A 144,179-nucleotide genomic window follows, 5' to 3' on the forward strand; every position below is an offset into this window, starting at 1 on the left:
ACAAAAATATTTTAGAGAATTTTTTTCAACAAAGTGAAAATTGTATTTTTCTCCAACTTTAATGCTTTTATTAGACTTTAACAATGATGATGAGGGACTCATATTGACTTAATTTTATGCAAACGAGTCTATTGACTTGACATTAGTGGAGGAAATTAAATATATTAATTTGACATAAGTGGATGAAAATAAATATATTAGCTTGACATAGGGGCATAGGGACCAAAAAAAATGGGAGAAATTTCTTCAACAAAATGAAAATTATATTTTTTTCCAACTTTAATGTTTTTATTAGACTATATCAATGCTTGTGAATTACTCATATTTACTTGACTTTATTAGAATGGAGAGGGAGAGGGAGTTGTTCATGTTAACTTGAGTTTATTAAATGAGTGCATTAAATTGACATAAGTGGAGAGAAATAAGTGTGTTGATTTGACAAAATTAAAGTATAAGAACCAAATTTCTTCAATAAAAAGAAAATTGGACTTTTTGTTAAACTTTATCAATATTTATGAGTAACTCATATTAAATTACCATTATTGAAATGAATATATTAACTAAGTGAGAGAAAATAAAAACATTAAATATATATATATATATATGATCATAAGAATATATATTAGAGATTTCAATTTTAACTAAATTATTATTATTGTTTTTTAAATATTAAGTTTAATTAATTTATATTAAAGATCAATTAATTTAATTAGTTAATTTATATTAAAGATTAATTAATTTAATTTAATTTAATTGACATAATTGGAGGGAAATAAGTGTATTGATTTGACATAAATAAAGTATAAGGGTAAGAAATTTAGAAGAAATTTCTTTAATAAAAAGAAAATTGGTTTTTTTTAATGGGACTCTAATATTTTTATTAGACTTTATCAATTCTTGTGAGGGATCTATATTAACTTGACTTTATTAAAATGAATGTATTGACTTGACATAAGTGTGTGTGTGTATATATATTTCTCCACTTATGTCAAGTCAATACATTCATTTTAAATATATATATATATATATATATTTGATATAAGTGGGGCATAGAGACCAAAACATTTTGGGGAAATTTCTTCAACAAAGTGAAAATTGTATTTTTCTAGAATTTTATTATTTTTATTCAACTATATCATTGTTTATGAGGTGCTCATATTGAATTCAACTTTATTAGAATAGAGAAAAGTAGGGAGTTGATTATATTAATTTGATTTTATTAAAATGAGTGCATTGAATTGACATAAGTGGAGGGAAAGTATATTGATTTGACATAAATAAGGTATGAGGGTAAGAAAAAACTTCTTCAATAAAGAGAAAATTGGATTTTTATGGACTAATATTTTTATTAGACTCTATCAATGCTTGTGAGGCCCATATTAACTTGACTTTATTGAAATGAATGTATTGAGTAAGTTGTGAGGGGCCCATATTAACTTGACTTTATTGAAATGAATGTATTGAGTAAGTGGAGTAAAATAAATACATTAATGTGAAAAAAGTGGAGTATAAGGGCCAATTTTAAAGAGAAAATTGCATTTTTCTCTAACTTTAATGTTTTTATTAGACTATATCATTATTTGTTAGTTACTCATATTGACTTGACTATATTGGGATGAAGAAAGAGAGGGTGTTTCTCATATTAACTTGACTTCATTAAAATGAGTATATTGATTTGACATAAGTAAAGTATAAGGTTAAGAAATTTTGGGATATTTTTTCAATAAAAAGAAAACTAAATTTTTTTGGGACTAAAATATTTTTATTAGACTTGTGAGGAACCCATATTAACTTGACTTTATTGAAATGAATGTATTGACTTGACATAAGTAGAGGAAAATAATTCATTAACTTGACATAAATGGAGTGTAGGGGCTAAGAAAAGCAAAGTGAAATTTGCATTTTTCTCCAACTTTCATGTTTTTATTAGACTATAAGGATAAGAAATTTGGGGATGATTTGTTCAACTAAATGAAAATTAGATTTTTTTGGTACTTTAATATTTTTATTAGCCTTTATCAATGCTTGTGAGAGGCTCAAGCAATTTGATCCCTCTAGGAGCTTAGTAGATCCGGAGTTAAGATGAATCTAAGTTAATTTAATTTTCCACTTTAAATGAGCTATATTCCACATGAATGTCATGAGTAAATGCCATGGGTTGTCATAAACCTAAAGCTCAAAAACCACTGGTAACTTGACCAAGTCAAGTCTACCTTAACTACTCAACAAAAATTAAGAAATGAAATTAATAAAATAATGTAGAATTTTTATTTTTATTATTTTATTTTGAAGTTATTTTTATTTTAACGTAAGGTTATTTTTATTTTTATTTTATTTTATTTTGACCAAATCAAAATGTTTATGAGACATTACATTACAACATCTTTACCATAATGGGCTACTCATTTATTTTTTTATATTTGTTATAAAAATCAATATTAGAGATTTCATTTCTACTAAATTATTATTGTTAATTTTTAAATATTAAACTTAGTTAACTTATATTAAAGATCAAATATTACATATTTAATGATTACACCAATTCAAGGAGGAATCAAATCCATGGAGATACAAACCTCTTTTAAAATGAAAAGGGATTTGATCTCTCTCAGCACTTGGTAAATCTAGAGTTAAGATGGATCTAGATACAAACATCTTTTAAAATGAAAAAATATTTGGTAAATCCGAAATTAAGATGGATCTAAGTTGGCCTTCATTAATAATTATTTATATAACTATTAATTTTATATTTTATTTTTATTTTTATTTTTATATAATAGCACCTAATCAATTTTTTTATTAATTATTTTATTTTCTTTTATTTTTAAAACTTAAGGTTTACAAGATATTACATTATAACATCTCTATCATTATGGGTTGGAGAGCATCTCTCATCACAAAAAAAATATTTATTTGATATTAAAAATATTTATTTGATATTTATTTTTAGTTAAAAATTAAAAACTTAAAGCTAGACAAAAGTGGAAATTTATTTTTTTATTGTAAATTTCTTCAACAAAATAAAAATTACAAAAGACTATATCAATGCCAGTGAGTTATTGATTTGAACTTTATTAAGATGGAGAAAAGGAAGGAGTTGCTCGAATTAACATGAATTTATTAAAATGTGTGGATTGAATTAACATAAGTGGGGGAAATACATTTATCTATTTGATATTAAATATATATATATGGATAAGAAATTTGGAGGAAATTTCTTTAATAAAGAAAAAATTGAATTTTTATGGGACTGAAATATTTTTGTTAGATTTTATCAATTCTCCTGAGGGGTCCATATTAACTTGAATTTATTAAATGAATGTATTAAGCGGACATAAGTGGAGCATAGGGGCCAATAAATTTTGGGGAAATTTCTTTAGCAAAGTGAAAATTGCAATTTTTCCTCCAATTAAAGTGCCATCACCAATGTTAATGCCAAATGCAATCCTTCTACTTCTACTTCGAGAGCAAGAGGTATTGTTCGTGTTTCGTGGTAAAAATTTATTAGACGAAGGAGAGGAAAATCCAAAGATTTCACTGGCCAGATTTACCTAGCCAAACTTATAATTAGGAAAAGACAAATCATACCATAATAATAAGACATGTACTAATATATTGAGGCCTCTGACAGGGCCTTGTGATCTATTTTAGGAATCTGTAAACTCCAAAAAAACATGTATTTGAAATTTTGGGAAAAGAAAACTCATACAATAATAATAAGACATACAATATTACATTGAGCTATTTGGACAAAGCCTTGTGACCTATTTTGGGAATCGGTAAACTCCATAAAATGGATTTCGTGTGTTGGAGGACATGCCCATTACCCAACATCTTGCTTTGTCCCAAATGATGAACATAGCAACAACTCCACCAAATCCGATCCCTAATCCCAATGACAATGCTAACAAGGACATTTTTTCATTGGCATAGCTCAACAATCCCCTTTTAGCATTACCATTATTGCTATTGCCTCCAACAATTGTTCTCTTTGGCTTATCATTTTGGTTGCATGTTGGTAGAGGAAGCCCACATAAACATTCATTCTTGTCAAAATGTGTTACATTGAAAGTGGAAAATTGTGTCCCTGTTGGAATTGGGCCACAAAGGTTGTTATATGAAACATCAAAAGAAGCCAACATTGATAATTTAGAGAGAACTTCAGGGATAAGTCCACTCAAATTATTTTTTGACAAGTCCAATTGCTCCAAAGAAGGTATCTCGCTGAGAGATGCAGGGATCTGTCCTTCGAATTGATTTCCTGATAAATTTAGTAGGCGTAAGCTACTCATGCTTCCTATATTTGTAGGGATTTGTCCTGTAAGATTATTACAAGACAAATCAAATATAGTGTTTGTAGGCAATAGATATGACACATTATACTCAATTCCTTTGATGTCAATACTAATTTCCTCATCTAATTCCATATTATTTGACACATTTGCAAAGCCAGTGAGCCTCTCAAGATGTGTTGGTATCCTTCCACTGAATTTGTTGTTGGATAAATCCAACACATGCAACCTGGTAAGATTTGTGATGTGTTGAGGAATACAACCATGTAGATTATTATAACCAAGGATTAAAGCTTCCAAGTACTGAAAAGATGTGAAGTATTGAGGAAGCTCCCCCGTCAATCCATTTTTCCTTAAATCCAGGAGAAATATCTGCGTACAATTGGCCAAAGATGCAGGCAATGTCCCAGTGAAGTTATTAGAGTGAGCAGAGAATATATTCATATTAGTACAATTGCCAATGCCATTAGGAATGGGTCCCTCCAAGTTGTTATCTGATAAATCTAATGTTTCTAATGAAATCAAACCATTAATACTCTCAGGTATACTCCCTGAGATACTATTATTATATATGATTAGTTGATAGAGATAGCTTAAATGACCTATGCTATATGGGATATGTCCACTTAACTTGTTTGAATGCAGATTTAAATATCCCAACCAATGAAGCTTTCCTATGGCTCTTGGAATTGTGCCAGTGAAATTATTGTTTGAGAGGTCAAGATATTGAAGGTTCTTTAAATTAGTAATGGCTTTAGGGATGCTACCACTTAATGTATTATTACTAAAATCTAGTTGAACTAATTTACTCAAATTGGTAAGAGTTATAGGAATGTCACCAATAAACATGTTTGAAGAAAGATCTAGCTGTTCTAACTTGGTCAAATTGAAAATAGCTTTAGGTATATTGTTAGTGAGGCTATTGAAAGAGAAATCTAAAAAGGTCAACCTGGTCAACTTGGCAATTTCTGCAGGGATGTGAGTGAGTCCACTTCGGTAAAGTGCTAAGCCGGTCAGCGTGGTCAAGTTGCCAATGGCTTTAGGTAGGCTTGTTTTTGTGAGGTTAAGACTAAGAGATAGATAAGAGAGGGGAAGCGTGAATATTCTGGGAGGAATAGAAGGAGAAATTTTCGAGCCAGAAATCGATAGTTGTTTAAGTTTCGTCAAATTACCTAACTGATGCGGTATATTGCCTGAAAATTCATTGCCTTCCAGAAGCAGTTTCTCTAGTTTCTGCAGCAGGCCCAAGTCCGCTGGAATAGAACCGTTGAGTGCATTGTAAGTGAGGTCAAGTACTCGCAAAGCTTTAAGCTGGCCCAGCTCCGCTGGAATAGGACCCTCCAACCCATTTTCAGAGAGGTCAAGAACTCGCAAAGCCTTAAGCCGGCCCAGCTCAGCTGGAATAGGACCCTCGAACCCACTGTCAGAGAGGTCAAGAACTCGCAAAGCTTTAAGCTGGCCCAGCGCCGCTGGAATAGGACCCTCCAACCCACTGTCAAAGAGGTCAAGAACTCGCAAAGCTTTAAGCTGGCCAATCTCGCGTGGAATTCCTCCTTCCAATAAATAATTTGCAGAAAGATCGAGGGCGCGGAGTTTGTGCAGTAGGCCCAATTCGACTGGAATAGACCCGTTGAGCGCATTCCAGCTGAGGTCAAGTACTCGCAATGATTTAAGGTGGCCAATCTCGGGAGGAATTCTTCCCATAAATTCTGACCAGAAACATTTAATGTGTGCAGTAAAGACAGATTGCCGAGAGACACAGAAAGGGTACCTGAGAACCATTGGGTATCAGTGGGCAATGCATACCAAGAGAGGTCAATGTGGACGACTCTGCGAGTTTTGTGCCGACAGCGAATGCCATACCAAGAGCACATGTTCTGCGAGTTGTGTGCCGTCCAGTTGGAGAGCACACCTGATGGATCCGCTGTGATGGAGTTTCGGAAGGACAAGAGAGCATGGAGGTCCCTTTTCTCGTGGGCGTCCATTGATGATGACTCAACCATTCGTTCAGACTCAGAGTGACGTTGGAGGCCAGTAAATCCACGGGGCATGTGGGAGCCCCTTCCCTGAGCATGAGCATGAAAGTGGGAATACAAAGACTGATGATGATTCCACGGTGGGTGATTGATAGACGTTGCTGCAGACATATAGGCAGCAGCGATGCAGAGAAGCAGTAATTTGAGAACCTCCATTTTTTCCTTTCCAGTTACGGAGCCTTTCAGAACCTCAAATTAAAAAACCTTTCAGAACCTCGGATTACAGAAATTCAGAACCTCAAATTACAGAGCCTCTCATCAAAGTGTGTGAGTACTTGCGTGTGCTTCTGCCTATCTACGCACACCTATATATATATATAAAAGAAAGTCGTGGTGGGGCACACAGACGAAAGGAAGGCGTTGGGAAATCATTGAGACGGAGCACCTTCTGCGTTATGCAGTTAGCCCCTTCCGCGTTATCCCTTTGGTGGGAGGCCGTATTTCACGGGAAAGAAAAGTTAAAGAAAAATTGATTGAGTTGGATTTTAAAATAAATATATAAAAAATGATATATATAAAAATATATATAGTATATTTAGTTATTGCTCTAAAAAAAATGAGTGAGTTGGATTTTAAAATAAATATAAAATATGATGTAAGGTTAAAAATCGTTAGTGTATTAGAAAATGAAAAAAATATTATATAAAGCAATCTTCCCTTTACTAACTATTTATAAATTATACAATTGAAAAAAAACTATGACTCATTTTGTTGATTCATATCATGTATTAATTAATTAAAATTTATCATTTTAAAGTATTTTAGTTATATTTAAAAAAAATATTTATATTTTAAATTTTATTTTAAAATATCATTTATAAATTTAAAAAATATATATATTATCTATTTTATTTTTGATCTCATATATCATTTAATTAAAAAATAATTTCAAATTAACATAATTGTGTTTCTCATTTATATAGTATTGTTTAATTATTACATATTTTTAAGTTCTTGGTTTAAATTTTATTAAATAATTTTTGGTTAACTTGTTTTTTATTATGTTTAAAATGTGTTTTTATTATATATATGGATTCAAGTACTCTAAAAATTTTGTAGAGATACTCAGATTATGTAGAGTTTATAACTCAAATTTATAATTTCAACAAATCTCTCCTAGATTTTTGTCAACTTTAATAAGAAAATATGCCTAAAACACTCTAAATTATATAGCTTCTAATGCTGTAGCTTTTTATTTTATTTTAATATTTTACACTACCTTTAAATTTTCACTAAGGAAATTCAACATAAAGTTTTGTCATTAAATTAAATTTTATTTCTTATTTTTATATATTAATGTAAAAGAAAAATACTCTATTTATATATATTAAAAATATTTTTAATTTTTCTTTGTTATTTAAAATTAAATAAATATAATCTAAAAATATATCATTTTTAATAAAATTTAATTGAATTTAGTACTTCAATAATAATAATAATAGCAGTGTCATTCAATTCACCAGCTCTATCACATTGATGTATTGGACATGATGGAGATGTAGTCTTACCAAGTTTACAAAAAAAATCTACATTACAGATTCAAGAGTTTTGCATTAATTTGAATAGAAATTTAAATTTTCACTTTCCAAATACAATGTAGAGCTTTAAGTTTTTAAATTTTAATTAAAAATAAATAATTTTAACATGAATATTTCTTTAATTGAACTTGATGTTCCATCTTAACTTTGCTCCTTTTCCTAGGCCATTCCATTTGATGATATTATTTGCTCCATCGAATCCATTTCTTACAGCCTTCCCTCCCATGTAACAGAAAAACTATGGCTAAGAATGTGGTCACTCTCTGGAGTTCCAAGCTCCCTAAGCCTAACCTTTCCAGAGATGAATATAATGCCCTTCCTCAATTTTTTTCTAATGTGTTTCTTCAACTCAACTCCAACCCCAATATTCTCAATCTTAAAGCTGATAAAATCAATGTGTTTATTGTTATGAATTCATCTTATTAAAGGACAATTCAATAATTGCAATACATAGTTCTGCGGAAATTTACATCAACAATAAAAATAGATATTTTTTTAATAAGTAAACAAAGATTTAAAATTAAACAACTTTATATTTTATTTTTAATATGTGTGCGTGGTAAGCTTGGCAAGACTACATCTTTATTATGTCCAATATATCACTGTGGTGGAGGTAGGAAGTAATATTTCATCTTTAATATAAGTTAAGTGAGATTAATATTCTGTTACCGGGAGCCGTTGTTGGTTGTCGTATTGTGTCGACCTTGGCAATGGGCAGCACTATTCCCATTCCAGGCTTTGCCCTCTGAATCTGGCCTAGACATCCTTTGTTCATCCTTTTCTTTTCTTTTCTTCTCTGCCATCTCTCCCGCTGAATTCTCATCCCACCATTTTGACATGGTTCGCCACCGCATGAGGAGTCGCAGGGGTGGTACTTGGTGGGCTCCAGTATTGCAGCAATAATGCTGGAACTCATGGGACTCCCGTCTTTACTTTTATCAACCCGGTAGTTCGTAACAAACTTGGAAGCGACGATGATGTATGCACAAGTACCAGCTCTTGTCGCAACTGTCACTTGGTCAGCTGGCACAAGTCCGCTAGGAGCTTAAGCCAACTTCTATGAGCTCTTAGAAGAAGCTTTTTAATTGATGGATGAAAGCTAACTCGAAGGAAGCTAATCTATTTGCGAAAAGAGATTGAAAAACTGAAGGAAAACGCAAACCCTAGCAAACCCTAATTCTACCAGCTAGTCCTACTGATGCAAAGGAGAGAATGCAAACTACTGAAAGAGATGTCATTACTTCTATGAAGGTAAAATACATGTGTCTAGACTACCTCTATCTGAAGAAAACATCTTTTTGTATTTTTTATTAAGTCATCAGTTTCATCATGCATATGCTTTCACTGTTCTTTGACTGTGCAGGGGTGGATCAAGGAGGAGAAATGCTTGGAAGAGGCCGAGAAGGTTCATAGAGGGTCTAAGGAGTCCCTAACACCCTTCCAGAGAGTTCCCCAAAGTTTGGCTATCAAGAAACCTCATTTCTGAGCTTCTACAGGAAGTCTGCAGGTGTTCTACAGGATGTTCAGAGATTTCTACAGGATGTTCAGAAATTTCTACAGGTTGTTTAAAAAGTGGATTTTAGAGGATGGGTGAGTGAGGGAAGATGCATGAATGGATAGGGAGGTAGGATAGGGGCCTGGAGTGACCCAGGGACTGGTGGATGGAGTGGTGAGAGGGTGTAGAAGGCTGACTTGGCTTAAATAAGGCTAAGACAATGATGGAGCAAGAAGGTAGGGTTACGTGGGCAAAAGGACAGGTGTGAGACGAGGAACCTAGCTAGGAGATGGAACAGCTGGCTCTGATGAAGCATATGTGGATGAGAGAGTGGTAGAGATGCCCTGCACGGTGTACATTTAACCGAATCAACAACGTATTACAAATAATAAAAGTCCTAGCTAATCTAATCTAACTGTCAATAAAACGAATGAACAACAGCTTTATTTGGAAAGAAAACCATGTACATCAATCATGCAAAGAAACATTTCAGAGATCTGAACACATAACCAACTTCTGCAAATGAAAAAAATACACTAAGGATTGCATGGTAAAGCAAACTAGTGTTTTTGTTTGGGATAGCACGGTTACTTCAATTCCAACCCCTGATCCAATAAGGAAGAGGTGAAACCAAAAGTGTTTGTTGACCCTTTTTTGGAGCCTTTTTCCTGTTATTATCCTACCAACTAAATCTGAACATGAAAAGCTACTTTAAACATCAAAAGCAATCTAAATAACAAAGCAAGATTTAAATCTAAAATAGCAGATTTTATTCTAAGAATGTAGCAAAGACACATGAAAGTAAACAAAGGAGGTACTGGGCACTTGAGATGGGCCCAACCCCAAGAGCTGCAACCTCCTAAGAGAGATTTAGAGCTGGTGCAAAGCTGGATTCATCTTTATTGAGCAAGAAAAGAAGAATTACATCAAAAATTGTCCACAAGGGAAAGCTTGAAAATGTGCTGAAATGCAAAGCTAATCTACTGACTAAAATCGAACTACAAACTAGCTAACTTCTACCTACAAAGTGACTAACTACTGGCTAACCAAAATGAGGCCCTAAGCCTTCTTATTTATACAAATTGAGGACCCCAACAACCCTCCTAAACTTTAGGAACTCTGCTGCCAAAACTTGTAGTTAACAGCACTTTTACTAGCACTTGCTCGGCTGCCCTTGTGATAATTGATTTGGTGGCCCTTGAACTCCAAGCTGATGGTGAAGAATTCGAGGTAAGGGCCAATAAATGAAGGGGACACCTTCCTACAAATCCTCTCCTTTGTTCTCCCACGAATTTGGTTGCCAAGTGCTCATTAAAACCTTTGATTTTGTCTCCAAATTGACCAAAAAGACTACACAAAGCACACATTAGACTTGTTGGCATAATGACTAACCCAATTCACTCTATTAGCATAAATATAATAAAAAACATATAATAAACTAATGAGAATGGTGGATTGAGTCGAATTAGGAGGTTGAATGAGCCCATATAATTATCCATTTTTGGGGTTCATCAGTACTCGCGGGGGAAGCGCTCGCCAACAGGTAGCGCAGAGCCCCGAACCTACCTCCCCTTCTCTTCCCCATGAAAATCCTCCCCCTCATAGCTCGATTTACAGGCGATATCCTAACACTCGCAGTGGACGGGGCCGTGAGCAGGCTTCTGATGTTGGACACAGCGATTTCAGGCTTCATACTGCTACATTCCCTTTGCCCCCTCTTCGAGCCCCTCACACGACCCAGTTCAGGTTTCATAGCAACTTAAACAGACCTATCATCACTGCCAACATAACCATTGTCTTCTTTGAAAGAAGCGAGCTGCAAGACGCTCCATTGAGAAGCTCTGAAGCGCAGCATCAGGAGGAGAGAAGACAAGGAAATTGCCGAAACTCAGGGATGCTCTAGGAGGAAGAGGGAAGGGGAATTCGGAGTGGCGGTCTGCATGCAAAGGGTGGACATTCTGAAGACACTCGGCCACCAGGTGGCAGCTCGGTTGAAGCGTCTGGTTTGATGGCTGTGGTTGGAAGCACGAGTGGCACTCTTCCTGCGCGGGGGCCACAAGGTGGCGTGGCGGAAGAGGAAGAAGTTTGGTATCAATATGCATGTCATATAGAAGAGGAGACTCCTACCCCAGATGAGCTCAAATGAATTCACATGGCATCTGCTGCCACCCATACGCCAGCTACGGTCTCAGCTTCTGACTAGTTTAGTTAAGTCAATTGTTATGTTAATTTTTTTGTCTGGACGAAGGGTTGTTCTGTCAAAACTTCTTCTGTGTTATTCTGTGTTGTGTCAAGTTCTCATGTATGGTTTCTTTTGCTATGGCAAACTGGTTTCCCCAAATATGGGGCATTTTAGATACTCATGAACAATGTTTATAACAGCTGAGGCTGGGGCCTCATTGTAATTTTACTTTTGTATCTTTTTTAATAGAATTAGCCTTACTTAGAAAAAAAAAAGTGAGATTAATATTTAAAAAGTAATAACAATAATTTTTTTGAAATGAAATCTCTAATATTTATTCTTATAAGAAAAATAATAAAAATAAAATGTCTATACTTATTTGTTTTCTTCTACTCATGTCAAGTCAATATATTTATTTTAATAAAAACAAGTCAATATGAGTCTCTCAAAATCATTGATAAAAATTAATAAAAATATTAAAGTCAAAAATCAAATTTTCTTTTTATTGAATACATTATCCCAAAATTTCTAATCTTTATGCTTTATTTATGTCAAATCAATATACTAATTTATCATTGCTTATGTCAATTTAATACACTTATTTTAATAAAGTCAAGTCAATATGAGAGACTCTCTCCCTTTCTCCATGGTCAATATGAGGAACTAACAAGTATTGATATAATCAAAAATTGGAGGAAAAAATGCAATTTTCACTTTGCTAAAGAAATTTCCCCAAAATTTCTTGGCCCCTATGCTTCACTTATTTCTGGTCAATACATTCATTTTAATAAAATCAAGTTAATATGGACCCATAGATTTTATCAGGAGAATTGATAAAATCTAACAAAAATATTTCAGTCCCATAAAAATTCAATTTTTTTTTGAAGAAATTTCTTCCAAAATTCTTATCCACACACACACACACACACACACACACATATATATATATCCCCACTTATGTTAATTCAATCCACACATTTTAATAAATTCATGTTAATTCGAGAAACTCCCTCCTTTTCTCCATCTTAATAAAGTTCAAATCAATAACTCACTAGCATTGATATAGCCTTTTGCAATTTTTATTTTGTTGAAGAAATTTATAATAAAATAAATAAATTTCCACTTTTGTCTAGATTTAAGTTTTTAATTTTTAACTAAAAATAAATATTTTTAATATCAAATAAATATTTTTTTTGTGATGAGAGATGCTCTCTAACCCATAATGATAGAGATGTTATAATGTAATATCTTGTAAACCTTAAGTTTTAAAAATAAAATAATTAATAATTATAATTATAAAAAAAAATTGGTTAGGTGCAATTATATAAAAATATAATATATATATAAAATTAATAGTTATATATATAATTATTAATGAAGGCCAACCTAGATCCATCTTAATTTCGGATTTACCAAATATTTTTTCATTTTAAAAGATGTTTGTATCTAGATCCATCTTAACTCTAGATTTACCAAGTGCTGAGAGAGATCAAATCCCTTTTCATTTTAAAATAGGTGTGTATCTCCATAGATTTGATTCCTCCTTGAATTGGTGTAATCATTAAATATGCAATATTTGATCTTTAATATAAGTTAACTAAGTTTAATATTTAAAAATTAACAATAATAATTTAGTAGAAATGAAATCTTTAATATTGATTTTTATAACAAATATAAAAAAATAAACGAGTAGCCCATTACGGTAGAGATGTTGTAATGTAATGTCCCATAAACATTTTGATTTGGTCAAAATAAAATAAAATAAAAATAAAAATAACCTTACGTTAAAATAAAAATAACTTCAAAATAAAATAATAATAGTAAAAATTCTACATTATTTTATTAATTTCATTTCTTAATTTTTGTTGAGTAGTTAAGGTAGACTTGACTTGGTCAAGTTACCAGTGGTTTTTGAGCTTTAGGTTTATGACAACCCATGGCATTTACTCATGACATTCATGTGGAATATAGCTCATTTAAAGTGGAAAATTAAGTCAACTTAGATTCAACTTAACTCCGGATCTACTAAGCTCCTAGAAGGATCAAAATGCTTGAGCCTCTCACAAGAATTGATAAAGGTTAATAAAAATATTAAAGGACCAAAAAAATCTTATTTTCATTTTGTTGAACAAATCATCCCCAAATTTTTTATTCTTATAGTCTAATAAAAACATGAAAGTTGAAGAAAAATGCAATTTTCACTTTGCTAAAGAAATTTCCCCAAAATTTCTTGGCCCCTACACTCCACTTATGTCAAGTTAATGTATTTATTTTCCTCTACTTGTGTCAAGTCAATACATTCATTTCAATAAAGTCAAGTTAATATGAGAAACACCCTCCCTTTCTTCATCTCAATATAGTCAAGTCAATAGGTGTAACTAACAAGTAATGATATAGTCTAATAAAAACATTAAAGTTAGAGAAAAATGCAATTTTCCGTTTGTTAAGAAATTTCCTCCAAATTTCTTGGTCCCTATACTCTACTTATGTCACATTAATGTATTTATTTTACTCCATTTTCAATAAAGTCAAGTTAATATTACCCCCTCACAAGCATCGATAAAGTCTAATAAAAATATTAGTCTATAAAAATCCAATTTTCTTTTTATTGAAGAAGTTTCCTCCTAATTTCTTACCCCATACCTTATTTGTGTCAAATCAATACACTTGTTTCCCTCCACTTATGTCAATTCAATACACTTAGTTTTCTTTTTATTGAAGAAATATCCCAAAATTTCTTATCCTTAAAATCAATATACTCATTTTAATAAAGTCAAGTTAATATGAGAAACACCCTCCCTTTCTTCATCTCAATATAGTCAAGTCAATATGAGTAACTAACAAGTAATGATATAGTCTAATAAAAACATTAAAGTTAGAGAAAAATGCAATTTTCCCTTTGTTAAGAAATTTCCTCCAAATTTCTTGGTCCCTATACTCTACTTATGTCACATTAATGTATTTATTTTACTCCATTTTCAATAAAGTCAAGTTAATATTACCCCCTCACAAGCATTGATAAAGTCTAATAAAAATATTAGTCTATAAAAATCCAATTTTCTTTTTATTGAAGAAGTTTCCTCCTAATTTCTTACCCCATACCTTATTTGTGTCAAATCAATACACTTGTTTCCCTCCACTTATGTCAATTCAATACACTTAGTTTTCTTTTTATTGAAGAAATATCCCAAAATTTCTTATCCTTAAAATCAACATACTCATTTTAATAAAGTCAAGTTAGTATGAGAAACACCCTCCCTTTCTTCATCTCAATATAGTCAAGTCAATATGAGTAACTAACAAGTAATGATATAGTCTAATAAAAACATTAAAGTTAGAGAAAAATGCAATTTTCCCTTTGTTAAGAAATTTCCTCCAAATTTCTTGGTCCCTATACTCTACTTATGTCACATTAATGTATTTATTTTACTCCATTTTCAATAAAGTCAAGTTAATATTACCCCCTCACAAGCATTGATAAAGTCTAATAAAATATTAGTCTATAAAAATCCAATTTTCTTTTTATTGAAGAAGTTTCCTCCTAATTTCTTACCCCATACCTTATTTGTGTCAAATCAATACACTTGTTTCCCTCCACTTATGTCAATTCAATACACTTAGTTTTCTTTTTATTGAAGAAATATCCCAAAATTTCTTATCCTTAAAATCAATATACTCATTTTAATAAAGTCAAGTTAATATGAGAAACACCCTCCCTTTCTTCATCTCAATATAGTCAAGTCAATATGAGTAACTAACAAGTAATGATATAGTCTAATAAAAACATTAAAGTTAGAGAAAAATGCAATTTTCCCTTTGTTAAGAAATTTCCTCCAAATTTCTTGGTCCCTATACTCTACTTATGTCACATTAATGTATTTATTTTACTCCATTTTCAATAAAGTCAAGTTAATATTACCCCCTCACAAGCATTGATAAAGTCTAAACAAAATATTAGTCTATAAAAATCCAATTTTCTTTTTATTGAAGAAGTTTCCTCCTAATTTCTTACCCCATACCTTATTTGTGTCAAATCAATACACTTAGTTTTCTCTTTATTGAAGAAATATCCCAAAATTTCTTATCCTTAAAATCAATATACTCATTTTAATAAAGTCAAGTTAATATGAGAAACACCCTCCCTTTCTTCATCTCAATATAGTCAAGTCAATATGAGTAACTAACAAGTAATGATATAGTCTAATAAAAACATTAAAGTTAGAGAAAAATGCAATTTTCCCTTTGTTAAGAAATTTCCTCCAAATTTCTTGGTCCCTATACTCTACTTATGTCACATTAATGTATTTATTTTACTCCATTTTCAATAAAGTCAAGTTAATATTACACCCTCACAAGCATTGATAAAGTCTAATAAAAATATTAGTCTATAAAAATCCAATTTTCTTTTTATTGATGAAGTTTCCTCCTAATTTCTTACCCCATACCTTATTTGTGTCAAATCAATACACTTGTTTCCCTCCACTTATGTCAATTCAATACACTTAGTTTTCTTTTTATTGAAGAAATATCCCAAAATTTCTTATCCTTAAAATCAATATACTCATTTTAATAAAGTCAAGTTAATATGAGAAACACCCTCCCTTTCTTCATCTCAATATAGTCAAGTCAATATGAGTAACTAACAAGTAATGATATAGTCTAATAAAAACATTAAAGTTAGAGAAAAATGCAATTTTCCCTTTGTTAAGAAATTTCCTCCAAATTTCTTGGTCCCTATACTCTACTTATGTCACATTAATGTATTTATTTTACTCAATTTTCAATAAAGTCAAGTTAATATTACCCCCTCACAAGCATTGATAAAGTCTAATAAAAATATTAGTCTATAAAAATCCAATTTACTTTTTATTGAAGAAGTTTCCTCCTAATTTCTTACCCCATACCTTATTTGTGTCAAATCAATACACTTGTTTCCCTCCACTTATGTCAATTCAATACACTTAGTTTTATTTTTATTGAAGAAATATCCCAAAATTTCTTATCCTTAAAATCAATAAACTCATTTTAATAAAGTCAAGTTAATATGAGAAACACCCTCCCTTTCTTCATCTCAATATAGTCAAGTCAATATGAGTAACTAACAAGTAATGATATAGTCTAATAAAAACATTAAAGTTAGAGAAAAATGCAATTTTCCCTTTGTTAAGAAATTTCCTCCAAATTTCTTGGTCCCTATACTCTACTTATGTCACATTAATGTATTTATTTTACTCCATTTTCAATAAAGTCAAGTTAATATTACCCCTCACAAGAATTGATAAAGTCTAATAAAAATATTAGTCTATAAAAATCCAATTTTCTTTTTATTGAAGAAGTTTCCTCCTAGTTTCTTACCCCATACCTTATTTGTGTCAAATCAATACACTTGTTTCCCTCCACTTATGTCAATTCAATACACTTAGTTTTCTTTTTATTGAAGAAATATCCCAAAATTTCTTATCCTTAAAATCAATATACTCATTTTAATAAAGTCAAGTTAATATGAGAAACACCCTCCCTTTCTTCATCTCAATATAGTCAAGTCAATATGAGTAACTAACAAGTAATGATATAGTCTAATAAAAACATTAAAGTTAGAGAAAAATGCAATTTTCCCTTTGTTAAGAAATTTCCTCCAAATTTCTTGGTCCCTATACTCTCTTTATGTCACATTAATGTATTTATTTTACTCCATTTTCCATTTTCAATAAAGTCAAGTTAATATTACCCCCTCACAAGCATTGATAAAGTCTAATAAAAATATTAGTCTATAAAAATCCAATTTTCTTTTTATTGAAGAAGTTTCCTCCTAATTTCTTACCCCATACCTTATTTGTGTCAAATCAATACACTTGTTTCCCTCCACTTATGTCAATTCAATACACTGATTTTAATAAAATCAAATTAATATAATCAATTCCCTACATTTCTCCATTCTAATAAAGTTGAATTCAATATGAAACCAATGTAATTGAATAAAAACAATAAAGCTCTAGAAAAATACAATTTTCACTTTGTTGAAGAAATTTCCCCAAATTTTTTTTGGTCTCTATGCCCCACTTATGTCAAATTAATATATATATTTTCCTCCATTTATATCAAGTCAATACATTTATTTTAATAAAATCAAGTTAATATAGATCCCTCACAAGAATTGATAAAATCTAATAAAAATATTAGAGTCCCATAAAAAACCAATTTTCTCTTTATTAAAGAAATTTCTTCCAAATTTTTTACCCTTATACTTTATTTATGTTAAATCACTTATTTCCCTCCAATTATGTCAATTAAACTTAATATAAAATAATTAATTAAAATAATTAATCTTTAATAGAAATTAATTGATCTTTTATATAAATTAATTAAACTTAATATTTAAAAAACAATAACAATAATTTAGTTAAAAATGAAATCTCTAATATTTATTCTTATGATAAAATTTATAAAATATATATATGAGGTAAAATTTAAAAAGATATATATATTTAATTTTTTATTTATTTATTTTTCTCTCACTTAGTTAATATATTCATTTCAATAGATACTGGAGATTGGTCGAACGCGAGAGAGCCGAAGCGAAGGGAATTGGGTTACAGAAATCAACAGAGTTTGTCTCCAATGGAGGGCAGCAGAGGAGGGAGCTTGACTCCCTCCTTCAAAGACGTTGTTGCCAGCGGAAGTAAATCACCAATGGGGAATAGCAAAGGTTGTACAAATGAAAGGAACAGGGATAATGAAAAGGAAGTAGTGGGACCAAAACCAAGGAAAACAGCGGCACAAAGGACAAAGAGGAAGAAAACAAAAGTCAGGGTTCAAGAGCCAAAAAACAAAAAGGACCTGGCAAACCAAAAGCAAAAATCTCTCCAAGAGTAATATTAAATGATCCTGCTCTGCAAGCGCACAGGGAACACATGGGGACCTACGCCATTATCTGTAAATTCATGGGACTATGGCCCACTAAAAAAGCTTTACAGACGTGGATCAAGTATCACTGGAAACCCAAAGGAAGCATTGACCTACATCTTGGGTCAAAGGGATTCTTCACAGTGGTGTTCTCAAACATCAAAGACAAAGACAAAATATTCGAAAGAGGACCCTACTTTTTTGCAGTAGTTGGTCTCTATATGAGGCCATGGAGGATGAACTTTGTCACGAAGCAGGAGACTTTCTCCTCGGTTCCAGTGTGGGTAAGGCTCTATTCTCTACCTCTTGATTATTGGCAAACTGAATCACTAGCTGTCATTGGCAATAAACTAGGACGTTTTTTCAAAGCTTCTGAAGCCACAAGAAGAGGAAAATATACCTCCTTCGCAAGGATATGTGTGGAAATGGATCAATCAGGAGCGCTTCCAGATGAAGTTATCCTGGAAGTTTTTGATGAGGAGTGGGTGCAGATAGTGGACTACGAGCATATTCCTTTCAGATGACGTAGGTGCCATGAACATGGACATCTGTTCAGAGACTGCCCTCTTAGTAAAGAAAACAACAAGGATAAACTTAATACAACGAAGGACACAAAAAGCTTTCAGAAAGTGGCAAGTAGAGGAAAAGGAGGAAAAAAGGGGCTTAAGCAACAATATAATGAGAGGCAGAAGGTCAGTCAGAACAAGTTTCAAGTGCTAGAAGAAAATGAAGAAATCACAAGAGAAAACCAATATCAGGAGGAAGGTACTAATAAAAAAGACAAAGAAGAGGGAAAAAAACAATCTCAAGAGATTGGTTCTCAAAAAGAAGTGATGATAAGTGAAACAGAAATGGAGATGGACCAGGAAATGACCCAAAGTGAAACAGATCTGGAAGATCATGAACTACAAGAAATTCTCGACAAGGAAAACCTGGATCTGGAAGGATTCCTGATGCAGGGAACCAAAGGAGGAATAGATTCACTGCCTCAAGAAGAATGCAATAGGATACAACAGTTGTTTTTATGGAAAACTCAAGAAAGAGGGATGGATAAAGGTAAAAATATTCACAAACAGGAGCACAGAGGGGTGAAAACAATGAAATCAACTCCAAGATTAGCTACTAGAAATCCAGGAAAGAAGAGGGGCAGGAAAAAACAAAATGAGCTCTTGATGGAGTGTGGAAAGCTAATGATAGATTCCGGTAAGATGAAAGATCTAACCAGTTACTCCTTTACAAATCTTTAATTATGAAGTTCATATCCTGGAATATCAGAGGTCTAGGAAGTAAAGAAAACAAAGAATGCTAAGTAACAGAATGAAGCTAGCAACACCGGACATAATCTTCATTCAAGAAACAAAATGCTCTATTTAGAAATTAAAGCAAATCCATAGCAAATGGCTTAATAGATTTGAGTTTCTAGAAGTTAAAGCAGAGAACACAGCTGGGGGCATTCTCACTCTATGGAACCCCCAAAAAGTCAGCATAATAGATGCAGAGGCATCAAGAAATTATTTATCAGTTATCATTCAACCAGTGGGGGTGTCAGACACCTTCTTGATTACGAATGTTTATGGTCCTCAACGAATAGATGAGAAACTTAAATTTCTTGACTCCCTGGTTGATCTTAGAAGTAGACATGAAGAAATCCCTTGGGTCATGGGAGGAGATTTCAACATGATTAAATCTCTTTCAGAAAAAAAAGGAGGTACCAGAATGCTAAGCAAAGATTCAGTAGTGTTCCAATCATTCACAGAAGATATGAAACTGGTTGACTCTGAAATGCACAATGGCTTTTTTACTTGGAATAACAAAAGAAGAGGTGATGCCCAGATCGCTGCCAAGTTAGACAGATTTTTGATCTCAGAGGAGCTGATGCTCACTAATAAAGAAATAACTGCCAGTGTTCTCCCATTTGGAGGCTCTGATCATTGGCCGATTCAATTATATATCAAAGGGATCGATTCTCCCAGGAATAGACCCTTCAAATTTGAGAACATCTGGATCTCCCACCCAGATTTCATCAGCAACATTGAAAAATGGTGGTCAGAAGATCTACAGATCCAGGGCACCAAAATGTTCCTCCTTCATAAAAGACTAAAGCACATAAAACTCAGACTCAAAGAATGGAACAAGAAGGATTTTGGTAATATTTTTGTAGACAAAAAATCAGTGGAAATTAAACTACAGGAACTAAACCAAGCATTGATCATAGATGATTTTGATAAAGTCAAAAGTGAACAAGCTGATAAACACAATCAAGAATGGGAGAATTCATGCAAACAAGAGGAAATCTTTTGGAGACAAAAGTCTAGAGTTCAATAGCTCAAATAAGGTGAACGTAACACCAAATTTTTCCATAGATCTACCATGGCCAACAGAGCGCACAATAGAATCTTTTCGATATTGAATGAGAATGGGGAGTTTTAGACCTGTCATAAGAATATCGAAGTTGTGCTGGTACAACATTTCAAAGGCATCACAAAGGAAAATAATCTAAACAGAGAACAATGCATTAAGGAAATTACAAAAAATATCCCTAAAATGGTGTCTAGAGAGGATAATTTTAACCTGAATAAACCAGTAACCGAAGAAGAAGTCGGTGAGGTTATCAAAGATATGCAGAATGGCAAAGCTCCAGGTCCAAATGGTTTTAATGTGGACTTTTTCAAGGCTTGCTGGAATGTTGTCAAACATGATATTTTGAATGTTGTAGAGGACTCCAGAAGAAACAGGACCATTCTGAAAGCCCTCAACACCTCCTTCATCTCCCTGATCCCCAAACAGGACTCAACCCTGACTCCTGATAAGTTTAGACCCATTTCTTTATGCAATTTTGTTTACAAAATTATTTCCAAGATTTTGGCTAGCAGACTCAAACCTTTTCTTCCGTCTTTAATTTCAGGGGAAAAATCTGGTTATGTGGAAGGAAGACAAATACTAAGCAACATTATTCAAGCCCACGAGGTAGTTCATACGCTTACCAGCAAAAGGCAGGCTGGTATGATCATGCAATTAGATATTGCAAAAGCGTATGACAAGGTGAACTGGATTTACATCAAGAAGGTCGTTACTGCTTTTGGGTTTGATCACAACTGGGTCAGATGGGTTATGGCTCTGGTTACTTCTTCCATCTTTTCAATTCTGGTGAATGGCTTGCCCTCAGAGATCTTCACTCCTTCCAGAGGCCTCAGCAGGGAGACCCACTCTCCCCCTTTCTCTTTATCCTCATGATGGAAGGTCTAGGCAGATCCATTAATCAAGCCAAAGTCTTAGGAAAGATCAAGGGCCTCCAATTAACAGAGAATGGTCAAGCAATGACTCACCAACAATTTGTGGATGACACCATGCTGCAGGGTATCCCCACAGTCAAAGAAGCTTTTGCGTACAAACAAATCCTAAATGACTTTGCCTTGTCTTCAGGTATGGAAGTTAATCTCTACAAATCAATTTTTTTTTCTTAAATACTAACATTGTAATTCAGAGGAATATTTCCAGAATTCTGGGCTTTCAAAGGGATTCCCTCCCTTCAAAGTATTTGAGAATTCCCCTGACAGCTAGACCATTGCACAAAAGTATTTGGGAACCGGTGCTCAACAAGATGCATGATAAAGTCAAAAAATGGACTTTCAGATCGTTGAACCTAGTGGGAAGGTTGACTCTGACAAAGGCCATTCTACAATCTATCCATGTTTTCTTTTTATCAGCCTTTCCAGCTCCTAAAGGGGTTTTACAACAATTTAGGAACATCCAGAGAGACTTCCTTTGGGGCAAGGAGGAAACAAGGAAGAAATGGGCCCTTGTTTCTTGGGATAAAATTTGTAAACCCAAATGTCACGGAGGTCTAGGCTTAGATGATCAGGAGATTCTGAGTAATGTTTTAGGAGCCAAGCACTGGTGGAGGTGGGTTAAATAACCAGGGGCTCAATGGGCTAAACTCTGGAAAGAAAAATATGCAAGCGCCTGGAAAACAAGTGATCTTATAAGAATGTCTAGACACATAAAAGGCTCTTACATCTGGAATAAAGCCTGAGAAAACAGAAGCCTAGTACAAAACAACAGCTTTTGGGAAATTAGAGCAGGAGATCTAGCTCTCTTCTGGGAAGACAAATGGCAACAAGAATCAACGCTGATAAGAGAGGAATTTATAAGCCTCAAGCAGGAAACAGATTCCCAAGGATTAATAAAAGTTAAAGATTTCTGGAATCTTCCTCATGACTTCGGAAAGTGGAGAAACTGGAGGAAAATAGACTGCAGAGAGGACATCCCCATAAAAACAAAAGCAGAGGAACTCATGAGCATGTTAAAATAGAGAAAGATCTTGGTAACAGAGGGGCAGGATCAGCTAAGATGGGGCCTTAATAAAGAAGGTACCTTTAATAACAAGGAAGCAAAAAGAATTCTCCTGAACCTAGATCCCTGTGTTTTGGCGAAATCCTGGCAACAACTTTGGAGCCACCAAAGATGGATGAAGATCAAGCTTTTCATGTGGTTAGTTCATCACAAGAAAATATTAACATGGGATAATATTCAGAAAAGGGGGGTTGTTGGGCCTTCTAGATGTCAATTATGTGAAGCTCAAGAGGAGACAATGGAGCATATTCTTAACAGCTGCACCTACACCACCTGGCTGTGGGATTCTTTTGACACCATGTTTCAACAGACAGAAAGAGATAAAGGTAGCATCATTAATACCCTGAACAGGCAGAGAAAAAACTTTTCAGAGTATGAGATCCTTAATCTGGCTTGGACCTTTACGCCAAGCTTCATTATCTGGAATGTTTGGAAAGAAAGGAATAAAAGAATTTTCAAGGATGAAAAAACTACTCCTCTTCCACTGATGGATCTGATCTTGAAACAGATTAAGGAGACATTTTCCACCATTGTGTGCAGTTATCCCAAGAATCCTCCCACGACGAATGAATTGAGAACTCTCAGGCATCTGTGCATGCAAGAGATCATTCACCATGGACTTAGCAGAAAGGAAAGAGATTTGGAAACGGAAAAGGAGTTCTGGCATCCTCCACCGAAAGGTTATCTGAAATGCAATATTGATGGTGCTTCAAAAAGCAACCCTGGAATAGCAGGTTACAGAGAGGTGTTAAGAGATGAAGAAGGAACTATAATCTTTACTTTCCACTACCATTTAGGCATAGCCACCAACAACATGGCTGAACTAATGGCATTGGAACATTGTCTAGAGCTTCTTAAACTAAATCACAGCTCAAATGTCATTATCGAAGCAGACTCAGAGATCTCTATAAATGCGGTTAAGAGAATCAGTCGTGGAACAGTGCCAGAAAGGGTCTCAAAACACTAGAAACTAATTCAAGTGTACCAAAGAATTCAAAATCATCTTTGGAGTCTTCAAACTATTAGCTTCAATCATGTTCATCAGAAAGCCAATAAACTAGCGGATTTACTAGCCAACCAAGGAGTGATTAATTCAGAATGCAGGATTGAGATGAAGTGGCAGGATTCACCTCAGAGCAGATTAAAAGCTCTCTGCAATGAACAAGCGGTAGAGGACAGAGAAATTTTTAGACATTGGGCCAGAGGGAAAGGCACGGAATGAAGCTTCTTATGCAAGTTCAAACACAGTACTTCGGTTGGAACCTTGAAGAAGGGAAAACTCTGAGTAGTTACATTATCCTTTGGTGTAAGTTAACCAGTCTCCTTTCTTCTTCGATTTGCAACACAGTGTTTAATTTACAATCGGCGGTTGTTTCTGTTACGAGTCCCGAAGTTTGCCTTCGCGGGAAGGCAGGATGGATCTTTCCAGCGACGGAAATTCTCCTACATTCCTCTTACGGGATGAAAAACCAGGCTTTAAGTGGTTTCCAATTGATCACTGAGCTTTTGAATGGTAAGTGGGTTGGGTTTTTTTAGAGCGATCCCACTAGGATCTCAACACGTGGCGAGGGTGGGGTACGCAATACCACCCTCCATCGCACCTTAAAGCTCGAGCAGCTTGGCTTCCCGAATTTTTTCCGTGCCGTCCATTTCTGTAGAGGGATTCGACAGTTAGATTTGGCCGTGTATTTTTGTGGGGCCGCTTGTACTTTCCCGCTTTGCGCGGTAATGATGGTTGGGATCGCGGAGTTCGACTATGGGTTAACGGTTAACCAAGGGTATCTTTTGAGTGGTTAGCTTATCCTTTAGTTTGTGTGGAGGGCCTTTTCTATGGCAGAATGCCCTTGTTTTTTCTGAAGTCCATGACAAAGTCAAGTTTTTTGTATATATTGTAACATTACTTTTGGTATAATGGAATAGAAGGACAGTGTCTTGCTTCAGCAAAAAAAATATATATTCATTTCAATAAAGGTAATTTAATATAAGTCACTCATAAATATTGATAAAGTCTAATAAAAGGCCATTTTTTTCTTTATTGAAGAAATTTGGTTCCTATGTTTTAATTTTGTTAAATCAATACACTTATTTCTCTTCACTTATGCCAATTAAATGCACTTATTCAATAAATTCAAGCTAACATGAGCAACTCCCTCTCCCTCTCCATTCTAATAAAGTCAAGCCAATATGAGTAATTCACAAGCATTGATATAGTCTAATAAAAACATTAAAGTTGGAGAAAAATATAATTTTCACTTTGTTGAAGAAAATTTCTCAATTTTTTTTTGTCTCTATGCCCTACTTATGTCAAGTTAATATATTTATTTTCATCCACTTATGTCAAGTTAATATATTTAATTTCCTCCACTAATGTCAAGTCAATACACTCATTTGAATAAAATTAAGTCAATATGAGTCATTCATCATCATTGATAAAGTCTAATAAAAGCATTAAAGTTGGAGAAAAATACAATTTTCACTTTGTTTAAAAAAATCTTTAAAATATTTTGGTCTCTATGCTCCACTTATGTCAAGTTAATATATTTATTTTCCTCCACTTATGTCAAGTTAATATATTTATTTTCCTCCACTTATATCAAGTTAATATATGTATTTTACTCCACTTATGTCAAGCTAATATATTTAATTTTCTCCACTTATGTCAAGTCAATACACTCATTTGAATAAAATTTAGTCAATGTGATTCCCTCACAAGCACTGATAAAGTCTAATAAAAACATTAAAGCTAGAGAAAAATACAATTTTCACTTTGTTGGAAAGTTTTCTCTCAATTTTTTTGATCTCCACCCTCCACTTATATCAAATTAATATATGTATTTTCCTCCACTTATGTCAAGTTAATATATTTATTTTACTCCACTTATGTCAAGTAAATAACCTCATTGCAATAAAATTAGGTCAATATGAGTGCCTCACAAGCAATGATAAAGTCTAATAAAAACATTAAAGTTGGAGAAAAATGCATTTTCACTCAATTGAAGAAATTTCCTATGAATTTCTTGGACCCTATACTTCACTTATGTCAAGTTAATATATTTATTTTTCTCCACCTCTGTGAAATTAATAGATTTATTTTTCCTCCACTTATGTCCATTTAATATATTTATTTTCCTCCGCTTATGTCAATTTAATATATTTATTTTCCTCCATTTATGTCCAGTCAATACATTCATTTCAATAAAGTCAAGTCAAGTCAATATAAGGCTCCACAAGAATTGATAAAGTCTAATAAAAATATTAGAGTCCCAAAATAATATAATTTTCTCTTTACTGAAGAAAGTTCCTCCAAATTTCTTACCCCTATGTTTTATTTAAACCAATACACTTATTTCCCTCCACTTACATCAACTCAATACGCTCATTTTAATAAGTTAATATGAGCAACTCCCTCCCTTTCTCCATCTTAATAAGTCAAGTCTATATGAGTAACTCCTCAGCATTAATATAGTCAAATAAAAATATTAAAGTTGGAAAAAAAATACAATTTTCACTTTGTTGAAGAAATTTATCATAAATGTTTTGGTCCCTATATTCCAGATATATTAAATTAATATATTTATTTTCCTTCACTTATGTCAAATAAATACATTCATTTCAATTGAATCAAATCAATATGAATCCATAAACATAACTGAAGTCTATAAAAACATTAAAATTAGTGAAAATTTATCCTAAATTTATTGGGCCTTATGCTTCATTTATGTGAGATTAACATACTTATTTGAGCAACTTTATTGAGCAGTTAGACCCTTCCGCGTTATCGCTTTGGTGGGTGGCCGTGTTTCACGAGCAGGAAAAGTTGGAAAAAGAAAAAAAAAAGCTCTTTTATCGGTGTGTTTCTACCGGTTATACCTTTAAAACTCTTATAATATATGATGATTAAACTAATTTATGAGAAAATTTCTTGTGATCTGAAACATTATTTTTTTATTATATCGAAGTTTGCACATTCGTTTTTATTAATATTTATTTATTTATTTGCTAAATGGTTTAAATGAATTTTAAAATAAAGATAAAATGTTATGTAATGCTATAATTTGTTTAGGAGTTGTCTATAATGCGACTTTTTAGATTCCGGTGACGGAATCCGGCAAGAAATTTAGGTTAAATCTTGATTTGTTGCAGTTAAAATGGTTTTTTAACTGCATATTTGGATTCAGCATGAAAACTGGGATGCTTTCATTGTGTAGAAACTAGCTATTTGCGATTCCAAGATTTCGAAAAAACACAAAAGACTTTCAAAAAGTCGCGTTATAGACAACTGCATTTGTTTATGTCATTAGCTACCGGCAAAGCAAACGGATATGGCTTTTAACACAATCTATATTTTATTAACTATTTATAAATGAAAACACAATCTACATTTTATTAACTATTTATAAATGAAAAAATATTATGAATCATTTGTTCCCTCATACCATATATTATTTAAATAAAATTTATCATTTCAAATTATTATATCTATATTTAAAATAAATTATTTATATTTTTTATTTTATTTCAAAATATTATTTATAAATTAAAAAAATAAAAAATATTATCCATTTTATCTTTTATAAATTAAAAAAATAAAAAATATTATCCATTTTATCTTTTATCTCATATATTATTTAGTTTAAAAGTCATAATTTCAAACTATCAAAATTGTGTTTTTAAATATATTTGTTTTATTTTTTATTTATTTTAAACTTTAAATTATATTTAATTAAAAAAATATAATTTTAAATTATTATAATTATATTTTTTTAAATAATATTGTTTTATTTAGCGTGGTTTAATTATTATATATTTTCAAATTTTTGAAAGAAAAAAATATTTTTTAATTAATTTTTACTATTATTTAAAATGTTTTTTTAACTATATATAAATTTAACGCTTTAAAAAATTACTAAAGTATTTAAATTAAACTAAAACTATATAAGTAAATATTACAACATTTCATTTCAATTTATTTTAAGATTTAGATTTTCTTGCCATAATAATATTTTGGATTACTTTTTCTACCAACACCTTAAAAAATTACTAAAGTATTTAAATTAAACTAAAATTATATATGTAAATATTATAGCATTTCATTTCAATTTATTTTAAGATTTAGATTTTCTTGCCCTAATATTTTGGATTACTTTTCCTACCAGTTTAGATTTCCAATTAACAAATTCAATGTAAAATTTTATCAATAAATTTTATTCTTTTAAATTTTAATATATTGAATTTTCTTTATTGTTAAATATTAAATAAATAAAAAATAATAATTTAAAACTATATAATTTTTAATTTAAAAATATGTAATTTTTTATTTTTAATATAATTTAAATATTTAATATTTATCTTTATATTAGAATTTAGGGTTTTTTTATCCATATTTAGATCACTATTTTTTTTTTTTTCACATTTATTTTTTCTTCTTCATATGTTTTGTGTTAATTTTGATGAAAATTTGTCCATAGGGGTAGAGTAGAATAGATACTGATGGGGTGTTAAGCGTTGTTGTTCTAGTCATGTTAAGGGTTGGTGTGACCCAGGTTTGATCCCTGGGAGATTTCGATGGCTTAGATGCCCCTAGGTAGTTGCTTCTCAAGCCACACGAAGCCAAATATGCTAGATATAATATCTAATTAGATGAGCTCAGACCACTTAATGAAGAAGAAATCTGCCCCATGGGCTATCTTTAGCCTCGTGGATGTTAAAATAATTTATTTCTTCATTATATATATATATATATATATATATATATATATATATATATATATATATAATATCAAAATAAACCTTCTTGTTTAAAATGCATTTTTGAATACAATATGGTACCATGAAAAACCCCTGAGGCACTCAAATTCTACAGTTTGAACAACTTAAACTTGAGTTTCTAAAATTATCTACCAAATTTTCTTTAAAATTAACTAAAACAAAAACTTGAAAAAGTTTTATATATATATATATATATATCTATATATATATATAAATAATATTTGGCACATTTTTATAATTCTTTTTATGTGAAATAAATAAAATTCTATAATCACTAAATATGTAATATTTAAACTTAAATATAAGTTAATATTTAAAATATAATAACAATACTTTGGTGAAAATGAAATCTTTACTATTAATTCTTATGACAAAAATAAAATATTTTTAATTATTTATTTTCCTCCATTATATGAAATGAATATATCTATTTCAATAAAATCAATTCAATATAAATTCTTTTGGAGTATTAAGTCTAATAAAAATATTAAAGTTCCAAAAAAAACCCAATTTTCTCTTTATTGAAAATTTTTGGCTCGCCTATTTTATTTATGTCAAATCAATACACTTATTTCCCTCCTCTTATATAATTTCAATATACTCATTTTAATAAAATCAAGTTAATATGAGTGACTTCCTCTCCTCCATCCTAATAAAGTCAAGTCAATATGAGTAACTCACAAGCATTAGTATAGTCTAATAAAAACATTAAAGTTGGAGAAAAATGCAAATTTTCACTTTAGCTAAGAAATTTCCCCCAAAATTTTTGGTAATGTAGGAAAATCCTACTTTTCCTGCATCTTCAAACTATTCCAAATCACATAGGTTTTGGCCACGCTGGCCACAAAATCATGCTAGAATTTCTCACCATCACCAACGCTCATTACTCAAGTTCAATTCCACCATTAATAGATATGCTATACTCCAATGCACTCCAAATGCATGTTTTTACCATCTCATGCAAATATACTCTGACATGCCTTCACACATGCATCTAGCTTGGCACTTACAATGCTCACATCAACAATTTGAACCTCACCTTCTAGCATATTCAAGTCGAGATCAAAATCATTTTCATTCTCCAGTCTCAAATACAATGTTGTTGAAGTTTCTTCGAAGGATAAACTTACAAATTCCACCTTCTCCAAATCAGCACTAAGTTTGTAAGGTGCAAGAATCTCTCCCTCATAAGGTTGAGAGAGAGTTAATTGTCTTCTACGTCATTCTATATGCATCCTTTGACAATCTTCTGCAAATGAAATTCATGATTAGACATGCATTGAATCCTCTTCACATGATTCTACTACAATATGTACAAAATACTTCACCAGGTTCACTTCATTCAAATTGTCTTAATCCTTGTACTGGATTTCTTTTAAAAATGATAGATTAATAAACAAATCTATCATTAGTTTCAGACTCCACACATATATTGAAACTCTTCGAGTTTAACATCATATTGCACATAGACTCTAAATCTCTATTAATTCTAAATTTTACACAAAGACTAGAATCCTTATATATTCAAACAAAGGTAATTCATGAACATAATTACATGAAATTCTATTTCATTTCACAAATGTGTACATAAAGTTCTACTCGGAAATATGTGTTCCTCTTTATAGTTTGATTTCACATTCATTTGGCCATCCTCTTTTCCTCACACTTACTCTATTTTTTATTGTCCATAGGCTTACAATAGATATAATTTAGAAACATCACAGATTTTTCTAGATTTTAAAATCACTCCATAAATCCTAACTCCTAAAACCACTCAATCTATCCTTAGAATCACTCCATAAATCACCCTTAAATCTCTCGTGCTTTTTATGATAATCAAAGAAACTAAAATTATTTATAATAAGGAATTATAATTCCTTCTCCATGTCAAACCCCCTTTGAATCTTTGTCTCCAAAAGGACTTGATAGTTTTGGGAGTGAGAATGCTCCCAATTCCCAAAGTAGAAAAATTTATGACCTCCTAGACATAAGGCTTTGAAGTAACAATCCCCATGGATCCCACATCTTGTTCTACAGTTTTCCATGCATTTTGACTTCAAAATATTTCAGATTCAATTGGATGTTATTGTTGATTGTTTGCTTCCTTCACTGTATCTTCTTTTGGGTTTCGTCTTCATAAGTTCCCATAGCTCATTTATTTTGATATCCAACTTATTCATTGGTGGTTGGATCTTCTCTTTCATACGATTATCATAAGTCTTATCCCACTCTGCTTCAACATACATCTTCCAACAAATTCTTAAGAAATTTATATGCCTTCTCCACTGCTGCTCTACAACAGATTCATTGTCGTCTTCTTCAAAATTCTCCATTTTTATTTCACATTTCATCTCAAAAATACTTTGTTGCATTTCCTCTTCATTTATGCCACTATTGTATTGCACTTTGGGTTTCTCCTCAAAATCAGCTAAGCCTGCGAATTGTGTGTAGTCCTCACTACATGTATCCTTTTTCATTCATTCCTCTAATAACCTTATTTCTTCCTCAAAATATATAAACATTTTCTTTGAATGTTGTACTTGAGACTTGATTTCATCTTAAGTGTATGCTTCCTCTACATCTTCAACATGTTCTTCCTCTTCTTCAATAATTGGTTGATTAGAACAAATGATGAATCCTATTTGCTTTATTTTGATAGGTAGATCCTCATCAACTTTCACAATGTAGTCAACTATCATGTGTAGTATTTTATTATAACACTTGTACCCTTTGCTTCTCTAGAGTACCCTAAGAAGATTCCTTCATCTACCCTAACATCAAACTTTCCCGATTTCTCGTCTTTATTTTTAATATAACACTTAATGTTGAACACTTTCAAGTGTTTATTGATGTTGGTTTTCCACACCATAACTTATAGGGTGTCTTGTCATAAGTAGGCCTGAGATGTGCTTTGTTTAGTATGTGAATTGTTGCGTGAATAGATTCAGCTCAATAGGTCTGTGGTATGTTTCTTTCCTGCATCATAGCTCTAGCCATTTGTTGTAATGACCAGTTCTTCCTTTCAACAACTCCATTTTGTTAGGAGTGTATGCAGTAGTATATTGTCTCCTTATTCTATGTTCATGACAAAAATCTAAAAAATTATTCGATGTGAAATCTCCTCCTCTCTCTAATCATATGTGCTTTAACTCATAGCATGTTTGGTTCTTTGCTAGTGCTTTGAATAACTTGAATTTATCAATGCTTCTTATCTATATATCAAGAAGGATACCTGTGTTAGTCTAGAAAATTAGTCAATCGCTAACATGAAGTAATACTCACCTCCAAGTTATTTTGTTATAGAAGGTCCACATAGGTCCATATGTACTAGCTGAAAAGGCTTGCTAGTTGATAGTTGATCTTTAATCTTGAAAGAAACATGAACTTGTTTCTCCGTTTGACATGAATTGCAGATACGATTTTATGGCTTTGTGATTTTGGGCAAGTCTCTTATAGCTCTCTTTTTGTTGAGTCTAATGATATGGTTGAGGTTTAAATGCCCTATTCTTCTATGCCACAGCCAACACTCATCTTGTTTCCCCGAATGACATTCTTTACTATATTCCTTCAAAACATATACAGGTTTCTATTTAGATTCCATTGGCTAGTATCTTTCATGTTTTAGTTGACTCTATTTCACATTCCCGAGCCTTAAAGATGACATCATATCCTCTGCTGCACATCTAGCTCACACTCAACAATTTATGTTTCAGTTCAGCCACAAATAATACATCATGTACTTTGCCTCTACCATTATTCAAGCTTACTCTACCTTTTCCCATTATTTTCCCTAGTGCATCATTATCAAAGGTGACATTGCCAAATTTGTTTCCATTTAGAGTTAGAAACTTGCTCTTGTCTTTAGTCATATGTTTGGAGTAACCATTGTTCACATATCGCTAATTGTTCTAGTTATGAACATCAAGAACTAGACTACACTTATTGGTTTCCTTCTCTTCCTTTTTATTTTTCCACAACATGGACTCCTCTATCCTATGATTGTCCTAAGACTATGGTTTGAAGTTTATGAGTTGAAATTCATAATACTTATGTCCAAAATTGTGGCAACAACAATATTTAGTGACATCAAAAAGTAGGGAAAATGGATTATTGTTCTTACTTATGTTTGTCCTTGCATTCACAAATTCGTTGTTGACTTCATTTATTTTCTAACTTCTTGTTTCATTCCTTCTGATATATGCTCTATAGTTCACAACATTATAGCCAATTTTTTTCACAAAAAATAATATCCATGGAAGAAATTTTCATACTTGGGAAAAGATGGTTCTTGTGAATATGATCTCTTTGACATCTTATAGTTTTGTCTTTTGAAAAAATAAGGCTTCTAGTAACTTATTGCTAGTTTGTCAAATATTCTTGTGTGTTGTAGTTGAGTAAGATTTTTCATTTTTTGCTCCTGAGTGGGATTTATCTTTTGTTATTGTTGAGTAGTGTTGTTCCTTTGTTCTTGTTGAGGTGCATTGTTTCCATGTTATTTCTAAGGTGTGTTGTTGAAATCATTATACTTTAGGTGCTAATTGTTGTCGTTATCTCCTATGAATACTTTACTGAAGTTGACGGTGTTTTTATCCTCTGCCTTTTGCTTAGTGGTTTCTCCTTCATAGCCCAAACTAGATTTCATACGCGAAAATATCTGAGTCTTCAATATCTCATCCAACTTTTTAGATGCCCCACTGTGTTTAAAGTTCATATTTAACTCAACTTGTTCTTTCTCTAACTTCTTTCTCGTAACAACTATTTCTTCTTCCAATTTCTCACATTCTTTCCCTTTCTCTTTTAATTGTTGTAGTAGTATGTCTTCAACCTTTTTTTTCTCTTCTAACTCAACCTTTATTTGGAGAATCTCTCATACTTAGGTTCTTCTTTAACATATTTAATCAAAATTTCCTTTTGTTTTATATTCTTTTGTTTGAGTCTGTCAATTTTTTCTAAAGAATTATTTAGCTCTTCTTCAAGGTAAACTTCACCCTCTTATTCTTCACTCAACTCACAATCATTAAGTTTTTTAGATTAATATTTTAGAGCCATAAGTATAAATTCACTAATTCCTTCTTCATCGGAAGATTCATTTATATCACTAGAAGAATTGTTATCTTCTTGTGTATACAATATTTCCTTTTAAATCTTTTCTCATTCTTTATTATATTATATTTGTTCTTTTATTTACCTTTTGATTTATTTCGTCCTTCTTAAAAGGAAATCTTGAGGCATAATTACCTACTCTTCCACAATTAAAGCACTTAAAAGGAAGCTTGTATTTATACTTACCAGTCCCTTTCTTTAGCCTTCTCACAAATTTTGATTCTTCTCCATCTGAGTCTGAACATGAGCACTCCTGGACTTCTGTAGATTTATTATTTGTTTTGAATGTTTCATCCCTTATGGTTGATTTTCCTTTTGTGATCATCATTTCGTGGGATGTTGGGGAGCCAAGCAATTCATCCATTGTTAGGGTTTTAATGTTAAAAATTTCTTCAATCGTTGCTAGTTTGGGATTTAACTTAGCAGGGAGTGATCTCAACACTTTTTGGACTATGGTGGATTCCTTAATGGTTTCATCGAGACCTCTCATAACATTTACTTTTTCAAAAGGACTCAAACTGCATTTTATAACTTGTAATTTAACCATTTTTACTTTACCATCTCCTTCATGAATGTTTTTCAGTTTATCACACATTTTTTTAGCAGTCTTACAGTGCATTACTTTTACAAATTCTAATTTAGCTAGTCCACTTAGGATAGCATTCACGACTTTGGTATTGCATGAAAATTCCAATTTATCATCATTATTTACAATGATGGGTGGTTTCTCATACCCATACTCTATTGCACCTGGAACATCTACTCAAAGGGACATCAAATATGTCTGCATTCTAACTTTCCAAAAGGTATAATTAGTACTAGTAAACAAAGGATCTTTTCTTATAGAACACCCTTTATCCCTAGCCATTACTATGAGTTAGGTCTTCCTTTCGGATGCTAGGTTGATGCAAAAAGAATTGGCTCTGATACCAATTGTTGAAAACTAGGCAATTACTAAGGGGGTGAATAAGTAATTATGTCTTTTATATGAAAAGTTTCAAATTATTTTAATAGCCTTTTATCCTTTTCTTTTATAATTAGTAGAATTATAACAGTTTTCAACAATTAACTAGGAATTCATAAGTAAACACATAAGAAAGACATTTAGCACATGTAGACACCAGATATAAGTGGAAACCCATAAAGGGAGAAAACCACATTTTTTTTGTTGTGATGTAAAGGCAAGCACCAACTCCGTCTTTTAAATTAATTTTATAGGCTTCTACCTATAGGAGGCTTCAACCTTTATTTTCTTCTGCGAGCTACAACTTGTTGGGAGAACCCGCTCCCTCTTCTACACACTCCAACTATCTCTTTTTCAGGCTATTACCTGAGAGGAGACACCAAACCCTTGAAAAGATTAAATATTTACTTTGTTGATTTATTTGGTCTTTGAATTATGAGTTCCTCCTTATCTCTATTATGTACTTTGTTTATGCTCCTTTACAGATGCCTAACTCTTTCTCTTTCTCTTAAATTTTGGTTCACTACTTCTCTTCTTCCTCTTCTTTCTTTTTCAAACAATTCATGAACTAGGTCTCACAAAGTTCAATCAACTAACAATTCTTCCATCCAAAAATGCATCTTTTTATAGAAATAACTCTTGCTGAATGTTTGTACAGGGGTTTGAACAGGTTTAGTTTGTCTTACCATCTCCAAATAGTCTGTTCATTTCAAATCCTTATCAACATTGTTGTCCCTTACTCAAAATTAAATTGACATTTGAAGTGGAAATAATAAATATTATCAAATGATGTGTAACTTCCACATTGCCTGCCAATACTTTGCCTTCATCACTAGTTGGTCAAGGTGTTTTCACTCCTGTAGGTCAGCATAATGACTCATTTTCTCCAGCACTCCAATATAAACATATTCTTCTCACCTCAGTTTTAGTTTGAAAAGGGAGGTTTGGATTGCTCTAAGTTCGGGTTAGACTTTTTCCACATACTTTCTCTTGGTACGACTTCAGATTTGAAACATGCTACAAGATTTTCCTTTAAACATTGATATAGATATATAGGATTTGAAATCACAAAATGTAGTGATCTACCTAAACTTTTGAGCTTGTCCTTCTAAATTAGCCTTAATTCAGGGTCACTCCTTGTGCATGATTCAAGAGATATATCACTCCATCGCTAAGAACAACACCTGTTTACAAAGGTGTTGGACTACTTTCATCATCTATTGTATTAATAAAATACTATGATCATGTTTATGTTCCCTGAGAGATGTCTTATTTGCAAAGGTGCTAGACTACTTTCATCATATAACGTATTCATGGAAGGCTTCGAAATTGTTTCTTTTCCCTGAGAGATGTCTTGATTACAAACAAACTAATTACTAGTTCTCTAAAACCTAAGTTCCTCTCTCATTTCTTCTTGTAGGAGGAAGAGACTCACTTGGGGTTTGCTCAATGATCCATTGATAGTTACCTCAATTAGTGTCATATTGAAACAATGCTCAATGCTTACCAAATAATCTATTGGAATTTTAAAAAGGCTATGGGGCAACTATTGATTTGAGAGCCAAAAACATATGAACTTCTCTTTGAAACTTAAGCTTGACATCAATATAGGTTTTAGATTAATGAAATGGAGTATGTCCTTGGTGGAACTGTTATCAGCTTCCAAAGTGTCCTTATTTCCTTTAATATTGTTACCCATGTTATCTTTATATACCTCACTATACTTATACTCAAATTTATGGAATATATCATTCATGAGGTCATAGGTGGAAAGACTATTGAGGGTTATATCATACGTGCTTCTAATGAAAAATTCAAAAATGGAATCAAGGCCAGCTTCATTAGTCTCTGCATTACGATCATTTCTTTTCATTTCATTTGTACCCCATGTAGACATGGGAGAATCTACAGAGATTAAAAGAAAGGTTGCTACAGGTCCTACATATGCTAACTCGGATTGGAGCCTTGTTTATGTCTTGGATTGAAACAAAGTAACCCTCATATACTTCTTAGACTAATATTGATTACTTGTATCAAGATGAGGGTGATAAGCATAAGTATTGTGAGGATGATACCAGTGCTAATGTGGGCTTATTCTTATTAACTAACCTTTGACATCAATGCAAGATACAACATCAGTGCCAAAACCTTCAACAATTACATGAATAATGAGAATTTTTGTCCAATTAAAACATCAACTTGCCATTCTTTAAGCAAAATGTAACACGACAAGGAACTTGCTGGTGAATTTGTACAAATATTTGCAATTTGGGGCATCCAAATAATCAGTGTCTATAAATTCAAATTAAGGGGATTGGAAAAAAAAGATGATGTGCTCCAACTCATCAAAAAAATAGAGATAGAGATTAGGTATTAAGAATTGTTGACAATCATATTTTATTCATTATTATTTTTTTAAGTTATCAAGAAGTTAGAAATCTATTATAAAATCTTGAAAATTTTATCACCTCACATATATATATTTTATATTTTGTTTTGGAAATATACATTTTATTTAAAATTAAAAAACATTCAACATATTAAAATAATATTATTTAACTTAACTAACCTTTTTTTAATAACATTGTTTTAACATTATTTCTAGGAAAAGGTAAAATCGTCGTATTGTTAGATTGCAATGCTTTTCAAAGGTTGTCGCAGGGAAAGTAAGCGACGTTCACATGAAGTTTATGAAAAAATGAAGGATTTTGAGGTATTTTTATTAATTGTATACCAATTGATTTCGACAACTCCACTCGCTATCGATGTCACTCTTGAGGTGTTTACAAATGTCTTTGAAATTGGATGAGGTGGATAATAACTATTTTTGGAAAACCATTATTTATTTCTATTTTCGAATATATATCACTATATATATTCATTCATCAAAAAGTTGGGTGGATGGAGCTCGTGAATATCACTATTGACTAAGTGGAGTAATAACCAGATTCTAACATACTAGTTCGGTTCAATTTTATTATAAACACAACTACACAATATAGATACCCAAGGTAACCTACCTAAAGGGTTTCCATTAGCTTAAACTCATGAATTATGAATACAATCTAGAAGACCATAACAACAATTATTGGGCCATGTCAAATTCTATAAAAATGATGGTTTCAGTGTGTAAACCCTTCATGCGGATGTCTTTGAAGAGAATCAAAATGAAGACTCTCTTTATATATTGTCAACTTCTAGCAAGAAGAATAAGGTCCTCAAATATCATATCCATAAAGAAGGGTAGTTGTGACCAATGAGTGAAAGAGACATATTTTCCAAAAAGTCCTAAAATTGATGTTGGAAACATTACTTCTTAAGGGGAGTAATCATTTTGTAACCTTAAATTAAATAAGATTCTACTGTCGATATCACATTGAAGTATGGTGCAAAAATAATACTCTTAAATATGTTCAAGATGGTACCATCTCCACAAACCCATTCCTTTAAGTGAGAATGGCATTAAATTTACCTCTATCTTTAAGGTGTTGAGAGGCATACCTCTTTTTCCCCAAGTTTCCATAACTCCCAAGGAGTCACAAAAATATGAGAAGATGTCTATCTATTTTCAAAGGACTTTCATCAAATGTAACATCAAAATAATGTAATGCCATCTACAAAAAGAAACATACCAATATAAACTCTAAAAAACAAACAACCATGTGTATTTCCCAATGCGTTTTTATGAATTCCTTTCATTCATTTAATGTAGAGCCTAATAAAAACTAAGGAGAGAATTGAAAACATGATTTTAACTCATATACTACTTTGGAATCCTTCTATATTATCAAAGCTTGTATGCACTCTACCAATGGTGGATTTATAGTATTGAATACCCAGAAGCATGAGCTTTCCATGAGTAGGTGTTGAGGCATCATTTGATATCCCTCAAGAAAGTGTACAAAATATAAATAAAATCCACCCATGTTAGTCATAACCTCCTCAATGCTAAAAGTAAAGATGAAGATGTGGGCACTAATGCCATGATTTATTTGGAAACTTTCTTGTCTTTTAGCTCTTAATCCTTTGTTCTCTACCCATGTTGAGTTATAGATGTCTAAAGTTGTAGCAAATATCTCCACTAAAGGAAATATGGTCATAATTATGAGAATTGTTATATAGATGTTTAAAGTTGTAGAAAATATATCCACTAAAGGAAATATGGTCATAATTATGAGAATTATTAATTTTTACACAATAGGAGAAAGGCAATTAGAAGCTCAAGTTAAATATAATTAGTTACTTATTATATTTATTTATTTATTATATTTCTCTCAGTTTAATTGTTATTTTTTAATTTTTATTTTATATTATTAAAAAAATAAATGGTGTAATGTTTATATATATATATATATATATATATAGAGAGAGAGAGAGAGAGAGAGAGAGAGAGAGAGAGAGAAATGTTGCAAAATGTAGTAATTTGTTCTATAACTAGCATACTGAAGGGAATCAAACATATATGTGTTGTAAAAACAAAATAGGAATTTATATTAGAATCAAGTGGTAGAAAAGATTTAAAATTGATATATTGTTGACATTTTTTACTTATTTTCGAGAGGATATAATGAATGCACTATTTCATAGTAATTTGAGCTTATTATATTTATTAAGATTATTTTCACTAATCTTGGTTGCTAAAATACAATTTATTGTAGAGGCCAGTCTTCATATTGTAGTGATCCTATGGTGTCACACTAAAGAGAGGCTCAATCATTTAATACATGTTCCACCTTAAAATATCTAATGAAACTTCAATATGGGAACATATGAGTAAATCAAGGGATCATGTCATTTCCATTCATGAGGGTGACTAGACTAGGCTACCATCCATGTGCATACCCAGTTAATCCATGAGTAGTTTGAATTCCAATATCTCAATTATATTTTGAATTAGAATTAGATAGAGGAGGCAAGAATAAATCTCTAAGCTTGACTACACTAAGTGGGTGAGTAGGCTAAGTAGACATCGTTATAATAATCAAGGATCTTTTTGATATATCCAGTTGGAAGTCATTCATGTTAATAATTAGCATTTATATCGTTTGGAGGAATTAGGGTCCCAAATCCTGTTATTCCTCACATTAAGTACTAGTTTCAAATTGCTCTAAGCTAGACTATAATTCCAACATTTACGAGATTTCTTCATATTGTTGAATAAAATATTTAGTTCATTTTTTATTTAGAAAGTATTTGACAAGGCTCTAGAACTCACTTGTGTGGGACACACTAATTATAAGAACCCTCCTTCCATTCCCATTGTTGTTAGATGAGTTTCTTGCATACATGTAGCTTATTATTTGTACTATTGGTAGTTCAGTGTTATTAGCATTCCTATTAAGATAATGTGTTCAATATGATCAGTTTCATGTTGTTTCCATTTCTTTTAACTATAATAATCAACAACATGGGTTGTGCACTTTGTAATTAATCATGAGCATGTTAATTGCTACGTTGTTTGATTTCACAATTCGAATATATAAATAGTAGTTATTGATCTTACCCACTTTCTCATTTCATTAGGAGATGGTGTCAATCCCATCCGACTTCTAATAAACTATAGCAAGATATGATAATTAGAACCTAGGTTGTGTAGAATGGAGTTAGAGTTGTTTCCATTGGAACCCCATTGTTGAATATTTATAACTACGAAATAACATTAGGAATTTTAGATACTATATTTTTAGTAGATTAGACTTATGTAGTTTTGCACATATAGTGCCCAACAACACCTTAGAAGTTTACATAATTCCTGGATGATAATTGAAGTGAACCATGGGGTATAAAATATTATTGTTGTGATTTTGTTTCCCAACATAAAGTGTGCAATTTTTTGTTTTGGAATTGAACTTTAAAACAACTAGTGTTAGAGTAGTTGTGTTCATCCTCTACAATGAATCACTCTATCCTTTAGAAAACCTACAAACACGTTAAGTATTCTTTCTAATATCATTAGGTTTTTGTGATAAAAGTTATTATCTGAAAGGTTTTCCAAATAATCACAACCCTTTTTTAAGTCTCAATGTTTCATACCAACCATTGTAAGCCAATAATAGGAAGGGATGTGAAAGAATGAATTTGTGAAGAGAAATCATGTTTTAAGTTCATATTAATGTAAATTTATAACTCAAATTATAATTATAAATAATAAGAAGGCCAACCATAATGAACGCATTAGAACACATAGGATCATAGTTTTATGTACATACATAATGTGATGTGTGTGGCGTGGATTGTTATAGACATTTTTGTGCCTTGCAGCTATAAGCATGAAATGCCCATAATCTAAGGGATCCAAAGTCCCTAAACATGTTGTTCCTACCCCTAGAGGAACAAGGCTAACAAACCACAGCAATTCACAGAAGTTCTCCACCAGAAACTGCTAAAAAACAAGTCAATTCAGGATCAATTCAGAGGCTCCACTAGCTGTCTGCGCTGAAATGCAAAGTCTGCACTAGCTACCTGCACTGCAACGCAGGTAGAAGCACTACCAGGGTGCGCTGAGCGGGAATTGAAAAATGGCAAATTCATTCAACAAGGTGTCAAGACCCTGGAAGCTTCCAGAATCTTGCTCAATGACACTTGCCTCAGGGAATTCGACTAGTGATGAGTAAGAGGCTCCCAATCTCCAAGTGGAAGCAAGAACCTCCAAGTGGAAGCAAGAACTGATAGAGGGAGAGGACACTAGTCAGATCTCAAGCTGACTCATCCTCTCTCCAAACATTTATATATGGATCTCTCCTCCATGAGATCTAGAGGCTGGAATTTTATTGCAAAGAATTGTTGTTGGTTTGAGATTGGAATCATTGGGTTCTTAATGCTTTGAAGGAAGGGGAAGATATGAATTTCATTTGTTGGGAAGGAGATGCTGGATTGGAGCCCTCTGGGTTGTATCTCTTCCTGAACCTTGTTATTCATCAATAAAGCTATCTTGGTTTCTCCTATATACTGGTGTATCTTTGATGTATGATTGCATTAGTATGTTTAGTTTATTTCTAATCCTGAACTAGTTATGAATATGAATCTATGTCTTTGTGTAGTGTTCTCTTCTTGTGATCTTGCAGAAACCTCTTGAAGTTGGGCGAGCGAGAAGGAAAGTAGTTGGGAACTCCCAAAGAGAAGAGAAACCGGATCGAGGGACAAACGGAAGACACCGGTTAGTCCATCCATCTCTCTTCATTCTTAATTCATAAAGGAAGAATACTAGAGTAGCTGTTTCTGTTTGTTGCTAAGGCACTGTCACACCTTAGGTGGATAGGATCGTCCTGCATAGGCATTTTTCCCCACAACAAATTGGCGACTCCGCTGGGGAGATCTGTTTAGTCATTTTATTTGTGTCTCTATCATTGTTTGTTTCATAGACTCAACAACAACAATCGAACTGCATCTGCTATTCTCAGATGCAAAGTAGACAGCTGTTGCTTTGATCCAATCACTGGATTTGTCTATGATCTGAACAATGGACTCACAAATGATTTGATGATCCTTTGTGATAGATCTTAGCCCTTCCTCAAAGCATCCCTTTGATTGTACCTTGCTTGTTGCTTTGATTTGGCCTGAAACTGTAGATTAAATAGCAAACTGTGACCCAGAACCCAGTGAGAAACTCTCGTTTCTCCTTCAGCGCAGACCCTGTGAAGAGGTTCTGCATTTCAACGCAGGTCCCGTGAAGGCTACCTATGCTGAATGTCAAAACCTCTGTGTTGAGGGTGCGCTGATCCAGTTAGGCCTTGTGCAGCTGGGGTTCTCTGCTCTGTTTTGCCTTGTTTTGATCTCTGATTTTTGCAGCCTGTAACTAGCATAGGTACCTGTCTGATAACTCCTTTTCTCTGCTTAAATTCCACCTCCTTTTGTACAAAAATACTATGAGTGTTTTTATGTGTTTGTGGCGTCATTTACAGTTTTCCTTTGTAAGAGTGAAATAGTCATCCTGTAGCCCTTGATTCAGATCTGTTGATTGTGATCTTAGGAGAGAGTTCATTGGCTGTTTACAGTTGATTATACATTTACTTTTGCTTTTGGTTTGAGTTTGTCTCTTTTAAGTGTCGAAACAAGTATTCATTTCGAAAATCGTTAAGTGTTGTAATCTCTTCTACCCTTTTTGATTTCGAAAAAGTAAACTTGTTTATATTTGTCATTTAAAAGCAAATTCAAAGTTGTACAAAAAAGCTTTCTTTTTAGGCATCAATACTAAGAAAGCAGAAAACAAACACCTGCATTGTGCATTTGCATCTTGATAGTTTGCATGCTTGATTTAGGGAAAGTGCATTAGAGTGTGCTGATTGCTCTTTGAGAAAAGATGGTGTCTTTCTTTTCCCTTTGTAGCTAGGATTTTCATAGTTGAAAAGATATAAAAAGCTTGCTTATCATCTTTAGACTGCATTTAGGAATTGTATCATACATCTCGTGGTGAACCTCAAAAAGCAAACTTCTAAAAAGATCAACCTAAAATAAATTGAATGAACTTAACAACGCTTTGCAACATAACGCACAACATAGAGGTCTAGGCTAGAGACGTGTTCCGGCGTCGTAAAACCTGGTGACTGTCGATCTCGTTGATGGCGGGTGATTCCTCCTGAGAGACGATAGCACCAGTGCGGATTGTGCTCCCACGTACCGTCGCGTATATATTGGGAGACCCCTATAGGCATAAAACCTTTATCCTTAGGAAGCCGTGTCGACCGCCCTACTGATCGCAATGCACTGAACATAGCATTCAGGAAGATCGACCGCCCGTACCCTAAAAAGTATTCTGCGGTTTTGCAAAAAGTTTGGCACACCCTCTACCTAGAACTCCAAAGCAGTTCCTTTTGGCATTTTTCAGACTCTATAACGAAAAAAGTCCATCTGAGCATTTGTCACTTCGGGCTCGTTAAAACATCGAAGGAGACTAGAGTCCTCGTTAGCTTTTTCTTGACTCTTTAAAAGTGAAAAAGCAAGTTGTGTCTAAAGCGTCGTTAAAATTTATTTTAAACGAAACAATCACCCCTATTCCTGCGTTGATCTTTAGGTTGAGAAAATGGAGCACACCAACCAAGGAATTCCCCTTGGTGGAAATCCTAGTCCCTTCTCCTCTTGGGGAGATGTTGGTGCACCCCACATGGCCACATTGTCGCTTCCAGGACTGACAATTGGCCTGCCGGTCTAGCTCTTCTCGACCAATGTCGTTCAAAACACCACTATTCCTGAACAATCGAATCAACAGTTAGACCAGGTTAGAGTTGCCCACCAACCTTCTACTTCATCTAATTCTTCCTCTCCTCCTTCCTCTTCGCTTGATGGAACTGGTAAAACAAAAAACCAAGCTCCTAAGGAGAAGAAGGAAAAGAAGAAGAAAGAGAAAAAGAAGAAGGAGCCAAAAACGACTGGGGGAAAACAAGTGGCATCTGACAAAAATGCACACACAGCACTGACTAGGCCTAAATCGCCATGTGTCATATGCAAGGGAAACCACTTCCACAGAGATTGTCCCTGCATCCCTCGTATACTAAGGGACTGGTCTCCCCATTTGTACAATTCGGTGGCGTCAACCTCTGATAGCCATGTTGACAGCTCACCGTCAACTAGTGAAAGTGAAGTCACAGGACAGAGAGGGAAAGCTAGATTTCCCTGCAAACTGTGTGAAGGCGACCATGCCATCCACCATTGTCCCTTCTTAGACGAGGCTAAAAGAGTTTTGGAAGATCGCCCGATTTTACGAGCACAACTTCCTCCTGGATATCAAAAACTCCTGCCAAGTCCTTCACCAGTTGAGAACCCGGCTGGCCCGCTCAGGTGGTCAGCCGAAGCACCTATCATTGAGGATGAACCGTATGAATCCATACCTAACGAAAGTCAAAAGGTTGAGGCGGCAGTTGACCCGGTTTTGCCTTCAGAGGCTCTATCTTCGAATGATACCATCACAGAGGAGAATAAAGACGACACCGTCCAAATTCTCTTCATCAACACAGACTCCGACGAACAAGGGGGAAATTTGCCCATTCCTTTATCGCAGGAAGGAACTTCGTCAGAGTCATACCCGGTCGTCTATTCGGTCCCACCACCAAGCAACCTAGTTGTCTCGTTCGACTGGAACCAACTAGCCAGACCCCGTTTGCCAGCAAGCATACCATTCAGAATTATCGTTCAAATATACAGAATGGTAATGGCTGGCACCATTATCAATGAGGGGGCATCTGTGAGTATCCTTTCCTCTATTGCTTGGAAAGCACTTGGTTCGCCAGCGCTTTTGCCTGAAATGAGAAATCTGACAGGCTTTGATAAAGGAACCAGTCGACCTTTAGGGATTCTTCCCAATGTGCCAATCACATTGAAAGGGAAGACCGTTCAAATGAACGTGATGGTCGTTCAAGGACCCTTGGATTATAACCTACTCCTTGGACGAGACTATATATATTGCATGGGAGCCATCGTCTCCTCACTCTTTAGAGTAATGTGTTTTCCGCACGAAGGAAGGGTGGTCAAGCTCGTGGACCAGCTTTCATTTCCTGGATCACGCATCGCAAATAGTCATATACCATCCCTAAATGGTCTCTTCACGCAAGAAATGTCTCAACCCACGGTCTGTCCTCCTGATGAGCGCGAGTAATCCGGGAGGATATGACTGGAACCCATGGGGCATGTGTCTTGGTCTACTTCGGCAAGAAAACTTTGGGTATAAGGTAGGTTTCCGCGGGAGAATATGACTAGTCTGTACCCCGTCCGTCTAGGAAGAGGGGTTATTCTAGAATAAGATTCTTTTGTCAAAGTTATGTGAGTTGGCGGGCATCGTCGCTCACCGTTGTCTATTTCGATAGACATCGCCGAGGAAGTGTTTTATTCGTGGCCACGAATGGAGCAATCTTTGGGTAACCTGAAAGAGGTAGGCCTCTCCCGGTAAAACAAATGTTTTATTGGAATAAGAAGGGTAACCTTGAAATCGTAATTTATGCTTGGGGGCATGCAAACCTTTTGGAGTACAAGCAAGGGGCGGCTATTTATTTTTTAAATTTTTAGGTCCTTCCCTTTAAACCTGTAGGTCTAACCCTTTAAACTCGTAGGATTAGTCGTTTCCGAACTTGCATAACGAAAGGATCCGGAGCAAAGCTTTGTGAGATGAAGCTCCATAAAAAATAGAATCTTAATGAGACATTATTATCATATGACTAGATTAATCGAGTAGTTTTAGCACACAGTTCATGCTCGTTAAAAAATAAACGCAAGATCCGAGCAGTTTTAGCACATAGTTCATGCTCGTTAAAAAATAAACATAAGATCGAGCAAGTGTTTCAATCCGCGTTTAAGCTCGTTAAAAAATGAACTACCCGGTAAATAACCACAGTGAATGTAATATCATCAGCCATTAAAGCCTTGGTCGTGTTTGCACCATCACCTCCACTTCTCCATTGGCCGATCATTCACCTCCACATGATTGTTTACCCATTTTGAGGAACAGCTGCGAAGAGTGATTTCACTAGCCATCCTTGTGACACTGCCGTGATTGGAAAATTCCAACCCATACCTGGAATCAGCTGCTAACCCGTTTCATCACTCGTTCCTCAAAAGACGAGTCTTCTTTAAGCTCTTTTCATCTGACTCGTAAAATATGAAAAGATTGCCGAGTTTTGGCCTTCCAGCTCGTTAAAGCGACCAGAAGAGTTATCCCTCCTCTAGATTTTAATCTTTTTGGACCTGAGGGATTATTGCACAAAAAGATCAAGCGCTTATTTATTCGGCTCGTTAAAATTATCGAAAACTCATCCCTTCTGTATTGTTTTATACTTTTTCGGACTTAAGGGATTAGATGACGAAAAAGGACTCTTGGAGTTAACTTTATGTACCTTTTCAGACTCTCTAAAAATGAAAAGGACCGAGTTATCCTTGTCGTTAGGCTCGTTAAAAGCATTAAATAGCGACAAACTTGTCTTTAGACGAGAACGAGTTTCACTATCGCTAGGCTCGTTAAAACATAGCGATGGGCTTGCCCGAAGGGCAAGTTATAGAACAAGCATATCTTATCCTCCTCAAGCTTGAAAAAAATAAAGAGGTACTGGTCAGCAATGACTGGGGAAAAATTGGGAGAAACTCAAGAAAACTTTGATGGTAGCAAGTCGCTCTTGAACATGACACTTTTCCTTCGTACCACAGTCGGGTTGGGTTTTTTCATTCACCGGTCACATCACCATGGTCTCGCCATACCATCCATATTTGGGGTAATGCTACCGATCCATCGCATAAGTGTCGCCATATGTTCAAGAGAAGTCGTTCAGAGGAGTCAACCGTGTCCCATCCACTGCCATACATTATCCTTCATCCTTTCATGACCGCCACCCTGAATCATATGTCATTAGATCGTTTTCACCTCCATCAAAATCATTTGCTCCGTTCCGTGTCACTGATGTGGGATTCATTAAGGCCCTCCTTTGACGGATTGCTTCTTGTCGACATCAGCTCATTATCCAAGAAGTTGATCTAGGAACAACCCCTTTAGTACTTTGAAGCTTGCATGCCTCAATGGCAAGTTTCTCACTTCCGGTGACAGGTATACATCAATGACCTTCGACCGAAATATTTTGCGTGGTGTTCGACGCCAAGTCCTTTATTCACACCACGTGAATTGTACTGCAGTACCTTGAGGGTCATTATCATTATCGGTGATTCCTCTCGCGCTTGTTAACGGTTTACCTCATTGACCGGTAATCAAGCGATGTCTTTCCATGTTCGACTTCAGAACATTTCTCACATGGATCGACTTGTACTTAGAGTGAAGATCGAACGAGTTTGAAGACCCTGGATCTAGTTTCATCCATCCGGGCTGCGATATATATTCAGGAAAGATAAAGACATTGACATGTACATCATTGCAACAGATAATCATCCTACCCAAAGGATGATAATTTCATCAAAATTATCGGTCTACCATCAGACGATTGTCTGTTCTATGTACAGAAAAATGAATTTATAAAGCTGAGCATGGGAATGCCTGCCTCAGCTAGATCATGAAAGCAGTATGAAAAATAATGTATTGTATTTTATCTTATTACAGGTTTCCTCCCAACAATGAATGAACTTCGGATCCTCCTGATAAAGCATTTCACCTGATAAACGGCCTCATACTTTAGGGGGCAACTGTTATAGACATCTTTGTGCCTTGCAGCTATAAGCATGAAATGTCCATAATCTAAGGGATCAAAATTCCCTAAACATGTTGTTCCTACCCCTAGAGGAACAAGGCTAACAAACCACAGCAATTCACAGAATTTCTCCACTAGAAACTGCTCAAAAACAATTCAATTCAGGATCAATTCAGAGGCTCCACTAGCTGTCTGCGCTGAAATGCAAAGTCTGCACTGGCTACCTGCACTGCAACGTAGGTAGAAGCACTACCAGGGTGCGCTGAGCGGGAATTGACAAATGGAAAGTTCATTCAACAAGGTGTCAAGACCCTGGAAGCTTCCAGAATCTTGCTCAATGACACTTGCCTCAGGGAATTCGACTAGTGATGAGTAAGAGGCTCTCAATCTCCAAGTGGAAGCAAGAACTAACAGAGGGAGAGGACACTAGTCAGATCTCAAGCTGACTCATCCTCTCTCCAAACATCTATATATGGATCTCTCCTCCATGAGATCTAGAGGCTGGAATTTTGTTATTGCAAAGAATTGTTGTTGGTTTGAGATTGGAATCATTGGGTGCTTAATGCTTTGAAGGAAGGGGAAGATAGGAATTTCATTTGCTGGGAAGGAGATGCTGGATTGGAGCCCTCTGGGTTGTATCTCTTCCTAAACCTTGTTATTCATCAATAAAGCTATCTTTGTTTCTCCTATATACTGGTGTATCTTTGATGTATGATTGCATTAGTATGTTTAGTTTATTTCTAATCCTGAACTAGTTATGAATATGAATCTATGTCTTTGTGTAGTGTTCTCTTCTTGTGATCTTGCAGAAACCTCTTGAAGCTGGGCGAGCGAGAAGGCAAGTAGTTGGGAACTCCCAAAGAGAAGAGAAATCGGATCGAGGGACAAACGGAAGACACCGGTTAGTCCATCCATCTCTCTTCATTCTTAATTCATAAAGGAAGAATACTAGAGTAGCTGTTTCTGTTTGTTGCTAAGGCACTGTCACACCTTAGGTGGATAGGATCGCCCTGCATAGGCATTTTTCCCCACAACATGGATGTCTATGTTATGAGATGGGGGGTGTTGTGCCACATCTAATAATGATTATCCTTGCTAGGGTGGTAGCCATGAGTATTAGGTAAACTTGACTCAGTGAAAGAATCATGGTGGTTTTGGGAACATGGCTTTGGTTTACCATGGTTTTGTACTTGTTATTACACATAATGAAGCCTTCAAAAGGATTGGGAATACTTCACTATAATGTGCCTGTGAGGTTAGTGGTTAAGGATCACTTGGCCATCCTTGTTAAGTTTGGCCAAGGGACACTAATAAAATATTTTTTTAAATTGGTTTTTCCATGGATTGGGGTTTTCTAGGGTAAACATTGTGTTTTATGTGTTTTTCTTTTGTTGGTAAATTTAACTTTCTCGATTAATTTCTCTCAATATTCTTTTAACATGGTATCAAAGCCATGGGGTGAGGTCAAAGTTGAGAGAGAAGATTATTGTGTTTTGATTAGTAGGTGTCAGAATGACAAGAGCCATGAATATGTGAAAGAAGGTGTACAATAAAACCCATTTCAAGCCTCTTACTCAAATTATATTCATGTCAAGGTTGCACTCAAAGTGTTTGATGGAATGCTTCAAAGAGATTATTTATCATGGTTTGTTTGCTTAAGATTGTAGATTTTCAATGGTGAAACAAGTGACCTATGGAAGAGAGAGATGTTGGTTGTGTATTATAAACAATGAAAATAACAAAAACAACAATAATAATATTACAATGGAGTTGAAAATTTTTACATGTAAATGGGCATACTATTGTAAGACCTAGTAAGACATGCATACCTTGGGAAATTACTAGTAAAGTTTGGAGTTAGAACTAAGTGATAGAGGGGCATGTCAAATTATCAGATACCCTAGATGTAAAATTTGAGGGGGGTAGGGCCTAGAAGTAAGTAGTGCTAGCTCACTTAGCCAGCTTGGTTAGTTTTGTCTAAGGGACACTAATATAATATTCTATTAGTTGATTTTTTGTTGGAGTGAGATTTTTTAGGATAACCATTGTGTTTATGTGTGGTTTTTGTTATTGGTAAATTTAACTTTCATAGTTAATTTCTATTGATAATTTTTTAACAATGAACCCCAACCTTTCCCCTCTCTAGGACCCCATCTTAGGAAATATTTATTTTAAAGTTCTAATCATAATTTAATTTTACATTTTCAAATGAGTTAACCATTTCATATATATATATTCATTCCTGAACAAAATTTGGGTAGATCCACCCGAAGGTATCACATCCCTCTAGCAAAACTAATCAAAGCCTAACCTTGAGGGCATCTAGGAGAATTGACTGTGTGACCTCCCAATGGAAAGGTGCTTTAGCAATAGGACCTCGACCAATTGAGCTAACCCTCAGGGCCAACCATTTTATAATTTATAAATTATAAATCTTGTCTTTTATTTATTTATTATGAGATGTGGCTATCTTTATTTATTATTTCTAATATATATGCATTTCTATTTTATTATATAAATGTTGTTGTTGTTGTTGTTGTTATTAATTTATTATTATGCAACTTACAAATAAAAATAATAATAATGACAATCAGATATATATATATATATATATATATATATATATATATATCATGAGTTATAAAAAGGATAATTTGTTGCGATGTAAAAAGAAATGATGATTATAACTTAACTAGTGCAACCATATAAATTAAATGACTTGTAAACACTGATAGACATCAATCCATGGCAAACATTAAAGCCCTTATGATACATCTCATGTTGCTAAAACAAAAATAAAAAATAAAAAAATCATAAAAAATAACTAAATTGTTTATTTATTATTATTATTAATTATAATAAGATTTAATATATAAATTAAACATTTATACGAGATGGGGATTTGCAAGAACCTAGGACCTTCAACTCGAAAACTGCAGAAAGTTAAAACCTCTAGGAATAGGTGCGAACTATGTTTGTAAGAAGAATATCCCCTACCACAATCCTCACCATTAGCTAATATCTATTGTCCCTCTTTGTCAACCCCACATCTACTGGTTATCTCCATAGTTGGAAGGTTTGTAAAATGTGTCTATGGTTCCTCAATAGGTTGTTGACGGTGCTGGACCCGTCAACATTCAGGGGATCACCCCGGTATGAAGTCCCAACTAGACCTCACACCGTTTGGTGTGGGAGTCCCATCCGGTATGATGGCCCGGTTGCCATTATCTTAAAGATTTGCCTCAGCTCTTGCTTGTCAGCACATGAGAGTGGTCTTCTTTATCTTCGAGTAGTGAGGTTCGCGTGCCTAGTGATTTCTAGTGTTATTGGTGTCAATGGTTCTTTCATTGTAGAGGGAGAGGGTGGGAGTGAGTCCCAAGTTAGATGGGAAGAAGCCCCAACTCTGTTAGGAACACACAACACAACAAGACGTGCACAACTTCCAGAAGAGCAATCCACACGAATGTGGCAACCACAACACACAAGGAAAGATAACACGTACAACACACAACAGAAGAGTCCATGTGAGTGTGACAGTTGTTATAGCAAGTGTATGTGAAAGGTCTGTTTGATGTACGGGGAGGTAACCAACATGGGCATGACAACATTAACAACTCATACAACAAATTTTCATTAATATATATGTATTACAACAAGTGAATGAGTTTAAGTGTTAAACAAAGGTTAAAGAAACATGCATTACAAGTGTTCAAGATCAGTCTTACAACAGTTACAATACATGTGTGAAAATGTGTTGGCCTGTTAGCAGGCTTCTGAATTAAGCAAAAATTCCAAGACACATTGTTACACCATACATCACTAACCCCGTGGGCGAGGCATTAGAGACACTACTTCCTCAAAAAAAAGATTACAAACTCTCAAGGCTATGTGGGAGGAGCCGAGGTGAAAAGTCCTTTCCATGTACAAATGAGGGGGTATTTATAGCCAATGGTGAAAGTGACCCTTGTGGATGTTTGACTACCCTCATGACCATTTGAATTCTATGAACTTTCGACTTTACATGACTCTTCGTATGACAAGTGGGTCTCTTAGACTTCCACATTACATTACATTGATTGGCAGTATGGCCCACAATAGAGATGTGGATGACATGACTCATGACAAGACTCGACATGACAGTGTTGGTACATTCGTGTTGTTGTTGGTGTGCATATCAAGCTGCAATGTTTCTAGGTGATGGATGTCCTCATGGTGTGTCATAGCTTCACCTTCGCATGGAAAAGTACATGGAGTCTTCGATGGTCGTTGGGTTCGCTTGTTGTTGCATTTGCACATTCTCCTTGCTTGTATGTTGGCATGCTTGATAGGTTCATTCATTCGTGAAAAGTGCATGTCCGTCCATCTGTCCGTTTGCGAACACATCCTTACATGTTCATCCGTTCGTCCATCCGTGAACACATCTTTGCATGATCGTTTTTTCGTGAGCACATCTCTTTGCATGCATTGTTTGTTGGTCCGTTAGCAAACATTTCCTTCTTCATGTACTCCCTTTGTTCATCCCATCCGCCATCGTGACATGTTTGTTTGTGTACCTTTATCTGCAATCACTCATGATGAGATGACATCAAATCCATAAACCTCCTAGTCTACCATGATGCATGATCATTTCGGATGCAAGTGACCGAGAGAGGAGACAGGTTGCGAGGTATGAGCTAGGATGGAGGCTCCGGGCATTGCTGGTGAAAATTGTGCAGGAGTCACTAGGTGATGGAGACAGGCAATCCGGATCGATAGTGACTGTTCGCGAGGTCTGGCTTGGCTGGAGGGAAAAATTGCACAGTTTTTGAGAGGAGTAGTCTAGGCTGTGGGAAGGCATGGCAGACAAAATCTGTGCAATTTTTGGAAGGAGCAGGCAGCGGGATCCTGACAGCTAAAATTGCACAATTCATGGAGGGAACTGCTAGTCAGCCGCTGGGACATTAGAAGCAAAAACTGCACAATTCCTGGAGGGAACCGACAGTCTGCTGCTAGAGCTTGGCAACAAAAGCTGCACAATTCCTAGAGGGAACTGGCAGTCGGCTGTTGGGAGCTACTGGCGTGGAAAACTGTGTTTATTTTGGGAGGCTAGCCTATTGATCACCTCTACCCAGTTTCTGAGATGAGTGGAATGCTGGGCAGCTAAGGGATTTCTCATGAAAACTTTGCAGTTTTCCGAGTGAGCAGTCAGTCGACTGACTGGAGGGCTAGCTAGAAAACTGTGAAATTTTCTGAGGGAGACAGGGACAGGCATTGGGTGTTTGTTTGGTCTATCTGCACAATTTTCTCAGTCAGCAGATTGGGAAAGGTCTGCAAACTCTATGCAATTTTTTAGGGGAGTTAATCCCAGGGTGTCTGTTGGGTCAAACTCTCTGGTTGACCAGCATGAAGGTTGATTGATCTTCTTGCGAATAGCGTAGATTGAAATGGGTTGCTTGGGGCTTCTGCGTTGTTCTGGGTGATAGTCGATTGAGTCAATGGCAAGGTGAAGGCCTGGATGTCAGAGGGGAATTCGGTCGTCAAAACTTCAACAAAATGACTAAGTGTGTGAATGAGTGAGAAGGTGCATACATGATCTTGCAAACACACACTTACATGACTTGACAACAAGACGACTCAAACCATCCAGACACATATGCTCAACATGACTGACCGATGGTGTGAGCGAAAAGCGTGATACTTGTGATTGATCGTTGGTCAACCGTGACGACGCTTGCACGACAGTGTATATGACTCTGTGTGTGAGCATGACAGATGTTTACATAGCAAACACAACATGTACACATGAAGCGAAGACCTTGTGTATGACCAGAACATGGTCGCAAGAATCACATTGACATCAACATGCAAAAGTTGTCGGTGGAATGATCAAGCAAGGTGGGTGTGAGGACTCACACGATATCACAGAGTGAACCCGAGTGTGTTTTGTAATCAAGTAAAACTCTCAAAGGAGGCTCCAAAATTGGATGTAGGCCAAAATTTTTGAGTGTGTTGCAGTCGCTACAACACTTTGCAACACACTAGTAGAACTCCAGCTTCTCTATTTTGGTTCAATGTCAGCACAGGGCCTTGGTATTTTGGGGAGTATTGAATCACTACGCGGGTTACTTCGGTTTCCCCACTTACCCCATGGACATACATGGTTCACCTTTTTCCAATTCAATCAAACACAATCAAAAGTTCAGCTTGATCACAGTGTTTCGAAATCGGGAAGGGTAGTTTAGCTCACGAGTTGAAGATTTTCAAAGTATAAGTTTTCATCTCTAGTGTTGCTCCACTGCCAGCAGGCCTGGACAGTACCCCAATGGAGTCATGCAGGAACACATGCATTGCTCCACTTCCAACAAGCCTGGTCAGTACCCCGGTGGAGTTGCATGCTTCACCTCTCTGCGCAGGAAGCCTTTCTTTTCTTCCGCATTTGTATTTTTTAACAGGACCGTGCATAGGCACTTATTTATTTTTGGGGCAGAAGAGGGATCCCGACTTATTGAGAGCAGAAGAGGTTGTTCCTTCAGAGAAGCATGTAAGACCTCTGACATAAGTTTTCTCATTTAGATTTTCCCATTCTCCATTTCTACTAGTTGGTTAGGCTTGAACACATAGAGCAAAACGCTGAGTACAGGCGTGAGGCTTCCCAGTGTGGACACAGGTTCATGGTTGGACCAAAACTTCCCTTGCAAATGACTCGTCTTTTCCGACTTCATTGGCCAAAGGTTACAACCAAGCACAGAGAAGACGAACATAATATTGGCCAAGTGCTGCAAGGTCACAAGTATCTTCTTATCTCAGCCACATACTCATTGAAAATCTAGAACGCAGTAGATGGCAGCACTTATTTCTGGAAACAAAAATAGTAAGGTATTAAAATGGCAACAAGAAATGCTAAAATTAGCATTGCTATAAATAGCATTTCAGGATATACTCCAAATCTGTTGGAAATAGAAAAAATTTGAAATGCTAAAAATAGCATTGCTATAAATAGCATTTCGAGATAGATTCCAATTTTAATTAGTCCCTGAATTAAAATTGAGAATTTAAATTCAAATTTGGGCTCAAAAATTGTTTGAAAAACAATCAATTAATTCATCTTGTGTTAATTAGTTGGAGAAAATCAAATATGAAGTCTATGTGAAGACATGCAACAATTATCCCTTTGATTGAGGAAGTTATCCCTTAATTAAGGAGATAAGGATGAGTTGTATTTGAGTTGTAATTAGTTAGTTCAGTCTACCGAGCTAAGTCTAGTTAAATTAATTCCAAACATTTGGAGGAACTAATTGTGAGTTCAGTTAGTTAATGCATGCATGCATGCAACTAGTGTTCTCTAGATAACTGAATATTCTCTCATAAATAACTCATGCATGTCTATTCAGAGAAAGACCCAGTTGAGATTAAAGGAAGGGTCAATGTACTATCAGTTGGAGGAATTTTCCTATGTAGGAAAATCTTCCATGCAGAAGGAATTAACTCCTTTAGGATTGCGCAGTTATTTCAAAGGTCAGTGTTGTGTGTGAGGTGAGAATCACATAGGCTGCAGCTGGAGGACCCAGGAGAAACTGCGTAAGAAAATAAGAGGCTTGGAGGACTGAAGGAAGGCATATGTGTTGTCTATTTTTTCTATAAGCGGCAGTGAGGGATTGTACTGAGAGTTGGATAGCTTGAGAGCTAAAGCTTTGTATAATATTGAGATATTTCCACTTGTATGATAATACAGATAGTGGGGTTTTTAGCTGAGGCTTTCCCCAGAATATTCTTCTATGTTTCATGTGTGATTGATTCTACTTCTCTGTTATATGTGTTCTATTTGATCTTGTTCAAAATCGATTAAGCTTCTGCAAGTTTGAGTGTAGAAGTAGATTAAGTATTTTGCTTTAGTACATTGCATAATCAATTTTAATCTACGGTGAAATTTCTACATGGTATCGAAGCCAAGTTTATCAGAGTAGTGAATGGTATACGAAGAAGAGAATTCGAAGTAAAAAAAAAAATTAAAAAAAAAAATTGGGCCGCGAGTTTGCAAGGTATATATGAAATGTTTGTGCAAAATTTTTAGAAACAAATAGCAGATCTAGATTCCTTGCGAAAAAATACCCAAATTCAAAAAAAATGGCTGAATTGGAGTTCGGATGAGGGATATATCGTTGATTTAAAGTCAGCTCTTTTTCCATAAAATTTCGTGATGGCAGGAAAAACGAAACGGATTGGTGTGCTAGCCAAGAACCTGTATGCTCTTGAGGTTCAAGATGCATGCAAAGCTTGAGGGGCAAGGAAAATTTTAGAGACTTAGTGGTTGAGAGGGAGAGTAAATTACCTCTCAACATGCAACCATAGAAGAAGTCTCAGACAATTGTGGAGGAGCCACAATTGGCGAAGCAGCTTCAGGAGGTTGTGGAGCAGCCACAACTAGAGAAGCAGAGAGGAGACCGAGTGGAGGCATCCACTCATGGATGCAGTGTGGATGCAGTGCTAGGAGATAGGACCAGCAGCAGCACAGATGCAGCCGGAGGAATCAATGTGATTGATGCAGTCAGAGATCAAAGTGACAGAGGCTAGAGTAGTCAGATATTGAAGAGCACAGAGGTGGAGAGTTTTTAGTCGAAAAAGGCAATAGCAGTTAGAGACTTTTATGACAGAGGCATCATTCTGTTTCCGGTTGGATATTTTTTGTTTCTGGAGTTGCTGGAGCAACAACACTTGAGAGAAGTGTTGGATGCAGAACATTCCAAAGGTCCAGGATCGAGTTCGAGTTGAATGCATTTCTTGTTGAGAGGGAGTGTTGAAAATGGCAACAATAAATGCTATAAATAGAAATGCTAAAAATAGCATTATTATAAATAGCATTTCAAGATATCCTCCAACTCTGTTGGAAATAGCAAAAAATAGAAATGCTAAAAATAGCGTTGCTATAAATATCATTTCGAGATAGATTCCAATTTTAATTAGTCCCTAAATTAAAATTGAGAATTAAAATTTGAATTTGGTCTCAACGTACAACTGTTTGAAAAATAATTAATTAATTCATCTTGTGTTAATTAGTTGGAGAAAATCAAACATGAAGTTTATGTGAAGACATGCAACAGTTATCCCTTTGATTGAGGAAGTTATCCCTTAATTAAGGAGATAAGGATGAGTTGTATTTGAGTTATAATTAGTTAGTTCAGTTTACTGAGCTAAGTCCAGTTAGATTAGTTCCAAACAGTTGGAGGAACTAAATGTGAGTCCAGTCAGTTATTGCATGCATGCATGCAACTAGTGTTCTCCAAATAACTAAATATTCTCTCATAAATAACTCATGCTTGTCTATTCAAAGAAAGCCCCAGTTGAGATTAAAGGAAGGGAAAATGTACTATCAGTTGGAGGAATTTTCCTATATAGGAAACTCATCCATGCAGAAGGAATTAACTCCTTCAGGATTGTGTAGTTATTTCAGAGGTCAATGTTGTGTGTGAGGTGAGAATCACACAGGTTGCAGTTGGAGGACCCAAGAGAAACTGTGAAAGGAAATAGGAGGCTCGGAGGACTGAAGGAAGGCATATGTGTTGTCTATTCTGTCTATGAGCAGCAGAGAGGGATTGTATTGAGAGCTGGATAGCTTGAGAGCTAAAGCTTTGTGTAATCCTAAGATATTTCCACTTGTATGATAATACAAATAGCGAGGTTTTTAGTTGAGGCTTTCCCCAGAGTATTCTTCTATGTTTCATGTGTGATTGATTCTACCTCTCTGTTATATGTGTTCTATTTGATCTTGCTCAAAATCAATTAAGCTTCCACAAGTTTGATTGTAGAAGTAGATTAAGTATTTTGCTTTAGTACATTGCATAATCAGTTTTAATCTATGGTGAAATTTCTACAATGAAAACAAAAATAGTAAGCAAGGAAAACAAAATGAAAACAAAAAAGGTAAGCAAGGCAAAATTGAAAACAACAAGCAGTAAGAAGACTATGTACATGTTACGGGGCGTGGGCCAGCCTATTGGAAGTAATGCTTGAGATCTTGGTCATTGACGGGAAGGTTTTCAATCCTTCCGTCAAGTGATTGCAAGAATTATGTGTGTGGGCCAAGCTTCTCATGGACTGTGTACGGACCAATCCACAAGGACTGTAACTTCGTATGCTTGCCTTTGTCTTCATGGGACTTATTCCATTTCAAAATCAAGTCACCAACATCAAAATTAGCTTTCCTTGCAGAATTCTTATCGAACGAACTCTTGATACGGTTCTGGTGGAGTGGAAATGTTTCTTTTGCTTTCATCCTTTCTTCTTGAAGCTTGTCGAGTGTATCCATCCTATGCTGAACTAACTAGAAAGGCTTGCCTTGGGATTCTTGGGATAGCTGGAGTGCAGGAAAGTAGATATTAGGTGGAAGGATGGCTTCTTTACTATAGACAAGGAAGTACGATGAGGTATTCATAGAAGTTTTGGGTGTTACGCAGTCAACCCATATTTCATTCGTTAGAGCATATGCCAGTTGCGCTGCTAAGAGAAAACAATCTTTTTTATTATGTGGATGAGGTTTTTATTCATTGATTTATCTAGACCATTTCCTTGTGGGTAGTAGTTGGATGAGTGTTTCAACACAATACCATTTTGTAATGCAAAATCATAAAGTTTTAAAGACAAAAAGTACGTTTCATTATCAAAAAAAAGTGATATCGAGACGTCGAAGTGTGAGATGATGTTCTACTGGAGGGAGCTGGTGACCTCTTGGTCGTTCACTTGTTTGAGCGGAACTACTTCTGTCCATCATGTGAAGTAATCAATTGCTGTTAGAATGTAGTGTTGTTGTTTTGATGAATGTGGGAAAATCTCCCCAATGATGTCTAGGCCCCATTGTTGGAATGGTTCAGTCACTGTAACAGGGTGCAGTGGGCTGTTGACCTTCGTATTCTGTCAGTGCATTGCTAATAGACCGGGAACTTGCGGGCATAAGCACATGCATCCTTGAATAACGTGGGCCAGTAGAAACTGGCTCGCATAACTTTGTGCGCGGTGGTGTTTCCCACAAAATAACCCCTTGCGGGTCCGTCATGCAAATCTTGTAATACCTTCTCTGATTCTTGTGCCTCGAGGCACCTGAGCAAAGCTCCGTTGCTGTGATTTCGGTAAAGAAATCTGTGCACCGACTGATATGTTAAATCTTTGAGGAGAAATTCCCTCTTCTGTATAATGGAAAAGTGAGAGGGTATGGTGCCGTGATCAAGCTACTGCCGCACATCTGCATACCAAGAGGTTCCATCTTCAGTGGGTGTTGCTCGCCTTATGTCATACATCTTAACTTCCTTCACCCAACCGACGAGCTCTTCTTCACTATTTGAGGCATGTACTGCTTTGGCTGCAAGTTGTAGATCCCATGTCCTTTGATTGTGTGAACCAGTTTGATTTCAAGATCATACTCTTACAAGCCTATCATCTAGTTTGCACGTTGTTCACCCAGTTCTTTTTGTACAAGCAATGTGTGGACTGCTAGGTGAGGGACGTAGACTATGCAGTGGTTCTTCAGCAAGTAGGGCTTGAAGTGTTTCACAGCCTTGTAAACTACATATGGTTTCTTGTCAATGGTGAGGGAGTTGAGTTCTAGTCCATGCATTCTTATGCTCATGAAGGAGATGGGACATTCATTATTCATCTAGTCCTTTCGAGTGAGTACTGCAGTGAGCAAATTATCGGAGGTGAAGGTGTATACTAGGAAATCCTTCTTAAAGTTTGGGTTGTAGAGTGCAAGCACTTCTGCAATAGCCTGCTTGATTCGAGTGAATGCATACTTTTCCCTCTTTCCCCAGCTGTAGACCACATCTTTCTTGATCATGTCCTGCATGGGCTTGACAATCTACACATAATCTGAGATGAACTTCTGGAGGAAGTTTATCTTGCCCAAAAGGACTGCATGGCTTTCTTGTTGGCTGGGTGAGGGATTTGAGTACTAGTCTTGACTCGATCCAGATCCACCTTGATCTCACTTTTGGAAACAATGTGTCTGATAAGGTTCCCCTCAAACACTGCGAATACACTCTTCTTGGGATTAAAGTAAATCCCATATTGCCTACATCGCTCAAAATTTTTCTTCAGATGGCATATGTGGTCCTCACATCTTCTTGAGAACACGGCCACATACCATTACGCTTTGTTTGATGAGTCTGCGAAAAGTGATGTCCATGGCGCACTGAAAGGTTGCACCTGCATTTACAAGCCCAAACAACATTCATTTGTAAGCAAACGTACCCCACTTGGTACGGAAGGTAGTCTTTAGTATGTCAGGTTCCACTATCAGAACCTAATTGTATCCTGAAAAACCGTCGAATAGGGAAAACATCTCTGGCCCAAATACTATTTGCAGAATGTGGTCCATAGACGGCATGGGGTAGTTGTAGACGACACGGGGTAGTTGTCTTTGTCCGAGGCGTGGTTCACTTTTCGGAAATCAACACACAAGCGGATTTCCATGGACTTCTTGTGTACAGGAACAAGGTTTGAAACTCACGTGGAATGACAAACTTTGTATATGATCCATGCATCCAACAGCTTGGTAATCTCTTTTTGTATGAGGGGTTCAAGTGATGGGTGTACTTTCCTCAGCTTCTGCTGATATGGCTTAATCCCTTCTTTTATCAGAATGATGTGTTGGATTATCTGTGTGTCATAAGTTTTTAGATCGTCGTACGTCCACACGAACACATCTCAATACTTTTTGAACAGGAAAACAAAGGTTTTCTGCTCTTGTTGTGTATAACATGTGCCGAGATTGACAAACTTCAGATCTTGTTCTATTCCCAAGTTGATCAGTTCATGTGTCATGGTGGAGCTATGGGTTTTGTTGTTCCTCGGCCCCTGAAAACATTCTTACAAGTCATAGAGATTTTCCAAAGATGCTACACCCTTTGTGATAAGGTGGCCATTCCTGTGCTCACAGAGAGCGCTCATGCTCATCTTCATCTATTGTTGCATCTTTGAAGACGTCAACATTGGCCATGAAATTCAGTATCTGTTGATCATCATTAAACACACGTAAGTTAGTTATGTTATCCGGGATAGATTGTTTATACAAAATTTCAATAGTAAATCTATCCCTAATCGATGACATTCTTGAAGTTGCTTTGCCAGAGCATTGGTAGCTACATTACACATACGTAGTACATCAGTGATGTTAAATGCTTGGAAGTTAGAGATCAACCGCTATCTCTTGCTGGTAAATTTTTAGATGCGGTGACAAACAGTGAATGGTGTTACGTACCCATCATAACACTATCTCTGAATCACATACCACTTTGAGCGCCACCATGTTGAGGCTGATAGCTTTATGCAAGCCCAACACGAGTGCTTCAAACTAAACAATGTTGTTGATGCACTCAAACTCCAAGCGACTTGAAACCAACTGGTTCCTATTATATGGGTCAATCAAGACACTTCCGGCTCCTAGCCATCCTGTTTCTTTGATTCGTCAAAGTACATGGCCCACAACTTGTTTGTACACGTACCGTTTGACGTGCTTGTACTACTGCGACTACTATTATTGGCACAATGTACTGTACATGTTTCATTACCATCAGTTGGGCAAGGAAGGAGTCCCAACTGTGTGTCTGGTGGGGTTGGAGCTGGCCATGCAGGATAACACCCCAACATTGTTTCCAGGAGGTAGTTGCCAAACATGAGTTCTACGAAGACCAACAGTTCGTTCTCGCCATTGAGGGGAGTGACATTGTGCTTCATATACCTCTCAGATACCACCCAAATTTGATTATTTTTTCCCTTGTATGGAAGCCACTTGTGCGACCAGTTTGTAGCAAAATCTTTGTTTAGCTTGCTAAACCAGTCTTTGTTGAGTAGTAGACCATATGCTTCCATTATGTCCACAACAACTATGTTGATGCATTGGTGGACTCGCCTTTCATGAGATAGTCAGATGATCACATCTCAGAGTTCACAAATGGTTGGTACAGATATATTATCTCTATTATGTACTTTGTTTATTCTCCTTTACAACTGCCTATCTCCTGCTCTTCCTCTTCAATTATAGTTCACTACTGGTCCTCTTCCTCTTCTTTATTTTCTAGGCAATTCATGAACTAGGTCTCATAAAGTTCAATCAACTAACAATTATGTCATCCAAAAATGCATATTTTTATAGACATAACTCGTTGACTGTTTGTATTTCAATGCACGGATTTGAAGTGGTTTTGTTCGTCTTTCCATCTTCACATAATCCATTCTTTTCAAATCCTTATCAGTGTTGTTGCCTTTTACTCAAAATTGAATCGAAATTTGAAGTGGAAATAAAAAAATTATCAAATGATGTGCAGCTTCCAGATTACTTTCCAATACTTTGCCTTCATCATTAGCTAGTCAAGGTGTTTTCACTCTTATATGTGAGCATAATGACTCACTTTGTCCAACACTCCAATATAAATATATTCTTCTCACCTCAGTTTTAGTATGAAAAGGGAGGTTTGGGTTGCTCTCAATTTGGGTCAGACCTTTTCCACATACTTTGTCTTGGTACAAATTCAAATCTGAGACATGCTACAAGATTTTCTTTTAAACATTGATATAGCTATATAGGATTTCAAATCATCGAATGTAGTGCTCTGCTTAAGCCTTTGAGCTCGTCCTGTTGAACTAGCTTTACTTCAGGGTCACTCCCTATGCATGATTTAAGAGATATATCACTCCATTGCAGAGAACAACACCTACTACAAGTGTTGGTATTTATGACAACATGTATCGTGGACCTTTGTTTCGTTGTAGATTGCCCTGAGAGATGTCTTGCTTGCAAAGGCGCTGGACTACTTTCATCATCTATTGTATTAAAAAATACTTTGATCTTGTTTCTTTTCCCTGAGAGATGTCAAGTTAATTGCAAAGGCGTTGGACTACTTTCATCATATATTGTATTCATAGAAGGACCCAATCTTATTTATTTTCCTTGAGATACGTCTTGAATACAAACAAATTGATTACTAGCTCTCAACATCCTTGGCACCTGAGAATGGCCATATATAGCCATATCGAATTGACCAATTTTACATTGACAAAGGTCTTCAAAATTTGGTTTATATTTTGTGTAAGTGATAATTAACAGATTGAATCCTCAAACACTTTGTCTCTAGATTGATTGGTATATTGAGCACAATTAAAAAGAAAACTGAACCCATTTACTGAGTTGGTATTTCCACAGGTTATCATAACGCATTGCTTAGGTGCATTGATGGTTCAACTCCTGTTTGGTATTGATCCTTTATTCTTATGAAACTTTTAGACCTGAGTGTCGCCCTCATTTCTTTGTGTAGGAGGAGGAGACTTACTTGTAGTTTGCTCAATGATCCATTGACAATTACCTCAATCATTGTCATATTTAAACAACACTCAACGCTTACCAAACAATCTATTGGAATTTAAAAAAGGTTGTGGAACAACTGCTGATTTGAGAGCCAAATCCATATGAACTACTTTTTGAAACTTCATCTTGACATCAGTTTGAGGCTTCACACTAATGAAATGGATTCTGTCCTTGGTCCTCTTTATATACCTCAAAATAATTATACTCAAAGTTATGGAATATATATTTTGTGAGGTCATAGGTAGAAAGACTATTGAGGGTTTTGTCATACTTACTTCCAATGCAAAATTCAAAAATGGAATAAAGACCAACTTCATTAGTCTACCTCATCCAAACATGGGAGAATCTGCTGAGTTTAAAAGAAAGGTTGCTACAAGTCCTACACTTGCTAACTTGCACTGGAACTTGTCTATGTCTTAGATTGAAACTTCTGAGATTGGCACTAATTATCTCTATCAAAATGAGAATGATAAGCATAAGCATCATGAGAATGATACCAGTGCCATTGTGGCCTTGTGGCCTTGTTCTTGCTAACTAACCTTTTACATCAATGCAAAATACGACATCAATGCCAAAACCTTCAACAATTACATCTGTAATAAGCACTTTTGTCCAATTAGAACATCAACTTGGAATTAAATAAGGTGCAAATTTCTGCAATCGCATGAAAATCACAATTTTATCAGATTCCAACATCCTACCCTTCAAATATTGCGAAAGAAAAACAAAGTACGATCAGAGTTTAATGAAATAGTAATAAGAGAAATGTGCGTGTTGACTTGATTTCGGTGGGAGAATAATTCGGGTATAATTTTTTACAATAAAAAGAGGTGCAATGTTGTGAGATTCCATATGTCTTCATAAATAGATTAAACTCCTCCAAGATCCCAAACTTTCATTTGTCATTGAGCATTTGTTCAGTCATGTTGTTGTTGTTATGTTGTTGTCTTCTTCTGCCTTCTAGGCTTCTAAAATTTATGTTGTAGTTCTCCTCTTTCTTCAGTCATTTGCAATCACTGTCATCCTTCCTTTTTCTCTTTTCAATAAACCTCTTTTGAGGCCCTTTCAACATCATCTTGCTTCAATTTTGATGTCCAACTTCTCATTTGGTTTGTATGAATTATTGCTTCCTTGGAACATTGTTGTTGTTGTTTTCCACTAGCATCTTGATGTTTGAAGCTTCCTTAGTGATTTTATGCATTTCTTCATCATTTTAAAAGGTGTTACATCTATTTTAGGATTGATTATTGTTGTCGTTCACTAAATGTTGTATTTCCTTCATGGAAAACTTGTCTTTATTTTCCTTTGAATTTTTGTAATCGACTATAATTTCGTTTACTTCACACTCTGTCCTCGGATTGTCCAACCATTTTCTAATGTTCTCAATTTTACATTTGAATATGCATTTCTAAGGTTGTCACCTCTTGCTTCACATGATGGAATCTTCTCATTTATGTCATCAACCTCTTGTGTTGAATGAAAGAAAATGTCATTCTTGGGTTCTTTCATCAACTTCTCTAACAACTTAACTTCCTCTTCAAGCATAGTATATGATTGATTCTCTTCATATCTCTGGTCCTCTTTCTGACTATCTTCATAAGGAAACTTTTCTCTATTTACTACAACAATATCTGTATGTATACACAAATCCTCCTTTGATATCTCTGTCTTAAGGTATTCATGTTGATTTGAGTCTTCCTCATCATTATCTTCCCTAAGCAATGGTCCTTGATCTGGTTCTGAATAGTAAAGTTCTTCTTCCTTTTACTCAGCTATTTAGAGTTCCTCTTTCTTCAACCAATCTCATCATGTGCCTCATCTTCTTCCTTAGTTTCCTTGCAATTTTTTTTTAATAGGCCACTTCACCTAGTTCTTCATTCGCCACCCACATATTCTTGCATTTTCTTGTAGCAACTCCATTAGTACACTAAGTTGTACTTTCATCTCAACTATTTCTCATTCAATTTCCTCTTGAGGCATCCTCTTCATCTTCATGCCATTTTCCTTGGCATCTTCCTCCATCCTACTATAATTTTCACTAAAATCCTTGCCATGACTATCAATAGCCATCTTCACTTTTCCCTATGTGAACTTTACCTTGTTCACTTGTGAACCACAATAAGCCTCTACAATAACAAGTTTGTTTCACCCTGCTACAAGTACCTCACCAAGCTTCTCCCTGAATTTGGCCTTTTGGTAACATTAGTTCTTCCGTTGATCCTTCTAATCTTTCTCTACTCCTTTATCCTTCCGCACTCTCAAGAGCTTCAACTACTCTTTCCTCAAACAATTCCCTGAGATTTTCATTTTCTACTGCAAGGGTTACCATGATCTCACTTCCTCTTTCAATTGCTACCTATAATCAAATGCTTGTTCAACAGTCACTTATGGATCATTCCTTCAATAAATGTTATTTCCCAAAAATTCTTCTTGCTTTGCTCCAATTCACTACAAGGTCCTTTCCGCTATTGATCTTCTCAAGTTGCCTTCAAGTTGTCATTACATTTCCCTGGTTTGATTTTGATCAATTTGTTCTATGAGAACCCACATTCATGCTTGGAATATGGCATGGGGGTGATTGCCTGAAGCGAGACTTGGTTCATCCAATCTATGGTTAGGTGGAACATGGAAGTCTCAAACCTGGTTGGCCTTTACATTCATCGATAAGAGCTCTCATTCTCCTTGATATTTTATGGGTAAATATATTTGTTTATATGTGGCTTATATGGCGGTTAAATCCTTGATATTTATGTTATTTATATTTTGGTTATGAATGAGTTTTATGATAGTAATAATGTATGGTGCTCATCATGTTTTACTTAATCACTGAATGTACAGTGAATATATGACTTAATAGATGGTAATGCTGTTATTGTGATGAGGCATCAATGCTTCTTAGCGATTCTTAGATAAGTATGAGATCCCTATGTTCATATATGTTGTTTAAACGTGTAGAATGCATATTTGTGACATGTTTGATGAAATTCTTTTCATGGCTAGTAGGGGTCCAATCAAGTCCTTTTTCAAGTATTTGCATTTGTACCATTGTTTTGATCTTGTTTTCATTTTTGAAAGTTTCATGGAGTTCTGGGTAGTGCCCTGAGTCCTCGCCCTGAAAAGTGGCACATAATCTGGAGTCGCTGGCACATAACTACTTGGAAAAGTCCCCAGTCACATGCATGCCCATGTCAAGTGAGCGAATAAGGCTTTAAGGTAGAAAAATGTCAGTTTGTACTTATGTCAAATTAATATATATATTTTCCTCCATTTATATCAAGTCAATACATTTATTTTAATAAAATCAAGTTAATATAGATCCCTCACAAGAATTGATAAAATCTAATAAAAATATTAGAGTCCCATAAAAAACCAATTTTATATTTATTAAAGAAATTTCTTCCATGTTAAATCACTTATTTCCCTCCAATTATGTCAATTAAACTTAATATAAATTAATTAATTAAAATAATTAATCTTTAATATAAATTAATTGATCTTTAATATAAATTAATTAAACTTAATATTTAAAAAACAATAACAATAATTTAGTTAAAAATGAAATCTCTAATATTTATTCTTATGATAAAATTTATAAAATATATATATGAGGTAAAATTTAAAAAGATATATATATTTTATTTTTATTTTATTTTATTTTCTCTCACTTAGTTAATATATTCATTTCAATAGATACTGGAGATCAGTCGAACGCGAGAGCCGAAGCGAAGCGAATAGGGTTACAGAAATCAACAGAGTTTGTCTCCAATGGAGGGCAGCAGAGGAGGGAGCTCGACTCCCTCCTACAAAGACGTTGTTGCCAGCAGAAGTAAATCACCAATGGGGAATAGAAAAGGTTGTACGAATGAAAGGAACAGGGATAATGAAAAGGAAGTAGATGGGACCAAAACCAAGGAAAACAGTTGCACAAAGGACAAAGAGGAAGAAGACAAAAGTCAGGGTTCAAGAGACAAAAAACAAAAAGGACCTTGCAAACCAAAAGCAGAAATCTCTCCTAGAGTAATATTAAATGATCCTGCTCTGCAAGCACACAGGGAACACATGGGGACCTACGCCATTATCTGTAAATTCATGGGACTATGGCCCACTAAAAAAGCTTTACAGACGTGGATCAAGTATCACTGGAAACCCAAAGGAAGCATTGACCTACATCTTGGGTCAAAGGGATTCTTCACAGTGGTGTTCTCAAACATCAAAGACAAAGACAGAATATTCGAAAGAGGACCCTACTTTTTTGCAGTAGTTGGTCTCTATATGAGGCCATGGAGGATGAACTTTGTCCCAGAGCAGGAGACTTTCTCCTCGGTTCCAGTGTGGGTAAGGCTCTATTCTCTACCTCTTGATTATTGGCAAATTGAATCACTAGCTGCCATTGGCAATAAACTAGGACGTTTTTTCAAAGCTTCTGAAGCCACAAGAAGAGGAAAATATACCTCCTTCGCAAGGATATGTGTGGAAATGGATCTATTAGGAGCGCTTCTAGATGAAGTTATCCTAGAAGTTTTTTATGAGGAGTGGGTGCAGATAGTGGACTACGAGCATATTCCTTTCAGATGCCATAGGTGCCATGAACATGGACATCTGTTCAGAGACTGCCCTCTCAGTAAAGAAAACAACAAGGGTAAACTTAATACAACGAAGGACACAGAAAGCTTTCAGAAAGTGGCAAGTAGAGGAAAAGGAGGAAAAAAGGGGCTTAAGCAACAATATAATGAGAGGCAGAAGGTCAGTCAGAACAAGTTTCAAGTGCTAGAAGAAAATGAAGAAATCACAAGAGAAAACCAATATCAGGAGGAAGGTACTAATAAAAAAGACAAAGAAGAGGGAAAAAACAATCTCAAGAGATTGGTTCTCAAATGAAGTGATGATAAGTGAAACAGAAATGGAGATGGACCAGGAAATGACCCAAAGTGAAACAGATCTGGAAGATCATGAATTACAAGAAATTCTCGACAAGGAAAACCTAGATCTGGAAGGATTCCTGATGCTGGGAACCAAAGGAGGAATATATTCACTGCCTCAAGAAGAATGCAACAAGATACAACAGTTGTTTTTATGGAAAACTCAAGAAAGAGGGCTGGATAAAGGTAAAAATATTCACAAACAAGAGCACAGAGGGGTGAAAACAATGAAATCAACTCCAGGATTAGCTACTAGAAATCTAGGAAAGAAGAGGGGCAGGAAAAAACAAAATCAGCTCTTGATGGAGTGAGGAAAACTAATGATAGATTCCGGCAAGATGAAAGATCTAACCAGTTACTCCTTTACAAATCTTTAATTATGAAGTTCATATCCTGGAATATCAGAGGTCTAGGAAGTAAAGAAAACAAAGAATGCTAAGTAACAGAATGAAGCTAGCAACACCGGACATAATCTTCATTCAAGAAACAAAATTCTCCATTCAGAAATTAAAACAAATCCATAGCAAATGGCTTAATAGATTTGAGTTTCTAGAAGTTAAAGAAGAGAACACAATTGGGGGCATTCTCACTCTATGGAACCCCCAAAAAGTCAGCATAATAGATGCAGAGGCATCAAGAAATTATTTATTAGTTATCATTCAACCAGTGGGGGTGTCGGACACCTTCCTGGTTACGAATGTTTATGGTCCTCAACAAATATATGAGAAACTTAAATTTCTTGACTCCCTGGTTGATCTCAAAAGTAGACATGAAGAAATCCCTTGGGTCATGGGAGGAGATTTCAACATGATTAAATCTCTTTCAGAAAAAAAGGAGGTACCAGAACGCTAAGCAAAGATTCAGTAGTGTTCCAATCATTCACAGAAGATATGAAACTGGTTGACTCTGAAATGCACAATGGCCTTTTTACTTGGAATAACAAAAGAGGAGGTGATGCCCAGGTCGCCTCCAAGTTAGACAGATTTTTGATCTCAGAGGAGCTGATGCTCACTAATAAAGAAATAACTGCCAGTGTTCTCCCATTTGGAGGCTCTGATCACTGGCCAATTCAATTAGAGATCAAAGGGATCGATTCTCCCAGGAATAGACCCTTCAGATTTGAGAACATCTGGCTCTCCCACCCAGATTTCATCAGCAACATTGAAAAATGGTGGTCAGAAGATCTGCAGATCCAGGGCACCAAAATGTTCCTCCTTCATAAAAGACTAAAGCACATAAAACTCAGACTCAAAGAATGGAACAAGAAGGATTTTGGTAATATTTTCGTAGACAAAAAATCAGTGGAAATTAAACTACAGGAACTAAACCAAGCATTGATCATAGATGGTTTTGATAAAGTCAAAAGTGAACAAGCTGATAAACACAATCAAGAATGGGAGAATTTATGCAAACAAGAGGAAATATTTTGGAGACAAAAGTCTAGAGTTCAATGGCTCAAAGAAGGTGAACGAAACACCAAATTTTTCCATAGATCCACCATGGCCAATAGAGCGCACAATAGAATCTCTTCGATATTGAATGAGAATGGGGAGCTTCAGACCTCTCATAAGAATATTGAAGTTGTGATGGTACAACATTTCAAAGGCATCACAAAGGAAAATAATCTAGACAGAGAACAATGCATTAAGGAAATTACAAAAAATATCCCTAAAATGGTGTCTAGAGAGGATAATTTTAACCTGAATAAACCAGTAACCGAAGAAGAAGTTAGTGAGGTTATCAAAGATATGCAGAATGGCAAAGCTCCAGGTCCAAATGGTTTTAATGTGGACTTTTTCAAGGCCTGCTGGAATGTTGTCAAACATGATATTTTGAATGTTGTAGAGGACTCCAGAAGAAACAGGACCATTCAGAAATCCCTCAACACCTCCTTCATCTCCCTGATCCCCAAACAAGACTCAACCCTGACTCCTGATAAGTTCAGGCCCATTTCTTTATGCAATGTTGTTTACAAAATTATTTCCAAGATTTTGGCTAGCAGACTCAAACCTCTTCTTCCGTCTTTAATTTTAGGGGAACAATCTGGTTATGTGGAAGGAAGACAAATTCTAAACAACATTATTCAAGCCCACGAGGTAGTTCATACGCTTACCAGCAAAAGGCAGGCTGGTATGATCATGCAATTAGATATTGCAAAAGCGTATGACAAGGTGAACTGGATTTACATCAAGAACGTCATCACTTCTTTTGGGTTTGATCACAACTGGTTCATATGGGTTATGGCTCTGGTTACTTCTTCCATCTTTTCAATTCTAGTGAATGGCTTGCCCTCAGAGATCTTCACTCCTTCTAGAGGCCTCAGGCAGGGAGACCCACTCTCTCCCTTTCTCTTTATCCTCATGATGGAAGGTCTAGGTAGATCCATTAATCAAGCCAAAGTCTTAGGAAAGATCAAGGGCCTCCAATTAATGGAAAATGATCAAGCAATGACTCACCAACAATTTGTGGATGACACCATGCTGCAGGGTATCCCCATAGTCAAAGAAGCTTTTGCGTACAAACAAATCCTAAATGACTTTGCCTTGTCTTCAGGTATGGAAGTTAATCTCTACAAATAAATTATTTTTTTTCTTAAATACTAACATTGTAATTCAGAGGAATATTTCCAAAATTCTGGGCTTTCAAAGGGATTCCCTCCCTTCAAAGTATTTGAGAATTCCCCTGACAGCTAGACCATTGCACAAAAGTATTTGGGAACCGGTGCTCAACAAGATGCATGACAAAGTCAAAAAATGGACTTTCAGATCGTTGAACCTAGTGGGAAGGTTGACTCTAACAAAGGCCATTCTACAATCTATCCATGTTTTCTTTTTATCAGCCTTTCCAACTCCTAAAGGGGTTTTACAACAATTTAGAACATTGAGAGAGACTTCCTTTGGGGCAAGGAGGAAATAAGGAAGAAATGGGCCCTTGCTTCTTGGGATAAAATTTTTAAACCCAAATGTCACGGAGGTCTAGGCTTAGATGATCAGGAGATTCTGAGTAATGTTTTAGGAGCCAAGCACTGGTGGAGGTGGGTTAAATAACTAGGGGCTCAATGTGCTAAACTCTGGAAAGAAAAATATGCAAGCGCCTGGCAAACAAGTGATCTTATAAGAATGTCTAGACACATAAAAGGCTCTTACATCTGGAATAAAGCCTGGGAAAACAGAAGCCTAGTACAAAACAACAGTTTTTGGGAAATTAGAGCAGGAGATATAGCTCTCTTCTAGGAAGACAAATGGCAACAAGAATCAATGCTGATGAGAGAGGAATTTATAAGCCTCAAGCAGGAAACAGATTCCCAAGGATTAATAAAAGTTAAAGATTTCTGGAATCTTCCTCATGACTTCGCAAAGTGGAGAAACCAGAGGAAAATAGACTATAGAGAGGACATCCCCATAAAAACAAAAGCAAAGGAACTCATGAGCATGTTAAAATAGAGAAAGATCTTGGTAACAGAGGGGCAGGATCAGCTAAGATGGGGCCTTAATAAAGAAGGTACCTTTAACAACAGGGAAGCAAAAAGAAGTCTCCTGAACCTAGATCCCTGTGTTTTGGCGAAATCCTGGCAACAACTTTGGAGCCACCAAAGATGGATGAAGATCAAGCTTTTCATGTGGTTAGTTCATCACAAGAAAATATTAACATGGGATAATATTCGGAAAAGGGGGGTTTTTGGGCCTTCTAGATGTCAATTATGTGAAGCTCAAGAGGAGACAATGGAGCATATTCTTAACAGCTGCACCTACACCACCTGGCTGTGGGATTCTTTTGACACCATGTTTCAACAGACAGACAGAGATAAAGGTAGCATCATTAATACCCTAAACAGGTGGAGAAAAAACTTTTCAGAGTATGAGATCCTTAATCTGGCCTGGACCTTTACGCCAAGCTTCATTATCTGGAATGTTTGGAAAGAAAGGAATAAAAGAATTTTCAAGGATGAAAAAACTACTCCTCTTCGCCTGATGGATCTGATCTTGAAACAGATTAAGGAGATAGTTTCCACCACTGTGCGCAGTTATCCCAAGAATCCTCCCACAGTGAATGAATTGAGAACTCTCAGGCATTTGGGCATGCAAGAGATCATTCACCATGGACTTAGCAGAAAGGAAAGAGATTTGGAAACGAAAAAGGAGTTCTGGCATCCTCCACCGAAAGGTTATCTGAAATGCAATATTGATGGTGCTTCAAAAAGCAACCCTAGAACAGCAGGTTACAGAGGGGTGTTAAGAGATGAAGAAGGAACTATAATCTTTACTTTCCACTGCCATTTAGGCATAGCCACCAACAACATGGCTGAACTAATGGCATTGGAACATTGTCTAGAGCTTCTTAAACTAAATCACAGCTCAAATGTCATTATCGAAGCAGACTCAGAGATCTCTATAAATGCGGTTAAGAGAATCAGTTGTGGAACAGTGCCAAAAAGGGTCTCAAAACACTAGAAACTAATTCAAGTGTACCAAAGAATTCAAAATCATCTCTGGAGTCTTCAAACTATTAGCTTCAATCATGTTCATCAGAAAGCCAATAAACTAGCGGATTTACTAGCCAACCAAGGAGTGATTAATTCAGAATGCAGGATTGAGATGAAGTGGCAGGAGTCACCTCAGAGCAGATTAAAAGCTCTCTGCAATGAACAAGCAGTAGAGGATAGAGAAATTTTTAGACATTGGGCCAGAGGGAAAGGCACGGAATGAAGCTTCTTATGCAAGTTCAAACACAGTACTTCAGTTGGAACCTTGAAGAAGGGCAAACTCTGAGCGGTTACATTATCCTTTGGTGTAAGTTAACCAGTCTCCTTTCTCCTTCGATTTGCAACACAGTGTTTAATTTACAGTCGGCGGTTGTTTCTGTTACGAGTCCCGAAGTTAGCCTTCGTGGGAAGGCAGGCTGGATCTTTCCAGCGACGGAAATTCTCCTGCATTCCTCTTACGGAATGAAAAACCAGGCTTTAAGTGGTTTCCAGTTGATCACTGAGCTTTTGAATGGTAAGTGGTTTGGGTTTTTTGAGAGCGATCCCACTAGGATCTCAACACGTGGCGAGGGTGGGGTACGTAATACCACCCTCCATCGCACCTTAAAGCTCGAGCAGCTTGGCTTCCCGATTTTTCTCCGTGTTGTCCATTTCTGTAGAGGGATTCGACGGTTAGATTTGGTCGTGTATTTTTGTGGGGCCACTTGTACTTTCCCGCTATGCGCGGTAATGATGGTTGGGATCGCAGAGTTCAACTATGGGTTAACGGTTAACCAAGGGTATCTTTTGAGTGGTTAGCTTATCCTTTAGTTAGTGTGGAGGGCCTTTTCTATGGCAGAATGCCCTTGTTTTTTCTGAAGTCCATGACAAAGTCAAGTTTTTTGTATATATTGTAACATTACTTTTGGTATAATGGAATAGAAGGACAATGTCTTACTTTAGCAAAAAAAATATATATTCATTTCAATAAAGGTAATTTAATATGAGTCACTCATAAATATTGATATAGTCAAATAAAAGGCCATTTTTTTCTTTATTGAAGAAATTTGGTTCCTATGCTTTAATTTTGTTAAATCAATACACTCATTTCTCTTCACTTATGCCAATTAAATGCACTTATTTAACAAATTCAAGCTAACATGAGCAACTCCCTCTCCCTCTCCATTCTAATAAAGTCAAGCCAATATGAGTAATTCACAAGCATTGATATAGTCTAATAAAAACATTAAAGTTGGAGAAAAATATAATTTTCACTTTGTTGAAGAAAATTTCTCCATTTTTTTTTGTCTCTATGCCCTACTTATGTCAAGTTAATATATTTATTTTCATCCACTTATGTCAAGTTAATATATTTAATTTCCTCCACTAATGTCAAGTCAATACACTCATTTGAATAAAATTAAGTCAATATGAGTCATTCATCATCATTGATAAAGTCTAATAAAAGCATTAAAGTTGGAGAAAAATACAATTTTCACTTTGTTTAAAAAAATCTTTAAAATATTTTGGTCTATATGCTCCACTTATGTCAAGTTAATATATTTATTTTCCTCCACTTATGTCAAGTTAATATATTTATTTTCCTCCACTTATGTCAAGCTAATATATTTAATTTTCTCCACTTATGTCAAGTCAAAACACTCATTTGAATAAAAAATAGTCAATGTGATTCCCTCAAAAGCACTGATAAAGTCTAATAAAAACATTAAATGCACTTATTTAATAAATTCAAGCTAACATGAGCAACTCCCTCTCCCTCTCCATTCTAATAAAGTCAAGCCAATATGAGTAATTCACAAGCATTGATATAGTTTAATAAAAACATTAAAGTTGGAGAAAAATATAATTTTCACTTTGTTGAAGAAAATTTCTCCATTTTTTTTTGTCTCTATGCCCTACTTATGTCAAGTTAATATATTTATTTTCATCCACTTATGTCAAGTTAATATATTTAATTTCCTCCACTAATGTCAAGTCAATACACTCATTTGAATAAAATTAAGTCAATATGAGTCATTCATCATCATTGATAAAGTCTAATAAAAGCATTAAAGTTGGAGAAAAATACAATTTTCACTTTGTTTAAAAAAATCTTTAAAATATTTTGGTCTATATGCTCCACTTATGTCAAGTTAATATATTTATTTTCCTCCACTTATGTCAAGTTAATATATTTATTTTCCTCCACTTATGTCAAGTTAATATATTTATTTTACTCCACGTATGTCAAGCTAATATATTTAATTTTCTCCACTTATGTCAAGTCAAAACACTCATTTGAATAAAATTTAGTCAATGTGATTCCCTCACAAGCACTGATAAAGTCTAATAAAAACATTAAAGTGTCACACTCTATCACCGAGGTAAAATTTTTTTTATATATATTCCTACTTACCAACTTACATTATAACATGCATATAAACCACTTGTATTGAGATTCTCCAAACAATTGACATATATGGGTATTTAATAACATTATAGCATGCATATAAACCTTCCGGGCTTTTGACATATTTATGTATTTAATATACAGTACGCACATCCTAATCACCACAACTAATACTCCATTCGACTTACTGAAATAGTCATACTCTGTTTACATGTATGCATAGTTAATCGATTTCCATACCCGCTTATTAAAAAAAGTATATACATACATTGGTTTTGGAATGAAGCGGTCATGGGATTCGATGCCACGGTAAGTCCCGGGTACTATGGACTGGCATCTTCTTAATTGCGATCTTTATGGCCTTTACCATAGATTGAACTAAGTTGCCTTTTCGAGATGCGGGTGCAGTGATGTCCTGCCGTTTACAGCGCTTGCTCGCTGTATGCCGTCCACCTGGCGAGATCAATGGCTCGTCTTTGCACTGCCATGTGCGGTGGCGTGACTCCAGACTCCATGTGTTACGAGGCCGGCACCTCGGTCTTACCATTTCGCGCTCAAACTCATCCGGATCCTTCTTACCGATCAGACGGTGGTGGCAAACTCAGTCAGATCGAAGGCTGAGGTTATGCCACGAGGCAGGGTCTTGCACTAAATATTTAAGGCTCATTTCATTTTCGACTTGGTTATTGTTTTCATTTTGGAGCGACTGTATGCTGCCGAAGTCCTCGGCTCGACTGTGTTCTGCCGAAGGCTTAGATGGCTCTCTGCCACACCGGAGTTTCATTCTCAGCCAGAGCACGATGATATACTGCAGCTTCTCCTTTCGGTTCAGGTAAAGACAAGCCTCACGATTTCAGACTTAAACATTTCCGCTATTGTTTAATTTTGTTGCCATTGTTCTCAGCCATTTCGATAAGGTTCTCAGCTCAACTGTCTCAATGTTTTCAGGAGATGCTCCGATAAGGTTCTCAGCTTCACTGTCTTAATATTTCAGGAGGTGCTTCGGTGACCAGTCGGCGTTGGGAGAAGGTCTGACTCTCTCGCCCTCGGCTGCCCTGCCACAGGTAAGAGTGGTTTATCTCCCATAGGTTCTACTTTCGATTCTCTTCACGGGACAGTGGCTAAACCTCTGCTCCACTGAACAGAGATGCCGAGGTTCTTGTTTTCACATTCCACTCTTCCGCCATACGTCCAGGGTTTCCTTACTGAGAAACTACATGGTTCACTTTCCTAGTCTGTATGGTTATTGAACTTAGTATTTTGTTTAAAAGCTCAGATTCAGGCGGGTCTCTATCTAGGCACGGTTCGCCGGTTAATTGTATCTATGTACAGTTCTTAATCTAGCATTTGCCTAGCTTACGGACATAACTTCTTGTCGAATACAGTTATGTTTTTATAATGTTAATCGTTGATTATTTTCGGCTACAAGCTTGTTTTTGAGTTACAGGCATTTGGTATAGTTAAGGCTCTGCATTAACATTGTTCTCGGTATACATTGCTATCTCCACAGCTTTTATTTGAACTTATTTATCATACGAGTCACACTCGATTTATAGTCAATTATATCAATTACTTGCAGAGGGAAAATCTTGGTTTTGTTTCGGCCACGGTGCCTGCTGGCTAAGCGTAAGCTTATGCCCCGCGGCAGTGATACCCTGAGGCTTGAATCTTTGCAAATGCATGCATAATATGTTGTTCTTTTCTTTGATATACGAGCAGGAATCTCGTTGCCTGAGAGTTATATTTATAAATGCTTGAACATGGTTTTCCGATAGTTGTTTACTTATATATTAGCAGCGATACTGATATCACTCCAGGGTTTGTCTTCTATTCTGCCGACTAACATTCGGCCGTTCTTGCTTGTTTAATAGTATAAGCTTTCCACTGTTCATTGCTACATGAATCCGGGAATAAACATATCTATGCTGTTACTGTTCGTTCATGATTTTGTTTCTTTATATATATATATTACGCGCACTAGAAATTACAAAGTAGGAATCACTAGTTCCTATCTGTTCAATACTTGTTTGACCGACTGTAGTACAAGTTCTCTGCTCTGTATATATACAATGTTCGCATTCTTGAATGGAATTAAAGATACGGTCTATACCGAGCACAAAGAGAGTATTTTTAAGAATATAAGCAGAGTGTTTCTCTCGGTGTTGTTTACTCACCACAGATAATTAAAGTCATTTCTCAGTTGATTAACTTAATAAGCCATACCTGTTTAATCGCAAACCTGTATGAAATGCTTGTCAATCCACCCGTCCGTAGGAAGATTCTTCACGATCTTCCACCCCCAAGCACTTGCAGACCCTCTTGACTGCAGTTTCTCTGGCTTTTGCCAGGTCTCGCTATCTGGTCCTAACCAGACATAGCGCATACAGGAAATTTCCTTTCCTTTTTCCTATGCCATCTGATCATAACCAGACATAGCATCACTTCTTTCTCTGCCATCTGATCCTTACCAGACTTGGCAATCTTTCCCCTTTTTCCTCTGGGGACTCAACTACCTCCTGAAGGTAGTTAGGGTTTTATTTTTAACTGCCTCCACAGTTATTAATCATGATTAATCATATGCTCAAATCAAATAGTACTAACACAATTTTTAATTATCATAATACCAGCAACAGAGTTATATACTTTTCAAATAAAGTCTTTGTTCATAGTTACTTTTACTATTTACCAACATTAACTTTTCACGAGGGATGTTACATCTCCCCCCCCTGAAAGTCTACATCGTCCCGATGTTGCTGCTCATTCAAAAACAATCTGGGATAAGTATCCCTCATAATCTGTTCATTCTCCCAGGTGGCCTCATCAGGCCCAAAGTGCTGCCACTGCACTTTAACCTGGCTGATGACTTTTTTCCGCAGCTCGACTCTTCTCTGATCTAATATGTTCACTGGTTCGACCAGGAACTCTCCTTCCGGTTCCACCTGAAACACATAATAATCAGATTAGCTGCTTATTAGCATTCTATTTCAGTTTACATTATTTAACAGTCTTCCCTTACCTGAATGTCCTGCCAACTTATTATATGCCTAGGGTCATAAACATATCTCTTTAGAACTGATACATGGAAGACATTATGAACCCGGATATGGTTGGGCAGGGCGAGCTGGTAAGCTACCGGCCCTACTCGGGCCAGAATTTGGAATGGTCCACAAAAACGCGGTGCTAATTTGGCACAAGCATTCCATTGGAGGGTACTTTTTCTAGCTCGTATTCTGATGTACACATGCTCACCCACTTGGTACTCTTTAAATGTTCTCTTCCGATCTGCAAAATTCTTCTGCCTGTCCTGAGCCATCTTTAGATTAGCTCGAACTTTTTTCACCATGACTTCCATCTCCTCCAACATCTCAGGGCCCAGCAAGAATTTGTCCTCCGGTCCACCCCAACTGGAGGGTGTGCGGCATTTCCGGCCGTAAAGCACTTCGAATGGGCTCATCCTCAAGGATGCATGATAACCATTGTTATAGGCGAATTCCACTAGGTGTAAATACTCCTCCCATCGCGTAGGTTGCTGCATCACGTAAGACCTCAGCATGTCTTCCACTACCTGATTCACTCGCTCAGTCTGCCCGTCAGTTTGCGGATGATATGCGGTGCTGAAGTTCAACTGAGTTCCTAGACCTTCAAATAAGGTCCTCCAAAAAGCTGAGGTAAATTTAACATCACGGTCAGATATTATTATTTTTGGCAGCCCATGAAGTTTAAATATATTTTGCATGAAAATGTTTGCGATTTGAGCTGCACGATAAGTGGATTGAACCGGTATGAAGTGAGCTGACTTGCTGAGTTTATCTACTACCACCATTATAGAATCATTGTTCTTTTTGGATTTTGGAAAACCTGTAATGAAGTCCATGGTTATGGTCTCCCATTTCCATTCTGGTATGGGTAATGGCTGTAGTAACCCCGCAGGGTGCTGATGTTCAGCCTTCACCTGTTGACACTCTAAGCAGCGCGCCAGGTATTCTATCACATCCTTTTTCATGCCTGGCCAGTAGTACTCCTTCCTTAGTGAGGTGATTAATTTCTGGTAACCAGGATGTCCTGCATAAGGACTTTTATGATATTCATCCAGAATCTTTTCTTTAATGCCACTCTGATTGGGTACATAAATCTTCTTCTGGTAGCACAAAATTCTGGCTGCATTCAAGGTGTACCCTTGTTGTATTAAGCGGGTATTTGAATTCTATACCAATTGCTTCTTTTGCAAGTAAATCTGGTCTTGTGCAGCAGCCTCGTCAATCTCTTTGTCAAGGGTGGACCATCCTTGACTAATACCAATTTCATAAATGCAGTGCACTTTTCGGCTCAGTGCATCAGCTACTCTGTTTTCTTTTCCCTTTAAGTGTTTAATTTCGAAATCGAAATTTCCCAAAAAGTCCACCCATCTTGCTTGTCTTGCGTTTAAAGTCGGTTGACTAAAGTAACTAGTCAAGCTATGGTGATCCGTCATCAGCAAAAATTTTCTCCCAACTAAATAATGGCGCCACATCTTTAATGCATGAATCACCGCGGTTAATTCCAGATCATAGGCAGAATATTTCTGCTCATGTTCTTTTAACTTTCTGGATTCATATGCAATCACTCTACCTTCCTGCATTAGTACTCCACCCACGCCCTCCTTACTTGCATCCGTGCAAACTACATATTCCTTTTCGGGATCTGCCACACACAATACAGGTGCGGTGGTAAGTAGATGTTTGAGCTGTTCAAAACTCCGTTGACAGTCTGCTGTCCATTTAAATATTTTTCCCTTCTTTTGCAAGGAGGTGATAGGGTAGGCAACTCTGGAAAAACCTTCTACAAACCGCCGATAATATCCAGCCAGCCCCATGAAGGATCGAATATCTGCTACATCTTTGGGTGTTGGCCATTCCATTATAGTTTTGATCTTTTCGGGGTCTACAGCTATACCCTCCTTCGTAATAATGTGGCCCAAATATTGGATCTGTTCTTTATAAAAATCACATTTGCTGAATTTACCATATAACTGATGCTCCCGTAATGTCTGTAACACTATCCTCAGATGTTCCTCATGCTCCTTGATATTCCGGGAGTATATAAGTATATCATCAATGAAGATCAATACAAATTTGTCTAGGTATTGATGAAATACACTGTTCATCAAACACATGAATGTCGCAGGTGCATTAGTTAATCCAAAAGGCAGTACCACAAACTCGTAGTGTCCGTAACGAGTACGAAAAGCTGTCTTGGCTATGTCCTCATCTTTAATTCTGATTTGATGGTAACCCGATCTTAAATCGATCTTTGAGAAGATTGTCGCCCCCTTTACCTGATCAAACAGCTCATCAATGCGGGGTAGTGGATATTTGTTTTTAACTGTCAGTTTGTTCAGCTGTCTATAATCTATGCACATACGCAGAGTTCCATCTTTTTTCCTCACAAATAGCACAGGAGCTCCCCAAGGAGATACACTGGGACGGATATACTTCTTGTCCAACAGCTCTTGCAGTTGCATTTTTAACTCAGTTAACTCCGGCACACTCATCCGATAGGGTGCTCGGGACACTGGGGCTGCTCCGGGTACCAACTCAATGGTGAAGTCTAAATCTCTTTTGGGCGGCAGCCCTGGAATTTCTTCAGGAAATACGTCTGCAAAATCTTGCACTACCGGTATATTTTCAACAGTTGCAACCTTATCCACAGAACCTGCGTACCCTACTTGTACTGCATAAATCTGGCATTTCTTCCGGACACATTTAACCAGCTGTGAGGCCGTGATTGGCCGGATCTGCACTGGTTTCTGGATGCCTTGAATCTCTTTTCCCAACCCCAGCTCATCTCGGTAAGAGACTGTTTTCGTTTTACAATTAATTACAGACCATCGCTGTTCCAACCAATCCATTCCTATCAGCACATCATAGGACCCAAGAGGGAGTACGTTTAATTCAGTTGTTATTGTTTGGCCAGCTATCCTTAATGGACAGTTGCTGACTTTAGTCAGTACTCGTCTTTTGGCCCCAGTGGCCAGCTGTACTAGCCAAGGGCTTTTAAATTTAATAGTTTGCAAACCACAACTTTCCACAACTTTGGGACTTATATAGCTTAAAGTAGCTCCTGGATCTACTAAAATAGAAACAGTTCGATCAAAGATCTTACCTTCAAACTCTATCATTGTTGGCTGGTAATCAGCTTGTCGATCCTCCAGTGCTGCATTTATTCTGGGCATAGATCGGGCCACATCTCCTACTGTAGAAGCTTCATAGATCTGGGACAACTGATCGCTTTCCTTCCGATGAGGGCAATTTTTAATATAATGGGGTCCACCACAACCCCAGCACTGAACGGGTGGCCTAGCCGAGCCTTCATTGTCCAATCTAACTTGTTGTTCACCATATTTAGATTCAGTAGGAGGCTTGAATCTGTTCTGATTTTTAGCTGGATTTCTAGTATTGGCCCCTTTCGAGAATCCTTTTTGAAAGCTGCTGCGAGTTCCCTTAGTTCCCACAGGCATTCTGCTGCCCCTCTTATCTGTCCAACGCTTCCCAGAACTTTCTCCTTTTTGTTTGTTTTGCTGATAACAAAGTCTTGCCTTCCGAATTGCTTCATCCATCGTCTTCGGATTATCAAACTCTATCCTTGCTCGCATTGCCAGAAGTAGGCTACTAACAAACCTTTGTACCTTAGCCTTTTCTTCACGAATATACGGCACATAACGAAGCAGGGATGTGAATTTAGTTACAAACTCGTCAATGGTCTGCTGTCCAAGTCGCAGATCATGAAATTCCCTCGCTTTTTCATCGTAAAAGCATTATGTCAGGTACTTCTCCTTGAAATACCTTTGAAAAACTTCCCAGGTCACATCCTGCTCACTCACTCCCCTCACCATCTTGACCTCCTCCCACCATAGTGTGGCTTTGGCCTGTAGCTGAAATATAGCCAGCCTGGCTTTAAGATGATGATCATACTCGTATACTTGAAAATACTTATTCATATTAATTAGCCATGCCTCTGCAGCTTCTTCTGACTCCCCATCGAAATGAGGTGGTTTAATCTTCCGAAATTCTCCTTGAAGTTCCATCCGTGGTCTTTTTGGAGTTTGATATTCAGAAGCATTGACAGACTTCTCTCCTCGCGTCTCCCCTCTGTCCTCTGCTTCCTCCTGTTCAGTGTGATAGCTCTGTTCATCTGTCACTTGTGCCTGTTCAGGCCTCGGATGTGACTGTTGTTGATGTTGCTTATCAGATAAGCTTTTCAGAATCCTCTCTTGTTCCACATTTAGTCTTGCATTATCTGCACGCAACCGGGCCATTTCGTCCTTTAGTTCCTGAACTGTTCTCATGAGCGTCGAATCAGCATTGCGGCCTTCTGCTCCCAGTTGCACCCAAAGCTCAGGATGTCCCTGAGGTTGCCTCACGTTATCAGGTTGATCCAGATTTCCATGGGGAGCGCTATTTGCTCTCCTCATTCTGCTGCTACCTGTTTAAGAATAACTCATTAAACAGATATAATTTATTTTTTTAGCACACTCTCAACTTTTGTCATGACACTGTATATTTACATTGCTGCATAACTCGAAATTCTCCCAAAGGTCACAGAGTTGTAAACCTGGGCTCTGATACCAAATTGTCACGCTCTATCACAGAGGTAATTTTTTTTTTTATATATTCCTACTTACCAACTTACATTATAACATGCATATAAACCACTTGTATTGAGATTCTCCAAACAATTGACATATATGGGTATTTAATAACATTATAGCATGCATATAAACCTTCCGGGCTTTTGACATATTTATGTATTTAATATACAGTACGCACATCCTAATCACCACAACTAATACTCCATTCGACTTACTGAAATAGTCATACTCTGTTTACATGTATGCATAGTTAATCGATTTCCATACCCGCTTATTAAAAAAAAAGTATATACATACATTGGTTTTGGAATGAAGCGGTCATGGGATTCGATGCCACGGTAAGTCCCGAGTACTATGGACTGGCATCTTCTTAATTGCGATCTTTATGGCCTTTACCATAGATTGAACTAAGTTGCCTTTTCGAGATGCAGGTGCAGTGATGTCCTGCCGTTTACAACGCTTGCTCGTTGTATGCCGTCCACCTGGCGAGATCAATGGCTCGTCTTTGCACTACCATGTGCGGTGGCGTGACTCCAGACTCCATGTGTTACAAGGCCGGCACCTCGGTCTTACCATTTCGCACTCAAAATCATCCGGATCCTTCTTACCGATCAGACGGTGGTGGCAAACTCAGTCAGATCGAAGGCTGAGGTTATGCCACGAGGCAGGGTCTTGCACTAAATATTTAAGGCTCATTTCATTTTCGACTTGGTTATTGTTTTCATTTTGGAGCGACTGTATGTTGCCGAAGTCCTCGGCTCGACTGTGTTCTGCCGAAGGCTTAGATGGCTCTCTGCCACACCGGAGTTTCATTCTCAGCCAGAGCACGATGATATACTACAGCTTCTCCTTTCGGTTCAGGTAAAGACAAGCCTCACGATTTCAGACTTAAACATTTCCGCTATTGTTTAATTTTGTTGCCATTGTTCTCAGCCATTTCGATAAGGTTCTCAGCTCAACTGTCTCAATGTTTTCAGGAGATGCTCCGATAAGGTTCTCAGCTTAACTGTCTTAATATTTCAGGAGGTGCTTCGGCGACCAGTCGGCGTTGGGAGAAGGTCTGACTCTCTCGCCCTCGGCCGCCCTGCCACAGGTAAGAGTGGTTTATCTCCCATAGGTTCTGCTTTCGATTCTCTTCACGGGACAGTGGCTAAACCTCTGCTCCACTGAACAGGGATGCCGAGGTTCTTGTTTTCACATTCCACTCTTCCGCCATACGTCCAGGGTTTCCTTACTGAGAAACTACATGGTTCATTTTCCTAGTCTGTATGGTTATTGAACTTAGTATTTTGTTTAAAAGCTCAGATTCAGGCGGGTCTCCGTCTAGGCACGGTTCGCCGGTTAATTGTATCTATGTACAGTTCTTAATCTAGCATTTGCCCGGCTTACGGACATAACTTCTTGTCGAATACAGTTATGTTTTTATAATGTTAATCGTTGATTATTTTCGGCTACAAGCTTGTTTTTGAGTTACAGGCATTTGGTATAGTTAAGGCTCTGCATTAACATTGTTCTCGGTATACATTGCTATCTCCACAGCTTTTATTTGAACTTATTTATCATACGAGTCGCACTCGATTTATAGTCAGTTATATCAATTACTTGCAGAGGGCAAATCTTGGTTTTGTTTCGGCCACGGTGCCTGCTGGCTAAGCGTAAGCTTATGCCCCGCGGCAGTGATACCCTGAGGCTTGAATCTTTGCAAATGCATGCATAATATGTTGTTCTTTTCTTTGATATACGAGCAGGAATCTCGTTGCCTGAGAGTTATATTTATAAATGCTTGAACATGGTTTTCCGATAGTTGTTTACTTATATATTAGCAGCAATACTGATATCACTCCAGGGTTTGTCTTCTATTCTGCCGACTAACATTCGGCCGTTCTTGCTTGTTCAATAGTATAAGCTTTCCACTGTTCATTGCTACATAAATCCGGGAATAAACATATCTATGCTGTTACTGTTCGTTCATGATTTTGTTTCTTTATATATATATATATTACGCGCACTAGAAATTACAAAGTAGGAATCACTAGTTCCTATCTGTTCAATACTTGTTTGACCGACTGTAGTACAAGTTCTCTGCTCTGTATATATACAATGTTCGCATTCTTGAATGGAATTAAAGATACGGTCTATACCGAGCACAAAGAGAGTATTTTTAAGAATATAAGCAGAGTGTTTCTCTCGGTGTTGTTTACTCACCACAGATAATTAAAGTCATTTCTCAGTTGATTAACTTAATAAGCCATACCTGTTTAATCGCAAACCTGTATGAAATGCTTGTCAATCCACCCGTCCGTAGGAAGATTCTTCACGATCTTCCACCCCCAAGCACTTGCAGACCCTCTTGACTGCAGTTTCTCTGGCTTTTGCCAGGTCTCGCTATCTGGTCCTAACCAGACATAGCGCATACAGGAAAATTCCTTTCCTTTTTCCTATGCCATCTGATCATAACCAGACATAGCATCACTTCTTTCTCTGCCATCTGATCCTTACCAGACTTGGCAATCTTTCCCCTTTTTCCTCTGGGGACTCAACTACCTCCTGAAGGTAGTTAGGGTTTTATTTTTAACTGCCTCCACAGTTATTAATCATGATTAATCATATGCTCAAATCAAATAGTACTAACACAATTTTTAATTATCATAATACCAGCAACAGAGTTATATACTTTTCAAATAAAGTCTTTGTTCATAGTTACTTTTACTATTTACCAACATTAACTTTTCACGAGGGATGTTACATAAAGCTAGAGAAAAATACAATTTTCACTTTGTTGGAAAGTTTTCTCTCAATTTTTTTGATCTCCACCCTCCACTTATATCAAATTAATATATGTATTTTCCTCCACTTATGTCAAGTTAATATATTTATTTTACTCCACTTATGTCAAGTAAATAACCTCATTGCAATAAAATTAGGTCAATATGAGTGCCTCACAAGCAATGATAAAGTCTAATAAAAACATTAAAGTTGGAGAAAAATGCACTTTTCACTCAATTGAAGAAATTTCCTATGAATTTCTTGGACCCTATACTTCACTTATGTCAAGTTAATATATTTATTTTTCTCCACCTCTGTGAAATTAATAGATTTATTTTTCCTCCACTTATGTCCATTTAATATATTTATTTTCCTCCACTTATGTCAATTTAATATATTTATTTTCCTCCATTTATGTCCAATCAATACATTCATTTCAATAAAGTCAAGTCAAGTCAATATAAGGCTCCACAAGAATTGATAAAGTCTAATAAAAATATTAGAGTCCCAAAATAATATAATTTTCTCTTTACTGAAGAAAGTTCCTCCAAATTTCTTACCCCTATGTTTTATTTAAACCAATACACTTATTTCCCTCCACTTACATCAACTCAATACACTCATTTTAATAAGTTAATATGAGCAACTCCCTCCCTTTCTCCATCCTAATAAGTCAAGTTTATATGAGTAACTCCCCAGCATTAATATAGTCAAATAAAAATATTAAAGTTGGAAAAAAAATACAATTTTCACTTTGTTGAAGAAATTTATCATAAATGTTTTGGTCCCTATATTCCAGATATATTAAATTAATATATTTATTTTCCTTCACTTATGTCAAATAAATACATTCATTTCAATAGAATCAAATCAATATGAATCCATAAACATAACTGAAGTGTAATAAAAACATTAAAATTAGTGAAAATTTATCCCAAATTTATTGGGCCTTATGCTTCATTTATGTGAGATTAACATACTTATTTGAGCAACTTTATTGAGCAGTTAGACCCTTCCGCGTTATCGCTTTGGTGGGGGGCGGTGTTTCACGAGCAGGAAAAGTTGAAAAAAAAAAAAAAAATCTTTTATCAGCGTATTTCTACTGGTTAAAATGTTATGTAAGGCTATAATTTGTTTATGTCATTAGCTACCGACAAAGCAAACGGATACGGCTTTTAGCGCAATCTACATTTTATTAACTATTTATAAATGGAAAAATATTATGAATCATTTGTTCCCTCATATCATATATTATTTAAATAAAATTTATCATTTCAAATTATTATATCTATACTTAAAATAAATTATTTATATTTTTTTGTTTTATTTCAAAATATTATTTATAAATTAAAAAAATAAAAAATACTATCCATTTTATCTTTTATCTCATATATTATTTAGTTTAAAAGTCATAATTTCAAACTATCATAATTTTGTTTTTAAATATATTTGTTTTATTTTTTATTTATTTTAAACTTTAAATTATATTTAATTAAAAATATATAATTTTAAATTATTATAATTATATTTTTTTAAAGTAATATTGTTTTATTTAGTAAATATTTTTTAATTAAATTTTACTATTATTTAAAATGTTTTTTTTAACTATATATAAATTTAACGCTTTAAAAAATTACTAATGTATTTAAATTAAACTAAAACTATATAGGTAAATATTGCCACATTTCATTTCAATTTATTTTAAGATTTAGATTTTCTTGTCGTAATATTTTGGATTACTTTTCCTACCAACACCTTAAAAAATTACTAATGTATTTAAATTAAACTAAAACTATATATATAAATATGCAACATTTTATTTCAATTTATTTTAAGATTTAGATTTTCTTGCCGTAATATTTTGGATTACTTTTCCTACCAGTTTAGATTTCCAATTAACAAATTCAATGTAAAATTTTATCAATAAATTTTATTCTTTTAAATTTTAATATATTAAATTTTCTTTACTGTTAAATATTAAATAAATAAAAAATAATAATTTAAAACTATATAATTTTTAATTTAAAAATATGTAATTTTTTATTTTTAATATAATTTAATTAAATTTAAATATTTAATATTTATCTTTATATTAGAATTTAGGGTTTTTTAATCATATTTAGATCACTATTTTTTTTTTTTTAATTTTCACATTTATTTTTTCTTGTTCATATGTTTTGTATTAATTTTGATGAAAATTTGTCCATAGGGGTAGAGTAGAATAGACACTGATGGGGTGTTAAGCGTTGTTGTTCTAGTCATGTTAAGGGTTGGTGTGACCCAGGTTTGATCCCTGGGAGATTTCGATGGCTTAGATGCCCCTAGGTAGTGGCTTCTCAAGCCACAGGTGAAGCCAGATATGCCAGATATAATATCTAATGAGATGAGCTCAGACCACTTAATGAAGAAGAAATCTGTCCCATGGGCTATCTTTAGCCTCGTGGATGTTAAAATAATTTATTTCTTCATATTATATATATATATATATATATATATATATATATATATATATATATATTCTAACTTATTGACAAAAGAGTCTTTTTCACTGAAATTTGGACAATACAATTTCAAGCAAATTTGTGGTTTTTTTGTTGTTTAAAATGCATTTTTGAATACAATATGGTACCATGAAAAACCCCCGAGACACTTAAATTCTACAATTTGAACAACTTAAACTTGAGTTTCTAAAAATATCTATCAAATTTTCTTTAAAATTAACTAAAACAAAAAGTTGAAAAAGTTATATATATATATATATATATATATATATATATATATATATATATAATATTTGGCACATTTTTATAATTCTTTTTATGTGAAATAAATAAAATTCTATAATCACTAAATATGTAATATTTAAACTTAAATATAAGTTAATTAAACTTAATATTTAAAATATAATAACAATACTTTCGTGAAAATGAAATCTTTACTATTAATTCTTATGACAAAAATAAAATATTTTTAATTATTTATTTTCCTCCATTAAATGAATATATCTATTTCAATAAAATCAATTCAATATAAATTCTTTTGGAGTATTAAGTCTAATAAAAATATTAAAGTTCCAAAAAAACCCAATTTTCTCTTTATTGAAAATTTTTGGCTCGTCTATTTTATTTATGTCAAATCAATACACTTATTTCCCTCGTATATATATATATATATATATATATATATATATATATATATAATTATAATATTTGGCACATTTTTATAATTCTTTTTATGTGAAATAAATAAAATTCTATAATCACTAAATATGTAGTATTTAAACTTAAATATAAGTTAATTAAACTTAATATTTAAAATATAATAACAATACTTTGGTGAAAATGAAATCTTTACTATTAATTCTTATGACAAAAATAAAATATTTTTAATTATTTATTTTCCTCCATTAAATGAATATATCTATTTCAATAAAATCAATTCAATATAAATTCTTTTGGAGTATTAAGTCTAATAAAAATATTAAAGTTCCAAAAAACCCAATTTTCTCTTTATTGAAAATTTTTGGCTCGTCTATTTTATTTATGTCAAATCAATACACTTATTTCCCTCCTCTTATATAATTTCAATATACTCATTTTAATAAAATCAAGTTAATATGAGTGACTCCCTCTCCTTCTCCATCCTAATAAAGTCAAGTCAACATGAGTAACTCACAAGCATTAGTATAGTCTAATAAAAACATTAAAGTTGGAGAAAAATGCAAATTTTCACTTTAGCTAAGAAATTTCCCCCAAAATTTTTGGTAATGCTGGAAAATCCTACTTTTCCTGCATCTTCAAACTACTCCAAATCACATAGTTTTGGGCCACGCTGGCCACAAAATCGTGCTAGAATTTCTCACCATCACCAATGCTCATTACTCAAGTTCAATTCCACCATTAATACATATGCTATACTCCATTGCACTCCAAATGCATGTTTTTACCATCTCATGCAAATATACTCTAACATGCCTTCACACATGCATCTAGCTTGGCACTTACAATGCTTACATCAACAATTTGAACCTCACCTTCTAGCATGTAACATCCCTCGTGAAAAGTTAATGTTGGTAAATAGTAAAGTAATTATGAACAAAGACTTTATTTGAAAAGTAAATAACTCTGTTGCTAGTATTATGTTAATTAAAAATTGTGTTAGTACTATGTGATTTGAGCATATGTTTAATCATGATTAATAACTGTGGAGATAGTTAAAAGAATAGAACCCTAACTACCTTGAGGAGGTAGTTGAGTCCCCAGAGGAAAAGGGGGAAAGGGGGGCCATGTCTGGTAGTGATCAGATGGCAGAACAAAAAAAAAAAAAAAAATCCATGCTATGTCTGGTAGTGATCAGATGGCATAGGAAAGAGGAAAGGAATTTTCCTGTATGCGCTATGTCTGGTTAGGACCAGATAGCGAGATCTGGCAAGGCCAGTGAAATTGCAGTCAAGAGGGTCTACAAGTGCTTGGGGGTGGAAGATCCAGGAGAATCTTCCTACGGACGGGAGGATTGACAAGCATTACAAGTAGGTTTCGCAGATAAGTAGGTATGGCTTACTACGTATACATCTGCTGAAATGTTTCCTGTATTGTACTGTACTGAGAAAATAGAAATAGTTGAAAGTCATCTGACTATTCTCCTTTAATAGTATTATGAAAGCAAACATTAAATTCTGTATGAAAGATAGAAACAGAACCGAGCATCGAAACAGGACCAAACATATATTCTGAAGGACAGAACATTTAAAAGGCTGTATGAAAGACAGCGACAGAACTAAGTTTGCATTGTTCCTTTGAAATAAAAGTAGAAACACGATAAACAGATCATCGTAACATCGGTGGCAGCATAAATTTCCTCACAAGAAATGGTACGGTAAAACCCTCTTTTTATATTTAAGGGCGAAAGTACAGAACTAGAAATCTTTGCATATAGAAGAAGCAAAAAGAAAAGGTACAAGCGTTCTCTGCTAGAAAGAACTGTAGTAAACCCTTATATCACGAAATGTACTCACAAAGCCTCGTAGGCCAAGCAAATCTGTAAACAAGCTGTGCTATCATCTATAGAGAAGTAATGCAATACATAAAACCCCGGTAGTGCAATACATTAAACCCTGGTCAAATGGTCCACGAGAATCACAGAGATTGTTAATAAAATATGTCTACAGGGTAACCGATTCCAGATAACTATATAGCTGTGTAGCGTGAACAGAAGAAATAACACACATTCACGGTTAAACGTAACGAAACAATAAGTATGGACGCCGAGGAAGTGGCATGGTAACCGTGGTTACATGCATCCTCAGCCAGACTTAACCAGCAAACCCCGCCTGGTGAACCCCCTCCAGCCGGGCCGAAGCTTGTGCTTAGCCGCAGAGGCACCAAAGTCGGAATCATACAACATACAGATTCATCATTAAAGTTGAAAAGAAACCACAATAGTATACTCTGCAAATGAAATATTATAAATCAAACATTAAGACCGATAACAAGCCAGTTCGGAGATGGCGCATAACCAGAAAGAAACATTATGAGTAGAGCTGAACCTATGGGTTTACCCATGTTTCATGTATTATATTTCAACAAGTATTAATCAAAGACCAAACCCTTACAGTTCGGAATCACAGCTTAATAATAAATAATGTCTGCGTTCAAGGAGAACCAGTTACATAACTAAACGACAGTATCCTAGATAAATAAAACTCATAATGAAATGCCTCCTAGCAGAGGAGTTCCGCCTTAGCAGGGGCCAGAACTTGACTGCCATCAGAAAAGACCCTGAGCTTGTACAGAGGGACAAACTCGAGGAGTAATGTCCGGCATCCCTGCCAAGGGAATAAAAGTTCAGCCATAACCTTGACAAGTCAAATATAGGAAGTCAGAAGCTTTCGAACCTTACCTGGTATTGGGCTAGCCGGCAGAATGGAGAAATCCCTCGTCCCTGATGGATTAGCGATGAACCCCTGCGCGGAAACAATAGCCGAATTAATAAATGGAAACCCTGGTATAAAACAATGAAATACTGTAACAAAAAAAAGGGGAACATTAATACCTGTAATCACTAAGACTGGTGTCGTTTAGTCACAATACCGATAACTTCAAAGGGTGAAAAGAGGTCGAACCGCAAAGCAATAGCTGCATGCCGGAGACCAAAGAGTGGTATTGACAGATACTGAAGAAATGTTGAACAACGCTAAGTAACTACAGTGCTGTAGCTACACAGAGGCATAATGAAATGAAAACGAGAGCCGAAAGAAAAAAAACATACACATAAATAACCCAATACCCTTACCGTTTCGTGGCCTATCCTTAGCCCTTGATCTGCAGTAAACTTTTAATCGCCGTTCGATAGCCGGTGGGTCTCGGGAAGCTTCAGGCGCGAAAGTGGCAAGCCCAAGGTGTCAGGCCGTAGACGCTTGGAGCACCGGGCGCACATGGCAGCTTGCCATCTGACCGTTAAACCATCCAAATGGATGACGTTAATTAATCCGGATGGATCGATGCCAAGACCGGACAGATTAACACAATCTCAGATATCTCGGGATATGGAAAACCTGAGTTCTATAGCAGTTACCATAAATACACCATTAAAATTGACAGTGCCAGCTGTGTGTCGATCAATTCTCGTATTACCATCATAGCATATGTGTATGTATAGTAGTCAACGAATATATATACCCGCGGACCTTTCAAGTGTTGTATGTTGATTGTTATTCATTATGTCCATTGCGTAAATAGAAATATGTGTTAATATAGAATGTATATGTAAATGTTAATGTAGAATGTATATGTAAATGTGAATATCGCCATACAAAAAAAAAAATTTACTTGTATGTACAGCATGGGAGTGTGACAAATTGGTATCAGAGCCCAGGTTTACAACTCTGTGACCTTTGGGAAATTTCAAGCTACACAGCAATGTAAATATACATAGTGTCATGACAAAAGTTGAGTGTGCTAAAAACAAATTATATCTGTTTAATGAGTTATTCTTAAGCAGGTAATAGCAAACAGCAGAATGAGGAGAGAAAATAGTGCTCCTTATGGAAATCTGGATCAACCCGATAACATGAGGCAACCTCAGGGAAATCCTGAGCTTTGGGTGCAATTGGGAGCAGAAGGCCGCAATACTGATTCGACGCTAATGAGGACAGTTCAGGAACTAAAGGACGAAATGGCCCGGTTGCGTGCAGATAACGCAAGATTAAATGTGGAACATGAGAGGATTCTGAAAAGTTTATCCGATAAGCAACATCAACAGCAGTCACATCCGAGGCCTGAACAGCCACGAGTAACAGATGAACAAAGCTATCATACTGAACAAGAGGAAGCAGAAGATAGAGCAGAGACGCGAGGAGAGAAGTCTGTCAATGCTTCTGAATATCAAACTCCAAAAAGACCACGGATGGAACTACAAGGGGAGTTTCGGAAGATTAAACCACCTCATTTCGATGGGGAATCAGAAGAAGCTACAGAGGCATGGCTAATTAATATGAATAAGTATTTTCAAGTGTACGAATATGATCATCATCTTAAAGCAAGGCTGGCTATATTCCAGCTGTAGGCCAAAGCCACACTATGGTGGGAGGAGGTCAAGATGGTGTGGGGAGTGAGTGAGCAGCATGTGACCTGGGAAATGTTTCAAAGATATTTCAAAGAGAAGTACCTGACAAAACGCTTTTACGATGAAAAAGCACGAGAATTTCATGATCTGCGGCTTGGACAACAGACCATTGACGAGTTCGTAACTAAATTCACATCCCTGCTTCGTTATGTGCCATATATTCGTGAGGAGAAGGCTAAGGTACAAAGGTTTGTTAGTAGCCTACCTCTGGCAATGCGAGAAAGGATAGAGTTTGATAATCCGAAGACGATGGATGAAGCAATTCGGAAGGCAAGACTATGTTATCAGCAAAACAAATCAAAAGGAGAAAATTCTGGGAAGCGTTGGACAGATAAGAGGGGCAGCAGAATGCCTATGGGAAGTAAGGGAGCTCGCAGCAGCTTTCAAAAAGGATTTCCGAAAGGGGCCAATACTAGATATCCAACCAAAAATCAGAACAAATTCAAGCCTCCTGCAGAATCTAAATATAATGAACAGCAAGCTAGATTGGACAATGAAGGCTCAGCTAGGCCACTTGTTCAGTGTTGGGGTTGTGGTGGACCCCATTATATTAAAAATTGCCCTCATCGGAAGGAAAGTGATCAGTTGTCCCAGATCTATGAAGCTTCGACAGTAGGAGATGTGGCTCGATCTATGCCCAGAATAAATGCAGCACTGGAGGATCGACAAGCTGATTACCAGCCAACAATGATAGAGTTTGAAGGTAAGATCTTTGATCGAACTATTTCTATTTTAGTAGATCCAGGAGCTACTTTAAGCTATGTAAGTCCCAAAGTTGTGGAAGGCTGTGGTTTACAAACTACTAAATTTAAAAGCCCTTGGTTAGTACAGCTGGCCACTGGGGCCAAAAGACGAGTACTAACTAAAGTCAGCAACTGTCCATTAAGGATAGCTGGCCAAACAATAACAACTGAATTAAACGTACTCCCTCTTGGCTCCTACAATGTGCTGATAGGAATGGATTGGTTGGAACGGCGATGGTCTGTAATTAATTGTAAAACGAAAACAGTCTCTTACCGAGATGAACTGGGAGTGGGAAAAGAGATTCAAGGCATCCAGAAACTAGTGCAGATCCGGCCAATCACGGCCTCACAGCTGGTTAAATGTGTCCGGAAGAAATGCCAGATTTATGCAGTACAAGTAGGGTACGCAGATTCTGTGGATAAGGTTGCAACTGTTGAAAATATACCGGTAGTGCAAGATTTTGCAGATGTATTTCCTGAAGAGATTCCAGGGCTGCCGCCCAAAAGGGATTTAGACTTCACCATTGAGCTGGTACCCGGAGCAGCCCCAGTGTCCCGGGCACCCTATCGGATGAGTGTGCCGGAGTTAACTGAGTTAAAAATGCAACTGCAAGAGCTGTTGGACAAGAAGTATATCCGTCCCAGTGTATCTCCTTGGGGAGCTCCTGTGCTATTTGTGAGGAAAAAGGATGGAACTCTACGTATGTGCATAGATTATAGACAGCTGAACAAACTGATGGTTAAAAACAAATATCCACTACCCCGCATTGATGAGCTGTTTGATCAGGTAAAGGGGGCGACAATATTCTCAAAGATCGATTTAAGATCGGGTTACCATCAAATCAGAATTAAAGATGAGGACATAGCCAAGACAGCTTTTCGTACTCGTTACAGACACTACGAGTTTGTGGTACTGCCTTTTGGTTTAACTAATGCACCTGCAACATTCATGTGTTTGATGAACAGTGTATTTCATCAACATCTAGACAAATTTATATTAATCTTCATTGATGATATACTTATATACTCCCGGAATATCAAGGAGCATGAGGAACATCTGAGGATAGTGTTACAGACATTACGGGAGCATCAGTTATATGGGAAATTCAGCAAATGTGATTTTTATAAAGAACAGATCCAATATTTGGGCCACATTATTACGAAGGAGGGTATAACTGTAGACCCCGAAAAGATCAAAACTATAATGGAATGGCCTACACCCAAAGATGTAGCAGATATTCGATCCTTCATGGGGCTGGCTGGATATTATCGGCGGTTTGTAGAAGGTTTTTCCAGAGTTGCCTACCCTATCACCTCCTTTCAAAAGAAGGGAAAAATATTTAAATGGACAGCTCAGACTGTCAACGGAGTTTTGAACAGCTCAAACATCTACTTACCACTGCACCTGTGTTGTGTGTGGCAGATCCCGAAAAGGAATATGTAGTTTGCACGGATGCCAGTAAGGAGGGTGTGGGTGGAGTGCTAATTCAGGAAGGTAAAGTGACTGCATATGAGTCCAGAAAATTAAAAGAACATGAGCAGAAATATTCTGCCTATGACCTGGAATTAACCGCGGTGATTCATGCATTAAAGATGTGGCGCCATTATTTAGTGGGGAGGAAATTTTTGCTGATGACGGATCACCACAGCTTGACTAGTTACTTTAGTCAACTGACTTTAAACGCAAGACAAGCAAGATGGGTGGACTTTTTGGGAAATTTCGATTTCGAAATTAAACACTTAAAGGGAAAAGAGAACAGAGTAGCTGATGCACTGAGCCGAAAAGTGCACTGCATTTATGAGATTGGTATCAGTCAAGGATGGTCCACCCTTGACAAAGAAATTGACGAGGCTGCTACACAAGATCAGATTTACTTGCAAAAGAAGCAATTGGTGCAGAATTCAAATACCCGCTTAATACAACAAGGGTACACCCTGAATGCAGCCAGAATTTTGTGCTACCAGAAGAAGATTTATGTACCCAATCAGAGCGGCATTAAAGAAAAGATTCTGGATGAATATCATAAAAGTCCTTATGCAGGACATCCTGGTTACCAGAAATTAATCACCTCGCTAAGGAAGGAGTATTACTGGCCTAACATGAAAAAGGATGTGATAGAATACCTGGTGCGCTACTTAGAGTGTCAACAGGTGAAGGCTGAACATCAGCACCCTGCGGGGTTACTGCAGCCATTACCCATACCAGAATGGAAATGGGAGGCCATAACCATGGACTTTATTACAGGTTTGCCAAAATCCAAAAAGAATAATGATTCTATAATGGTGGTAGTAGATAAACTCAGCAAGTCAGCTCACTTCATACCGGTTCAATCCACTTATCGTGCCGCTCAAATCGCAAACATTTTCATGCAAAATATATTTAAACTACATGGGCTGCTAAAAATAATAATATCTGACCGTGATGTTAAATTTACCTCAGCCTTTTGGAGGACCTTATTTGAAGGTCTAGGAACTCAATTGAACTTTAGCACCGCATATCATCCGCAAACTGACGGGCAGACGGAGCGAGTGAATCAAGTAGTGGAAGACATGCTGAGGTCTTATGTGATGCAGCAACCTACGCGATGGGAGGAATATTTACACCTAGTGGAATTCGCCTATAACAATGGTTATCATGCATCCTTGAAGATGAGCCCATTCGAAGTGCTTTACGGCCGGAAATGCCGCACACCCGCCAATTGGGGTGGACCGGAGGACAAATTCTTGCTAGGCCCTGAGATGTTGGAGGAGATGGAAGTCATGGTGAAAAAAGTTCGAGCTAATCTAAAGATGGCTCAGGACAGGCAGAAGAATTTTGCAGATCGGAAGAGAACATTTAAAGAGTACCAAGTGGGTGAACATGTGTACATCAGAATACGAGCTAGAAAAAGTACCCTCCAATGGAATGCGTGTGCCAAATTGGCACCACGTTTTTGTGGACCATTCCAAATTCTGGCACGAGTAGGGCCGGTAGCTTACCAGCTTGCCCTGCCCAGCCATATTCGGGTTCACAATGTCTTCCATGTATCAATTTTAAAGAGATATGTTTATGACCCTAGGCATATAATAAGTTGGCAGGACATTCAGGTAAGGGAAGACTGTTAATTAATGTAAATTGAAATAGAATACTAGTAGGCAGCTAACCTGATTATTATGTGTTTCAGGTGGAACCGGAAGGAGAGTTCCTGGTCGAACCAGTGAACATATTAGATCGGAGAAGAGTTGAGCTGCGGAAAATGGTCATCAGCCAGGTTAAAGTGCAGTGGCAGCACTTTGGGCCTGATGAGGCCACCTGGGAAGATGAACAGATTATGAGGGATACTTATCCCAGATTGTTTTTGAATGAGCAACAACATCGGGACGATGTAGGCTTTCAGGAGGGGGAGATGTAACATCCCTCGTGAAAAGTTAATGTTGGTAAATAGTAAAGTAATTATGAACAAAGACTTTATTTGAAAAGTAAATAACTCTGTTGCTAGTATTATGTTAATTAAAAATTGTGTTAGTACTATGTGATTTGAGCATATGTTTAATCATGATTAATAACTGTGGAGACAGTTAAAAGAATAGAACCCTAACTACCTTGAGGAGGTAGTTGAGTCCCCAGAGGAAAAGGGGGAAAGGGGGGCCATGTCTGGTAGTGATTAGATGGCAGAACAAAAAAAAAATAAAAAAATCCATGCTATGTCTGGTAGTGATCAGATGGCATAGGAAAGAGGAAAGGAATTTTCCTGTATGCGCTATGTCTGGTTAGGACCAGATAGCGAGATCTGGCAAGGCCAGTGAAATTGCAGTCAAGAGGGTCTGCAAGTGCTTGGGGGTGGAAGATCCAGGAGAATCTTCCTACGGACGGGAGGATTGACAAGCATTACAAGTAGGTTTCGTAGATAAGCAGGTATGGCTTACTACCTATACATCTGCTGAAATGTTTCCTGTATTGTACTGTACTGAGAAAATAGAAATAGTTGAAAGTCATTTGACTATTCTCCTTTAATAGTATTATGAAAGCAAACATTAAATTCTGTATGAAAGATAGAAACAGAACCGAGCATCGAAATAGGACCAAACATATATTCTGAAGGAAAGAACATTTAAAAGGTTGTATGAAAGACAGCGACAGAACTAAGTTTGCATTGTTCCTTTGAAATAAAAGTAGAAACACGATAAACAGATCATCGTAACATCGGTGGCAGCATAAATTTCCTCACAAGAAATGGTACAGTAAAACCCTCTTTTTATATTTAAGGGCGAAAGTACAGAACTAGAAATCTTTGCATATAGAAGAAGCAAAAAGAAAAGGTACAAGCGTTCTCTGCTAGAAAGAACTGTAGTAAACCCTTATATCACAAAATGTACTCACAAAGCCTCGCAGGCCAAGCAAATCTGTAAACAAGCTATGCTATCGTCTATAGAGAAGTAATGCAATACATAAAACCCCGGTAGTGCAATACATTAAACCCTGGTCAAATGGTCCACGAGAATCACAGAGATTGTTAATAAAATATGTCTACAGGGTAACCGATTCCAGATAACTATATAGCTGTGTAGCGTGAACAGAAGAAATAACACACATTCACGGTTAAACGTAACGAAACAATAAGTATGGACGCCGAGGAAGTGGCATGGTAACCGTGGTTACATGCATCCTCAGCCAGACTTAACCAGCAAACCCCGCCTGGTGAACCCCCTCCAGCCGGGCCGAAGCTTGTGCTTAGCCGCAGAGGCACCAAAGTCGGAATCATACAACATACAGATTCATCATTAAAGTTGAAAAGAAACCACAATAGTATACTCTGCAAATGAAATATTATAAATCAAACATTAAGACCGATAACAAGCCAGTTCGGAGATGGCACATAACCAGAAAGAAACATTATGAGTAGAGCTGAACCTACGGGTTTACCCATGTTTCATGTATTATATTTCAACAAGTATTAATCAAAGACCAAACCCTTACAGTTCGGAATCACAGCTTAATAATAAATAATGTCTGCGTTCAAGGAGAACCAGTTACATAACTAAACGACAGTATCCTAGATAAATAAAACTCATAATGAAATGCCTCCTAGCAGAGGAGTTCCGCCTAAGCAGGGGCTAGAACTCGACTGCCATCAGAGAAGACCCTGAACTTGTACAGGGGACAAACTCGAGGAGTAATGTCCGGCATCCCTGCCAAGGGAATAAAAGTTCAGCCATAACCTTGACAAGTCAAATATACGAAGTCAGAAGCTTTCGAACCTTACCTGGTATTGGGCTAGCCGGCAGAATGGAGAAATCCCTCGTCCCTGATGGATTAGCGATGAACCCCTGCGCTGAAACAATAGCCGAATTAATAAATGGAAACCCTGGTATAAAACAATGAAATACTGTAACAAAAAAAAGGGGAACATTAATACCTGTAATCACTAAGACTAGTGTCGTTTAATTACAATACCGATAACTTCAAAGGGTGAAAAGAGGTCGAACCGCAAAGCAATAGCTGCATGCCGGAGACCAAAGAGTGGTATTGACAGATACTGAAGAAATGTTGAAGAGCGCTAAGTAACTACAGTGCTGTAGCTACACAGAGGTATAATGAAATGAAAACGAGAGCCGAAAGAAAAAAAACATACGCATAAATAACCCAATCCCCTTACCGTTTCGTGGACTATCCTTAGCCCTTGATCTGCAGTAAACTTTTAATCGTCGTTCGATAGCCGGTGGGTCTCGGGAAGCTTCAGGCGTGAAAGTGGCAAGCCCAAGGTGTCAGGCCGTAGATGCTTGGAGCACCGGGCGCACATGGCAGCTTGCCATCTGACCGTTAAACCATCCAAATGGACGACGTTAATTAATCCGGATGGATCGATGCCAAGACCGGACAGATTAACACAATCTCAGATATCTCAGGATATGGAAAACCTGAGTTCTATAGCAGTTACCATAAATACACCATTAAAATTGACAATGCCAGCTGTGTGTCGATCAATTCTCGTATTACCATCATAGCATATGTGTATGTATAGTAGTCAACAAATATATATACCCGCGGACCTTTCAAGTGTTGTATGTTGATTGTTATTCATTATGTCCATTGCGTAAATAGAAATATGTGCTAATATAGAATGTATATGTAAATGTTAATGTAGAATGTATATGTAAATGTTAATATCGCCATACAAAAAAAAAATTTACTTGTATGTACAGCATGGGAGTGTGACATAGCATATTCAAGTCGAGATCAAAATCATTTTCATTCTCCAGTTCCAATTACAATGTTGTTGAATTTTCTTTGAAGGATAAACTTACAAATTCTACCTTCTCCAAATCAGCACTAAGTTTGTAAGGTGCAAGAATCTCTCCCTCATAAGGTTGAGAGAGAGTTAATTGTCTTCTACGTCATTCTATATGCATCCTTTGACAATCTTCTGCAAATGAAATTCATGATTAGACATGCATTGAATCCTCTTCACAGGATTCTACTACAATATGTACAAAATACTTCACCGGGTTCACTTCATTCAAATTGTCTTAATCCTTGTACTAGATTTCTTTTAAAAATGATAGATTAATCAACAAATCTATCATTAGTTTCAGACTCCACACATATATTGAAACTCTTCGAGTTTAACATCATATTGCACATAGACTCTAAATTTCTATTAATTCTAAATTTTACACAAAGACTAGAATCCTTATATATTCAAACAAAGGTAATTCATGAACATAATTACATGAAATTCTATTTCATTTCACAAATGTGTGTACATAAAGTTCTACTTGGAAATATGTGTTCCTCTTTATAGTTGATTTCACATTCATTTGGCCATCCTCTTTTCCTCACACTTACTCTATTTTTTATTGTCCATAGGTTTACAATAGATATAATTTAGAAACATCAAAGATTTTTCTAGATTTTAAAATCACTCCATAAATCACTCCATAAATCACCCTTAAATCTCTCGTGCTTTTTATGATAATTAAAGAAACTAAAATTATTTATAATAAGGAATTATAATTCCTTCTCCATGTCAAACCCCCTTTGAATCTTTTTCTCCAAAAGGACTTGATAGTTTTGGGAGTGAGAATGCTCCCAATTCCCAAAGTAGAAAAATTTATGACCTCCTAGACATAAGGCTTTGAAGTAACAATCCCCATAGATCCCACATCTTGTTCTACAGTTTTCCATGCATTTTGACTTCAAAATATTTCAGATTCAATTGGATGTTATTGTTGATTGTTTGCTTCCTTCACTGTATCTTCTTTTGGGATTCATCTTCATAAGTTCCCATAGCTCATTTATTTCGATATCCAACTTATCCATTTGTGGTTGGATCTTCTCTTTCATATGATTATCATAAGTCTTATCCCACTCTGCTTCAACATACATCTTCCAACAAATTCTTAAGAAATTTATATGCCTTCTCCACTGCTGCTCTACAACAGATTCATTGTCATCTTCTTCAAAAGTCTCCATTTTGATTTCACATTTCATCTCAAAAATACTTTGTTGCATTTCCTCTTCATTTATGCCACTATTGTATTGCACTTTGGGTTTCTCCTCAAAATCAGCTAAGCCTGCGAATTGTGTGTAGTCCTCACTACATGTATCCTTTTTCATCCATTCCTCTAATAACCTTATTTCTTCCTCAAAATATATAGACATTTTCTTTGAATGTTGTACTTGAGACTCGATTTCATCTTAAGTGTATGCTTCCTCTACATCTTCAACATGTTCTTCCTCTTCTTCAATAATTGGTTGATTAGAACAAATGATGAATCCTATTTGCTTTATTTTGATAGGTAGATCCTCATCAACTTTCACAATGTAGTCAACTATCATGTGTAGTATTTTATTATAACACTTGTACCCTTTGCTTCTCTAGAGTACCCTAAGAAGATTCCTTCATCTACCCTAACATCAAACTTTCCCAATTTCTCGTCGTTATTTTTAATATAACACTTAATGTTGAACACTTTCAAGTGTTTATTGATGTTGGTTTTCCACACCATAACTTATAGGGTGTCTTGTCATAATTAGGCCTGAGATGTGCTTTGTTTAGTATGTGAATTGTTGCGTGAATAGATTCAGCTCAATAGGTCTATGGTATGTTTCTTTCCTGCATCATAGCTCTAGCCATTTGTTGTAATGACCAGTTCTTCCTTTCAAAAATTCCATTTTCTTAGGAGTGTATGTAGTAGTATATTGTCTCCTTATTCTATGTTCATGAAAAAAATCTGTAAATTTATTTGATGTGAAATCTCCTCCTATCTCTAATCAAATGTGCTTTAACTCATAGCATGTTTGGTTCTTTGCTAGTGCTTTGAATAACTTGAATTTATCAATGCTTCTTATCTATATATCAAGAAGGATACCTGTGTTAGTCTGGAAAATTAGTCAATCGCTAACATGAAGTAATACTCACCTCCAAGTTATTTTGTTATAGAAGGTCCACATAGGTCCATATGTACTAGCTGAAAAGGCTTACTAATTGATAGTTGATCCTTAATCTTGAAAGAAGCATGAACTTGTTTCTCCATTTGACATGAATTGCAGATACGATTTTATGGCTTTGTGATTTTGGGAAAGTCTCTTATAGCTCTCTTTTTGTTGATTCTAATTATATGGTTTAGGTTTAAATGCCCTATTCTTACATGCCACAGCCAACACTCATCTTGTTTCCCCGAATGACATTCTTTACTATATTCCTTCAAAACATATACAGGTTTCTATTTAGATTCCATTGGCTAGTATCTTTCATGTTTTAGTTGACTCTATTTCACATTCCCAAGCCTTAAAGATGACATCATATCCTCTGCTGCACATCTAATTCACACTCAACAATTTATGTTTCAGTTCAGCCACAGATAATACATCATGTACTTTGCCTCTACCATTATTCAAGCTTACTCTACCTTTTCCCATTATTTTCCCTAGTGCATCATTATCAAAGGTGACATTGCCAAATTTGTTTCCATTTAGAGTTAGAAACTTGCTCTTCTCTTTAGTCATATGTTTGGGGTAACCATTGTTCACATATCGCTAATTGTTCTAGTTATGAACATCAAGAACTAGACTACACTTATTGGTTTCCTTCTCTTCCTTTTTATTTTTCCACAACATGGACTCCTCTATCCTATGATTGTCCTAAGACTATGGTTTGAAGTTTATGAGTTGAAATTCATAATACTTATGTCCAAAATTGTGGCAACAACAATATTTAGTGACATCAAAAAGTAGGGAAAATGGATTATTGTTCTTACTTATGTTTTTCCTTGCATTTACAAATTCGTTGTTGACTTCATTTATTTTCTAACTTCTTGTTTCATTCCTTCTGATATATGCTCTATAGTTCACAACATTATGGCCAATTTTTTTTCACAAAAAACAATATCCATAGAAGAAATTTTCATACTTGGGAAAAGATGGTTCTTGTGAATATGATCTCTTTGACATCTTATAGTTTTGTCTTTTGAAAAAATAAGGCTTCTAGTAACTTATTGCTAGCTTGTCAAATATTCTTGTGTGTTGTAGCTGAGTAAGATTTTTCATTTTTTTCTCCTGAGTGGGATTTATCTTTTGTTATTGTTGAGTAGTGTTGTTCCTTTGTTCTTGTTGAGGTGCATTGTTTCCATGTTATTTCTAAGGTGTGTTGTTGAAATAATTATACTTTGGGTGCTAATTGTTGTCATTATCTCCTATGAATACTTTACTAAAGTTGACGGTGTTTTTATCCTCTGCCTTTTGCTTAGTGGTTTCTCCTTCATAGCCCAAACTAGATTTCATACGCGAAAATATTTGAGTATTCAATATCTCATCCAACTTTTTAGACGCCCTAATGTGTTTAAAGTTCATATTTAACTCAACTTGTTCTTTCTCCAACTTCTTTGTCGTAACAACTATTCCTTCTTCCAATTTCTCATATTCTTTCCCTTTCTTTTAATTGTTGTAGTAGGATGTCTTCAACCTTTTTTTTCTCTTCTAACTCAACCTTTATTTGGAGAATCTCTCATACTTAGGCTCTTCTTTAACATATTTAATCAAAATTTCCTGTTGTTTTCTATTCTTTTGTTTGAGTCTGTCAATTTTTTCTAAAGAATTATTTAGCTCTTCTTCAAGGTAAACTTCACCCTCTTATTCTTCACTCAAATCACAATCATTAAGTTTTTTAGATTAATATTTTAGAGCCATAAGCATAACTTCACTAATTCCTTCTTCATCGGAAGATTCATTTATATCACTAGAGGAATTGTTATCTTCTTGTGTATACAATATTTCTTTTTAAATCTTTTCTCATTCTTTATTATATTATATTTGTTCTTTTATTTACCTTTTGATTTATTTCTTCCTTCTTAAAAGGACATTTTGAGGCGTAATTACCTACTCTTCCACAATTAAAGCACTTAAAAGGAATCTTGTATTTATATTTACCAGTCCTTTTCTTTAGCCTTCTCACAAATTTTGCTTCTTCTTCATCTGAGTCTAAACATGAGCACTCCTGGACTTCTGTAGATTTATTATTTGTTTTGAATCTTTCATCCCTTATGGTTGATTTTCCTTTTGTGATCATCATTTCATGGGATGTTGGGGAGCCAAGCAATTCATCCATTGTTATGGTTTTAATGTTAAAAATTTCTTCAATCGTTGCTAGTTTGGGATTTAACTTAGCAGGGAGTGATCTCAACACTTTTTGGACTATGGTGGATTCCTTAATGGTTTCATCGAGACCTCTCATAACATTTACTTTTTCAAAAGGACTCAAACTGCATTTTATAACTTGTAATTTAACCATTTTTACTTTACCATCTCCTTCATGAATGTTTTTCAGTTTATCCCACATTTTTTTAGCAGTCTTACAGTGCATTACTTTTACAAATTCTAATTTAGCTAGTCCACTTAGGATAGCATTCACAGCTTTGGTATTGCATGAAAATTGCAATTTATCATCATTATTTACAATGATGGGTCGTTTCTCATACCCATACTCTATTGCACCTGGAACATCTACTCAAAGGGACATCAAATATGTCTGCATTCTAACTTTCCAAAAGGTATAATTAGTACCAACAAACAAAGGATCTTTTCTTAAGAACACCCTTTATCCCTAGCCATTACTATGAGTTAGGTCTTCCTTTCGGATGCTAGGTTGATGCAAAAAGAATTGGCTCTGATACCAATTGTTGAAAACTAGGCAATTACTAAGGGAGGTGAGTAAGCAATTATGTCTTTTATATGAAAATTTTCAAATTATTTTAATAGCCTTTTATCCTTTTCTTTTATAATTAGTAGAATTATAACAGTGTTCAACAATTAACTAGGAATTCATAAGTAAACACATAAGAAAGACATTTAGCACATGTAGACACCAGATATAAGTGGAAACCCATAAAGGGAGAAAACCACATTTTTTTTTTGTTGTGATGTAAAGGCAAGCACCAACTCCGTCTTTTACATTAATTTTATAGCCTTCTACCTACAGGAGGCTTCAACATTTATTTTCTTCTGCGAGCTACAACTTGTTGGGAGAACCCGCTCCCTCTTCTACAAACTCCAACTATCTCTCTTTCAGGCTATTACCTGAGAGGAGACACCAATCCCTTGAAAAGATTAAATATTTACTTTGTTGATTTATTTGGTCTTTGAATTATGAGTTCCTCCTTATCTCTATTATGTACTTTGTTTATGCTCCTTTACAGATGCCTACCTCTTTCTCTTTCTCTTAAATTTTGGTTCACTACTTCTCTTCTTCCTCTTCTTTCTTTTTCAAACAATTCATGAACTAGGTCTCACAAAGTTCAATCAACTAACAATTCTTCCATCCAAAAATGCATCTTTTTATAGAAATAACTCTCGCTGACTGTTTGTACAGGGATTTGAAGAGGTTTAGTTTGTCTTACCATCTCCAAATAGTCCATTCATTTCAAATCCTTATCAACGTTGTTGTCCCTTACTCAAAATTAAATCGACATTTGAAGTGGAAATAATAAATATTATCAAATGATGTGTAACTTCCAGATTGCCTGCCAATACTTTGCCTTCATCACTAGTTGGTCAAGGTGTTTTCACTCCTGTAGGTCAGCATAATGACTCATTTTCTCCAGCACTCCAATATAAACATATTCTTCTCACCTCGGTTTTAGTTTGAAAAGGGAGGTTTGGATTGCTCTAAATTCGGGTCAGACTTTTTCCACATACTTTCTCTTGGTACAGCTTCAGATTTGAAACATGCTACAAGATTTTCCTTTAAACATTGATATAGATATATAGGATTTGAAATCACCAAATGTAGTGATCTACCTAAACTTTTGAGCTTTTCCTTCTAAATTAGCCTTACTTCAGGGTCACTCCTTGTGCATGATTCAAGAGATATATCACTCCATCGCTAAGAACAACACCTACTACACGTGTTGGTATTTATGACAACATGTATCATGGTCCTTTGTTTGGTTGTAGATTTCCCTAAGAGATGTCTTGTTTACAAAGGTGTTGGACTACTTTCATCATCTATTGTATTAATAAAATACTATGATCATGTTTATGTTCCCTGAGAGATGTCTTATTTGCAAAGGTGCTAGACTACTTTCATCATATAACGTATTCATGGAAGGCTTTGAAATTGTTTCTTTTCCCTGAGAGATGTCTTGATTACAAACAAACTGATTACTAGCTCTCCAAAACCTAAGTGCCTCTCTCATTTCTTCTTGTAGGAGGAAGAGACTCACTTGGGGTTTGCTCAATGATCCATTGATAGTTACCTCAATTAGTGTCATATTGAAACAATGCTCAATGCTTACCAAATAATCTATTGGAATTTTGGGGCAACTATTGATTTGAGAGCAAAAAACATATGAACTTCTCCTTGAAACTTAAGCTTGACATCAATATAGGTTTTAGATTAATGAAATGGAGTATGTCCTTGGTGGAACTGTTATCAGCTTCCACAGTGCCCTTATTTCCTTTAATATTGTTACCCATGTTATCTTTATATACCTCACTATACTTATACTCAAATTTCTGGAATATATCATTCATGAGGTCATAGGTGGAAAGACTATTGAGGGTTATATCATACGTGCTTCTAATGCAAAATTAAAAAGTGGAATCAAGGCTAGCTTCATTAGTCTCTGCATTACGATCATTTCTTTTCATTTCATTTGTACCCCATGTAGACATGGGAGAATCCACAGCGATTAAAAGAAAGGTTGCTACAGGTCCTACATATGCTAACTCAGATTGGAGCCTTGTTTATGTCTTGGATTGAAACAAAGTAACCCTCGTATACTTCTTAGACTAATATTGATTACCTGTATCAAGATGAGGATGATAAGCATAAGCATTGTGAGGATGATACTAGTGCTAATGTGGGCTTATTCTTGTTAACTAACCTTTAATATCAATGCAAGATACAACATCAATGCCAAAACCTTCAACAATTACATCAATAATGAGCATTTTTGTCCAATTAAAACATCAACTTGCCATTCTTTAAGCAAAATGTAACACGACAAGGAACTTGCTGGTGAATTTGTACAAATATTTGCAATTTGGGGCATCCAAATAATGAGTGTCTATAAATTCAAATTAAGGGGATTGGAAAAAAAAGATGTCGTGCACCAACTCATCAAAAAAATAGAGATAGAGATTAGGTATTAAGAATTGTTGACAATCATATTTTATTCATTATTTTTTTTTTAAGTTATCAAGAAGTTAGAAATCTATTATAAAATCTTGAAAATTTTATCACCTCACATATATATATTTTATATTTTGTTTTGGAAATATACATTTTATTTAAAATCAAAAAACATTCAACATATTAAAATTATATCATTTAATTTAACTAACCTTTTTTTAATAACATTATTTTAACATTATTTCGAGGAAAAGGTAAAATCGTCGTATTGTTAGATTGCAATGCTTTTCAAAGGTTGTCGCAGGGAAAGTAAGCGACGTTCACACGAAGTTTATGAAAAAATGAAGGATTTTGAGGTATTTTTATTAATTGTATGCCAATTGATTTCGACAACTCCACTCGCTATTGATGTCACTCTTGAGGTGTTTACAAATGTCTTTGAAATTGGATGAGGTGGATAATAACTATTTTTGGAAAACCATTATTTATTTCTATTTTTGAATATATATCACTATATATATTCATTCATCAAAAAGTTGGGTGGATGGAGCTCGTGAATATCACTATTGACTAATTGGAGTAATAACCAGATTCTAACATACTAGTTCGGTTCAATTTTATTATAAACACAACTACACAATATAGATACCCAAGGTAACCTACCTAAAGGGTTTCCATTAGCTTAAACTCATGAATTATGAATACAATCTAGAAGACCATAACAACAATTATTGGGCCATGTCAAATTCTATAATAATGATGGTTTCAGTGTGTAAACCCTTCACACGGATGTCTTTGAAGAGAATCAAAATGAATACTCTCTTTATCTATTGTCAACTTCTAACAAGAAGAATAAGGTCCCCAAATATCATATCCATAAAGAAGGGTAGTTGTGACCAATGAGTGAAAGAGACATATTTGCCCAAAAGTCCTAAAATTGATGTTGGAAACATTACTTCTTAAGGGGAGTAATCATTTTGTAACCTTAAATTAAATAAGATTCTACTATCGATATCACATTGAAGTATGGTGCAAAAATAATACTCTTAAATATGTGCAAGATGGTACCATCTCCACACACCCACTCCTTTAAGTGAGAATGGCATTAAATTTACCTCTATCTTCAAGGTGTTGAGAGGCATACCTCTTTTTCCCCAAGTTTCCATAACTCCCAAGGAGTCACAAAAATATGAGAAGATGTCTACCTATTTTCGAAGGACTTTCATCAAATGTAACATCAAAATAATGTAATGCCATCTACAAAAAGAAACATACCAATATAAACTCTAAAAAACAAACAACCATGTGTATTTCCCAATGTGTTTTTTATGAATTCCTTTCATTCATTTAATGTAGAGCCTAATAAAAATTGAGGAGAGAATTGAAAACATGATTTTAACTCCTATACTGCTTTGGAATCCTTCTATATTATCAAAGCTTGTATGCACTCTACCAATGGTGGATTTATAGTATTGAATACCCAGAAGCTTGAGCTTTCCATGAGTAGGTGTTGAGGCATCATTTGATATCCCTCAGGAAAGTGTACAAAATATAAATAAAATCCACCCATGTTAGTCGTAACCTCCTCAATGATAAAAGTCAAGATGAAGATGTGGGCACTAATGCCATGATTTATTTGGAAACTTTCTTGTCTTTTAGCTCTTAATCCTTTGTTCTCTACCCATGTTGAGTTATAGATGTCTAAAGCTGTAGCAAATATCTCCACTAAAGGAAATATGGTCATAATTATGAGAATTGTTATATAGATGTTTAAAGTTGTAGAAAATATATCCACTAAAGGAAATATGGTCATAATTATGAGAATTATTATTTTTTACACAATAGGAGAAAGGTGATTAGAATCTCGAGTTAAATATAATTAGTTACTTATTATATTTATTTATTTATTATATTTCTCTTAGTTTAATTGTTATTTTTTTATTTTTATTTTATACTATTAAAAAATAAATGGTGTAATGTTTATATATATATATATATATATACATAGAGAGAGAGAGAGAGAGAGAGAGAGAGAGAGAGGGCAAAAAGAAAATGTTGCAAAATGTAGTAATTTGTTCTATAACTAGCATACTGAAGGGAATCAAACATATATGTGTTGTAGAAACAAAATAGGATTTTGTATTAGAATCAAGTGATAGAAAAGATTTAAAATTGATATATTGTTGACATTTTTTACTTATTTTCAAGAGGATATAATGAATGCATTATGTCATAGTAATTTGAGTTGATTATATTAATTAAGATTATTTGCACTAATCTTGGTTGCTAAAATACAATTTATTGTAGAGGCCAGTCTTCATATTGTAGTGATCCTATGGTGTCACACTAAAGAGAGGCTCAATCATTTAATACATGTTCCACCTTAAAAGCTCTAATGAAACTTCAATATGGGAACATATGAGTAAATCAAGGGATCATGTCATGTCCATTCATGAGGGTGACTAGACTAGGCTACCATCCATGTGCATACCTAGTTAATCCATGAGTAGTTTGAATTCCAATATCTAAATTATATTTTGAATTAGAATTAGATAGAGGAGGCAAGAATAAATCTCTAAGCTTGACTACACTAAGTGGGTGAGTAGGCTAAGTAGACATCGTCATAATAATCAAGGATCTTGTTGATATATCCAGTTAGAAGTCATTCAGGTTAATAATTAGCATTATATCGTTTGGAGGAATTAGGGTCCCAAATCCTGTTATTCCTCATGTTAAGTACTAGTTTCAAATTGCTCTAAGCTAGACTATAATTCCAACATTTACAAGATTTCTTCATATTGTTGAATAAAATATTTAGTTCATTTTTTATTTAGAGAGTATTTGACAAGGCTCTAGAACTCACTTGTGTGGGACACACTAATTATAAGAACCCTCCTTCCATTCCCATTGTTGTTAGATGAGTTTCTTGCATACATGTAGCTTATTATTTGTACTATTGGTAGTTCAGTGTTATTAGCATTCCTATTAAGATAATGTGTTCAATATGATCAGTTTCATGTTATTTCCATTTCTTTTGACTATAATAATCAACAACATGGGTTGTGCACTTTGTAATTAATCATGAGCATGTTAATTGCTACGTTGTTTGATTTCACAATTCGAATATATAAATAGTAGTTATTGATCTTACCCACTTTCTCATTTCATTAGGAGATGGTGTCAATCCCATCCGACTTCTAATAAACTATAGCAAGATATGATAATTAGAACCTAGGTTGTGTAGAATGGAGTTAGAGTTGTTTCCATTGGAACCCCATTGTTGAATATTTATAACTACAAAATAACATTAGGAATTTTAGATACTATATTTTTAGTAGATTAGACTTACGTAGTTTTGAACATATAGTGCCCAACAACACCTTAGAAGTTTACATAATTCCTGGATGATAATTGAAGTGAACCATGGGGTATAAAATATTATTGTTGTGATTTTGTTTCCCAACATAAAGTGTGCAATTTTTTGTTTTGGAATTGAACTTTAAAACAACTAGTGTTAGAATAGTTGTGTTCATCCTCTACAATGAATCACTCTATCCTTTAGAAAACCTACAAACACGTTAAGTACTCTTTCTAATATCATTAGGTTTTTGTGATAAAAGTTATTATCTAAAATGTTTTCCAAATAATCACAACCCTTTTTTAAGTCTCAATGTTTCATACCAACCATTGTAAGCTAATAATAGGAAGGGATGTGAAAGAATGGATTTGTGAAGAGAAATCATGTTTTAAGTTCATATTAATGTAAATTTATAACTCAAATTATAATTATAAATAATAAGAAGGCCAACCATAATGAACGCATTAGAACACATAGGATCATAGTTTTATGTACATACATAATGTGATGTGTGTGGCGTGGATGTCTATGTTATGAGATGGGGGGTGTTGTGCCACATCTGTTAATGATTATCCTTGCTAGGGTGGTAGCCATGAGTGTTAGGTAAACTTGACTCAGTGAAAGAATCATGGTGGTTTTGGGAACATGGCTTTGGTTTACCATGGTTTTGTACTTGTGATTACACATAATGAAGCCTTCAAAAGGATTGGGAATACTTCACTATAATGTGCCTGTGAGGTTAGTGGTTAAGGATCACTTGGCCATCTTGGTTAAGTTTGGCCAAGGGACACTAATAAAATATTTTTTTAATTGGTTTTTCCATGGATTGGGGTTTTCTAGGGTAAACATTGTGTTTTATGTGTTTTTTTTTTGTTGGTAAATTTAACTTTCTCGATTAATTTCTCTCAATATTCTTTTAACATAGTATCAAAGCCATAGGGTGTGGTCAAAGTTGAGAGAGAAGATTATGTGTTTTGATTAGTAGGTGTCAGAATGACAAGAGCCATGAATATGTGAAAGAAGGTGTACAATAAAACCCATGTCAAGCCTCTTACTCAAATTATATTCATGTCAAGGTTGCACTCAAAGTGTTTGATGGAATGCTTCAAAGAGATTATTTATCATGGTTTGTTTGCTTAAGATTGTAGATTTTCAATGGTGAAACAAGTGACCTATGGAAGAGAGAGATGCTAGTTGTGTATTATACACAACGAAATTAACAAAAACAACAATAATAATATTACAATGGAGTTACAAATTTTTACATGTAAATGGGCGTACTATTGTAAGACCTAGTAAGACATGCATACCTTGGGAAATTACTAGTAAAGTTTGGAGTTAGAACTAAGTGATAGAGGGGCATGTCAAATTATCAGATACCCTAGATGTAAAATTTGAGGGGGGTAGGGCCTAGAAGTAAGTAGTGCTAGCTCACTTAGCCAGCTTGGTTAGTTTTGGCTAAGGGACGCTAATATTATATTCTATTAGTTGATTTTTTGTTGGAGTGAGATTTTTTAGGATAACCATTGTGTTTATGTGTGGTTTTTGTTATTGGTAAATTTAACTTTCATAGTTAATTTCTATTGATAATTTTTTTAACAATGCACCCCAACCTTTCCCCTCTCTAGGACCCCATCTTAAGAAATATTTATTTTAAAGTTCTAATCATAATTTAATTTTACATTTTCAAATGAGTTAACCATTTCATATATATATATATATATATATATATATATATATATATATATATCTATATCTATATATATATATATATATATATATATATATATATATATATATATATATATATATATATATATATATATATATATATATATATATATTCATTCCTGAACAAAATTTGGGTAGATCCACCCGAAGCGATCACATCCCTCCAGCAAAACTAATCAAAGCCTAACCTTGAGGGCATCGAGGAGAATTGACCGCGTGACCTCCCAATGGAAAGGTGCTTTAGCAATAAGACCTCGACCAATTGAGCTAACCCTCAGGGCCAACCATTTTATAATTTATAAATTATAAATGTTGTCTTTTATTTATTTATTATGAAATGTGGCTATCTTTATTTATTATTTCTAATATACATTTCTATTTTATTATATAAATGTTGTTGTTGTTGTTGTTATTATTAATTTATTATTATGCAACTTGAAAATAAAAATAATAATAATGATATATATATATATATATATATATATATATATATATATATATATATATATATATATATATATATATATATATAGATATATATATATATATATATATATATCATGAGTTATAAAAAGGATAATTTGTTGCGATGTAAAAATAAACTATGATTATAACTTAACTAGTGCAACCATATAAATTAAATGACTCGTAAACACTGATAGACATCAATCCATGAAAAACATTAAAACCCTTATGATACATCTCATGTTGCTAAAATAAAATAAAAAATAAAAAAAAAATCATAAAAAATAACTAAATTGTTTCTTTATTATTATTATTATTATTAATAATTATAAGAAGATTTAATATATAAATTAAATATTTATACGAGATGGGGATTTGCAAGAACCTAGGACCTTCAGCTCGAAAACTGCAGAAAGTTAACACCTCTGGGAATAGGTGCGAACTATGTTTGTAAGAAGAATGTCGCCTACCACAATCCTCACCATTAGCTAATATTTGTTGTCCCTCTTTGTCAACCCCACATCTACTGGTTATCTCCATAGTTGGAAGGTTCGTAAAATGTGTTTGTGGTTCCTCAATAGGTTGTTGACAGTGCTGGACCCACCAACATTCAGGGGATCACCCCGGTATGAAGTCCCAACTAGACCTCACACCGTTTGGTGTGGGAGTCCCACCTGGTATGATGGCCCGGTTGCCATTATCTTAAAGATTTGCCTCAGCTCTTGCTCGTCAGCACATGAGAGTGGTCTTCTTTATCTTCGAGTAGTGAGGTTCATGTGCTTGGTGATTTCCAGTGTTATTGGTGTCAATGGTTCTTTCATTGTAGAGGGATAGGGTGGGAGTGAGTCCCAAGTTAGATGGGAAGAAGCCCCAACTCTATTAGGAACACACAACACAACAGGACGTGCACAACTTTCGGAAGAGAAATCCACACGAATGCAGCAACCACAACACACAAGGAAAGATAACACGTACAACACACAACAGAAGAGTCTGTGCGAGTGTGATAGTTGTTATAGCAAGTGTATGTGAAAGGTCTGTCTGATGTACGGGAGTTAACCAACATGGGCATGACAACATTAACAACTCATACAACAAATTTTCATTAATATATACGTATTACAACAAGTGAATGAGTTTAAGTGTTAAACAAAGGTTAAAGAAACATGCATTACAAGTGTTCAAGATCAGTCTTACAATAGTTACAATACATGTGTGAAAATGTGTTGGCCTGTTAGCAGGCTTCTGAATTAAGCAAAATTTCCAAGACACATTGTTACACCATACATCACTAACCCCGTGGGCGAGGCATTGGAGACACTACTTACTCAAAAAAAAGATTACAGACTCTCAAGGCTATGTGGGAGGAGCCGAGGTGAAAAGTCCTTTCCATATACAAATGAGGGGGTATTTATAGCCAATGGTGAAAGTGACCCTTGTGGATGTTTGACTACCCTCATGACCATTTGAATTCTATGAACTTTCGACTTTACATGACTCTTCGTATGACAAGTGGGTCTCTTAGACTTCCATATTACATTGATTGATAGTATGGCCCACAATAGTGATGTGGATGACATGACTCATGACAAGACTCGACATGATAGTGTTGGTACATTCGTGTTGTTGTTGGTGTGCATATCGAGCTGTAGTGTTGCTAGGTGATGGATGTCCTCATGGTGTGTCATAGCTTCACCTTCGCATGGAAAAGTACATGGAGTCTTCGATGGTCGTTGGGTTTGCTTGATGTTGTATTTGCACGTTTCTCCTTGCTTGTATGTTGGCATGCTTGACAGGTTCGTTCGTTTGTGAAAAGTGCATGTCCGTCCATCCATCCGTGTGCGAACACATCCTTACATGTTCATCCATCCGTGAACACATATTTGCATGATCGTTTGTTCGTGAGCACATCTCTTTACATGCATTGTTTTTTGGTTCGTTAGCAAACATGTCCTTCTTCATGTACTCCCTTTGTTCATCCCATCCATCGTCGCGACATGTTTGTTTGTGTACCTTTATCTGCAGTCACTCATGACAAGATGACATCAAATCCATAAACCTTCTAGTCTACCATGATGCATGATCATTTCGAATGCAAGTGATCGAGAGAGGAGACAGGTTGCGAGGTATGAGCTGGGATGGAGGCTCTGGGCACTGCTGGTGAAAATTGCACAGGAGTCACTAGGTGATGGAGACGGGCAATCCGGATCGATAGTGATTGTTTGCGGGGTCTGGCTCGGCTGGAGGGAAAAACTGCGCAGTTTTTGAGAGGAGTAGTCTGGGTTGTGGGAAGGCATGGCAGACAAAATCTGTGCAATTTTTGGAAGGAGCAGGCAGCGGGATCCTGACAGCTAAAATTGCATAATTCATGGAGGGAACTACCAGTCAGCCGCTGGGACATTAGAAGCAAAAATTGCACAATTCCTAGAGGGAACCGATAGTCTGCTGCTAGAGCTTGGCAACAAAAGCTGCGCAATTCCTGGAGGGAACTGGTAGTCGGCTGTTGGGAGCTACTGGCGTGGTTTGGGAGGTTGGCTTGTTGATCACCTCTACGTAGTTTCTGAGATGAGTGGAATGCTGGGAAGCTAAGGGAGTTCTCATGAAAACTGTGCAGTTTTCCGGGTGAGCAGCCAGTCGACTGACTGGAGGGCTAGCTAGAAAACTGTGCAATTTTCTGAGGGAGACAGGGACAGGCATTGGGCGTCTGTCCGGTGTGTCTGCACAATTTTCTCAGTCAGTGGATTGGGCAAGGTCTGCAAACTCTATGCAATTTTTTAGGGGAGTCAATCCCGAGGTGTATGTTGGGTCAAACTCTCTGGTTGACCAACATGAAGGTTGATTGATCTTCTTGTGAGTAGCGTAGACTAAAATGGATTGCTTGGGGCTTCTGCGCTATTCTGGGTGACAGTTGATTGATTCAATGGCAGGGTGAAGGCCTGGATGTCAGAGGGGAATTCGGTCGTCAAAACTTCAACAAAATGACTAAGTGTGTGAATGAGTGAGAAGGTGCATACGTGATCTTGCAAACACACACTTACATGACTTGACGACGAGACGACTCAAACCATCCAGACACATATGCTCAACATGACTGACCGATGGTGTGAGCGAAAAGCGTGACACTTGTGATTGATCGTTGGTCAACCGTGACGACACTTGCACGACAGTGTATATGACTCCGTGTGTGAGCGTGACAGATGTTTACATAGCAAACACAACATGTACACACGAAGTGAAGACCTTGTGTATGACCAGAACATGGTCGCAAGCATGACATTGACATCAACATGCAAAAGTTGTCAGTGGAATGATCAAGCAAGGTGGGTGTGAGGACTCACATGAGCTCATGGAGTGAACCCGAGTGTGTTCAGTCATCAAGTAAAACTCTCAAAGGAGGCTCCAAAATTGGATGTAGGCCAAAATTTTTGAGTGTGTTGCAGTCGCTACAACACTTTGCAACACACTAGTAGAACTCCAGCTTCTCTATTTTGGTTCAATGTCAGCACAGGGCCTTGGTATTTTGGGGAGTATTGAATCACTATGCGGGTTACTTCAGTTTCCCCACTTACCCCATGGACATACATGGTTCACCTTTTTCCAACTCAATCAAACACAATCAAAAGTTCAGCTTGATCACAGTGTTTCGAAATCGGGAAGGGTAGTTTAGCTCACGAGTTGAAGATTTTCAAAGTATAAGTTTTCATCTCTAGTGTTGCTCCACTGCCAGCAGGCCTGGACAGTACCCCGATGGAGTCATGCAGGAACACATGCATTGCTCCACTTCCAACGAGCCTGGTCAGTACCCCGATGGAGTTGCATGCTTCACCTCTCTGCGCAGGAAGCCTTTCTCTTCTTTCGCCTTTGTATTTTTTAAGAGGACTGTGCATAGGCACTTATTTATTTTTGGGGCGGAAGAGGGATCCCGACTTATTGAGAGCAGAAGAGGTTGTTCCTTCAGAGAAGCATGTAAGACCTCTGACATAAGTTTTCTCATTTAGATTTTCCCCTTCTCCATTTCTACTAGTTGGTTAGGCTTGAACACACAGAGCAAAAGGCTGAGTACAAGCGCAAGGCTTCCCAGTGTGGACACAGGTTCATGGTTGGACCAAAACTTCCCTTGCAGATGACTCGTCTTTTTCGACTTCATTGGCCGAAGGTTACAACCAAGCACAGAGAAGACGAACATAATATTGGCCAAGTGCTGCAATGTCACAAGTATCTTCTTATCTCAGCCACATACTCATTGAAAATCCAAAACGCAGTAGATGGCAGCACTTATTTCTGGAAACAAAAATAGTAAGGTATTAAAATGGCAACAAGAAATGCTAAAATTAGCATTGCTATAAATAGCATTTCAGGATATACTCCAACTCTGTTGGAAATAGAAAAAAATAGAAATGCTAAAAATAACATTTCGATATAGATTCCAATTTTAATTAGTCCCTGAATTAAAATTGAGAATTTAAATTCAAATTTGGTCTCAGCAGCTGTTTGAAAAATAATCAATTAATTCATCTTGTGTTAATTAGTTGGAGAAAATCAAACATGAAGTCTATGTGAAGACATGCAACAGTTATCCCTTAATTAAGGAGATAAGGATGAGTTGTATTTGAGTTGTAATTAGTTAGTTCAGTCTACTGAGCTAAGTCTAGTTAAATTAGTTCCAAACATTTAGAGGAACTAATTGTGAGTTCAGTCAGTTAATGCATGCATGCATGCAACTAGTGTTCTCCAGATAACTGAATATTCTCTCATAAATAACTCATGCATGTCTATTCAGAGAAAGACCCAGTTGAGATTAAAGGAAGGGACAATGTACTATCAGTTGGAGGAATTTTCCTATGTAGGAAACTCTTCCATGCAGAAGGAATTAACTCCTTCAGGATTGCGCAGTTATTTCAGAGGTCAATGTTGTGTGTGAGGTGAGAATCACACAGGTTGCAGCTGGAGGACCCAGGAGAAACTGCGCAAGGAAATAGGAGGCTTGGAGGACTGAAGGAAGGCATATGTGTTGTCTATTTTTTCTATCAGCAGCAGTGAGGGATTGTACTGAGAGTTGGATAGCTTGAGAGCTAAAGCTTTGTATAATATTGAGATATTTCCACTTGTATGATAATACAGATAGCGGGGTTTTTAGCTGAGGCTTTCCCCAGAATATTCTTCTATGTTTCATGTGTGATTGATTCTACTTCTCTGTTATATGTGTTCTATTTGATCTTGCTCAAAATCGATTAAGCTTCCGCAAGTTTGATTGTAGAAGTAGATTAAGTATTTTGCTTTAGTACATTGCATAATCAGTTTTAATCTACGGTGAAATTTCTACATGGTATCGAAGCCAAGTTTATCAGAGTAGTGAATGGTATACGAAGAAGAGAATTCGAAGTAAAATAAAAAATAAAAAAAATTGGGCCGCGAGTTTGCAGGGTAGATATGAAAATGTTTGTGCAAAATTTTTAGAAACAAATAGCAGATCTGGATTCCTTGCGAAAAAATACCCAAATTCAAAAAAAATTGGCTGAATCGGAGTTCGGATGAGGGAGATATCGCTGATTTAAAATCAGCTCTTTTTCCATAAAATTTCGTGATGGCGGGAAAAATGAAACAGATTGGTGTGCTAGCCAAGAACCTGTATGCTCTTGAGGTTCAAGATGCATGCAAAGCCTTGAGGAGCAAGGAAAATTTTAGAGACTTGGTGGTTGAGAGGGAGAGTAAATTACCTCTCAACATGCAACTGTAGAAGAAGTCTCAGACAATTGTGGAGGAGCCACAATTGGCGAAGCAGCTTCAGGAGGTTGTGGAGCAGCCACAACTAGAGAAGCAGAGAGGAGACCGAGTGGAGGCATCCACTCATGGATGCAGTGCGGATGCAGTGCTAGGAGATAGGACCAGCAGCAGCACAGATGCAGCAGGAGGAATCAATGTGATTGATGCAGTCAGAGATCAAAGTGACAGAGGCTAGAGCAGTCAGATATTGAAGAGCACAGAGGTGGAGAGTTTTTAGTCGACAAAGGCAATAGCAGTCAAAGACTTTGATGACAGAGGCATCATTCTGATTCAGGTTGGATATTTTTTGTTTCTGGAGTTGCTGGAGCAACAACACTTGAGAGAAGTGTTGGATGCAGAACATTCCAAAGGTCCAGGATCGAGTTCGAGTTGAATGCATTTCTTGTTGAGAGGGAGTGTTGAAAATGGCAACAATAAATGCTATAAATAGAAATGCTAAAGATAGCATTATTATAAATAGCATTTCAGGATATCCTCCAACTCTGTTGGAAATAACAAAAAATAGAAATGCTAAAAATAGCATTGCTATAAATATCATTTCGAGATAGATTCCAATTTTAATTAGTCCCTGAATTAAAATTGAGAATTAAAATTTGAATTTGGTCTCAGTAGTTGTTTGAAAAATAATTAATTAATTCATCTTGTGTTAATTAGTTGGAGAAAATCAAACATGAAGTTTATGTGAAGACATGCAACAGTTATCCCTTTGATTGAGGAAGTTATCCCTTAATTAAGGAGATAAGGATGAGTTGTATTTGAGTTATAATTAGTTAGTTCAGTTTACTGAGCTAAGTCCAGTTAGATTAGTTCCAAACAGTTGGAGGAACTAATTGTGAGTCCAGTCAGTTATTGCATGCATGCATGCAACTAGTGTTCTCCAGATAACTAAATATTCTCTCATAAATAACTCATGCATGTCTATTCAGAGAAAGACCCAGTTGAGATTAAAGGAAGGGACAATGTACTATCAGTTGGAGGAATTTTCCTATATAGGAAACTCATCCATGCAGAAGGAATTAACTCCTTCAGGATTGTGCAGTTATTTCAGAGGTCAGTGTTGTGTGTGAGGTGAGAATCACACAGGTTGCAGCTGGAGGACCCAAGAGAAACTGTGCAAGGAAATAGGAGGCTTGGAGGACTGAAGGAAGGCATATGTGTTGTCTATTCTGTCTATGAGCAGCAGTGAGGGATTGTATTGAGAGCTGGATAGCTTGAGAGCTAAAGCTTTGTGTAATCCTAAGATATTTCCACTTGTATGATAATACAGATAGCGAGGTTTTTAGCTGAGGCTTTCCCCAGAGTATTCTTCTGTGTTTCATGTGTGATTGATTCTACCTCTCTGTTATATGTGTTCTATTTGATCTTGCTCAAAATCAATTAAGCTTCCGCAAGTTTGATTGTAGAAGTAGATTAAGTATTTTGCTTTAGTACATTGCATAATCAGTTTTAATCTATGGTGAAATTTCTACAATGAAAACAAAAATAGTAAGCAAGGAAAACAAAATGAAAACAAAGAAGGTAAGCAAGGCAAAATTGAAAACAACAAGCAATAAGAAGACTATGTACATGTTACGGGGCGCGGGCCGGCCTACTGGAAGTAATGCTTGAGATCTTGGTCATTGACGGGAAGGTTTTCAATCCTCCCGTCAAGTGATTGCAAGAAGTATGTGTGTGGGCCAAGCTTCTCATGGACTGTGTACGGACCAATCCACAAGGACTGAAACTTCGTATGCTTGCCTTTGTCTTCATGGGACTTATTCCATTTCAAAATCAAGTCACCAACATCAAAATTAGCTTTCCCTGCAGACTTCTTATCGAACCAACTCTTGATACGGTTCTGGTGGAGTGAAAATTTTTCTTTTGCTTTCATCCTTTCTTCTTGAAGCTTGTGGAGTGTATCCATCCTACGCTGAACTAACTAGAAAGGCTTGCCTTGGGATTCTTGGGATAGCTGGAGTGCAGGAAAGTAGATATTAGGTGGAAGGATGGCTTCTTTACCATAGACAAGGAAGTACGATGAGGTATTCATAGAAGGTTTGGGTGTTACGCGGTCAACCCATATTTCATTCGTTAGAGCAGTATGCCAGTTGCGCTGCTAAGAGAAAACAATCTTTTTGATTATGCGGATGAGGTTTTTATTCATGGATTTATCTAGACCATTTCCTTGCGGGTAGTAGTTGGATGAGTGTTTCAACACAATACCATTTTGTAATGCAAAATCATAAAGTTTTAAAGACGAAAAGTACGTTTCATTATCAAAAACAAGTGATACCGAGATGTCGAAGTGTGAGATGATGTTCTACTGGAGGAAGCTGGTGACCTCTTGGTCGTTCACTTGTTTGAGCGGAACTACTTCTGTCCACCATGTGAAGTAATCAATTGCTGTTAGAATGTAGCGTTGTTGTTTTGATGAATGTGGGAAAATCTCCCCAATGATGTCTAGGCCCCATTGTTGGAATGGTTCAGTCACTGTAACAGGGTGCAGTGGGTTGCTGACCTTCGTATTCTGTCAGTGCATTGCTAACAGACCGGGCACTTGCGGGCATAAGCACATGCATCCTTGAATAACGTGGGCCAGTAGAAACTGGCTCGCATAACTTTGTGTGCGGTGGTGTTTCCCACAAAGTAACCCCTTGCAGGTCTGTCATGCAAATCTTGTAATACCTTCTCTGATTCTTGTGCCTCCAGGCACCTGAGCAAAGCTCCGTTGCTGTGATTTTGGTAAAGAAATCTGTGCACTGACTGATATGTTAAATCTTTGAGGAGAAATTCCCTCTTCTGTCTAATGGAAAAGTGAGAGGGTACAGTGTCGTGATCAAGGTACTGCCGCACATCTGCATACCAAGAGGTTCCATCTTCAGTGGGTGTTGCTTGCCTTATGTCATACATCTTAACTTCCTTCACCCAGCCGACGAGCTCTTCTTCACTCTTCGAGGCATGTACTACTTTGGCTGCAAGTCTGTAGAGCCCATGTCCTTTGATTGTGTGAACCAGCTTGATTTCAAGATCATACTCTTACAAGCCTATCATCTAGTTCGCACGTTGTTCACCCAGTTCTTGTTGTACAAGCAATGTGTGGACTGCTGGGTGAGGGACGTAGACTATGCAATGGTTCTTCAGCAAGTAGGGCCTGAAGTGTTTCACCGCCTTGTAAACTGCATATGCTTTCTTGTCAATGGTGGGGGAGTTGAGTTCTGGTCCCTGCATGCTTATGCTCATGAAGGAGATGGGACATTCATTATTCATCTAGTCCTTTCGAGTGAGTACTGCAGTGAGCGAATTATCGGAGGTGAAGGTGTATAGTAGGAAATCCTTCTTAAAGTCTGGGTTGTAGAGTGCAAGCACTTCTGCAATAGCCTGCTTGATCCGAGCGAATGCATACTTTTCCCTCTTTCCCCAGCTGTAGACCACATCTTTCTTGATCATGTCCTGCATGGGCTTGACAATCTGCACATAATCTGAGATGAACTTCTGGAGGAAGTTTATCTTGCCCAAGAAGGACTGCATGGCTTTCTTGTTGGCTGGGTGAGGGATTTGAGTACTAGTCTTGACTCGGTCCAGATCCACCTTGATCTCGCTTTTGGAAACAATGTGTCTGAGAAGGTTCCCCTCAAACACTACGAATACACTCTTCTTGGGATTAAAGTAAATCCCATATTTCCGGCATCGCTCAAAATTTTTCTTCAGATGGCATATGTGGTCCTCACATCTTCTTGAGAACACGGTCACATCATCGAGGTATACCATTACGCTTTGTTTGATGAGTTTGCGAAAAGCGATGTCCATGGCACACTGAAAGGTTGCACCTGCATTTACAAGCCCAAACAACATTCATTTGTAAGCAAACGTACCCCACTTGGTACGGAAGGTAGTCTTTAGTATGTCAGGTTTCGCTATCAGAACCTAATTGTATCCTGAAAAACCGTCGAATAGGGAAAACATCTGTGGCCCAGATACTATTTGCAGAATGTGGTCCATAGACGACACGGGGTAGTTGTCTTTGTCCGAGGCGCGGTTCACTTTTCGGAAATCAACACACAAGCGGATTTCCATGGACTTCTTGTGTACAGGAACAAGGTTTGAAACCCACGTGGAATGACAAACTTTGTATATGATCCATGCATCCAACAGCTTGGTAATCTCTTTCTGTATGAGGGGTTCAAGTGACGGGTGTACTTTCCTCAGCTTCTGCTGATATGGCTTAATCCCTTCTTTTATCAGAATGATGTGTTGGATTATCTGCGTGTCATAAGTTTTTAGATCGTCGTACGTCCACACGAACACATCTCAGTACTGTTTGAACAGGCAGACAAAGGTTTTCCGCTCTTGTTGTGTATAACATGTGCCGAGATTGATGAACTTCAGATCTTGTTCTATTCCCAAGTTGATCAGTTCATGCGTCATGGTGGAGCTATGGGTTTTGTTGTTCCTCGGCCCCTGAAAACATTCTTGCAAGTCATAGAGATTTTCCAAAGATGCTACACCCTTTGTGATAAGGTGGCCTTTCCTGTTACCAACTTCTGCTCGCAGAGAGCGCTCATGCTCGTCATCATCTATCGTTGCATCTTTGAAGACGTCAACATTGGCCATGAAATGCAGTATCTGTTGATCATCATTAAACACACGTAAGTTAGTTATGTTATCCGGGATAGATGGTTTATACAAAATTTCAATAGTAAATCTATCCCTAATCGGTGACATTCTTGAAGTTGCTTTTCCAGAGCATTGGCAGCTGCATTACGCATACGTAGTACATCAGTGATGTTAAATGCTTGGAAGTTAGAGATCAGTCGCCATACCTCTTGCTGGTAACTTTTGAGATGCGGTGACAAACAGTGAATGGTGTTACGTACCCATCGTACCACTATCTCTGAATCACCTACCACTTTGAGCGCCACCACGTTGAGGCTGATAGCTTTATGCAAGCCCAACACGAGTGCTTCATACTCAACAACGTTGTTGATGCACTCAAACTCCAAGCGACTTGAAACCAGATGGTTCCTATTATATGGGTCAATCAAGACACTTCTGGCTCCTAGCCATCCTGTTTCTTTGATCCGTCAAAGTACATGGCCCACAACTTGTTTGTACACGGACCGTTTGACGTGCTTGTACTACTGCTACTACTATTATTGGCACAATGTACTGTACATGTTTCATTACCATCAGTTGGGCAAGGAAGGAGTCCCAACTGTGTGTCTGGTGGGGTTGGAGCTGGCCATGCAGGATAACACCCCAACATTGTTTCCAGGAGGTAGTTGCCAAACATGAGTTTTACGAAGACCAACAGTTCGTTCTTGCCATTGAGGGGAGTGACATTGTGCTTCATATACCTCTCAGATACCACCCGAATTTGATTATTTTTTCCCTTGTATGGAAGCCACATGTGCGACCAGTTTGTAGCAAAATATTTGTTCAGCTTGCTAGACCAGTCTTTGTTGAGTAGTAGACCATATGCTTCCATTATGTCCACAACAACTATGTTGATGCATTGGTGGACTCGACTTTCATGAGATAGTCAGATGATCACATCTCAGAGTTCACCAATGGCTGGTACAGATGTATTATCTCTATTATGTACTTTGTTTATTCTCCTTTACAACTGCCTATCTCCTGCTCTTCCTCTTCAATTCTAGTTCACTATTGGTCCTCTTCCTCTTCTTTATTTTCCAGGCAATTCATGAACTAGGTCTCACAAAGTTCAATCAACTAACAATTACGTCATCCAAAAATGCATATTTTTATAGACATAACTCGTTGACTGTTTGTATTTCAATGCAGGTATTTGAAGTGGTTTTGTTCGTCTTTCCATCTTCACATAATCCATTCATTTCAAATCCTTATCAGTGTTGTTGCCTTTTACTCAAAATTGAATCGACATTTGAAGTGGAAATAAAAAAATTATCAAATGATGTGTAACTTCCAGATTACTTGCCAATACTTTGCCTTCATCATTGGCTAGTCAAGGTGTTTTCACTCCTATATGTGAGCATAATGACTCACTTTGTCCAACACTCCAATATAAACATATTCTTCTCACCTCAGTTTTAGTCTGAAAAGGGAGGTTTGGGTTGCTCTCAATTTGGGTCAGACCTTTTCCACATACTTTCTCTTGGTACAAATTCAAATCTGAAACATGCTACAAGATTTTCTTTTAAACATTGATATAGCTATATAGGATTTCAAATCATCGAATGTAGTGCTCTGCTTAAGCCTTTGAGCTCGTCCTACTGAACTAGCTTTACTTCAGGGTCACTCCCTATGCATGATTTAAGAGATATATCACTCCATTGCAGAGAACAACACCTACTACAAGTGTTGGTATTTATGACAACATGTATCATGGACCTTTGTTTCGTTGTAGATTTCCCTGAGAGATGTCTTGCTTGCAAAGGTGCTGGACTACTTTCATCATCTATTGTATTAATAAAATACTTTGATCTTGTTTCTTTTCCCTGAGAGATGTCAAGTTAATTGCAAAGGCGTTGGACTACTTTCATCATATATTGTATTCATAGAAGGACCCAATCTTATTTATTTTCCCTGAGATATGTCTTGAATACAAACAAATTGATTACTAGCTCTCAACTTCCTTGGCACCTGAGAATGGCCATATATAGCCATATTGAATTGACCAATTTTACATTGACAAAGGTCTTCAAAATTTGGTTTATATTTGTTCCATGTGTAAGTGATAATTAACAGATTGAATCCTCAAACACTTTGTCTCTAGATTGATTGGGATATTGAGCACAATTAAAAAGAAAACTGAACTCATTTACTGAGTTGGTATTTCCACAGGTTATCATAACGCGTTGCTTAGGTGCATTGATGGTTCAACTCCTGTTTGGTATTGATCCTTTATTCTTATGCAACTTTCAGACCTGAGTGTCTCCCTCATTTCTTTGTGTAGGAGGAGGAGACTCACTTGTAGTTTGCTCAATGATCCATTGACAATTACCTCAATCATTGTCATATTTAAACAACACTCAACGCTTACCAAACAATCTATTGGAATTTTAAAAAGGTTGTGGAACAACTGCTGATTTGAGAGCCAAATCCATATGAACTACTTTTTGAAACTTCATCTTGACATCAGTTTGAGGCTTCACACTAATGAAATGGACTTTGTCCTTGGTCCTCTTTATATACCTCACTATAATTATACTCAAAGTTATGGAATAGATATTTTGTGAGGTCATAGGTGGAAAGACTATTGAGGGTTTTGTCATACTTACTTCCAATGCAAAATTCAAAAATGGAATAAAGACCAACTTCATTAGTCTACCTCATCCAAACATGGGAGAATCTACTGAGTTTAAAAGAAAGGTTGCTACAAGTCCTACACATGCTAACTTGCACTGGAACTTGTCTATGTCTTAGATTGAAACTTATGAGACTGGCACTGATTATCTCTATCAAAATGAGGATGATAAGCATAAGCATCATGAGAATGATACCAGTGCCATTGTGGCCTTGTTCTTGCTAACTAACCTTTTACATCAATGCAAAATACGACATCAATGCCAAAACCTTCAACAATTACATCTGTAATAAGCACTTTTGTCCAATTAAAACATCAACTTGGGATTAAATAAGGTGCAAATTTCTGCAATCGCATGAAAATCACAATTTTATCAGATTCCAACATCCTACCCTTCAAATATTGCGAAAGAAAATCAGAGTACGATCAGAGTTTAATGAAAAAGTAATAAGAGAAATGTGCGTGTTGACTTGATTTCGGTGGAAGAATAATTCGGGTATAATTTTTTACAATAAAAAGAGGTGCAATGTTGTGAGATTCCAAGGCATGGTCCTTTAAATCATGTGAGTTGATCATATTAAATTAAATTTACTGCCGTACGTACAAGGATGAAAAAAATTGGAAGAATTTAGTGGACGCAAAATTGCCGTACTCTAATGCTTTTCAAAGGCGTAGTCTATAATGGGACATTTTGATCGTAACTTTCTCTGTAACTCATAATGCAGTATACAGAATAATATAAATCATCTTTAATATTGCCATCTATCATGATGTTATTGTAATACATGCGATAAATTTTAATAATTTGATGATAAGAGTTAAAAGAAAACTATTGTTGGTTTAAAATTACTATAATCAATTAATTGTATGTTTTTTAATTTTAATTTTCCGTGAGTTAAAAAGTATCTGGAGGTGGAGGTGGAGGTGTCTTATTGAAGTAGAGTAAATGAATAATGAATTTAATTTAATATAAATGTTTTTTTTAATCATTATATATATATATATATATATATATATTTTTAATATAATAAATGTAGTTTTCAAACAATGTGTTTTAAATATGAACATAAAATTTAAAAATCAATTTAATTTTAATAAAAAATATTTTTCCGAAAAAAAATAAAGTTATGTTCTATTTTTATAAAAAAATTTAAAATTTTCAAAATAAAATACATTTTTTATTTTTTATTTTTTATTTTTTAATATTATAAAGTTTTGTATTAATTATTTTGATTAACTATTTTAATTTTTAATTTATAGAGTTTTCAATTTTTTACCATTTATTTAAATTTACTTTATTATTATTATGGTTACAAGCTAAATGTTTTTTCAATATCTTGTCATCAATATTTAACTTAAAGTATTTTTGTAAAGTAAAAACAAATTTTTAAATTGAAAATTTAATTGAATGAGTAAAGTTTGTTTAGCTTAATTTCATTTTTGGAAGGTTTAGCTTAATTGCATTTTTGGAACTTTTAAATTGAATATTTTAAGTGAATGAAAATTTAATTTAATTGCAATTAAGCTAAACCCACTTTACATGTTTTAGCAAACCATGGTTTTTCCCATAATATTCTTCTCTAATCGTAAAATTACCTTAAATAAAATAAATTTAAAAAACTAAAAATAAAATAAAATAAAGTAAAAATTAATAATTAATAATTTTAATAACACTGAGATAAAAATAATTTTTGGGCTCTAGGTTTTCACAACTAATGGATTTTCCAATGGGATTCTTATGTAATGGTTAAATTACATTTTAAAAAAAAATTAAAAACAAAATAAAATTAATAAATAATAAATAAAATAAAATATAGTAAAACTAAGGATGGAGGCTTTTGGGCTCTAGGCTTTCACAATTGGTGTCTAGGTTTTCACAATTGGTGTCAACTTTTGGGCTCTAGGCTTTCACAATTGGTGTCAACGAGTCTGACACCCTCAAATAAATGACCATACATTAACACCAAAAGAGATCAAACAAAAACACACTTTTTTATTCTCTTTAAAATATGTAAAAATTTGGCAAGATTCACAATATAGGCATTCTGTGCTTGACCACTTTCTTACACACTTTCTCTCATTCTCCACTCTAACATGCCTCATAGACTTACATAGATTTATACAAGTAAATCTGAAACTATCTTTGGTTTCAGATCCTAAACTAACTCGTACATTCTCTCTAGATCCTAAAAATGCTCCCATGATCGACAAAATCCTCACCTAATCCTCAAATCTCTCTAGCTCTCCAAAATATTCTCAATATCTCTCCTAAAGAGTAGATCTAATTACAATAATTCTCATTCTCATACAATTCTCCTAGAAACATTGGAAAATACATTCAAACTAAATAATTAAATCTAACTTGAGAAACCACTCCCTTGGTGAAATGAAACCCTAGGTTAGATGCTCCTGCATCAGACTCCCCAGGTAAAAGAAAGTCATGGTCACTTGACCACATGTCTTCATAAATAGATTAAACTCCTCCAAGATCCCAAACTTTAATTTGTCATTGAGCATTTGTTCTGTCATGTTGTTGTTGTTATGTTGTTGTCTTCTTCTGCCTTCCAGGCTTCCAAAATTTTGCTGAAGTTCTCCTCTTTCTTCAGCCATTTGCAATCACTGTCATCCTTTCTTTTTCTCTTTTCAAAAAACCTCTTTTGAGGCCCTTTCAACATCATCTTGCTTCAATTTTGATGTCCAACTTCTCCTTTGGTTTGTATGAATTATTGCTTCCTTGGAACATTGTTGTTGTTGTTTTCCACTAGCATCTTGATGTTTGAAGCTTCCTTAGTCATTTTATGCATTTCTTCATCTTTTTAAAAGGTGTTACATCTATGTTAGGATTGATTATTGTTGTCGTTCACTAAGTGTTGTATTTCCTTCATGGAAAACTTGTCTTTATTTTCCTTTGAATTTTTGTAATCGACTATAATTTTGTTTAGTTCACGCTCTGTCCTCGGATTGTCCAACCATTTTTCTAACATTCTCAATTTTTCATTTAAATATGCATTTCTAAGGTTGTCACCTCTTGCTTCACATGATGGACTCTTCTCGTTTATGTCATCAACCTCTTGTGTTGAATGAAAGAAAATGTCATTCTTGGGTTCTTTCATCAACTTCTCTAACAACTTAACTTCCTCTTCAAGCATAGTATATGATTGATTCTCTTCATATCTTTGGTCCTCTTTCTCACTATCTTCATAAGGAAACTTTTCTCTGTTTACTACAACAATATCTGTATGTATACACAAATCCTCCTTTGATATCTCTGTCTTAAGGTATTCATGTTGATTTGAGTCTTCCTCATCATTATCTTCCCTAAGCAATGGTCCTTGATCTGGTTCTGAATAGTAAAGTTCTTCTTCCTTTTACTCGGCTATTCAGAGTTCCTCTTTCTTCAACCAGATTCTCATCATGTGCCTCATCTTCTTCCTTAGTTTCCTTGCAATTTTTTTTTAATAGGCCACTTCACCTAGTTCTTCATTCGCCACCCACATATTCTTGCATTTTCTTGTAGCAACTCCACTAGTACACTAAGTTGTACTTTCATCTCAACTATTTCTCATTCAATTTCCTCTTGAGGCATCCTCTTCATCTTCATGCCATTTTCCCTAGCATCTTCCTCCATCCTACTATAATTTTCACTAAAATCCTTGCCATGAATATCAATAGCCATCTTCACTTTTCCCTATGTGAACTTTACCTTGTTCACTTATGAACCACAATAAGCCTCTACAATAACAAGTTTGTTTCACCTTGCTACAAGTACCTCACCAAGCTTCTCCCTGAACTTGGCCTTTTGGTAACATTAGTTCTTCCATTGATCCTTCTAATCTTTCTCTACTCCTTTATCCTTCTGCACTCTCAAGAGCTTCAACTGCTCTTTCCTCAAACAATTCCCTGAGATTTTCATTTTCTACTGCAAGGGTTACCATGATCTCACTTCCTCTTTTAATTGCTACCTATAATCAAATGCTTGTTCAATAGTCACTTATGGATCATTCCTTCAATAAATGTTATTTCCCAAAAATTCTTCTTTCTTTGCTCCAATTCACTACAAGGTCCTTTCCGCTACTGATCTTCTCAAGTTGCCTTCAAGTTGTCATTACATTTCCCTGGTTTGATTTTGATCGATTTGTTCTATGAGAACCCACATTCATGCTTGGAATATGGCACGGGGGTGATTGCCTGAAGCGAGACTTGGTTCATCCAATCTATGGTTAGGTGGAACATGGAAGTCCCAAACCTGGTTGGCCTTTACATTCATCGATAAGAGCTCTCATTCTCCTTGATGTTTTATGGGTAAATATATTTGTTTATATGTGGCTTATATGGCAGTTAAATCCTTGATATTTATGTTGTTTATATGTTGGTTATGAATGAGTTTTATGATAGTAATAATGTATGGCGTTCATCATGTTTTACTTAATCACTAAATGTACAGTGAATATATGACTTAATAGATTGTAATGCTGTTATTGTGATGAGGCATCAATGCTTCTTAGTGATTCTTAAATAAGTATGAGACCCCTATGTTCATATATGTTGTTTAAACGTGTAGAATGCATATTTGTGACATGTTTGATGAAATTCTTGTCATGGCTAGTAGGGGTCCAATCAAGTCCTTTTTCAAGTATTTGCATTTGTACCATTGTTTTGATCTTCTTTTCATTTTTGAAAGTTTCATGGAGTTCTGGGTAGTGGCCTGAGTCCTCGCCCTGAAAAGTGGCACATAATCTGGAGTCGCTGGCACATAACTACCTGGAAAAGTCCCCAGTCACATGCATGCCCATGTCAAGTGAGCGAATAAGGCTTTAAGGTAGCAAAATGTCAGTTTGTCTCAGGGGTTGGTCACCTAGATGGCTCCTGAGGGTTATGTTGCATGTGTAGAAGGTCAGCTTGTCTTTGTTGTGTCAGTTCCACTTCCTTAACTATTACATAGGAAGTTGAATCATATCATAGTAACTCTTCGTCACATGTTTACCCCAGTTGGCCAGTTACTTAGGTAGATGTGTGAGGAGGTTCTTACAAAGATTGAGTCAAATCAGTTGAATTTGGAAATTAAATTTTTCTTACTAATAGGATTCTCTAGCCTTAAATGAATAAGCATGAGGAGAATAAAGTACTTAGAAAATGGATTTATGAATTTGTTAGATATTTTGGCATCATATTTGAAATGAATTGGTTACTGGAAATTCAATTTCTAAATATTAAAATTTAAAATAACCTTTTGTTTTATCTTGTAACCAATTTGACATGTGTTGCGTAGATAGAAAAATGCTAAAGCATTATTTATGTAATATTTTTATAAGCAAATTATCTTATTTAAAGTAGAAACAAGATTTCCATAGAATTTTGAAGGTCCTATTGTTCAAGTTCGCGGCTTTTATCTTGAAATATGTCCTTTGCACTTAGTATAAGAGTTTGGTAGTGAAATTTTCTTGGATAAAATAGAGAGTGCTCCATGCAAATCAAAGGATGGGCTGGCCCCTTCTCATCCCTACCACTTTCATAATATTACAACTACCTTAATGGAAGAGGGATACATGCACAAAGGAAGTATTTCAATACTTTCCTAAGGGAGTATAGTTCAACATACCTAGTATTCCAAACAATGTGAAGATAATCATTGTCCAAACTAGTGAATAATCAAATGAGAAATAAAATATCTCTTTCAATATTAAGGAGATTAAGATTAGAAAGCCATATTTATGGGGGTTCCTTAGCTTTGAACTTATGATTCTATAAATTCACAAAGATTAACTAAAACTTTGAATCTTATGAATCTATAAATTTACAAAGACTAAGAGATTAAGCTTACGAAACCATATTTATGGGGGTTCCTTAGCTTTAAATCTTATGATTCTATAAATTCACAAAGACTAACTAAAACAATGAATGCTATGATTCTATAAATTCACAAAAAGTAACTAAATTAAAAACCGCTGCATTCGCATGGTAAGATTATCTTTTATTTTCACATGCATGTCCTTTTAGGGTTAAATTAAAAAAGACTAACTAAAATTTTAAATCTTATGATTCTATAAATTCACAAAGACTAACTAGATTAAAAACCCTTTCATCCACGTCCATGAGGTCTTGGATTGATGGTGATCGAGTGCTCTATTAAGGAACTCCTTGATGTAAATTCACTGTTTCAATTCCCTGCCCCGATCGGGATGATATATTGGACATGTTGAAGATGTAGTCTTGCTAAGCTTACAAAAAAACCCTCTGTAGTAAACTTTACAGTAACCACATCATGTATGATGGAGAGAAACCCAACTAGCAACCAATGATTGAGCTACACACTTTTAAATTTCAAATTAAAGAAAAATTGAAAGAAAATTAGACCAATGAATTTAAAGAAAAATTGAAAGAAAACTATATTACACAACCCAAATAAATGGGGTTGAAGTTCTTTGTGGGCTACATAGCCACCGTGTGAAAAGAGAAAGTATACCATTTCCTTTGTTAGTGAGATGAAGTATAGGAAAAAAAACGAAATTTGATTTGAAATCAAATGCTAATGTAGCCACAATAGGGTGAGATTAATGATCAAAACTAAATAAATACAAAGAGCACATAAAATATAGAAAAAAATGATTTTTTACTTCCTATCCTTTTAGCTCTTCCTTACCATCGCCTATGCCTAAATAGGTATTCAAATTTTCCCTATCACTTGGGAGAAGTAGTTAGGGAAACTAGTTAATTTCCTATCAAGGTAGGAAATTTTTTAAATACATAAAAAAATGAACTTGATAATTGTCCTAAAGAAACTTTAGACTTTCTAGCTAACAACTACCATGGGTATGCAATACTCCAAGATATCTTTGTAAAAATTACAAAAAATATAAGAAACAACTATCAATAAGTAAAATAAAGAAGCCAAACCAAAGGAAACCAAAAAATTAACCTAGCTAACCAATCCCTCAATGGAGATATCCAACATAATTAGAAATTACTACTATCCCTCCACCCTTAATAAACAATTATGCATTCCTAATAGACAAACATGAGAACAAGTGAGCACAAAATTAGTAAGAAACCTTAAAAAAAATCAAAGGGGTTAGATTCTTTCGTTTAACAAGTTTTTCAAAATAAAAAGGTTTTCCTCTTATTTATAAGGCAAGGGTTTTGTGGACCTCCCAAAAGAGGGACATCTTTAGCTCATTGTGATAGTATCAACTCTTACTAAGTCATAAATTCCTGATATTACATGCTATGGGATATTCTTGTTGTTATAGTAGTAGTAGCTAGATTGGATCTTGGACCTCACCTAGATTACTCACATAAATTACCAGTTCACAATGATAAAATGAAAAGAAAGACAAAAATAAATTACTGCAAAACATGTTGATTTCAATATCGAGATGACAATTAATGATTGGATTAACTAGAGATTGGTTTTGAATGAAAGGGGTTGTTGGAGCTAGTCAACAAAAATATGTAACTTTTCCTTGTTTTGAGCCTCATAAGTTTAAAATGCCTTTTTGTTTTGTTTATTTTTTGTTATTTCACATTTTTATTTTATAATTTTTAATAAAATTAAAAAGTTAATCGATTTATATAATAATGCAATAATTTTTTTTTATTTACCAAAAAAATATAAAATTATGTAATTTACAAACTATGAACCAAGCCTATAGATTAGAGGGCACCCTTATAGATTTGATTATAATTTATTTTAAGTAAATCAAGAATATTGCATAATGACAAAAAGATGAGTTGAAGATGTATTGAAATATCACATTGGAAAATTGAGAAATATATTCAATTTTTCATGTTAAGTGTTGTGGTATAGTGATCATTTTAGTTCTAGGCTAGTGGTTTAATTGGCAGATAGGCTCTCCAAAGAGACCATTCAGAATAGGAATATTTGAATAAATAGCTAGTTAGGTGTATTTCTTCACTTTTAACCTTTATTTTTACATAAAGCAGTTTTGTATATTTTCAATAGCTATATATATTCACGAGAAAATTATACTTATAAAAAACATTTTTTTATATTCTCTATTTTTAAATTATAAATCAAATCTATAATAATCTTCCATATATATATTTTCTATCAAGGTTGTGAAGACATGCACTTATCTTCCTTTTGGTAATACCTGTGTAAAACTTGAGATAGGTTTTTGTAGATTGGCCTATTAGGAACAAAAGCCTCCTCCAGTTTCTCGAAATACTTCTTGGATTGGCCACAATAGTTTCTGCAAAACTATGACTTAAACAGGAAATTTTTTAAGAATGTACCATTTTTGCTCTGATTTCATCTTTTAACCTTAAACTTCTTTTAACTGTTTTTCACTTTTACTTTGGATAAACTTCATTGTTGCTGGTGAAAGTGTTTTCATCTTTGTTTAACCCTTGATGCATCCATTTTTACTTTTACATTTTGGTTTTTCATCTGTCTTCACTTTGACATGAATTTGTATGCTCTGTAACTGTTTTCCCTGTTGTTTATCTTTATGCTAGCTGATTTACTTGACTTGGCCTTCAATCTGATACTCTTTAACCCTGATACACTTTGATTGTTCTTTACTGTGTCATTTTACCTTCACTATATATTTTAGGTTTTTTACTGTCTATTTCAACAGTAAATCATTTAATTTCATGTTTCCTCTACTTGTCCTTTAACTTCATGTTTTATTTTCCATCTCTATTTGAATAGATTTGGTAACAATCTCGGAGTAAAAAGGTCTTATGACTAGTATTAAGATTGTTTATCCAAGGCTGTGGTCTTTTGATCACCTGTAAAACAAAACAAACTGTTAGGAAAATGTTGGGTTGATAGGGAGGGTCATCAATGGATATGGTGAAGGCTTTGCAGGGTGCTCACAGTAGTCTGTAGTGGTCTAGAGTTCAACAACTGATAATGGTTGACAGTTGGGAGGGAGTTGTTGGCCAGGATGTACTCTGTGCATGCATGGAAATAGAACTTTATTTTTTCGGTGAAAAGGGAAAACAATGAATATTTTTGTTTTATGTACAAAGTCAATGACTTTTTGGAATTTGGCAGGTGAATGGAAAAGGACAGTTGGAGTTAACTAACTGATCGGACACTTTGTTGTTTAGCGAAAGCTGTAAGCGGGAGCGGTAATGGTTTTCATCGCACAACTTTTGGGAGGTTGGTGGTTTTGGCAGAGGGGCACGCGATGCCATAGATTGAATGACACGTAGCATCAGTGAAAAGTCAAAACAGCTTATATCGCGTGGTTATCGTTCGACCAAAAGGACCACACGATATGAGCAAGAGCTGTCGGATGAGGTAGGGAAGATCGAACGGCAGTCGGTGGCGGAAAGTGTTAGGGAGTTAATGAAGGGGCCCGATGCATAATTAAAATAATCAAAATGACTTAATTATATCGGGGATGATGGTATTGGCGGAGAGGTTATTAATTAATCTAGATGACTAATTAATTCCTCTTTAACATGTCGGGGATTTTGGCTCTTAATTAATCACAGTTTGATTAATTAATCCAACTTAATTGACTTTATTATGGTTTATTTCCAAACCATTGAGACGGGATATTTATTTATTTTGCGATTTTTATTAATAATACGGGAAAGGGTAATTTGTTTCGGGAGTTAAATAAATAAGAATTAAAAGTTAATATGACCATGGAAAAAGAAAATGGACTAAGTAAATGTTTTCGAAAATACATTCATCATCCAACATTATGACTTGGGCTAAAATGCATTTGGGGAGGGGTTTTATAAAGAACCATTTACTTTTCCTAAGTAAAAGAGTGATTTTACCTTAGGAAAAAGGATTTGAAGTGAATGAATGAATTATGAAGGGGTTTTAGCACTTAGGCCTTACAAGTTATTGGGCCGAGGGTCCGGTCCCTCCAAAAGTCAATGAAATGCTCTGAGCCCCTTTAACTTTCAGGTTGTTGGTGCCTTTAGTACTTATGGGAAATTAGTAAAATTTAGGGAAAAATGAGTGAGGAGGTTAATTAGTTTGACTTTTGTCTTATGATGTCAATGTCTTCATTGTCATCCATATCTTTAAGTGCTTTTGATGATGAGAGTATATGACTTGAGCTTTTAACTTAACCATTCATCATACATAATTCTGCAACCAATCATCTACTTACCCACCTACACATCCTACCATTTTTACTTCTTTTATTAGGGTGCACTTAAACTGGCAAACCCTTATCAGACTTTTTCTTTTCTTTTACAATGGGAATCTATCTAAGTCTATCCTTATTACATCCAAGGGCTCAGATTAAACTGTTGAGCTCCTTTTATTCACTCTACCTATCTACTTATCTGCCAAGATTAAACAGTTTGGTCAGATTTTATTCTCTATATCTATAAACATGAAATTCAAAACATGGAATAACTAAGATTAAACTATTTGGTTACCATGGATTGTGGCATAAGTAACAAGTTGCACACAATATTTATTATACAAAAAGTAAATTAGCAGTGGCATTTGGATTTGCACACTTTCATGGTCTTTTCTTTTTGGGGTTCATTTTTTCATTTTTTTCTGACCTATTTTATTCTTTTTGCCCTTTGATTTTTCTTTTAGGGCATACCCTCTTTACATTTTATTTTTTATTTTTTTGAGAATATGGAAAACATTTGCAGAAAGCAAAAGTATGTACATATTACAGAGATAAACTAAGTCAATCATAAATTATGGCACCTATTAGTATAGGAACCTAACATTGGCTTCACTTGGGGATGGCATTTCCTTGTGAAATGTCAAGAACATTGTCGACTAGTAGCCTAATCCATTGGGCCAATCCCACACATGTGTATGCTCTGTTGTATAATCTTTGTGACTAAAAATTTTGAACTGAAAATACACCCTTTTCAGCAAACTGAACTCTGATCTAACATAAACTTGTTGTTGAAAACTGAATTTATTCAAACTAAAATTTTACCTACTTACTCTAATCAGCTTTTTGACTACTAGTTAGGTAAAATGGAACAACCAATGCAACCACTAAAGCATAATATACATTGGTAACTTTTGTTTCTTGTGCTTTTTGGTGGTTAAAATTGAGATCCCGAAATCAAATATAACTTTGTTAACCTTTGAGAAGATAAGGAAATTCCTGATTTCCTTTGTTGACTCTAGAAACTATACAAAAGGATCTTGTAAAATATATACACTATTCTTGAACTGATTCAAACAACTGTACATCTATTGTGTATGGCCTGTGTGCCATGAAACTGAAATGTCACTTTGATCTTTAACACCCTGCAAACTTTCAGATGAGCTTTCATATGATACTTCTACTGATTGAAATGTTTGTCTGGTGAAACTATTATCATCTTGATTTTGACTCTCATAGTCTGTTAATGGGAAAAAATCTGATTGCATTCATTATCCATCCTATCGGCCATTGGATCATAAACAACTTGGAAGGATTGTTGCAACTTATTGCCTATAGGTTTGAATGCAACTTCATGATTTTCTAAAAGCTTCTCATCATTTTTTACATATAGATTATGCAAATTTCCTTTCAAAAACTTAACTGCTTCAAAACAGAATGTTAGGGAATTATCTTGGATCATTTGATCATATGTTTTGGCTTCCAAGTCTTCTTCTGCAACTTGACATTCAATGGCATTTTGGGGCTGCAAATCTAGATATGAGAAGTCTTGAACAAGTATTTTATTCCCTTCTAGATGGTTAATATCAAAACTTGTTGACATTTGATTTCTAATTGCATGAAAGTTATCTCTGGTAAATTGAAACGAAGCAAAACACAATGGTAAAGTTCCTTCATTGATTTCAAAATTTTCTGCACTTTCCTCCTCATTCTCATAGCTGAAATGAACAAGCTGATCATTATTTTCAAGCTGTTGAAGTTGAACTTCCTTTTTCTCCAAACTAGCTTATGATTTCTCTATAAAGTTAGTTTGGATTCGAAGAACATAATTATCATCATACTGATCATATTTTGGCAAATCATCAAAAGAAGTAATGTCATCAAACATACACATTAGATCAGCAGATTGCCTCTCCACATATGTTTCTATAATTCTATCTTTAGATTTATGGTAATTGGAATTAACAAGAATTTGTTCATGGCTGTCAACCTCTTCTTTTTGTGAAACAAATGTGTCATGGTGATTTTGAACAAAAAATTCATCTTTCATGGTGATCTTACGTATCCTCTCCTCTATCTTCTTTATCAAAATGTCGAGTTTTTCCACTGCAGTGTTGTTTTCCTCTACTTCTTCTTTCAACTTTTCTCTTCTAATTTGCAAATTAACTTCTACATCTACTGCCATGTTTTGCATCTATTCCAGTGTTGAGGGGTTTCTTTCTCTTAGCTGAAATTCTATCTCTGGATCAAATGCTCTTGGGTAATGCAAAAGAGCTGAACCAGGGGGAGGTCTTATATTTGATGGAATTGAATAATAGATTTGATTAAATCTGTCTGAAAATTGTTGTATTGTTTCATCTGGATATCTTTTTAACTGATTATAATCTTCTATGATCACAAGAAGATTGACTTTCATTATCCATCTATCAAGAAAATTTTTGACAAACTGTTGGAAATTTGAGATGCTTGCAATAGGTAAATTTTTGAACCAACTCTTTACTCTACTTTGCAAAGAAAGAGAAAAAAGCCTGATAATAACATCATCTTCATCAATTTCAAATAAGTCTAGATAATTCTCAAAATCTTGAATATGTTTTTGTGCAGTGATACCATTCTCTCCATCAAACCTAGGGAGATACTTGTAATAATTGTTAGAGAAAGCATGGAGTGTAGGAGGTAAGATGAGTGTCTTATATCTATCAGGAACTTTATGAGGTACTGGAATATGTGCAGGGATTGTACGATTAGCTTAATTTTTTTATTCTCCTCAATTGGAAAATTATCTTCATAAGAGTTAGAAGACTGCTATTCAAATGTGTAGTGAAACTTTACATCTACATTTTTCAAAGAAAAATAATAAAAATTTAATCTAAAATCTTCTCTAAAATACAATATACATTGAAAAACTTTATCAATGAGAAAGAACATAATGTCTTGGATAACAATCCAAGTTAAAAGCCTGATCTTTTCACATAGTTCTTTCAGGTTCATTTCTCCAGTGGAGTCTTGATTTTGAAATTGATTTGGAGTCGCCAGGTGGATGATTTTAACCTTTGTGTGTCTGATCATTGTCCACCATCATAGATCATATCTAAACCTGTAAAACAATTCTGAAGAAAATGTTAGTTCTTCCCAGTATGGTCGCCACTATGTTATCACTCAGAATTTTCTCAAGGTTAAAGAAAGAAATTTCCGAGGTAACCACAAACCAATCTTTTAGACTCAGGTTCTAGCCAACCTAAGTCCAGAGAGGGCTCTCTCTTTATAATTTAGCATTGTTTTGATATGATATTAGGCTAGTTATTAATGCTCAAGGAGGTTGTTTTGTTTGAGAATGGTGGAGTTCTGAAACAAATGGGAAAACTAGACTTTTAGGCCATTGGACTATGGAGTCAATCAGGGATAATTCACTAGATTAAGTCAAATTGTTGAGGTATGAGTTCAACAGGCGGATAACAGAGTAAAACAAACTTTGGGGCTTGAATGGATGATAGTTCTGCTCAAAACTAGAGGGAAATCAAGAATCCTCAAGTTAGGATTAGAAAGAGGAAAGGAAGATAGGTCAACTAGCAGAGGGAAATTAAGAATCCTATACCAGGGACTTATTAGAGAAAAACTACAGGGATAGAGGAGCAGTGAATAATTCCTTTATCGAGATAGTTTAGAAGAAAACATTTAAATGGTAGACTGTTGATAGTAGAGAGAAATAAAGCTAATTCTAATATACTTTGACTATTTTACCATTTAGATTTAAGATGCATGAACCATTGAAAAATATATAAAACACATAAAATCACAAGGATAGAATACTTATTTGTAATTATACTACATGAGAATCTTATGAAATGTCCTCAACTTTCATTCCTTTTCCAGCAAAAATCCAAATTTGAGTACAAAAGCTTTCTTAGCTTGACAACATAAATTTATAGAGACTTATGGGAAATTAGTAAAATTTAGGGAAAAATGAGTGAGGATGTTAATTAGTTTGACTTTTGTCTTATGATGTCAATGTCTTCATTGTCATTCATATCTTTAAGTGCTTTTGATGATGAGAGTATATGACTTGAGCTTTTAACTTAACCATTCATCATACATAATTCTGCAACCAATCATCTACTTACCCACCTACATATCCTACCATTTTTACTTCTTTTATTAGGGTGCACTTAACTGGAAACCCTTATCAGACTTTTTCTTTTCTTTTACAATGGGAATCTATCTAAGTCTATCCTTATTACATCCAAGGGCTCAGATTAAACTGTTGAGCTCCTTTTATTCACTCTACCTATCTACTTATCTGCCAAGATTAAACCGTTTGGTCAGATTTTATTCTCTATATCTATAAACATGGAATTCAAAACATGGAATAACTAAGATTAAACTATTTGGTTACCATGGATTGTGGCATAAGGAACAACTTGCATACAATCTTTATTGTACAAAAAGTAAAATAGCAGTGGCATTTGGACTTGCACACTTTCATGGTTTTTTCTTTTTGGGGTTCATTTTTTCATTTTTTTCTAACCTTTTTTATTCTTTTTGCCCTTTGATTTTTATTTTAGGGCATACCCTCTTTACATTTTTTTAATTTTTTTTTGAGAATATGGAAACATTTGCAGAAAGCGAAGGTATGTACATATTACAGAGATAAACTAAGTCAATCATAAATTATAACACCTATTAGTATAGGAACCTAACAACAGTAACACATGCTCAGATTATTGTAATCCGTCGTAATCCCACATGATGAAATACTGCCTAATCAAGCAAATATGGCTATTCTAAATGAAAGCTTATACGAATCTACATGCATTCATTTACTTTATGATTCATAAACTGAAAATTATAATAATATCGACAATCTGTTTCAACTATGATCATGTTACTGTTAACTTCTCATGTTATTTGTTATTTCATAATTTTATTTATAATTTGTAATAAAATTTAAAAAATTAAAACATAGATTCTATTCATTTAATTAATTATAAACAAATAAATGAAAAACACAATTACACTTTATATCATAAATAAATTTGCTAAATAATATTTCCCCGTTTTATATTAAAAACATTCCAGAATAACAAAGAAGTCCTTGCCCTTTCGACCAACCACCCAGAAACTTGAAAAAGTATTTGGGATTGAAACTATCTAACCAAGCGTTATTAAATTCATTCAATTCATGCGGTAGGAAATTCAATTATTGATCATATGTCAATAATAACAACTACGATTTGGAAACCACGAATATTATCAGAGTTCAGTCACTAATTGATTCAATCAACGATGAAATGCTAAGCCCTATGATTTTAATTTTAAATCTCAAAAGTAACGACACACCGAATAAATTGATCACAGCCATGGGACTCTTAATGGGAATGACACTCCACTCTCCATCCACTTCGTCCTACGATAATTTTGCTCCACATTCCATATACACTGCTATGAAATGCCAAACTTTTTTTGTCTTCATAGTACTGGGGGCTCTTCACCATTGTCCGTCAGCTTCTACATAAGGTTGGGGCGAGATGTGTAAGGCACTCTTAGGAGACATTCTCTAATTAGTTCAGGTAGAAGAACGTCCATGATCAATGCAGGCAATAGCGATAGAAATGCACGTCCCACCGATGATCTTTTTATATACTTGAAGTCATAAGTCATGGCTGAAACGAGAATCTTCGAGTTAGCTCAAATACCCTTGAAGAGCAGAGTAATGTCATGATAACATCTTCAAGTCTACTCAAATAGCCTTGAAGAGCAGGAAAACGTGGAGCCTTGAATGTTTATTTTTATTTTATACTATTAAAAAATAAACGACGTAATGTTTCTCTATATATATGGGGAAATAAGAAAATGTTGCAAAATGTAGTAATTTGTTCTATAACTAGCATACTCTCAAAGTAGGGGAGGTGAAAGTTGAAGGGATTCAAATATAATATGTGTTGTAAAAATAAACTAGGAATTTGTATCAGAATAAAGTGATATAAGAGATTTAAAATTGATATATTGCTAACATTTTTTACTTATTTTCAAGAGGATATGATGATTGTATTATGTCTTAGTAATTTGAGTTGATTATATTAATTGAGATTATGTGCATTAATCATGATTGGTATAATATAGTTTATTGCATAGGTCGGTCTTCATATTGGAGTGATCTTATGGTTTCACACCAAAAAGAGGCTTAATCATTGAATACATGTTCGACCTTAAAAGCTCCAACAAAACTTCAATATGGGAACATATGAGTAAATCAAGGGATCATGTCACTTCCATTCATGATGGTGACTATACTAGGCTACCATCCATGTGCATACCCACTTAATCCATGAGTTGTTTGAATTCCAATATCTCAATTATATTTTGAATTAGAATTAGATGGAGGAGGCGAGAATAAATCTCTAAGCTTGACTACACCAAGTGGGTGAGTAGGCTAAGTAGACATCGTCATAATAATCAAGGATGTGGGTGATATATCCAGTTACAACCCCTTCATGTTAATAATTAGTATTTATATTGTTATGGAGGAGTTAGGGTCCCAAATCCTGTTATTCCTCATCTTAAGTACTAGTTTCAAATTTCTCTAAGCTAGAATATAATTCCAACATTTATGAAATTTTTGCATATTGTTGAATAAAAGACTCAGTTCATTTTTAATTTAGAAATCATTTGAGAGGTCTCTAGAACTCACTTGTGTGGGACACACTAATTATAAGAACCATCCTTCCATTTCCATTGTTGTTAGATGAGTTACTTTCATACATGTAGTGTATTATTTGTAATATTGGTAGTTCAGTGTTATTAGCATTCCCATTAAGATAGTGTGTTCAATATGATTAGTTTCATGTTGTTTCCATTACTTTTGACTATAATAATCAACACCATTAGTTGTGGACTTTGTAATTAATCATGAGCATGTTAATTGCTACATTGTTTGATTTCAAAATTTGAATATATATTTAGTAGTTATTTATCTTACCCACTTTCTCATTTCATTATGAAATGGTGTCAATACCATCTGACTTCCAATAAACTATAGCAAGAGATGATAATTAGAACCTAGGTTGTGTAGAATGGAGTTAGAGTGGTTTCCATTGGAACCCCATAGTTGAATATTTGTAACTAAAAAATAACGTTAGGACTTTTAGATACTATATTTTCAGTAGATTAGACTTATGTAGTTTTGCACATATAGTTCCCAACAACACCTTAGAAGTTTGCATAATTATTTATGATAATTAAAGTGAACCATTGGGTATAAAATATTCTTGTTGTAATTTTGTTTCCCAACCTAAAGTGTGCATTTTTTTTGTTTTGGAATTGAACTTTAAAACAACTAGTGTTACAGGAGTTGTCTTCATCCTCTACAATGAATCACTCTATCCTTTAGAAAACCTACAAACACGTTAACTATTATTTCTAATATCATTAGTTTTTTGTGATCAAAGTTATTATCTAAAAGGTTTTCCAAATAATCACAACCATTTTTAAGTCTCAACGTTTCATACCAACCATTGTAAGCCACTAATAGGAAGGGATGTGAAAGAATGAATTTGTAAAGAGAAGTCATGTTTTAAATTCATATTAATGTAAATTTATAACTCAAATTATAATTATAAATAATAAGAAGGTCAACCATAATGAACGCATTAGAACACATAGGATCATAGTTTTATGTACATACATAATGTGATGTGTGTGGCGTGGATGACTATGTTATGAGGTGGGGTGTTGTGCCACGTCCGCCAATGATTATCCTTGCTAGGGTGGTAGCCATTCGTGTTAGGTAAAGTTGACTCGATGAAAGAATCATGGTAGTTTTGGGAATATGTCTTTGGTTTACCATGGTTTTGTACTTGTGGATTACACATAATGAAGCCTTTAAAAGCTTGGGAATACTTCATTGTAATGTGCCCATGAGGTTAGTGGTTAAGGATCACTTAGCCATATTGGTTAACTTTGGCCAAGGGACACTAATAAAATATTTTTTTAGTTGGTTTTTCCATGTATTAGGGTTTTCTAGGGTAAACATTGTGTTTTTTTTGTTATTGGTAAATTTAATTTTCTAGATTAATTTCTCTCAATATTCTTTTAATATGGTATCAAAGCCATGGGGTGAGGTCAAAGTTGAGAGAGAAGATTATTGTGTTTTGATTAGTAGGTGTCAGAATGAAAAGAGACATGGATATGTGCGAGAAGGTATATAATAAAACCCATGACAAGTCTCTTTCTCAAATTATATTTATGCCAAGGTTGCACACAAAGTGTT

At 35.5% G+C, this 144,179-nt stretch overlaps 1 protein-coding gene across 1 annotated transcript; it reads right to left on the reverse strand.

Annotated features, from left to right (window-relative positions):
• Positions 1-3,671: 3,671 nt before the first annotated feature.
• Positions 3,672-6,586, reverse strand: LOC149239778 (uncharacterized). The gene has a single exon (XM_089367190.1). The coding sequence runs from the start codon at positions 6,072-6,074 to the stop codon at positions 3,765-3,767; it is 2,310 nt and encodes a 769-aa protein (XP_089223316.1). The 5' UTR covers positions 6,075-6,586; the 3' UTR covers positions 3,672-3,764.
• Between the last annotated feature and the right edge of the window lie 137,593 nt (positions 6,587-144,179).

This window comes from Pinus tabuliformis, chromosome 8 (genome assembly GCF_031772625.1).
Source record: "Pinus tabuliformis cultivar Carrire ecotype Pingquan chromosome 8, CPIR1, whole genome shotgun sequence".
Lineage (NCBI taxonomy): Eukaryota > Viridiplantae > Streptophyta > Pinopsida > Pinales > Pinaceae > Pinus > Pinus tabuliformis.

Coding starts and splice junctions, on each gene's coding strand:
- LOC149239778 (XM_089367190.1), bottom strand. CDS start 6,074: ATGGTTCTCAGGTACCCTTTCTGTGTCTCTCGGCAATCTGTCTTTACT.